Below are 141,196 nucleotides of genomic sequence, written 5' to 3'. Positions count from 1 at the left end.
CTTGCCCCGGTGCCTGGCTGTCCTCACCAGGGCTCTTCGGAGGGGGTGGGCTTCAGTTTCCCTCCCCGCCCCGAGCAGAGCCCCAGTAGCCGAAGACCTCCAGAGCCCAGCCAAAGCCATGCTCAAGGCCCCTCTCCACACGTTTGGACGAGCCTCACACATGAAGGAACTGGCAGAGGAACCCAGGTGTGTGGGACCCGGGGCTGAGATCTCCAAGCCTGCTCGGATCAAGACTGGGCCTCTTCTGCCCAGATCCCCCTTTTCCTCTTCTGCCCAGATCCCCCTTTTCCGGGCAGACACACTCAGGGACTTCCCCCGGGGCCATGTAATCCCACCAACAGCCAACATTCAGAGACTATAAAACCAAGCTCCCGGAAGCGTGCATCCGTAAACAACATCTTATATCCTAGTTCTCCCTCTGGGAGAACCTGGCAAGCTACCAAGAGTTTTCTGCCTGCATGGGAGAGCCTTGCAAACTCCCCGTGGCATATTCATATGCCAAAAACAGTAACAATGATGGGTCTCATTCCCCTGACCCTGAAAGAGCCTCCAATGTGGCACCATTGGAAAGGATGAGTAAAGAGAGGCTTCTAAAATCTCAGGGCTAGAACGAATGGAGACGTTACTGAGACAGCTCGAGAAATTCGACAATCAATGGGATGATGATGATGAAGATGATGATGATGGTGGCCCAGCATATTTGTGACCCTGCAGATTCCCTTATTACAAGAACTCAAAGCTGAAGGCCTATTGGACAGCCGCCTCAGGGCACTGATATGGAATCTGGTTAGCTGCTCCTGGGCTGGGACGACAAATGCAAATGCAATCCAGTTTGCCTGTACCTTGTGAATGGGGTGTGAGCACAACACCCTGAACACCAGAGATCTGTGCTCCAGTTTTTTATTGACAGCAGCTACTATGTTCACCCCAAAGCACCGGAAAACCCTTCCCTCTCTCTCCAACAATGTAAACCGTAGAGTGGCTGAAAAAGAAATTCTTGGATTCAGTATGCCGGGAATTGAACCCAGAACCTCTCACCAGAAGCTATGCGTTCCACCTCTTGGGCAGTATCCGAGGCCTCATGAGGCTTTTCTTTTTTTTGATTGTTGTTTGGTTCTTGGGCCACACTCACTTCTGGCAGTGCTCGGGGGACCATATGGGATGCTGGGGATCAAACCTGGGTGGGCCGCGTGCAAGGCAAACACCCTCCCCACTGTACTATCGCTCCGGCCTCCACATGAGACTGCTTTTTAAAGAGGTAAAGCATAGTGGCACCCAGTGAGACCAGCTAATATTCTTCTCTGAGGGACTGGAAAAAAAGAAAAAAACATCTTTCAGAAGAAAGTTGCTTTCCTTAACATATAGTAGCCTGATGGGAAAGACACTGAACTAGATTTATTTTTTTGAATCTTTGTGTTTTGTGTCACACCCTGCAGTGCTCACAGCTTACTCCTGGCTCTATGCTCAGGGATCACTCTTGGGGGGTGCAGGGGGCCGAATGGGGTGTCAGGGGTTGATCTGAGTCAGCCACATCTAAGATAGGCACCTTACCCTGCTGAACTATTCTCTCCAGCTCCCAGAATTAAAAAAATTTTAATACTCAATTTTATCTTTTATTTATTACCTGTATTTTTTGAATTAAATTTCTTCTATTTATAAGACCAAAGGACAGACTGACACATTTCTTAGACTCCCTGCAACTCTAACCGCACAGTTGATTGTTTTGAGGTCTCCTAATGAATGACTCACCTTCTGGTGAGTATACTAGTACCATACTCCTTCTTTGTTATTGTGTATTGAAAATGCCGCCTTTTCTTGAAGGACCAAACAGGCTTTCTGAAACTTAGGCTGGTGGAAAAGGTAAAGGGGGATAGAGGTGAATCCTGGAGTTCCCGATATCAAACAGCAAAAGTGATGACCTTTTCTGGTTTCCCAAATGTGTTTCTTGGTTCGAGTTCTTTCTTTTTGTTGGGGGTGGGGCTGATGGCTAGGCCACACCCAGCAGTGCTCAGTGGCTGTTCCTGGCTCTGTGCTCAGGGGGCCTTATGCTAAGTCAGGGATTCAAACCAATGTTGCAGCAGTGCAGCTGTGTGTGTGCAAGACCTTACCTGATGGACACACACACACTCTCTCTCTTTCTAATTTACTTAAGTTATCTAGAAAAGAAAGAATATTCTTGAATATGAATGTGAACTATGAAAGGGAGGAAACATTTTTCAATCAATTGATAGAAACAGAAATTGAGAATGAAAATGTGGTTAATTCCCAATTGGCCACACAGGAAAATGTCCCATATCAAACACCCCTGCTAGATCATAAAACCTAAGCTGACTTTTCTCCACCATTAATCACTATGTTTGCTTCACTAGTTGTCCCTACCACAAAGGGCCACTAAGATTGGGTTTTGGGGGTGGGGGTGGGGGAAGGAGGGTAATCCATATAGGCAAACTGTACAGATTCCTAATTTATATGAGGAAAATGGGGATATATATATTCTGAGCTAGGGGATCAGATAGGGTCCTGGTTTAAAGTAGAGGGCAACAAGTCTTGAAAAAAAATGTACATACATAAAAATGATATATATATATTGAGCAAATTGAAGATCAATGGGATGACAAGTGATACAAGTGATGTATATATATATATATATATTATATGTATATGTATATTAGCACACAAGACTCAACCTTTAACATCATGTTAGTAATTTCTTGTTCAAGGGCTTAATGGCTCCGGGGTAAGATACAACAATCTTCACACACTTTCCTCTAAGGAAATTTTTGTGGATAATTTTTAGCGGATTATTCATAACAAGCAACACAAATAAATTTTTTAGGTCCTGCTTTATGGCCCAGCTTTAGGGGTCAGGGTGGAAAAATTCTAAATATGGTGATAGGAAGGTCTAATGGTGGTGGGATTGGTGTTGAAATATTGAATGTAATAAATTATTGTGAACAACTTTATAGAAATAAGATAAACTCTTTTGAAGAGCAGACACTTTTTTTTCTTTATTGAATCACCATGAGATAGTTATAAAGCTTTCATTATTGAGTTTCAGTCATATAATGATCGAACGCCCATCCCTCCACCAGTGCACATCTTCCACCACCAATGTCCCCAGTCTCCCCCACCCCCATTCCAATTCTCCCCCTGCCTCTATGGCATACAATCTCCCCCATACTCTTTCTCTACTTTTTGGCATTATGGTTTGCAATATAGATACTGAAAGGCTATCGCGTTTGGTCCTTTATCTACTTTCAGCACATATCTTCCATCCCAAATGACCCCTTCAACCATCATTGACTTAGTGATCCCTTCTCTATCCCAGCTGCCTTCTCCCCCAGCTCATGAAACAGGCTTTCAACTGTGGAGCAATCTTTCTGGCACTGTGTCTACTGTCCTTGGGTGTCAGTCTCATATTGTCTTTTTATATTCCACAAATGAGTGCAGTCCTTCTATGTCTGTCCCTCTCTTTCTGACTCATTTCACTTAGCATGATACTCTCCATAACCATCCATTTATAAGCAAATTTCGTGACTTAATCTTTCCTAGAAAACAGCCATTTTATTTTCAAGAATTTAAATTAAGGTCTGGAGACAGGTCCTCGGATTGATGGACAGTTATTTTTTGATAAAGGAGCAAAAAAGTATAAAGAGGAGCAAGGTAAACCTCTTCAACAAGTGGTGCTGGGAAAACTGGTTGGTCACATGCAAAAATGAATTTATAAACCTTTCTAACGCCATGCACTCATTTTCCCCTCCCTTTCATTCCCTTTTGCTCCTGGATCTCATGCAAGATTTGGTGCCACTGAATTATATTAGTGTAAAATAGGGACGCAGAATACAGCCCAGGAGTCAAACTGTATTAGGTTATCCAGTTAATATTGTTGAATTTAATCGTCCAATTTAACTCCTCTAAACTTGAAAAGTAGGAATTGTGAGAAGAATGAACTCAAAGGGTGTTAGGAAATTTTAGTTATATAACGTTTTTAAAAACATTTAAACCTTTAGCTGCCCCCGCCTCCCCCTCCTCCCCCCCCCCACACTTGCGGTTAGTACCAGCCATTGACCAGTCCTCCTAATCCCTGCTTTCCCTGGCCATGGATATTATTTTTCTACTATATACATTTTTATATACCACGGATGAATGCAGGTAAGATAGAGGAGAGACTGCTATGACAATAATAGTTGGGAATGATCATGCTGGACAAGAGCCGAGGGTTAAAAGTAGGTAAGGGGTATTCTGGATAACCTTTCAGTATTAATATTTCAAACCACAATGTCCAAAAGGAGAGAGAGAGAAAGAGAGAGAGAAGAAAAGCATCTACCATAGAGGCAGGCAGGGGGTGGGGGTTTGGGGGTGATGGGAGGGAACCTGGGGACACAGGTGCTGGGAAATGTACACTGGTGGACGGATGGGTGATAGAAAACTGTATGACTGAAATCCAGTCATGAACAGCTTTGTAAAAATACAAAATTAAATAAAAAATAAATAAAATAAATAAACATTTCTTACACTGGTAATATGAGAGGTATGAGAGGCTTTGACTTCTGGTTGAAAGAGTTGTGGAGATTTCGAGCCTCTCCAAACCCTCAGAGTGGGCAGGGACCTTCTTTTCCATCTTATGACATGGCCAGTCTTGTCTGTGGGACTTGAGTCTGTCACATCCTTGCTCTATCCTTGCGCTACTCTTGTTGCACGGTCTTGAGGTTGCCATTTAAAAAGTTTTAAATATCGAATCCACTCTCTTTCATATCTTAAAACATATTGTCCATTTCTCCTAAACATTGAAGCAAAATTTTATTCCCCTGGTAATTTAAGTATAGAAGAACTGGATGAGAAAGGGTCATACATATGATGGTGGAAGGGAAGAATGGTTTATGTGGAATCCTTGCTTGGCGCACACCCTTACCTTCCTTATAAAGGGGTGCTGTTCTGAGTCAGCACTGATTACCACGTGCCCGATTACAGTAATCTGCTGGTCTACATTAATATTACTAATGATACCACTTTACAAGTGATAATCTGAGAGTCATTCTCAGCTGTTGCATCAGGATTATAGCATTCGAATAACTGCAAATTAAGACACTGGCAGAAAAGGTTGTATTTGTTCTGTCAGAAAGATCTATTGAACAGTGCAGCCTGCAATTAGATCAAGCACATTGTCACCAGGGGGGCTGGCCAGCCTGGTCCACGTGCTCTTGAGTTGGTGATGACCTTTAACAGATGCAGACTCTTAATATAAAACCGTTGAGCCCAGAGTAAATAAAGAAATAATGCTTTGCAAGAGACAGCGTCAGCCTTTTGGGTGGGTATTTTCTGAATTTACGAAGGTCTTGCTTGAGACTGTTTATGGAATCAAAATGGCCAGCCCCACCTGTGATCTTGAGCTTGGGCAACTTGGGGTCCTTTCAACCCAAACCACTTCCCCACAGCCACCTCTGTGTAAAAAGACCAGCTCCACAGCTTCTTGGCTTGTCTTGGAAGAGAGGCCAAGCCAAGCTGATGAAACTCATGCGAACATCAGTCTTTGGGATGAAAGCTCTATCACCCCCTCAAGAGAGCCGTGCCAGTTCCCCACCCTGTGGAAGCCCAGTGAACCATGCCCGCACCCAGAGCTGCCAACATACAAGAGGCCCAGCTTCAGGGCTTCATGGCTACTCTTGGAAGACATGCCAAGCTGACAAAACTCCCCCTAGGGCCTTCTCAGAGTGGGGGAGGGCAGCCTCCCCCAATCACTCCCCACCAGATCCTAGACTGCCGAAAGCCCCAGCAGTCAACCCACATCCCACAGCTGCCACCCATGTAAATGGTCCAACTCCATGATCTCCTCCTAAGAGATGCCAAGCTGATGGAAGTCACAAGTACACGGGTCTTCAGGCTGAAAACTCTGGGACCTCTTCAGGAGTGGGGTGAGCCTAGAATCTTCCCAGTTCCATAGATCCTAGAGCTCCTGGAGTGCGAGGCCACAAATACGGCCATGTGACACCATCATATTTCACAATACTGACATCCGAGTGGAAGCATAGCAAATTAGATGGGAAACAGCATAGAGGTCAACTAAGTTCAATAAACAAAAACAGTAACACATAAGGCTCAATCACTAACGGTTCAATAAATCCTCAATGGCTTTAACTAGCTCCATTGTGAGAGCAATTTTCACAAATTTTCTTTTACTGAACTATTTTTTGGTAATTCCACTTAACGTTTTATGGTAACAGGTCATGTCAAATAAATTACTTTGTGCCTGCCAAAACTGCAAGGTTGGAAGGTTAGATGGGAAACAATGGGAACAGTCTGCAGAGGGAAGGTGACACTGGTGGTGGGATCGTGTAGGAACATTGAATACCCCAAACAATTGCATTATGAACAACTTTGAAAACCACGGTAGTTAAGTAAAGTTTTAAATCACTCACTTCTGTTTTCATTAATATTTTCTTTTTTTTGGGGGGGTCACACCCAGCATTGCACAGGGGTTAATCCTGGCTCATGCACTCAGGTATTATTCCTGGTGGTCTCAGGGGACCATATGGGATGCTGGGAATCTAACCCGGGTCGGCCGCATGCCTACCCGCTGTGCAATTGCTCTAGCCACTCATTAATATTTTCTCAGTGTTTTCTTTTTCAATTTTTGGAGGGGAAAGGATATTCCCACCCATTCACCACCACCACCCACCACCAAAGTAAGATTATATCCATCAATGGTTGCTTATAGGAAAACTTCATGTTCAAATAGTTTCCCTCATATATTTTTAAAATTTATTTATTTTTTTAATTAGTGAGTCACCGTGAGGGTACAGTCACAAATTTACCCATTTCCGTGCTTGTGTTTCCCTAATACAATGTTCGAGAACCCACCCCTCCACCAGTGTCCATTCTCCACCACCAATGAACCCAGTATCGCTCCCACCCTCCAATCCCTTTCCCCCTCCCCCCCACCCCACCTCTGTGGCAGGGTATTCCATTTTGTTCTCTCTCTCCTTTTGGGTGTTGTGGTTTGCTATAGGGATATTGAGTGGCCATCATGTTCAGTTTCTAGTCTACTTTCAGCACGCATCTCCCAAAAATATGGAACACTTCACGAATTTGCGTGTCATCCTTGCACAGGGGCCATGCTAATCTTCTCTTTATCGTTCCAATTTTAGTATATGTGCTGCTGAAGTGAGCACAGTTTCCCTAATGTTTTTACCTCAGCTGGGACTACAGAGATTTTAAACCCAGAGGATCACTCCTATCTTGCAAAGTCAAGGTACAGCGAGCAGAGACACAGCTCATTAGGCTGAGGCATGTGAGAGACCTGGGGTTGATCTGTAGCACCACATATGGTTTCCTGACTCAGTCATGAGTACTGCCAGATGCAACCCCCAAACAAACAAAAACACCCTAAAATGACTAATTGGCCCTTTCCCTCTCCACATCTCTATCCTGGCCTATATGCCAAAGAAATAAGTTGTTTTTAATGGAAGCCTGTCCTTTGATTGTTGGCAAGCTCAGATTCAAGATGCCAAATGGCTTTGCTCTTCAGAAGATTGAGACTATGTGTAACCACAATACAAACTAACAAATGTTAATTTGAATTGAGAAATATGAAAATGCCTAAAACTTCTTAATGAATATGTTCTTTTTATTACTTTCAAAAAATTCAGAATGTTAATTTTATTCTATTGTTATTTCCCCTCACCCCCTTTTAAAATTTTTAAATTTTTATTTTTTATTGAATCACTGTGAGAACAGTTATAGGGCTTTCAGGATCAAGTCTCAGTCATACAATGATCAAACACCCATCCCTTCATCAGTGCACATGTTCCACAACCAAGAATCCCAGCATACCCGCCCTCCCCTACTCACCACCCTGCCTGTGTGGCAGATGATTTTCACTTTACTCTCTCTTTACTTTGATTACATTCAATTTTCAACAGAAAACCCACTGTTATTATTTGGAGTTTCCCCCCCAACAATCAGACCTGTCGAAATGGCATCATTAGAACATATGTTTTCTATTGCTGATAACAAAGAGCATATGATGTTGCATGGTTGCGAAAGTGGCTGCCCAGTTTTGAGATTCTGGTATTTTAGTAATGAAGTCCAGAGGTATTACTGCCAGCAGCCACTGAGATTGGTTTGTGTGCCTCTGAGATCATGGCTGTTCAGGAGCGGAGGAGCTGTTTGTGGGCGACCACTCGGGGTCTCATTTGGGCAGGAAGCAGAGCCAGTTCTGCCCCCCCCCCATAACGAGATTCCCCATGCAACCCATCACTGCAAGTTCCTACCTCTCTGTCCAATTGGCTCTGACAGGTGGTGGTCATCATGCTGCTGCAAAGGGGAAAAGGCTGAGGGACAAACCCTTCCCCTCCTGGGGCTGCACGGGGCTGTAGCTTAGTTCACAGTTGAGGAGTATATCTGCCAGCAGCTGCTGCGTTCCGAGATTGGTTTCTGTGCCTCTGGGATAATTGCTGCTCAGGGGCGGGAGAGTCATTCCTGAGTGGCTTTTTGTATATCAGGAAAGGTCCTGTGGCTGCTTATGCAGCTTATGTGCTTATGCGGCCGAGTGGTTGGGAGAAATAGTCCTAGTGCCACATATCGGAGCCATGTTAGTAGAAGCTCAGTGTCACCGGGACTCCATCTGGAGAAGAAATATGTTCTTGATGGAGAAACTAAAAATATTTAGTCTGTAGTTTGGGAGCCACATAGTGTAGATACATATTTGTCTATAATACATATGTTAATAAAAATATCTTACACGGTAAAAAATACAAGTGTAGAAAAGAATGTGCTAAATGCCTGACCCTGACTACTCAAACATATTTTTATATGTTTATTTTTTCTTTCCACTTTATTTAAATGCTGTATTTTACAGAGTTGTTCATGATGATTTGTTTTTTGGTTTGTTTTTCCTTTTTCTTTTTGGGTCACACCCAGCGATGCACAGGGGTTACTCCTGGCTTTGCACTCAGGAATTACTCCTGGTGGTGCTCAGGGGACCATATGGGATGCTGGGAATTGAACACAGGTTGGCACGTGCAAGGCAAATGCCCTACCCGCTGTACTATTGCTCCAGCCTTTCATGATGATTTGTTACATCCAATATCCAACAACAATTGCGCCAGAATTATCACCTTACCTCCACCACTCTCTCTATTTCCCCTATCTGCCTCTGTAGCAGGCCCACAATAATTTCTCTTATGTTGCTTGCTACCATTAAATGGCTAACAGAATGATCAAAAAATTATTTCTGTAGAAAAAAATTTGTGAAAATTGTTATATCTCACCATGAAGACAGTAAATCCTTGTCTGAGGCTTCACTAAGCCTTCTGTGTTAATGTTTTTCCCTAGTCAATATTGACTTCTGCATCACATCCTGTTCAATTTGGTATGTTCCTACTGGGATATTAGTATTGTAGAGTTTGGACATGTTGCTCTAGAAAACCCAGAATATTTAACTGGACCGTTAACTGGGCAGTTAAATATCTAACTAGGCATCACTGACAGGTATTCAGAAGTACACAAAGGTGTGTGTGTGGGGAGGTCACTCACCCAGACTCCAAGAAGGTCTGGAGTTTTCAGCCATGAAGACACATGTACCTGGAGATTTTGGCAGATTCGGTTTTCTGTGGCACTCAGTTCTGAGTTGGTGGGGTCTGGCCTGTCCCTCTCTGGGATCGCACTAGAGATCTCAGCCAGGAATAGGTATCTGAGAAATGTTTGGAGCTAGTTGATCTCCTTGAAGATTTATTTATGAGTCTCTGGAATGAGGTTGGTAGATGAGCTTGCATGGTGGCAGCAGGGGTGGTTCTGACACATATATTTTAAAAATAATGACAAATTATGTGGAAAATAAAATAAAGTGGGATCTACTCTCATGGTGTGCTGATGGCTTTCCCCCATCCCCCATTCACCAGGGGTCCCAGACCGTGGAATGGGTAGGATCTCTCTGGCATATATCTGGTAGTGGGGATTAAGCTTAGGACCTCACACTTGACTGGGCTTCTTTCTAAGCCACTGAGCTATCTTAGACACTTCTCTTGCTGGGGATTCTTTGCAGTGGAATGGTGAAGATTCCCTCTTGCAAGGTTAGAATTCATGATCTTACCACTGAGCCATCTTCAAGGCCCCTGTGGCTGCTTTCTTTAAGTATCTCTTTGATATTTAAAGACATAGATTACTGTATCACTGTCATCCGGTTGCTCATTGATTTGCTCAAGCGGGCACCAGTAACGTCTCCATTGTGAGACTCATTGTTACTGTTTTTGGCATATCGAATACGCCACGGGTAGCTTGCCAGGCTCTGCTGTGCAGGCAAGGTACTCTTGGTAGCTTGCCGGGCTCTCCAAGGGGGTGGAAGAATCGAACCCAGGTTGGCTGTGTGCAAGGCAAACACCCTACCCGCTGTACTATAGTAGAGACCTATATTCTGGGCCGCACATTTCAGTGTGCCAAGTGTTCATGATAGAGAAGCATTCATGGAATATTGGGACCAGGGATAGAAAGTGAGGTATCCCACATGAAATATCCTAGCTAGAGGTAACAGAATGAGTGAAACATAGAGATGGTAATTAAAAATAAGTTTGGGGCTGGAGCAATAGTACAGCGGGTAGGGCATTTGCTTTGCACATGGCTGGCTCAGGTTCAATACCCCGCATCAATCCCCCAAGCACTACCAGGAGTGATTCCTGAGCGCAGAGCCAGGAGTATCCCCTGAGCATCGCTGGGTGTGACCTGAGAAGCAAAAAAAAAAAAAAAAAAGTTTGAATATCATCATCCAGGGAAATAAAGAGTAAAATCAGCTTTTATTAATTTTTTTCATTTTTATTTATTTATTTATTTTTGCTTTTTGGGTCACACCCAGCAATGCACAGGGGTTACTCCTGGCTCTGCACTCAGGAATTACTCCTGGCGGTGCTCAGGGGACCATATGGGATGCCGGGGATCGAACCCGGGTTGGCTGCGTGCAAGGCAAACGCCCTACCCGCTGTGCTATCGCTCCGGCCCCCTAAAATCAGCTTTTAAAAGGTAAGTAGACAAAATAGGGGTCCCCCAAGCACCCTCATCCCCCGACACTAGAAAACTCAGCATCCCCAGGCCACACGCACCGTCTTGCTGGCAGAGATACAGCCCAGCTCCACAGCTAATCTTGGAAAGAACTTGATACCACCCAGTCACCGACAACTCTGGGGCCTTCTTGGAGTGGGGGTGGCAGATCCCCCTTTCCGCCTGAAGGCACAGCAGCCCAGGGCCACACTTAACACCCTCCAATACAGAAATGGCCCAGCGCCACAACCGAATCTCATCAAACTGCCAAGCTACCAAAACCTTCCATCTCTACAGCTCCTGGACCATGTGGCTGCATGGCCCCTCCGAATCTTAGTACTGTCAGCCCAGTAGAATCCCAGCAAGTCCGATAGGAAAGTTTCATAGACGACCAACAAACTCAGTGAGCCTAAACGGTAACACAGAAGGCTCAACAAACATCAGCCAGTCTCGGAAACCCTCAGATAACGACTTTAGTAACAGCATTGTGAAACAGAACATTATCAGAAATTGGCTTTCATTGATCTAAGCGTTTTTTTTTTCCTTTTTGGATCATATCTGACTATGCACAGGGGTTTCTCATGCATGCTCATGCACTCAGGAATCACTCCTGGCGGTGTTCGGGGCACCATATGGGATGATGCTGGGAATCGAACCCGGGTCTGCCGCATGCAAGGCAAACAAACGCCCTACCCATTGTGCTATCACTCCAGTCCCTCATATTAATCTAAGTTTTGATAATTCCGTTTGCCTTGTGTTGTAACAAATAATATGCAGTAAATTTGTTTGTGCCTACAAAGGGCACCTCTAAATCTTAGTACAGTCCGCCCAGTAGAATCACAGCAACTCTGATAGAAGTTGGTGTGGTAAGTGTGAAACTGGGGATATTGGTCACAGTGGTGATGGGACTCGTGTTGGAACATTTCATGCCTGAAACAGCTGTATTATAAACAACTGGTAAATAAGTATTCTAATTTTAAAAAGGGCTAAAAAATCTTTGGCATTCCAACAAAGTAAAAATAAAGTGAGGGGCTGGATCAATAGCACAGAGGGTAAGGCATTTGCCATGCACTTGGCCGACCCAGGTTTGAATCCCAGCATCCCACATGGTCCCTCGAGCACTGCCAGGAGTAATTTCTGAGTGCATGAGCCAGGAGTAACCCCTATGCTCATGGGGTGTGACCCAAAAAAGCAAAAAAAAATTAAATAAATAAATAGAGTAGGAATGAAGTTATTCATTAAAAATAAATGTGTTCAGACCAAAAGTATATAAAAAAGGAAAAAATAATGCCATGAACAAGAAATGTTTGAGAGCAAAAAATTAAAGGTTTATAGAGGCAATTGGTAACCTTAGTGTAATTTCAGTAGAACTAATTCGGAGAAAAGGTAGAATGTACTATGAGAGAGAAAGATAGAGAAACTGAGACAAAGAGAGACAAGGAGATAACTGCATATAGTTTTTCAATTAATGCATGAATTATACCTCAGTGTTTCTGACAGTTATGTGGTAGGAGTGATAACTCCATGCTAATATTTTGAAAGTGTGTAGATATATTTTGGTTAGAGCAGTTAGGTTAGGATCTGTGAAATACCTATTTATCTCTATATGACCTTTGCATACTACCTTCTATTTTCTTATATAGAGAGCCCGGCAAGCTACAGAGAGTATCTCGCCTGCACAGTAGATCCTGGCAAGCTACCTGTGGTGTATCTGATATACCAAAAACAGTAACAACAAGTCTCACAATGGAGACATTACTGGTGCCCGCTCGAGCAAATTGATGAGCAACAGGATGACAGTGACAGTGACAGTGGCAAAGTTACATGTATCTTAGAAAACAACAGTGATCAGGTAAGAGCTATATGAATATTAAAGAAAAAATTAAATTTTATTATTAAGGCTTCTGTATTTGCCACTATTATTTACTATTTGCCAAGATGGATATTATTTTTATTTTGTTTTTGGTGACATCCGGCAGCTCTTGGGGATTATTTCTGTGCTCAGGCTTTATGCCTTGTGTAGTGCTGAAAATGAAATCTGGTTGGTTGTGTGCAAGAAAAGCGCCTTACATGGTCAAATATCTCTCAGGCCCAAGAAAGATTATTTAAAATTTAAATTGTGAAAAAATTCTTTGTTCCATGTATTGCTGCCATTGTTTGTCTGCCAAAGTACAACTATATTTTTCAGTGCCAATACATTAAATGATAGCCTAAATTCCTAATCTTTTCCTTTTAAACATCAAATAATGACTTCACTTATTTTTATATTAGGTAGTATTACTGCTGTTAATATTGTAAAACTAAGGTTTTTCTGAAGGAGGGAAAATGGTTTTGCCTGGAATGTATTTTGCCATTCCTTTTCTTTTTTTTTCTTAAGTCTATTTTTTATTTTCTAATTCAGTAGCCACCAACCTTCTGTGGTTAAAGGGCATTTGAGGTACAGGTCGATAAATAATTTAAATAATTTAAAATTTTTGTCTAATGTTGATTTATATTTATTTATTTATTTATATTAAATAACCATGAGAACAATTACAAAGCTTTCAGGTTTAAGTCTCAGTCATACAATGATTCAACACCCATCCCTTCACCATTGCATGTTCCACCACCAAGAACCCCAGTGTACCCCCTCCTCCCATCCCCCATCTTACCTATGTGGCAGATGATTTTCACTTTACTCTCTCTTTACTTTGATTACATTCAATTTTTGACAGAAAACCCATTATTATTATTTAGAATTTTCCCCCAACAATCAGGCCTGCCGAAAAGACATCATTAGATAATTTGTTTTCTATTGCTGATAATGAAGAGCATACGATATTGAGTGGTTTTGGAATTCTGGTATTTTTGTAATTAAGTCCAGGGGCATTTCTGCCAGCAGCCACTGAGTTCTGAGATTGGTTTGTGTGCCTCTGGGATCATGTCCGTTCAGGAGCGGATGAGCCGTTTGTGGGCGGCTACTTGGAGTCTCGTTTGGGCGGGGAGCAGGGCCAGTTCTGCCCCCTCCATTGCGAGATTTCCTGTGCACCACATCACTGCAAACTTCTACCTGTCTGTCCAATTTGCTCTGAAAGGTGGCAGTTGCCATGCTGCCACAAAGGAGAATCGGTCGAGGGATAAAAACCCTTCCCCTCCGGGGGTGGCATGGGGCCATAGCTTAGTTCACAGTCCAGGAGCATTTTTGCCAGCAGCTGCTGTGTCCCGAGATTGGTTTGTGTGCCTCTGGGATAATGGCTGTTCAAGAGCATGCCATTCCTTTTCTAATTGTTCTGGGTCTGTATGTTTTAGTCACATCTTTTATAAACAGTATAAATAATTTTCTAGTAAAATTTATTATTTATTTTATTAGTTGAGATTGGTTGACTTCTACATTACGTTCCCATCCCATCTGTTGTCCTACTACTGGGTTGTCAGTATTAGAATTTAGAGGTGTTTTGCAGCTGCAAATGCAGTTACATGCTTCAGAAGAATCCAGAATATTTAACTGGGCAGGCCAGCCAGAGGCATGGTGGCAGCTCTAAGGCATGGGTGCACTAGTTATATTTATGATTTATTTAGACTCATCTCTAGTATTTTATTTTGAATTCTTATTTTTCCTGATTTTCCTTTTCTTTATTCCTGTTTTTGGAATAAAATTTATTGAGTTTTTTATATTAGATTTATTCATTAGATTTATTGATTTTTTCCTCATCACTATTCCCCTTTTCTATACATTTATTTTGGTTTCACTGTCACTGTCACTGACATCCCGTTGCTCATCGATTTGTTCGAGCAGGCACCAGTAACGTCTCTCATTGAGAGACTTATTGTTACTGGTTTTGACATATCCAATACGCACGGGTAGATTGCCAGGCTCTGCCGTGCGGACTCCATACTCTCAGTAGCTTGCCGGGCTCTCCGAGAGCCCGCATTGGCCGCGTGAAAGGCAAAAGCCCAACCACTGTGCTATTTTCTTTTTTTAAAAGAAAAATTTTAAAAGTCACAAAAGTAAACATTATGGATTGAAATTAGCATTTAATAAAATATTTTAAAATACTTAAAATAAAACATTACCAACAAATTGCAATGATAACAGAAAATTTACCATGTATTTTCGTCATCAAAGAACTTTAAATATTTTAATTAGAAAGCTATACCATTTTATTATTAAAGATTTACCAAAGTCTTTGATACTCTAATTCTACCATGTAAGTTTCAGTCTGCAAAGCAAAAGTCAATAAAACTCTCAAGAAGGAGGGACCAAAGAGATAGTACAGGGGTTACTGTGCTTGCATTCAGCCAAGCCCAGTTTGATCTCAGTACCAAGAGTCAGTCCCCTAACAACTGCAGGAGAGACCCTTGAACAATGCTGGGGGTGACCCCAAAACAAACAAAATCTTGAAGGCAAATACTTTAGTTTAATATTCCCTGTGAAACGACTTTTTCATTATTTTTAGGTACCCACGTTCTCCTTCTAAGTAAAATTTTGATAGACAAGTTAGTCAGAAATTTGAGTCTTGGCCTGAGCAATAGCACAGTGGGTAGGGCCTTTGCCCTGCAGGCAGCTGAACTGGGTTCAGTTCCCAGCATCCCATATGGTGGTCCCTCAAGCCTGCCAGAGTTGTTCCTGAGCACAGAGCCAGGAGTGAGCACAAGCGGAGTGTGGCCAAAACAAAAAACAAACAAACAAACAAACAGAAAACAACCCAGAAATTTGGGTCTTCAGTTAAATGCTCCTAAGTCCCATTAGCTAGTTCATGCCAGATTCACAAGGTACACCCCTGCCTCCCAGCACGACCTTGGTAGCCCTCCAAAAACCAGGAAGTGTGATCTTAATTTAATAAAACAAACAAACACAAATAAAAAAAAACTTTAGCTTGGTTTTGAGGGTTAAATTCACTGTCACTATCACTGTCATCGGTTGCTCATTGATTTTGCTTGAGCGGGCACCAGTAACGTCTCCATCGTGAGATTTGTTGTTACTGTTTTTGGCATATCCAATATGCCACACGTAGCTTGCCAGGCTCTGCTGTGTAGGTGGGATATTCTTAGTAGCTTGCCGCTTCTCCGAGAGGGACAGAGGAATCGAACCCGGGTTGCATGCAAGGCAAACGCCCTACCACTGTGCTATCACTCCAGCCCAACAATGTAATAGTAAAAGTGAATTAAATTGCTCAAGAAAGAGCCAGAACGATGACACAGAGGGAAGGGGCCTTTGCCTTGCATGTGGCCCACCTGGGTTTGATCCCTTGCATCCCAAAGGGTCCCGCCACACCTCAGCCCCAACCCAGCTGAGAATGATCCCTGAGCGCACAGCCAGGTGTGGCCCCAAAACCAAAATATAAGATTTTTAAGAGATTATTCCGGACGGCTGTTCAGCCCAGACAGGAAAGGAAGACAAATCCCTCTGCAATCTTAAGTCCTTTGCGGGACTCCCAAATTCCAGGCGCATCATGAGCATCAAGATCTAAGGGGAGGGAACCCAGGGATCGGGATTCTCGGGGCAGCTTTGTCCTGGGGGTGTGGTGGGCGCTGCGTAACCTCCAAGAGGTCGGTCAGCCCCCCACCCACGCGCCGGGGTCCCCTCCCCGCAGGGGGCTGACGCGGGGGTGGGGGGCGGCTTCCCGTGTTGACTCTGCTGCGAGGCTGCACGTTGCGGGGCAGGGGGACCCCACGGGGCTGAAGAGGCTGGGTCTGCACGACGGGGTCTGCCGGAACTGGGGGGCTCCCGGCGCCTTCGCCGCAGACGCCCACCGCGGGGCTCCACCTCCCCAGCGCGATTGCACAAACGTCACGGGCTCCTTCGGCGCCGCAGCCGCTCTGCAGTCTAGGTGGGGGCGGGGATGGGGGGTGAGGCGGCGACCCCCGCGCTGGCTAAGCCCAGGGGCACCCCGGTCTGGCGCTCTGCGCTCGCCGCCCACCGCCTGCGCAGCCCCCCGGGCAGTTGCCGCAGTTCCCGGGCCCAGCGGGGGGCTGGGGGGGGGGTGCCGCCGCCGCTGCCGCCGTCTGGGTTGGAAAACAAAAATTATGTGAGAAATCCCGGTCTGGTCCTTAGCACAGCATGCTCCCGAGGTCCCAGCGAAAGCAGTTCCCAAGCAAACCCAGGAGTAGGTCCTGAGAATATTTTGGTTATTTTGCAAGCTGCATTTAACATTATAAAGGACACAGCTGGACAGTGTCTACTCTGAACCTAACTGCTACCTAGAGAATTTTAGATGCAAGGGAAGCAGCTCAACTCACTCACTAATGGCCACTCAGAGAATAAACATAATAGCCACATCCTGTTCTTTCCCCGTGTAGGAAATAAACAAGGGTCCATCTAACAATTGTTACAAAAAAGAGGCCACAGGGAAGCTTGTTTTTGCAGGTTTTGGTGAACCAACTCAATACTTAAAAACGGCCAGAGAGAGTGCAGGGGTGGAGGTCCTTGCTGGCAATCCCCAGGCCAGAGCCTGGTTTGGATCAGCTACCCATCCTAAGGTTTCCAAATCACTGCTAGGAGTTACTCCTGAGCATCGAGCCAGAAACATCCCCTGACCACCACTGGCTGTGGCCCAATCCCTTCCTCAGACAAATCCCCCCAAAGTTTGAAACAAACGACACTGTAGTTAGATCACTGTCCTACCATCCTTCTTGATCCTTTAAATCTGCCCTATGCCCTCATCTTGGTGGAACATAACTTGTTACTGTCTTTTGGTTGCCAAAAGATTTGGGGAGCCAAATCGCAATCTCTGTTTTCCAATAAATGCTATTCTGATTATGTTAATAAAAGTGCTGTCCTTATAATCAGTACCAAGATAAGACAGATTATTTTGGTACAGAAGCTTTCAGCAAGCTGCTGTGCACTGATGTTCTTTTAAAAGACTACATGTATACACACTTTATATATTACACTATATAAACTGCTATGTACTGATGTTCTTTTTAAAGATTATATACACATATGACTATATATATGCACATATATGTATAAAGTATTGTTATACATTAAGACATAACAGCAATGCATCATTGACAATTTTATAATGAGTATTTATTTAGAGGTTTTTGTTTGCATTAGGACTACGCTCACACTCAGCGTTTACCTCTGGCTCTGTGGTGAAGGTTGCTATTTGTGCCACAGACTATATTTGGTCCCAAAGTGCCTTTGATCGTGTCTTTTGCTTTCTGAATGGTTGCTACCATCAGAAATATTACCCAATCAGAGAGGCCTTGAGGCATCTCATGTACCATCATTTCCTTTTGCTTTAATTACAAATCAGACATTGATTTTACTTAATTCCCCATTTGAAGATATAGTATATAAGGAAGCACCAGTGTTCTGAAATTGCTATGCTCAAGGTAGCGGAAAACTGTCTCCTCTATTCAAACCTTTTTGCTCAATTTATTGTCTTAAGAGAGTCTCTACGAGAGTACAGCATCAAAGCCAGAAGGCAAGAATCACTAGGAGTTCCAAAATCGGTATGATTATATTTAATAACTACATAGTAGACCTGAGACAGGCACACCCAAACACTGGCATCTCCATGGCAACCAAGTGAACACACTTGTTGACTTTACCGGTAAGTCTACTTGCCTGGCTTTCAACAGGCTCTTGACCATTATCTCTGGAAATTCCAGGGTCATTGCTTGCTGAGGCCTACCTGGCAGAGGTCAGAACTTATGATTCAGGTCAGAAGCTGTGGTCTACTGATTTCCTTAATCAATTTCTGCATTGGAGATTATTCTCTGACTTTTAAAAAAGTTTGACATTTTATTTTTCCAATTTTCTAAATGAACAATTTTTATATTCACAGAAAAGTCCTAAAAATAACACTGTAAAGCCTGTATACCTCTCATAGTTACCTATTACCAACATCTGTGCATTTGTCATGACAAAGGGACTAACATTGGTACATTACTGTGTACTCTAAGCTTTGTTTGGAAGTTATTAAATTTTACTTTTCTGTTCTGGATATTAATTCATGATGTCTTCTGTGTCTCTGGAGTTGACAATTTCTCAAAATTCCCTGTTTTTTTATTATCTTAACTGTTTTTCTTGAAGGTGGGAAGGTGGGGGAGGTTGTGCCACACTTGACTGTATTCAGGGTGCAATATAGGCTTTTTTCTGAGATCCCTCCTAGTGGTGCTCAGGGACCATATACCATGCTAGGGATTAAACCTGGGTTGGTGGCAGGCATGGCTACCCACTTTACTGTCTAATCTCTCCAGCCCCTCAACATATCTAACCACTGATGATATTTTCCCTCGATTATATTATATAATAGTTGAGGGAGGTATGCCAGATTTTTCACTCCCTTTCTCCCCTGCTTTTCTACTTTCCGTGCTTCGGTAATAATGAGAAGTTACACTCCATCTGCTTAATGAGGCAAATTAACTCAGAACTCTTTAGCAGATATTTCACATATACCTTTCATTTATATCACTATTCTGATTTAAAAAAATCTTAAGGCAGGGGAGATAGCTCAAAGGTCTGGAGCGCATGCGTTACATAAACGAGGATACGCGTTTAATCCCCAGTAATACCTCCCCCAAGCACCGCTGGAGAGACTCGGAAAATGTTAACTGCCATGTCCTAAGCAGCATATTTTTGATATGGCTGTAAAACTGCTCTTATCAGTTTACAAGAAGTGTCCTTTCTCTTGTGCCCTCTCTGATTACATGCCTTATTTATTATTAACAACTATATTAACTATTAACTTACATTAATTCAAGACAGAGCTTTCACAACCTGGGTGTCAAAACCTTACGAAATTCATTCTCATCTTTTAGCTTTTCTATTTTTTTTTCAGGCTAAAATCTGGCAATTCCCATTGCCTACAGCTGGCTCTGCACTTAGGGTTTACTCCTGGTGAGTTCAGAGGATCAAATGGATGCCAGTGGATAGAACCTGGGTTGGCTATATGCAACCCAGGCTCTTAGCTACTGTGTTCTCTCATACCCTACATCTTTAAATCTTTCTTAGCTACTGTGCTCTCATACCCCAAATCTTTTAATCTTTCTGAAATAACTGAAATATTCTGATTTCAGTGAATTTTGATAGACCCGACCCTGTCAAGTTTCCTTATTTGCTTTTTGGGTTACACTCAGTGATGCTCAGGGGTTACTCCTGGCGGTGCTTAGGGACCCTATGGGATGCTGGGAATCTAACCTGGGTTGGCTGCGTGCAAGGCAAATGCTCTACCCGCTGTTACTATCACTCCAGCTCCTGTCAGGTTTCTGAATGAGACTAAGGTTCTATCTGCTGTACTTGGTATCAAATCTTGTCATTTTAAGAAGCAGTTCTATTCCTCCTCTTTAAGCATGTATGAGCTTGCACATTCAAAATGAACTGTCACTAAATTAGAACCTTAGGCTCAGGTGAGAGGAGTATATAGCCTACATGAGGCAAGAATCTGCTTGATTCCAGGAACCCCGCCCACCCCAGCACCACTGGGTGTGTCCCCACTGGCTTCCAACACCACTTGGCTAGTGCCTTGTTAGGCCCTAGCATCAACCCACTCACTTGGTTAGGTACCAGCTGGACTCCATGGGGGAAGTGGAGATTAGCACAGCTGTGGAAGCGTTTCCCAGTTGGGGCAAGTGGAGACCAGCACATCTGTGGAGGTGCTTCCCATGCCCAACTAAGATGCTTTGGTACCTCTTGGCTAACCGTTAGGCCTCACTTTCATAATACTGAATCAATCACGCCAGGATGTTTCAAAGATCCTTTGCAGAAGCCATGGAAAACCATATGGCCTTGCCAGACTGGCCAAGGTCCTGTAGGAATGCCAGAAACTAGAAGCCATTGAATGTTATTTGCTGTCTTAATGCAAAATCACTCAAATCTAGCCTTTAACTCATTAAGTACAAACTTTTGAAACAAACTTTTGAAATATAAATTCAAGGTAGAGATAATTTGGTAGGGAACTTGCCTTGCATTCAGCTGGTAATTTTCAATCCCTGGTACCCCTTATGGTCCCGAGCTCAGCCAGAAGTGATATCTGAGCAGGACTGGGAGGAAACTTTGAGCATAGCCAGGTGTACCCGCCCACACTCATCTCCCTCCCCAAATAAAGAATACCTGTTCACACTAGCTCAAGCAAGCACTATAGTTAATATTGCAGCTAAGTTCTCCCACGGACTACAGGAATAAGTAACTAAACATACCAAGATCGTCCTTGCTGTAGGAATTGTGGTTCAACACCAGAGCCAGCCCATAGGTTCCCGATAGCTCATGAATGTTGGGTCTTTCAATACAGACCTCAGAGAACCCTGGTTTACTATGGACAAAGCCCTAATAAAAGACTGACTTTACTTAGGGTACCTAGAAAAACCGTAAATGAGGACTATCCCATCTTGTGCACAGCCTTCCTCGATCACTGAAGTGGCTCTGAAAAGAGCCGTTGGTTTCTTCAGATGCTCAGGACCGCTTGCCGGTCACCACCACCTCGGAGGTCACTTGCTCTGCCCTTTGTGGTGGCTCTCGGTCTTCTTGGGCAGTAGCACCGCCTGGATGTTGGGCAGCACGCCGCCCTGAGCGATGGTCACTCCTCCCAGCAGCTTATTGAGCTCCTCGTCGTTCCGAATCGCCAGCTGCAGGTGCCGAGGGATAATGCGCGTCTTCTTGTTGTCTCGAGAGGCGTTGCCCGCCAGTTCCAAGATCTCAGCCGTCAGGTACTCCAGCACCGCCGCCAGGTACACGGGCGCACCGGCCCCGATGCGCTCAACGTAGTTGCCCTTTCGGAGCAAGCGATGGATCCGGCCCACCGGAAACTGCAAGCCCGCTCGGGAGGAACGGGACTTAGCCTTGGCACGCACCTTGCCTCCCTGCTTCCCGCGCCCAGACATGCTGCAACCTCGCCTCCGGGAAAGAGGAACTGCATCCCCCTAGCGCCCCGACAGAGTGTATTTATAGCCTGACTATAGGGCGTGAGCTGCTATCTGATTGGCTGACGGCTGTCTATCCAATCAGAAAGCCCTGCCAGAATCACCTCATTTGCAAACTGCGGCTACCTCCTAGCCTATCATATGCCGGCCGCCTGACGCGTCATAGGGTGGCCAGAGGTATAAATAGCGCCTTTTGGCACCCCTTCAGCCTCTGCTTGCTGGGTGCCTGGGAGTGCAAGAGCTGTAACACTCGAGAGCTGTAACACTGAGCTGTGCACTAGCCATGCCGGAGCCGTCTGCTGCCAAGGGAGCTGCCGCTTCCAAGAAGGGCTTCAAGAAGGCTGTAACGAAGACGCAGAAGAAGGAGGGCAAGAGGCGCAAGCGCAGTCGCAAGGAGAGCTACTCCATCTACATCTACAAGGTGCTCAAGCAGGTCCACCCCGACACCGGCATCTCCTCGAAAGCCATGAGCATCATGAACTCGTTCGTCTCCGACATCTTCGAGCGCATCGCCGGCGAGGCGTCCCGCCTGGCGCACTACAACAAGCGCTCGACCATCACGTCGCGGGAGATCCAGACGGCCGTGCGCCTGCTGCTGCCCGGGGAGCTGGCCAAGCACGCCGTGTCCGAGGGCACCAAGGCCGTCACCAAGTACACCAGCGCCAAGTAAGCGCACCGAGCAAGCACAGAAAACCCAAAGGCTCTTTTAAGAGCCACTTAAGTGTTTTGGAGAAGGGCTGTTATCACTTCCACTCCATGTGAGTGAATTTGGGTGGGTTATTGCTTTAATGATACCCCAAGCATTGCATCGCTTATAAAAGACCACGGATTTTAATTTTGCTGAGCATCTAATGTCTACGGGGAGCCTACCACAAAAATTTCCATAACACGCACAAGGCTAAAGGCGAGTAGCATAAGCCTATCGAATATGGAGAAAGTGGGAAGAGTGGGCCCTAAGGAAACGGGTTTAGAGTTGACTTCCTGCTTACGTAACTGCTCATGAAAAAACCTGGTCCCTTAGAGTAGTAAATCCCAACTAAGGCGCAAAGGTCAGGGTTTCTTAGGCAATTGACAGTTTTTGCATTGGCAGTTTCCAAGCTATTGGAGGGCATGTTGACAACCAGAAGGTCATCGTGTCCTCATGCTGGGTCAACTATGAGGTGCTTTGCACAGAAACTCAACAATCTGGCTAACCACAGTCAATAGGCAAATAGTAATTAAGTTTCCTCACCTTTTCCTAGTGTATTATGATTGGTTTTTAAAAAAAATTAAAAGAAGATTGATTAAATGTCCTGCATTATCTGAATTCCAAAGAGCAGCCAAGCAGTGGTAACATTGAATTAAACTTTAAAAAGGGATTTGTGATCTTCCAGAAACCTGTGGTTTAGCTGGAATCCTCAATTTCACGCTGTATATATAGTCAAGTATATCTATATCTATATCTATATCTATATCTATATATCTATATATGTGCTGAAGTATACAGCACATACATAAGTGTGCCTTTATAGAAAACTTTAGTATTGTTTGATAGAATATTTGAATGTGCAGTAAAAATTAATTTTAAAAAATGTTCCATTTTTTGCAGAATGAGCCCATCCTGGTAAAGCCCCTGCATACCTTAGCTCAGACTCCTCTAAGGGGCTGACAGACCATCCCACCTATACAGTATCGAGAGCAACAACATCTTTAATTAGGGACCTGTGTGCCCCAGTAAGACCCAAACAGCTGCTGGCTCTCAAATCCCAGTCAATCAAGCGGACATTCTACAGGTGGCTTGACTACCTAAGGGTTCTTAGGGTTATTTGGGCAAAAGGTAAATAGGAATACCAGTGAAGCATGACATTTTTCCAAGTCAACCCTTCAATGGCTTTAAAGATGTGATATAGTTTGACTAGACTGTAGTGATAGCACAGCGAGTAGGGCGTTTGCCTTGCACGCGGCTGACCCGGGTTTGATTCCTCTGTCCCTCTCTGAGAGCCTGGCAAGCTCCTGAGAGTATCCCGCCCGCCCGGCAGAGCCTGGCAAGCTACCCCTGGCGTATTCGATATGCCAAAAACAGTAACAACAAGTCTCACAATGGAGCTTTACTGGTTCCCGCTCGCTCCAGCAAATTGATGAACAATGGGACGACAGTACTACAGTGCTACAGACTGTGATTAACTATTTTAATCCTATAATTCTGATTTATCCTGCATTTTAATTATAAGTCTGTGTTTACCATCATATTATTTAATGCTTTGCTGAAAAATTTACTCTTCAGTACTGCAAATTAAATCAGTTTTATTTTACTTTTATGTGTGTATGCAATAATGCTCAGTTTTTAGTATACAATTTTACTCAATACAAAACAATGATATGGAGAATAGTAGTCCTTTTTATGTTGCTTGAAGAGCACTGGCAGGAATTTTATATTATTTTTAAAATTTTGTTAAAAAATTCCTTTCTCAGCGCTGGGGAGATAGCTTATACATACATTTTTTTCCTGCAGAAGTCCTGTGTTTATTCCCTAACATAAACATGAACCCCCAAATACTGCTAGTACTGATATCTGAGCATTAAGTTAGAAGATGGTTCCAGTGCCGTAATGGATGTGACCCTCCAAAACAAAATAAATAAAATTAATATATTTTGTACATCTTGCCTTTTCTATGTGACTTCTTTTTTTTTTTTTTTTTTTTTTTTTTGCTTTTTGGGTCACACCTGGCGATGCACAGGGGTAACTCCTGGCTCTGCACTCAGGAATTACCCCTGGCCGTGCTCAGGGGACCATATGGGATGCTGGGATTTGAACCCGGGTCGGCCGCGTGCAAGGCAAACGCCCTACCCGCTGTGCTATCGCTCCAGCCCCTCTATGTGACATTTTTTGGTAGGCAAATTTCTGTGTTTTTCTTTTTGAAATTGTTCTGCTCAGATGTGCCAATAATTTGAAATAAATTTTGAAAAATTATGTTTTTAAAGAAAATTTCAGGTATAAAATTTTGAAGATAACAAATCTTCTTGAAGATAACACATTGATCCATAATGATTTGTTATCTCTCCTGTATACCTAACTTTCAAAATTATCCCTAGTTTCATATTTATGCATGGAATTATTGAATTTTTATAAATTATATTGCTTAATTGTTAATATTTAAATATTTAAAAAATTTTTAAAAAAATGTTTTTAGTTGATGTATCTTTACATGTACCTTTTAAAATTCCATTTTCTTTTCCGAATGATTTTCTACTATTCTCATTCTGCTTCTATGGATACAATTCGCTTTTTTCCCCCCAGATTTAAAAGATTTTGCTGGGGCTGGAGCGATAGCACAGCGGGTAGGGCGTTTGCCTTGCACGCAGCCGACTGGGGTTCAATTCCCAGCATCCCATATGGTCCCCTGAGCACGGCCAGGGGTAATTCCTGAGTGCAGAGCCAGGAGTAACCCCTGTGCATCGCCAGGTGTGACCCAAAAAAAACAATAAAAAAAATAAAAGATTTTGCTTAGTTTTCTTTTGGTTGGGGGTTTGCACCATGCTCAACAATGCTCGGGGTTACTCCTCGCTCTGTACTCAGGAATTATTCCTGGAAGTGCTCGGGGAACCATATAGGATGCTGGTGTAACCCAGGTCGGGCAAGTGCATTGCAAGTATCCTACCCTCTGTACTATCTCTCCTAGCTTTTAAAATGCAAAGTGCTTACTTTATATATTATTCCTCTCATTATACAAATTTGATATTAATATTAATTATAAACTTCACTGCTGATTCTGTTCATAAGTCAATACATAGATGTAGATAATATAGTAGATGTATGATTAGTGATCTGTCACTTATTTTAAAATTTGTTGATTGGTTATTGCACATACATGTTTATCAGTTTATGTATCACTGTATCGCTGTCATCCCGTTTTTCATCAATTTGCTTGCTCGGGCACCAGTAACATCTTCATATGTCACTATCGCATGCTGGTGTATCCCATGCATGGTGTCTGCTTGCTCCAGGAACACGAAGAGCACGTTGTTGTTACTGTTTTTGGCATATCAAATACATCATGTTAGCTTGCCAGGCTCTGCCGTCCATCAGTTTATGTACAATGAGAAGTCATGTCATTTAGGTTGTCTCCTTGTGTTCCCAATGGTATATTTGCATTGTAAAGCTGGATAAGGAAGAAAGGAATTTAACCCCAAAAGATGTGCAGCCAAAATAAAAAAGAAATAAAAAGAAGAAAATATCCCTGGAAGTGAAATTCAAATTGAACATAGATAAAGTTATAGAATCAATAACTGCCCAAGGGAATTTTACTTTCACTGTGAGACTATGCAACCAGAGGAACTTAGTGAAGGTTCAATACTGATGTACATTTAGAAAATGGTTGTAGAAAGGGGATATTGTTCTAGAGAAAGTGCAGCAAGAAAAACACTTCATTTTAAAGGACTTGAGGTATTTCATGACATTTGAACTTGTAAAAGATATTTAAATGTTAAAGGCTGATCTAAATTTAGAAAATCATGACAATTCACAAAAGGTTTGGTAACTTGACATGAAAATTGAACCAAGGAAAGATGAACCTTCTGTTCCATAAATGATGTGATGCACAGGAGGCAAGTATTGGTCAACTAATCTTAGTTTTAAAAAATTATTTGATTCATATTGTTTTACTGTTTTAGTTACTTAGACTATGTTCTAAGTACCTTTCTTTCATTTCTTTCTATATATCAGAATAATGGAGAGTTTTTTTTAATGTCTTGGTAAATTAAAAAAAATCTTAAAACAATAATGATTTCCCCCATTAATATTTCTTGCAGTCCTTAAAAATTGTCATTATCTGAAGAATTGCCTGAATTTATACTATGTATTTAAGTACTTATACCATTCTTCTTTTGTCATTCCCATAGGTTTTATAAATATTCTGAATTTTGCCTATATGAGAATGATGCTGTAAGAAATAGATTCCTTCTTTTCTCTCTAGAAACCTGGAATTATTCTCTAGAAACCCAAAGAAGCTGGTTAAACTGTCTTTCCTTAGATCAGAAATACAGAGTGGGGCTGGAGCGATAGCTCAGCAGGTAGGATGTTTGCCTTGCATGCGGCTGACCCGGGTTCGATTCTCAGCATCCCACATGGTACCCTGAGCACCACCAGGAGTGATTCCTGAATGCAAAGTCAGGAGTAACCAGGAGTAACCTCTGAACATCTCCAGGTGTGACCCAAAAAGCAATAAATAAATGAATAAATAAATAAATACAGAACAAGGACCCAATGGACGTTGCTCTGGAGCAAATGGATGTTGGTGGAGTAAATAGAGGAGATTGGAATGGGTTTGTGAAAACTTGTAACTTCAGACAAGTAATAATGAAGCTTTAATTGGAGACAATCCATATAAAGCAGAGAAAACATAAGGGTTCTCCCCCACGCCAGGTATTTAAGATGGTTAAATACCACTTGTTGCCTATATCCAAATGCCTTAGTATTACTTATTTGGCAAGATAATATTTTCTGAGGAAAAGTTAAGTTCCTACTTTAAATTCAGTAAGATTTGATTTGGGATCTGGAAAATCTGGGAAAAGCACATTATTTAGGTATTATCCTTCCTAAGCACCTCTATGTATATAGCTATTTAACCAATAAAATTTACCCTAGAAGCAAGAAAGATTACCTTTCTTTCCCTAAGTCTTAATTGTGATTAAAAAAATTTGCCAGAGTAAGAACATAATGGGTGCTAATTTAGTAAAAGACTGGAGAAAGTGCAGAGTCCTTAACCTATTTAGAAACTTGGACACTATGATTTCAAAGCCGCTTGTTGCAAGGAGACAACCCACAGAGTTGTAATACCTTGCCAATAAGTTCACTGTCACTGAAGGCCTGATTTGGAGAACTCACTGAGGATGACATGACCTGAGTCTAGTCATTATCATTGACTCAGGTCAATCTGTTCTACTGACCTCCATTCTCAGTTTTGAGAGGAAGGATTGTAATTTTCTTTTTGTCAGAAACTGTTTCACTGCCAGTGCTCTTCTTTTAAAAAAATTTGTTTTTTGGGTCACACCTGGAAATGCTCAGGGACTATTCCTGGCTCTACACTCAGGAATTACCCCACTGGTGCTTGAGGGACCACATGGGATGCCAGGGATCGAACCTGGGTCAGCCTCATTCAAGGCAAATGCCTTCCCCGCTGGACTATTGCCCTGGCCCTGCAAGTGCTCTTGATTAGTAGTTTATCTTTTGAGCCCTTAGATTCTCTTAGGAAGCTGGAGTGATAGTGTAGTCTATCCAGGCCCCTGGTGGGAGTCATATTTACATGCATTTACTTGTAAACAGTTGAGATCCTTGATTACAGATGATGCTATAACTTCCAATGTGGTGCTGATAGCCCATTTGTTTGTTTCTCGGAGTACTCTTGGTGAAGGCTAAGAGTCAATTGGTGCTATGCACAAAAGTGTGAACACTTCCCCGCCCCTTGGATTTTTAGTATATTCTAATAAATTCTACATTTTTTGGTTAAAAACCATGTACAAGAAGGCTCTTTTTAATAAAAGTGAGAGACAAACTATAAATTACTAGTGACTCATAGGAATCTAATTAAACCAAAGGGTTCTGAGAAATAGTAATGCATCCCTTCTTTTTAATGTTGATTTAAGTGCCCTTTATGACTAGTTAAAAAAAAAGGGTGTCTGGTGCAAGCATGTGGGTCAGTGATAGAGCATTTTCCTTACATGACACTTTTATCTTTCATACCATGAAATAAAAACCGCTCACAATTCAATAATCCTTCACTCTTTCCTCCACCTACCCTCTAGGGAACAGAGAAGTCCTTTGGTATTCTACCCCATAATTATGAGGGTAAATCTTGCACTCAAAGTCTACCAACATATTACAGGTTTTTTAAATATCCTCTGTCCCGATTTGGAACATTGGCATTTGAATCCAGTATGTAAGACACAAACAAGTTAGGGATTCAATCACAAGACAGAAAAAATCATGTCAGTCATTATGGTTAACTAGATTTGTTGGGTTACAATATAAAACGATGACAAGATTTTCCACACTTCACTACCCATCTCACTAGTTCAGTTTAAAATTCTGATACATATGTAGATTGAAATTCAAAGAAACCCTTAGCTTTAGGCCTCAAACCTCAGCAACTGTAGTTGTTAACCTAATGATCTTATCACAGGTTGTACCCAATATTAATATTGTGATGGCAAATTACCTTTCTCATGGCACACAGCTCATATAGTGACCTTATAGCAGTATTCCCCTTAGTGCTTCACTTTTGTTTCCTGGAAATTGCTAAAGATGCCAACTCAGCTGATTAATGTTGACTTTAGCCATGTAGGAAAGTTAAATTATCAAATTCAACTATTTATCAGATAAAACCAGTTAAGAATTTGGTTGGGGGGGACGGAGCGATAGCACAGCGGGTAGGGCGTTTGCCTTGCACGCAGCCTACCCGGGTTCGATCCCCGGCATCCCATATGGTCCCCCAAGCACCGCCAGGAGTAACCCCTGAGCATCGCTGGGTGTGACCCAAAAAGCAAAAAAAAAAAAAAAAATTTGGATGGGGTTGGAATGATAGTACAATACATAAGCTGATCTGAGTACCCAGCACACCTTCCATCAACCCACCATGAGTTATTCCTGGACAGAACCAGTAATTGAGCTCATCCTCCTCCAATCCTTCCCCACCTACGGAGAAGAGCCATCAGTGTCACAGTCCTTTAGTAGGTGTAGTGGCTCTTAAAAGAGCCTTTGGGTCATGAAGCTTGTCTGGTAACTGATTTTATTTGGAGCTGGTGTACTTGGTAACAGCCTTAGTTCCTTCTGATACTGCGTGTTTGGCCAGTTCCCCCGGCAGCAGCAGGCGAACGGCCGTCTGGATCTCTCTAGATGTGATCGTTGAGTGCTTGTTGTAGTGTGCCAGGCGGGATGCCTCGCCGGCGATGCGCTCAAATATATCACTAACGAAAGAATTCATAATGCTCATGGCCTTTGAGGAAATACCGGTGTCTGGATGGACCTGCTTCAGCACCTTGTAGATGTAGATGGAGTAACTTTCTTTGCGGCATCTCTTGCGTTTCTTCCCCTCCTTCTTCTGGGTTTTCGTTACAGCTTTCTTAAAGCCTTTCTTGGAGATGGTAGTGCCCTTTGCAGTCAGCTCCGGCATCTTCAGTGTGCAGCTCTAGCGGGACGAACCACAGGCACTGCAGCGCGCAAGCGTGGTATTTATAGGCTCAGTGCTCGGATGACGTGTTGGGTACTCGACATCTGATTGGATAATGGGGAGTGGCGTGATGGAAATGGAGTGATTCGTTCTCATTCTCTGATTGGGTGTGAGTCAATCAGCCAATCAGAAAGATGCAAGCCCGAAGCTCCCTCCCGACTATAAATAGGGCCCCGCAACCGGCCTAACGGGCGACCTTTTCCGTTATAACCGATCTGTTGCTGAGTCATGTCTGGACGTGGGAAGCAGGGCGGCAAGGCTCGAGCGAAAGCCAAGTCCCGTTCGTCTAGAGCGGGATTGCAGTTCCCCGTGGGCCGCGTCCATCGCCTTCTCCGCAAGGGCCACTATGCTGAACGCATCGGCGCCGGCGCCCCGGTGTACCTGGCGGCCGTGCTCGAGTACCTGACGGCCGAGATCCTGGAGCTGGCGGGCAACGCGGCCCGCGACAACAAGAAGACGCGCATCATCCCGCGCCACCTGCAGCTGGCCATCCGCAACGACGAGGAGCTCAACAAGCTGCTGGGGCGCGTGACCATCGCGCAGGGCGGCGTCCTGCCCAACATCCAGGCCGTGCTGCTGCCCAAGAAGACCGAGAGCCACCATCACAAAGTCCAGGCCAAGTAAGGCAAAGTATAAAGCTTGGCAAGTGTCCTGAGTGCCTTCGGAAGGAAGGACAATCCCTGGCAGTCCCTCAAACTGAAACCAAAGGCTCTTTTCAGAGCCACTCACGGTTTCTGAGAAGAGTGTAGGCATGCAAAAAACGGCACAGAGAATGGATTCATCACCGACAGGGGTAGTTGGTTCATCCCAGTCTGAAGTTCTAATAAAAGAACTTAAAATAACCTAGTTCTGTGGAGTTATTTTGATAAATGAACTCTGTATTGGGTGACTTACTGGGTGAATTTTTTTTTCTCAATCCAGAATAGATGGCCCAGTCATTCTGGAAGGGGAAATGTCATTCTGGGCTGGGGAGTGGGGGAAAGAAGAAAATTGGGACTTGTGATAATTGATACAAGTCCTGAGAAAGTGAAGATGATCTCTATATGAAGGCTTGTATATTAATAATAGACTAAACTGGATATGAGCAAAGGAAGGAGGTAATACACTTGGCAGTCTTGTACTAAGCTGCTTGGGAAATATGCCGACAGAACCACCAGTCGGTCAGATGTGATTAAAAATTGCAATTGGTAGCTAGATGTGACTTCTAGCAAATCATTTCCTTGCAAAAGTTATATTAAGGCCCCATGACTTGATATCTTAAAACCCCAGAACAGTTTAATTCAAAAGATAGAAGGCATTTAATGACTTTCATGAGGAATATTAAAAATTAGGTATGTAGCATGCATAGGATATGTTATATCTCAGTAAAATATATTTTGACAGTAAAAGTTTTTATTAAATCAGGAACTATATTATAGAGATAACATTTAAAATGAATCAAAGTACTTTGTTCATTCTTTTAGCACTGCATATGATTAGACATTCACTGCATATATAGGGACAATCTATTTTTACAAAAATCAAGGGAGCCAGACGATAGCAGGTAGGGCTGCCCAGGTTTAATCCCTAGCACCCCATATAAACCCCAATGCACCAGGAGTGGTTCCTGATAGGAAAACTAGGAGTAAATCCCAAGAATTGCTGGGTGTGTCCCAAAACCCAAAAATAAATTTAAAAACTCAAAATTTTCACTGGATGTGGTCCCAAAACAATGCAGAGCAAAATACAATGTATTTATAACAAACTACAGAAAAGTTTCCATTAAGAATTTTTTGATACTACCTTTATTAAAAAATTTATTTTCATAAAGTTGTTTACAATGATTAATTACATTTAATATTCCAAAACTAGTCCCACCACCATTACACCTTCCCACTACCATGTTTCAAATTTTTCCACCCCAAATCCAAAGCCTACCCCCAAAGCAGAACATAAATTATTTTTTATTGCCTGCTATGAATAATCTGCTAAAAATGATCCCAAAATGTTTCCTTAGAGGAAAGTGTGTGAAGATTGTTGTATTTCATCCTGGAGTCATTAATCCCTTGTATGAGATTACTAACATGTTAAAGGCGGAGCCTTGTGTGCATATATATATATGTATGTATATATATTATTTTTCAAGATTGGTTGCCATTTACCTTACACCCCATCAAATGTAGTATGCTACTCTTGGTACATCATCTCATAGAGTATGAGATGTTGTGTGGCCACGTTTGTGGCCACACACTCCAGGAATTCTAAAATTTTAAAATAGGACAATACTTCTGAGGTTAATAAATAATTTTAACTGGATGGTGACTTTGGGGTCTGTAGGCATCTCTGCAGTATATTGCTCTCATGTTGCTATCCTCTGAGAGATTTATTTGTGAGTTTCTGGATCATGGCTGTTAATGAGCCTATATGGTGCCAGAGGCAGTTCGTGGGTGTGAATGCCAGGGAGATGTGGGGAGGTTATCCATTCCTGACTCAGTGTGAGCCTGGAGATTTCAATCATAAAACTTACATACCTTGAGTTTTTCAGCAGATTCACTCATGGGTAAGGCTCATTCAAGTCTGTGGGGGATGAGCTGTGAGCATGGCAGTAATGGAGGTCTGGAAGTTTTTGACTGTGGGGGCTCTGTTGGGGTGGGTGGAGAGTCTCACCAGCTTCCCTCTACGTTGCCTCTGATAGGACAACCTGGCACAGGGTCTGGAGGTATCTCTGCAGTGTGTTGCTCTTGATGCTACTTAAAAAATTTATTTTATTTTATAAAGTAGTTCACAATATTTGACTACATTTAATATTCAAACACCAGTCCCACCACCATTACACTTTCCCACCACCATATTTTGGATGTTTCCATCCTGAACCCCAATCCCTGCCCCAAAACAGAACCGAAATAACATATTTTGTATTGTTTGTTATGAAAAACAGCTGAAAATGCTATAAAAATGTTTCCTTAGAGGAAAGAATGTAAAGATTGTTGTATTTCACCGAGTGGCCAGTAAGCCCTTTTATAAGAAATCCCTAACGTGTTTTTAAAGTTTGGGCTTTGTGTGCTTTTATATATATATCTGTAAAAGAAAATTCGTTATAAGATTGTTTGCTACCTACTTTGAACCACATCAAATGTGATGTAGTACTCCTGGAGTATGAGTAGGGTGTGTTGAGCTTGTGGAGAGTGGCTGTGAGCATGGCAGTGGTTGAGTTCTGGAGGTTTTCAGCTGCTGGTACTGGGTCCCTTAGGGTCGGAAGGGGTCTCACTTGCCCCCCTCCAGGGTTTCTCGAGTGAAACAGCCTGGCATGGGGTCTGATGGCATGGTTATGGTGAGTGTCATGTTACGCTCCCTTCCAGGAGAGGACATATGATCTGAATGGGGCTGATGACAAGATTATCTAGCACCAGCCAGAGGTGGCTTATGGGCTTGACTGCTGAGTTGCTGGAGACATGATGCTGCTTTTTTTTTCTTTTTGGGTCACACCTGGGAATGTACAGGGGTTACTCCTAGCTCATGCACTCAGGAATTACTCCTGGCGGTGCTTGGGGGACCATATGGGATGCTGGGAATCGAACCTGTGTCGGCTGCATGCAAGGCAAACGCCCTACTTGCTGTGCTATTGCTCCAACCCCATGATGCTACTTTAGACCATAAATTTATTCCCCAATCTTTGAGTGAAGCCTTAAAGTCATAAATGTTAACACTAGTGTAAATTGTAGCACCGTAGCACTGTTGTCCGTTTTTCATCGATTTGCTCAAGCAGGCACCAGTAACGTCTCCATTGTGAGACTTGTTGTTGGTGTTTTTGGCACATTGAATATGCCACGGGGAGCTTGCCAGGCTCTGCCGTGCAGACGGGATACTATGGAATGGATGCATGCCAAAATAAAGCCTAGTATTATTTGTTCAGTAGTGAACTCATAGTTTTGTTGTCAAGAATCATCAAAAAAAGGGTTCACACAATCACCAAATGTCTATCGTGAAATGTTAGAGAAGTATATTAGACAAAGAATTTAGACAGTCAGCTGAAGGACAACATCACATTCTTGGACAACTTAATTTCTTAGTATCAGGGCTAATCTGTGTGATCAATAGAATGGAATACAGAAAAGTATAGTACGTCACTTTGAAGATTAGGTTATAATAGATAAGAGCTTCATTTGGTCACAAACAGAAACAAAATCAACACAATAACTGATTCCTTTTATTTTATAAGTTCACAGAACTCTAAAAGGAGTTTCTCATGGAAAGTATCATGTTAAGTGAAATGTGTCAGAAAGAGAAAGACAGACATAGAAAGAATGCACTAATTTGTGGAATATAAAGTAACATAATGAGAGACTAACACCCAAGGATAGTAGAAATGAGTACCAGGAGGATTGTTCCATGGCTTGGAAGCTGGCCTCACATGCTGGGGAAGAAGGCAGCTCAACTGGTGAAGGGATGGGTGTTTGATCATTGTATAACTGAGACTTAAACCTGAAAGCTTTGTAACTTTCCACATGGTGAATCAATAAAAGAATTAAAAAAAAAAGAAGGCAGCTCAGTTAGAGAAGGAACCACCAAGTAAAGGGTGCTTGGAGGGTCCGCTCAAGGTGGGAGATATGTGCTGAAAATAGACTCTAGACTGAACATGATGGCCACTTAATACCTCTATTGCAAACCACAACACCCAAAAGGAGAGAGAGAGAGACAGAGAGACAGAGAGAGAGAGAGTGCGCAAAAGGGAATTCCCTGCCACAGAGGTGGGGTGGGGTGGGGGGGACGGGCTGGGAGTGGTTGGAGGGATACTGAGATTATTGGTGGTGGAGAATGGGCACTGGTGGAGGGATGGGTACTCGATCATCGTATGACTGAAATGTAAGCACAAAAGTTTGTAAGTCTGTAACTTTACCTGACGGTGATTCATTAAAAAGTAAAAATAAATAAAATTTTAAAAAATAAGAGGAGTTTCTATTTGTATTTAGGGCCATACTCAATGGTGCTCAAGGTTTACTCCTGCCTGTGCTCAGGAATCATTACTGGTGAGGCATAGTGGTGCTGAAGATTAAATCCAGGCTCAAGTAGAAGGCAAGCACCTTACCCACTGTACTATCTTTCTGGTCCTAAAAGGAGTTTTTGATGAAATGATAAAGGTTTCCCAAGTATAACCCAAGAAAGGAGTTAATATGCCCAGGACTGCCAAGAATGCAGGTATGGAAGCAGATCTACCTTAGATACTTTGTATAACTGGTAAAACCACGAACCCATCAGAGTCTTGGGCAATACTGACATACTTTTTGGTTCTGTTGTTAGTGAAGCTACTCTAGTGTAAATGAACAAAGTACAATAATTTCATCACTGTGACAATACGACAACTCTTGTGAAAGAAGAATAAATATTGTACTCCTCGTTTTCCACAATTTCACTCTCAGAAGTTTCAATGTGGTCAATGGTATAATTCTGGAAATATTCAGAAAAATATGTTTAGAAATAAGTCAGATAACTATTTAAATTTTTTTATTAGTGAATCACCATGAGGTACATTTACAAACTTATGAACTTTTATGTTTGCATTTTAGTCATATGGTGATCGTTTACCCATCTCTCCACCAGTGCCCATTCTCCTCCACCAATGACATAACTCTTAATATAGTATATAAATATGATTATTATATTATTTTATTGTGTTAATTTATAAACTAAATTTTATCAGTCATGTATGTATAGCACAAATGCATATATATTCTTTGTTTGGTGCTGTATTTGCAGTTTTAGGTCTCTGTGGGATTATTGGAAAATATTTTTTTTTTTAATTTTTATTAAATCACCATGTGGAAAGTTACAAAGTTCTCAGGTTTATATGTCAGTTATACAATATTCAAACACCCATCCCTTCACCAGTGCCCAAATTCCACCACCAGAAACCCCAGTTTACCCCCCGCCCCCACCCCCTACCCCCTACTGTATAACTAATGAATTTCACTTCATTTTTTCTTTACCTTGATTACATTCCATAATTCAACACAAAACTCACTATAGTTGACATAACTCTCTCTCTCTCTTTTTTTTCTCTTTTTCCTTTTCCCTTTTTTTTTTTTAATTTTTCCCCCTCATCCCCCTTCCTGCGCCTCATAGTATGGTGTACTCCACGCCACGTTGGCCAGCGTGGGGCTTTTGCTTAGCTCATAGTCCAGAGGTGGCTGTTACATTAAGAACCTTCAATATTTCAACAAAAACTTACTGTTATTATTTGGAGTTTCCCCCCCAAGTCTGACCTGTTCAAATGGAACCCTTTCACATTGATGACAATTATAAATGTTAAGTTGCGCGGACGCGGCAGCGTCCGCGCAGTTTTGGATTTCTGTATAAAGTCCTGGGAAAATTCTGCCAGAAATTACATATTTCCTCCGTTAGCCGGCGTGGGGCAAAGGCTTAATTCACAGTCTCCATACATGGGTGCAGGCACTTGCTGGAACCCCAATTCCTAAAGCTGTCTCTGGTTCCCGCTTGTTCCACATCCACCGGCTCTGCAGGGGCATGGGCGCCCGGGCCGAAAACCCGGCCGGCCGGAGCCGAGCACGGGCCCGACTAGGGCTGGCTCTGTATCCTGCGGCTGTTTCAAGTTCAAAGCACACATCGGAAAATATTTTTTATATTTGAGGGAGGACTACTATGTGTAGATAGTAGTGAGTTGGGGGAGCTCTCATTTTAGGAATTACCTTTTAATTATAAAAGGAGCCAGGTTTCAAGATTCCCTGTACTAGAAACAATGGAAGGAGACTTGTAAACTCAGGTCCCAGATGAACTGTCTGATGAGATAATACGTTCATAAGATGTACTCCAATATGGTATGACTTTCCCTAAGTATCTTCTAGTTAGGAATATTTTTTCAAGAAACCTATGAGATATTGACATTGGGAAATCTATAATATTGGAATTATAAAAATTCAAATGAATAAAACAAATGTTCTGTTTCAATCACCACCTGTAATAATGAGAACCTAGAGCTCATAGCCACCATTTCCTATTGTCATTACTCTTCTTTATAAAAATTTAAATTTCTCTGGAGTGTGCCAACAAAAAGTTGAACATTAAACTACTGATCCATTAAAATAACATCTACTTTGTGACACCTAAGTTAAGTATTATCATTTACTTTCTGGAAAAAAGAAAAATTTGAAAGGCTGGAATAGTTTATTTGTAAAGAAAGAAGACCCTGTTTTCCACCTTCTTCACGTAAGTCTTGTTTCCCCCTTAATATTCTGCTTTTGAGATGGGAATGGGTTTTCTCACAGCTAGAAAAAAATCCCTTACTTTTCTCTTTGGGGATGAATATTGTTGGGATGAGGAAGGAAATTTCATCTTCCTGAGATAATTCTGAAAATAAAGGGGCAAAAAATCACCTTTTCCTAGAAAACACAGCTTTCCCAAACTCTATGGAATAAACGTTTAGAGAACAAAGTCACCCAAAAGGATGATTGCAAGGATAAATCTGTTCAGTGAGGCAACCTTCCTATTGAAAGGAAGAATGAAGTTTGACTCTCACAAAAAAATTCTTTTTTTTTTTGCTTTTTGGGTCACACCCGACAATGCACAGGGTTCACTTCTGGCTCATGCACTCAGGAACCACTCCTGGCGGTGCTCAGGGGACCATATGGGATGCTGGGAATCGAACCCGGGTCGGCCGCATGCAAGGCAAATGCCCGACCCGCTGTGCTATCGCTCCAGCCCCTCACAAAAAAATTCTTCACTTCTACTTTTGCCTAAACCTTGTGATAAAAATGTTTCATATATTTATGAAATAATATGGATAGAAAACATAAGATCTTGCTAATTCTTATGTATTCCATAGTACTAAGAAATAGTGTATTTTTCATGCTTATTATCTTTAAATAGATAGTTCTGATAGGTAACTATTTTTCTATATTTTAAATAGAAAAAGTTAAAGATATCTACTCCCTTATCTTATTTTCTGTTGTAATTACATTCTCTCCAATTATTGAATATGATTATTAACAAACTTTTTTTTGCCCCTTTTTAATGCTGTATCTTTAATTACATGTTTACGGTAATGAAGCTTTACTTTCCTTCCTCCCTCCCTCCCTCTTTCTCTCCCTTCCTTCCTTCCTTCCTTCCTTCCTTCCTTCCTTCCTTCCTTCCTTCCTTCCTTCCTTCCTTCCTTCCTTCCTTCCTTCCTTCCTTCCTTCCTTCCTTCCTTCCATATCCCTCCCTCCCTCCATCCCTCTTTCCCTCTTCCTTTCTATTTTGGGGGTCATCACACCTGGCTGTGCTCAAGGCTTATCCCTGGCTCTGCTCTCCGAGTTCCTTCCTGGTGATGCTCAGGGCCCATGTGGGACACTGGGAATTGATGCTGTGTGTAAGGCAAGTAAACTACCTGCTGGACTGTTGCTCCAGCCAGAATCTCTTACTTTTAAACAGATCTCAGGAAAATGTAGAGAAGAGGTTCTTTTTGTTTTGTTTTTGTTTTGGGGACACACCAGGGTGGTACTCAAGGTTTCCACTGGCTCTGTGATTGGGGTTTTGCTCATAGCTCTGTGTTTGGGGCCTTATTCGTGGTGCTAGGATTGAATTGGGGTCAATCACATGCAAGGCAGTGCCTTAATCCCTGTGCTACCTCTGGCCTCTGGATGAGAGCTGTTACTCTCTCACTGCTGGAGTGAGGGTCTCTTTAGGCAAGTTTTGATTCTCTTCCTACCCCTCTAGCTCTGTTTTAGGATATCCATTGTAATCTCCTTCCTAGCATGAGCCTAGGCCTCATCCTTCACTGCGACTGAGTCCCACGTCACTGCATCACTGAAGTGAATGTCTCCTCCTTAGCCTGGTCCCAGAGTCACTGCAGAGTTAGTTAGCTCACACTCAGCTTTTCATGAAATATGAATTTTCACTGCATGCATTTTATCATTATATCAAATTACACACTCTCTTTAAAGCTATGCATTTGAACGAAAACTTACAATTAGATTCAGTGTTGAACAGATTACAAATGGCATTTTACCACATATAACTGAAACCTATTTAATGTTTAAACTACTATTACTTCAGCAAATTTTTAAATAATACAAAATAAAGAGATTTTCTATATTTTATCCAGTGAATTTATATGTTTGAAGTATATTTTTTCCAAGTAGTCTAGTCCATAAAATTTCCATATAAGTTTATAGACTAGCATGACAGTCACAGAAAATTATAACTTTATGTTGTGGCAATTGCTTTGTTGTCATATTGTGTTTATCTGAGCTGGAGTCAAGCATTTGCAGAATGTGACCTGTAGTTATTCTCAGAAGACTGAAGCAAACCTCATGAGGAAAGTGTGTGAGCAGCACGAGGCCCGAGCAGCAGACTGTCCTGGGGCCCAAACGATGAACCAGCAGCCCAGTCACAGAGAGCCACCAGTGCACCCCTAGATCTCCTGTGAATTATTTAGGGACCAAAACAAAAAAGAAAAAGAAAGGAAAAGAAAAGACAAGAAGGGAAGGTGGGGAGAGGAGAAGAGAGAGAGCTTAAGGGCTGGAAGGATAATATATTCCAGGTAGGGCATTTGCCTTGCACGCAGCCAACCCACTTTCTATCCCCACCACCATCACCCCATATGGTCTCCTGAGCCCACCAGGAGTGATTCCTGAGTGCACAGTCAGGATAAGCCCTGAGCACTCCTCAGTGAAGCCCAGATGCTCCCCTCCAACCCCTGCAAAAGAGAGAGAGAGAGAGAGAGAGAGAGAGAGAGAGAGAGAGAGTGAGAGAGAGAGAGAGAGAGAGAGAGAGAGAAGCAAAGTCATAGGTACAGAAAAATGGTGGTTGCCAGTGCAAGGTAGAAGATGAAAAATAAAGGGTGAAGGGGGTCAAACAGTACAAATTTCCAATTATAAAATTAATCCTAGGGATGTTATGTTCTACATTTTGATTATAGTTTGTAATACTGTATATATGATTGAAAGTTACTGAGTAAAATAAGTTTTATGACAGTGAATATTAACTTAGTTTTTTATATCATTGTGTAATATAGATAAATCCTCTTTTACACCCAAAACTAATAAGTCAATCATATCTGAATATTTACGTGTGTGCATAAATATATATACATATATGTATACATATATATACATGAGATATATATATGTGTATATATATATACATGAGCTGGACCAATAGCACCATGGGTAAGGCGTTTGCCATGCATGCAGCCAACGTAGCTTCGATTCCTTCATCCCTCTCAGAGAGCCCGGCAAGCTACTGAGAGTATCCCTCCGGCAAGGCAGAGCCTTGGCAAGCTCCCCATGGCATATTTGGTATGCCAAAAACAGTAACAACAAGTCTCACAATGGAGACATTACTGGTGCCTGCTCGAGCAAATCGATGAACAACAGGATCAGTGATATTTTAATCCACTGGAACCTTACAGATAAAATTTCAAGAACGGTTGACGTGTTTTGCCATCCATTTGATACTGGTATCAGTTAGAGCCATGGGAACATGTAGAGAGAAAGACAAGGCAACCCAGCCAAATCCATGATTTTAGAGAAGTAGTGACTAAGTCGCAGACCACATGATTGGCTAGTGTAGGGTCCTTCCTATCACTTACCTTTCCTACCAAATAGTTCCTCCCAATTCTCAGAGTTGGGACAGCGTCACATATGGTATATTTTATCTGTCTCTTTGTGTTCGATGTGTTCTTATTTATTTCAGGAGGTAAACATCAGTTTCTGGAGAAGAGAAACCAAATGTCTGCTAGAGCAGAAGTTAAGGAAACAGTGGGACATATTTCCAATGATGGGAACTTCAACATGGATCAAGTACAAACCTCCAGAAGAGGTAAAATCTTGCCATGGATTTGAAAAAATATGGTAGCATTGTCACCCTGACCTCTATTTTAGTAATACACAGAGTCATCTTGCTACTACTAATTTTTAAGACATGTGCATAGTTGGAAATAATTTTTACTGATAATTATTTTATTTTCTTTTGCTAGAAATCTTGATGTTATACAAGAGAGGAGGAAAAAAACAGAGCAGATGCTAAGTGCAAAACATAGAAACCAATCCTGGCTTTTCTGAGTTGAGGAGGAATATCATAACATCTCTCTGCTCATTGTCTGGTCAAGACTGGTTTAAGGAGAATGGGCTTTTCTTTTGAACCATATCATAGACGTCACTTTTATTCCTCCTGCTCATCTATGTTGCAACTTCTTGCTTCTCTAGTACATGTCAGGAGAAAAACAGCTTTTTAAGTAGCCAACTCACTGAGTCTATAACGTTGGGAAAAATCTGTGGAGAAAAAAAAACTGACAACTGAGGAAGAGAACAATATAAGTCCATAACCAGTAACAACATGCTAGTAATCTTTTCTTCCAGGGCCTAATGACTCCATGGTGAGATAACACAATATAAACACATCTTCTTCTAAGCAAATATTTTATGATCATTTTTAGTGAATTATAACGAGCAATATAAACTAAATTATTCAGGGCTTGCTATAGGGGCAGACTTGAGGGGTGGTTGGGAACATTGGAAATAATGGTGGTGGGAAGGTGCACTGGTGGTGGGATTGATTTGGGAATATTGGATGTAATAAATCAAACAACTTTAAAAATGAAGTAAAAACAAGGCCAGGGGAGACAGGAAAAAATAAAGAAAAATGTAAGGTTATATTATAAGCAAAGTTGAAATGAGAACTATCTACAGGGTCTGATACTTTGATAACTAGTATGCTAATCACAGCACAAAAGAGTTAAGTTTAAATGTTGCACAAAAGGAAAAAACAGACAGTATTAAAATGATGTTAATATGGAGATAAAATCTCAACTATATATTTTCTATACTGCTACTATGACATGATAATAAATAGGTTGCTAAACTCCCTCAGCACAGACAGAGGGGCAGAAGCAAGTAAAGAGAAGCAATAGGAGAAGGTTACTGGGGCCCAGTGGACCCTACAGACCCCTGGTGAGACCGGGGTAGACTCTGCCCTGGGAAAGGCTAAGCGGGATTTTAAGTTGTCTTGGGTGGAAAAGGGAACAGAGACCAGTGGGACCCGTGCACTTGGTTTGGCCTTCTGCTGTTTGCAGGGGGTCAATGTGAGGAAGCATGGAAGGCAGCCTGGTGGCTTCCTGTCACCAAATGGGCCATAAGTCTTGTCTTCTGTGCTGGGAGCAGGGTGATCTTCGATTCCGTAATATCTCATCAGCTGGTTGCCTTTGGTCCCAAGCAAATCTTACAATAATTATTATTACATAATTTATAGGCTGAAAGAAGAAAAATAAAGAAAAAATGTTCATCCAATAAACATATAAGAAATAGAGAACGTTTTTAAGAGTTATGCCTTCTAAAATAAAAATTCATGGTACAGTAGTCTCACCAGAAAAAAATTCTGTGAGACTTTTACAGAACAGAAAATGCTTATATGCTTCATGAAGAAAAAAAATACAAATAATTTACATGGACATCTACTTTATTATTGTTAGCTCAATTTTACAGGTGAAATACTGAGGCCAAAGTAGTTGAGGAACATTCCCAAGAAGGCACAGCAGAAAATACAACAGGTGTGATTTAAATGTCTGGTTATAGGATTAAAATGCACTTGATAAAATCTATGTAACTTCATAAAAATAACGAAATGGGGTAAAAATTGTACAATGAATAAAGCTCTTACTTGGCCTGGGCTGACCCAGGTTCAATCCCCTGCTGTTTATATGGTCCCCCAAGCCATGCCAGGAGCAATCCCTGGGCAGAGAGTCAGGAGTAAGCCCTGAGCACCAGCAGATGTGTCCCTAAGGCAAATAAATAAATCATCATCATCATCATCCCGTTGATGGTCAATTTTCTCAAGTGGTCTCAATAATGTCTCCATTCATCCTAGCCCTGAGATTTTAGAAGCCTATCTTTACTCATTCTTCCCGAAGGTGCCACATTGGAGTCTCTTTCAGGGTCAGGGGAATGAGACCTATCATTGTTACTGGTTTTGGCGTATGAATACGCCACAGGGAGCTTCCAGGCTCTCCCATGCAGGGAGGAAACTCTCGGTAGCTTGCCACACTCTCCAAAAGGGAGAACTAGGCTATAAGATGTTGCGTCTAGGAGCTTGGTTTTATAGTCTCTGGATGTTGGCCATTGATGGGATTACACGGCACCAGGGGCAGTTTTTGGGTGTGACTGCCTAGCTACTGGAAAATGGGGGATCTGGGCAGAAGAGCCCCAGTCCCGATCTGAGCAGGCTTGGATCTCAGCCCTGGGCCCCACATACCTGCGTTCCTCTGCTGGTTTCTTCATGCTTGAGGCTCATCTGAACGTGAGGAGAGGGGCCTTGATCATGGCTGTGGCTGGGTTCTGGAGGTTTTCAGAGGACGGTGCTTGGCTCGGGGCAGGGAGGGAGACTCAACCCACCCCCTCCGAGGGGCCCCAGTGAAGACAGCCAGTCATGGGGGCAAGAGACTGCCAAATAAACAAATACATAAAGTAATTGGGTAGCGTATGCAATATAAAACCCACCACCAACAAGCACTATAGCATTGTAGCACTGTAGTCCAGTTGTTCATCGACTTGTTTGAGCGGGCACCAGTAACGTCTCCATTGTGAGACATGTTTTTGGCATATAGAATATGCCAACGAGAGCTTGCCAGGCTCTGCAATTCGGGTGGGATACTCTCGGTACCTTGCCGGGCTCTCGAAGAGGGACAGAGGAATCGAACCCGGGTCGGTCATGTGCAAGGCAAACGTCCTACCCGTGTGTTATCTAGCAGCATATCTTATATCTAATATGCAAAGCTCAGAAAATTCAGATACAGCAGGAATTCTCCCATTCACCATCCCTGTTTAACACTGGGAAAATCTAATGAATAAAATTACAGAAAATAAAAAATTAAAATGAGTGCCACAAAAGACAAAAATGAACTCTATTATTTTCCCATTATTTGTAACATTCCAACCCCATAAGCCCAAATTAGTGGAAAGACAAGAAAGAATGAGAAAAAGGCTAAATAATGAAAACAATAAAACAAACTTTAAAAATGCATTGAATGAGACTTCACTGAAGTAAAGATTAAAACTCTACTTTGCAACATAGAAAGGTTTCAATATTTCAATACATGGGGAAGCATCTTTGTCCTTGACTGAAAGAAGGCAATATAAATGTGGCAAACTTTTCTACTGATATATCCTTACTATATTCATCAAAATCCAATGTAAATTTTAATGGATGGGGCAGAGGGATTCTCAACAACTTGCTCCCCTTGCTAAACCAAATTGAAGTTTATGTGTCAACTTCCCAAACTGGAAGGGGTGTTAGGTCAACTGCATTTACTCCCAGGTCATCAGACTCCCAGCTGGCCCTGAAGGCAGGGATGCTCAGTCAATTCTTCCCAGTTGGTAAAATTACTGGTCATACTAATGGGTCTGTGTAAATTCAACCTCGGGTAATAATCACAGAATTCCAATAGAATGCTGTCAACTTTTGTGCAAGCCTAGAATATAGTTTCCAGGTGAAGGTGAGCTACTTTTATCATACAACCAACTTCAAATTCCAGGTTTGTCTTCTAGTTTCTAGTTATGTTGGTTAGTAATGAAACCTCAAGCTACCTTGGCTGCCCATGTGGGGCACGTGGGGGTCATTTCCAGCAACTCTAGTACTGTCCGTACCCAATGGAGGCTTCCAGCCAGTTATCTAAATCTACTTTTCCCCCCCATGTCTACATCAGTTCATCCAGGGACACTGTATTTGAAAATTGTACCTAATGCTCACACAAGCCAACTCCACACATTCTACGAGAATCAAGTGACGCTTCTAGGGTAGTTTTTAAATTCACTTACTTCCTAGGAGGACAAATGTTGGCCAGACACCTGTTGAGCATTATCTGTTTTAGCTCTGTCTCTGCTTCCTGGTGATGCAAATCAAGCTGGACCAGTGAGTCTGTTTATTCATAGTTCCCAGGGTCTTCCCCCCCCCTTCTTTTAGGTGTATGGTTTTATTTATTTATTTATTATATTTTTATTTTCAAGAACAAAATGATTGAGTAATAAAGCTGCTCAGATTCAGAGTTGGAAAGTAGAAAAGTTTATTAGGAAGTAGAAGAGAAGGAAAAGGAATCCTCCAGATGGGGAGAAACTAGTATAGGACTAAGTTAAAAGTAAACGTTTTGTGTACGCCTTTTAAAAAACCTTTTGCATTTCTTATCAATTGACAAATATTACAGAGAATGCACAGAATCTGCAGGGTGGTCGGGATGGTTTGAGGCTTTCTGGCCATCTGCCTTAGGAATTGTCCATTATCTTAGTTTCCCTGTGAGCTTAAGCTCTGGAACAGAATGTTTTGATGGACAATTGTTAACTATCTGTTTGTCAGAAAAGCCCACGAATATTTAGGAGGTAAAAAAAAGTAAGATGGGCCAGCAACATGCAGGTCTGCTCACAGCAGCTTTAAGGGTATAATGAAGCTTCCTCTTTCAATAAATTCCAGCCTTTTACCTTTTCCAGACTTAGGGAGGGTGGGAGAAAAGCACCCAATTATAAGTATTTCTGTACCTTCTTATCTCAGGTTGTTTTTCAGTTCGATACATGCTGGCCTTCATTTTGCAACTCTGTAACTTTTCTGTTCACACCCAACACATGAGCTTAAGCATTGCCATCCCAGCGATGGTGAACACCACAGCCCCGCCCAGCAGCCCCAACACCTCTGCAGAAGGGCCTCCCACTGTTTCCACGGACAACTGGAATGAAACTCAGCAAGAAATGACGGCAATAGTGAGTCAGCGAGACTTTGAATTCATTCTTTGACTCAAATAATTTGAACTGAAGGTGTTTTTGAGTTCCAGGAATTATGTCGCACATGATTATAATATGTATCTTGAGAATATACATTACCTTCATTGTTTATGAGTGTAACCAGGATTAAGAATGAAGAAATCCTTTTACTATTAGTAGACATAATATATTCACCTAAAATGGAAATTTACAAAATCACCCCATATAAAGTTTCAGAGATTTATGTTTTTTTCTCTTTATTTCTCCACATGTTTTATTGCCTTGACTATGAGTTTTGCTTTTTTATGGACTTTCATATTTAAATTCTTATTTATAGGCTCTCCTATTTAAATTGGTCAGTTAATTGTACAATCAGGAAAACTGTATATGAGGACAGACAATGTTTACCATATTTATTTCTTGGAGAAATCGGCAGATTGCAGGATCTGGAGAGTTGAAATCTAGGAGAACTTGAATTATGTTTTTTTTGTTGCTGTTGCTTAAATCTTCATGCTAACATTGTCAGCTCCTACAGATGAGCAACAAAATTCCTTTTGTCACCTAGGCCCCAATGTATGACTGGAGTCCTGAAATCCAGGGAATCATTCTCAGCGCCATCAACTATGGCTCGTTTTTGGCTCCCATTCCCAGTGGCTACCTATCTGGGATATTTGGAGCCAAGTATGTGGTCGGAGCTGGCATACTTATTTCATCAGTCCTGTCTTTATTCACTCCACTGGCAGCTGATACCGGGGTGGCCTTGCTCATTGCCATTCGGATTGTCCAAGGAGTAGCAAAGGTACCAAGATTTTCCTAAGGATCAATGGAATATAAGTTCCAGGTTGACCACAGAGAGCTAAAATTGGTTTTGTTTCAGGTTAGTGTATCAACAGGTCAATATTCAATTTGGATCAAATGGGCTCCCCCACTGGAAAGAAATAAACTTGTCACCATAGCAAACTCAGGTAATTGGGTTCATAATTTTTATTTCTTGTGCTATTGCTATCATAATAGACACTGAATGAAACAGTGTAATTTGTACCTTTAATTGGTACTTCAAACCTAGGGAGTCAACTCTTTAATCTAGGTAACCCAATGCTAATAATCATAAAGCAACTCAGCTCTGGGAGGGGGGTTTGATACACAGGTAACTGAGTCTCAAGCTTAACTATCTCACATGGAATGTTTTCTTACATCTTCTGTTCAGGTTTTTTTCTGGGTGGCTTCATCGTTCTTCTCACTGGTGGTGTCCTTTGCCAGACTGTAGGATGGCCTTATGTCTTCTATATTTCTGGTGAGTTTATGCTCTTCAAATCTCAGAATTTTGTATTGTTGCAAGGATTTCTGGGTATAATCCTAAAATAATCTATATTTAGCTAAATCCTAACAGTCAGATATTTATCTATCTGCTATTGGTAAAGTCCAGAGATAATAATATTGTGAGTCTTGCAAAACGCTACTTAAGCTTCAGCAGCCTAAATTTGTATCTATAAGAGATTCCTGGGTTTAAAAGAATCATGACATTTATCCTTTTAATTTTTCATGTAGGTAACTTGATTGATAATACTGTTAATATTAAAGTTTTGGCACACATGGTCCGACACTACACCCTCTGCCAAAGTGCCAGTATATCTCCTCCTATGTCTTAATGTTCTCTCCCACCTACTCCTAGACCACCCTTTGATAGACACAGTTCTGCCTCTCAGGGTATGTTATTACAGAATATTTGTTATTTCTCTACTATGTTTTACTCCTTGGATTGGAGCGATAGCACAATGTGTAGGAGGTTTGCCTTGCATGCGGCTGACCTGGGTTCGATTCCTCTGTCCCTCTCAGAGGGCCTGGCAAGCTACTGAGAGTATCCTGCCCACAAGGCAGAGCCTGGCAAGCTATCCGTGGTGTATTCGATATGCCAAAAACAGTAACAACAAGTCTCATAATGGAGACATTACTGGTGTCCACTTGAGCAAGTGGATGAACAATGGGACAACAGTGCTACAGTGCTACAGTGCAGTTTTACTCCTTGTTTCCTTAAGTTCCACATAGGAAAGAAATCATTAGATCATTCTTTGTTTTCCCCTCTCCTTCTGGTTGACATCACCTCAGCATGATATCCCCTAATTACATTCACATAATAGTGAATTTCATGATTTCATTTTTTTCTTTTAGCTGAGCAAATTACATTGTGCATCTATACCAGTTTCTTTATCTGCTCATCATTCTGAGGCATTTGTGATATTTCAATGTATTGGCTATTATGAATAACATTGCAATGAACATAGGAATGCAAACATCATTTTGAAATAGTGTTTTGAGGCCCTCAGGGGTAAATGGTCAGAACAGGATCTCAGGAAACATGGAGGCTTGATTCTTAAGTTTCTGACAAGTCTCTATACTGTTTTCCATAGATTCTGAACCAGATGACATTCATACCAACAATGGATGATGGTTCCCCCCGCTCACATACAGCCAGCATGCTTGATTTTACTCTTTTTCGTATATGACAATCTCACTGGTGTTGTTTAGATTTGCATTTTCCTGATGACAAGTAATGACGAGCAGAATTCTTATAACTATTGGCCATTTTTATGTCCACTTAGAAGATGAGTCTGTCATATTGTCTCCCCACTTTAGTTTGGGCATAGTTCAGTATTTTTAATGTTTTACTGGTGCTTAATATATTTTCAATATTAGTGCTTTGTCTGATACATGATGAGCAATTATTTTCTCCCAGTCAATAGGAAGTGTTGTATTTTTTTTTTGGCTTTTTGCGTCACACAAAGCGATGCACATGGGTCACTCCTGGCTCTGCACTCAGAAATTACCCTTGGCGGTACTCAGGGAACCATATGGGATGTTGGGAACCGAACCTGGGTCAGTCGGTGCAAGGCAAACACCCTACCCACTGTGCTATCACTCCAGCTCCAATAGGAAGTCATTTTTATTCTGCCATCGCCTCTTTCACAGTGCAGAAGCTTCTTTAAATTTTAAATTCTTTAAAGTTTCTTTTTATTTTTTAAAACTTATTGAATCACCATGAGAACAGTTACAAAGCTTTCAAGGTTAAGTCCCAGTCATACAATGCTCAAACACCCATCCCTTACCAGTGCACATTTTCCACCACCAAGAACCCCAGTATAACCCCCATCCCACTCCTCCCCATGCCTGTGTGGCAGATGATTTCCATTTTACTCTCTCTCTACTTTGATTACATTCAATATTTTGACAAAAGACCCACCATTATTGTTTGGAATTTTCTTCCAACAATTAGGCCTGCCGAAAAGGCATCATTAAATAATTTGTTTCCTATTGCTGATTATGTGAAGAGCATATGATGTTTTGGCCATGTGATTTTGGATTTCTGATATTTTAGTAATTAAGTCTGGAGGGATTTCTGTCCAAAGCCACTGGGTTCTGAGATTGGTTTGTGTGCCATTTCCTTGTGTCCTCTTTTATTTCGTGGAGTAGGGTTTTGTAGTTTTCTTTTTAGAGATCCTTTACCTCCTTAGATAGGCTGATTCAGAGGTAATTGATTTTCTGGGGCACAATTGTAAATGGGATTGATTTTTTTATGTCACTTTCCTCTTTCTTGCTATTTTGTATAGGAAGGCCATGGACTTTTGGGTATTAGTTTTACAGCCTGCAACTTTAGTGTACAAGTGTATTGTTTCTAGGAGTTTCTTAGTAGAGGTTTTAGGATTCTCTAGGTATAAAATCATGTCATCTGGGAATAGTGAGAGCTTTATTTCTTCGTTTCCTATCTGGAGACCCATAATGTCTTTTTCTTGCCTAATTACTATTGCAAGTACTTCCAGTACTATGTTGAACAGAAGTGGTGAGAGTGGGCATCTTTGCCTTGTCCCTGATCTTAGAGGGAAGGCCCTTAGTTTTTCTCCATTGAGGATAATGCTTGCCATGGGTTTGTGGTAGATGGCTTTGACTATCTTGAGGAAAGTTCCTTCTAAACCCATTTTGGTTAGGGTTTTCATAATAAATGGGTGTTGTATCTTGTAAAATGCTTTCTCTGCATCTGTTGAAATGATCATATGGTTTTTACCTTTAGTTTTGTTGATATGATGGATTATGTTGATTGATTTTGGAATGTTAATCCATCCTTCCATCCCTGGGATGAATCTCATTTGGTCATGATGTATGATTTTTTTGATGAATTGTTGGATTCTATTTGCTAATATTTTGTTGAGGATCTTTGCATCCGTGTTCATCAGGGATATTGGCCTGTAGTTTTCGTTGTTAGTGGTGTCTTTATTTGCTTTTGGTGTTAGGGAGATATGTGCTTCTTAGAAAGTGTTTAGGAGAGTTCTTGTTTCTTCAATTTCCTGGAAAAGCTTGAGGAGGACTGGCAACAGGTTCTCTTTAAATGTTTGGAAGAATTAGCTACTGAATCCAGCTGGGCCTGGGCTTTTCTTCTTCGGAAGATGTTTGATTACAGTTTCAATTTCCTTGATATTACTGGGTCTATTCAGGTATTCCAAGTCTTCTTGGTTCAGTCTTGGGAGATTGTAGGAATCAAGGAATTTATCTATTTCTTTTAGGTTCTCTTGTTTCGTGGCATACAGACTTTCAAAGTAGTCTCTGATGATCTTTTGAATTCATTGGTTTCTGTTCTGATGTTCCCCTTTTCATTTCTGATTTGGTTTATTAGTGTTCTCTCTCTCTCTTTGTGAGTCTTGCTAGTGGTTTATCAATCTTCTTTATTTTCTCAAAGAACCAGCTCTTTGCTTCATTGATCTTTCGGATTGATTTTTGGGTTTCCATATCATTAATTTCTGCTCTAAGTTTTATTATTTCTTTCCTTCAGTCTGGTTTGGGTCCTTTTGCTGGTCGTTTTCTAAGATCTTTAGCTGTGAAGAAAGGAAGGAAACCTTTCTTCCTTCCTGGGGAATGATTGCAGAGCTATAAATTTTCCCTTTAACACAGCTCTAGCTCTATGCCATAGGTTCTGGTAGCTTGTATCTTCATTCTCATTTGTTTCGAGGTATCTTTTGATTTCTTCCTTAATTTCCTTTCTGGGCCACTCATTGTGCAACACTCTTTGTGCAACAATGAGTTGTTTAATTTCCAGGTGTTTGATTTGGTGCTCTGTGTCTGTGTGTGATTTGCTTCTATCTTCAGTATATCATGCTCTGAAAAAAGAGTTGATACAATTTCTATCTTCCCAATTCTATTGAGGTATGTATTGTGACCCAGCACATGGTTTATTTTGGAAAATGTTATGTGTGCACTGGAAAAGAATGTGTATTCTTTCTTTTGGGGGTGTAAAGCCCTGTATAGATCTATTAGCTCTCTCTCCCATTTCTTTCTTCAGAGCCATTGTTTATTTGCTGAGTTTTGTTCTTGTTGATCTATCCAGAGGTTATAAGGCGGTGTTGAAGTCTCCGACTACTATTGTGGTACTAGTGATGTCCTCCTTAAAGTCTGTTAGGAGTTGTTTTAAGTATTTAGCTGGTTGCTCATTAGGTGCATATACGTTTAAGAATGTGATTTCTTCCTGTTATACATAACCCTCCTAATCTTTTTCAACCTGAAATCTATGTTGTCGGATACTAGTATGGCCACCCCAGCTTTTTTGAGGGAGTTGTTTGCTTGCAGGATTGTTTTCCATCTTTTGATTTTGAGTATGTGTTTGCTCTGAGTGTTCAAGTGTGTTTCTTGTAGGCAGCAAAAAGTTGGGTTTAGTTTCCGAATCTTTTTTGCCACTTTGTGTCTCTTGATTGGTGCATTTAGACCATTGACACTGAGAGAGATTATTGTCATGAGATTTTGTGCCATCTTTCCGTAGGGTTTGTTGTTCCTGTAGGGTTTTTCCTTGTCTTTTAGTAGCTCCTTTAGTCCTTCTTTAAATTTGGTTTTGAGTCTATGAAGTTCCTGAGATGTTGTTTATCTGTGAAATAATGTATGGTTCCTTCGAGTTTAAATGAGATTTAAGAAGATAAAATATTCCAGGTGAGGCATTCATTTCATTGAGTTTTTTCCCTATATCCTACCATTGTCTTTGGGCTTGAAGGGTTTCCTCTGATAGGTCTACCATAAATCTAAGGGGTTCTCCTTTGTATGTGATTTCCTTCTTTTACCTTGCTGCTTGCAGTATTGTGTCTCAATACATGGGATGCATCATTCTGACTATAATATGCCTTGGAGTTTTGTTTATTTGGGTCCCTTTTAGCTGGCACCCTTCAGGCTCCTTGGGGCATTCCCTCTGGCCCTTGTACTACTGTCCTTGGGTGTCAGTATAATGTGATGTTATTTTATACTCCACAAATAAGTGCAGTCCCTCTATGTCTGTCCCTCTCTTTCTGACTCATTTCACTTAGCATGATACTCTCCATGTTTATCCATTTATAAGCAAATTTCATGACTTCATCTCTCCTAACAGCTGCATACTATTCCGTTGTGTAGATGTACCAAAGTTTCTTTAACCAGTCATCTGTTTTAGGGCACTCGGGTTGTTTCCAGATTTTGGCTATTGTGAACAGTGCTGCAATGAATATATAGGTACAGATGTCATTTCTACTGTGCTTTTTTTGCATCCTCGGGATATATTTCCAAAAGTGGTATTGCGGGGTCATATGGAAGCTCAATTTCTAGTTTTTGAAGGACTGTCCATATTGTTTTCCAGAAAGGCTGGACCAGTCGGCATTCCCACCAATAATGAAGTAGTGTCCTTTTCCCCCACATTCACGTCAGCACCAGTTGCTTTTGTTCTTTTGAATGTGTGCCAGTCTCTGTGATGTGAGATGATATCTCATTGTTGTTTTGATTTGTGTCTCCCTGATGACTAGCGATTTGTCTTCAGCTCATCTTCATCTGTAACCATTGTACTGTTGAGGGCTCCTACTGAGTTTTTTATTTTATCTACCAATCCATTTATTTGTGTCACTTCTGTTGATAGCTTTGAAATTTCTGCTCTCATTTCTTCCTGTATTCTTGGTGGTCCGTTCCAATGCTGCTTTCATATCCGCCTTAATTTATTGGATGTCTGTTTCATGGTTGCTCTGAGTTCGTTGACCATCTTCACAATTTCCTCTCTGAATTCTTTATCTGAGAGGAGGTCGTATTTTGTGGGCAACCCCTGTTGAGGCTTCTGAAATCTTTTCTTTCTCTCCTCGTGGTTGGGATTTTCGCTGTTTCTTCATGTTGTTATGGGACTATAGAGGTGGAACCTTCCAATTCTCTATCCCTATTCCCTCTTGCTGCAAAAGGGGATTCTGGAAGAGCTAAGTCAATGGTGGTAGCCTTCTCCCCATTCTTGAATAGTTCCTTATGCTCAGATGCTCTTCCTAGTTTATGTAGGGCCTCTAGTGAGGATTTGAGACCATGATCTCTTTATGGACTTTGTTCAGCTTCTTGTGTACACTGACAGTTTTTGTGAAATTAGGATAGGCTAATGGACTATGGGCATATAGTAATTGAGATAGCCAGGGTGTTCTTCAAAGAAATAGGTTATACAGATACAGATTGTAACCTAAGTGTGCAGTGCAGGGAAAAGAAAAAATAACTGTGCCCCACAGAAGGCCATGACCCTTTTTGAGGCCATGCCCCCTAATGTAGAGGACACACCCCCTATTGGGGAAGCAGGGTGGAAACCCGTGTGCTGTAGGACAGAATGGCATTGAGTTATCGAAGATGCCTCCAGAGTCAATATCATGAAGAATTATGTCTATATTTTCCTTAATATAATTTATCAATTCAGATCTTTTATTGTAGTCCTTAACCCATTTTCATTTCTTTTGTGGATGATGTGATATAGGAATCCAAGTTCTTTTTTTTTCTTTTTTTGCTAGTGATTAGCCAGTTTCTGCTAGACTAATAAAGGTGTTTTTCTTGTTCCACTATATGCCTAGATCCTTTGTTAAAGATTATCTATCCATACACCCAAATTTCTGTCTCTGGGATCTCAATTATATTCCATTAATATGAAATTCTGACTTTATTACAGTGCCACACAGTTTTGATTACTAACTACAGATTTAGAATTGATACTACCTTATACCCAGAAACCCTGAGGAGTATACAAAAAAATCTTAGATACAATAAACTTGTGTGGTAAAGTGGCAGGCTATAAAATCAGCACACAGAAATCCAAAGTATTTCTATATACAAACAATAAAATAGCAGAGGTTATTTTATTTTAAAATTTTAAACATTTTTTTAAAATCCTAGTAAAAATTGTTTTTCCAAGGGCTCAACTAGGAGGAGATGGTACCTACTTAAAGTAGGTAAAGTGTTATATATGAAACCATATCAGCAACAGTATTGTAAATCACAGAACAAAAACTTTGTGTGTTTTTTTTAAAGCTCCTCTTGTAGAAGCAAACTCGTGGGTGAGAAACTAATGAGAAAAGGGGTATTGTTGGAGGGAAGTGGACACTGATAAAGACATTGGTTTTGAAACATCATATACCCGAAACCCAACTATGAATAATGATAATTTCATGTAAACTAAATAAAAAAGCCGAATTGTGCCCCTCTTCACTACCCCCCATCAAAATATGGGAATCATCTTAACAAATGAGGTGAAAGACTTACACAAAGAACACTATAAATAAGTATTAAAAGAAATAGAAAAAAAAACCAAAGAAATGGAAACACATCCCTGTTCATAGATTGGAATGATTAACAGTAAAAATAACCACTGTACTGCAAGCACCATAAAAATTTTATACGGTTCCCATCAAAAATTCCTATGGTGGGGCCAGAGAGATAGGACAGTGGGTAAGGTGCGAGCTGTTCACATGGTTAATCTGAGTTTGGTCCCCAGCACCAAATATGTTCTCATGAGCATGGTGAGGAATGACCCCTGAAGATAGAACCAGGAGTAAGCCCAGAACAGTAATGGATATGTGTTCTACCCAAATAAGGTATCTTTAGGGGTATGGATCAAATACTATTAACATTTATATGGTATAATAAAATTACTTGAATAGCTTAAGCAACCTTGAGGAAAAAAGGATGACATGTTTTTCTTTTTCAATTTTAAATGATGCTACAACATTAATTCTTGCTTCTAATTTGAGCCCACCAAAGACCCCACTGGAATTTATTTCATAATGATTAGAGATTTTACTTGTGTGAATTATATTTTTGGTTATCTTTCTCTATTAAATACGTTCTTTAAAATTTACCCCTTCACTGTGATTGGCCATTCATACAAGAGTATGGATAGGTGAAGGGAGAAGTAGAATATTTGGGCCATTTTTTTTATGTCAGCCACAGGAATCATCCTCAGGGAAAGTCAAGCTGAAAGAATTCCAGTCCAGTGCTAACCGAATTCTCTTTTCCTAGGTGGAGTGGGCTGTTTCTGTTCTTTTATCTGGTTTTCTCTTATTTCTGAGAAACCCACAAACCATCCATTCATCAGCACAGCTGAGAAGGAGTACATCAAATCTTCACTGGCTCAAGAGGTGCATTGAGGAAGTCTTTCTTCTGCTATTCCCACACATCTGTCTAGATGCTTCAGAGGTGAAGGATGCAGTAGTGCAAATATTTTGTCTTCTGATAGAAGAAATATTGATGTATGTTTTCTTCCAGGATGGCTCACCAGCATGGTCAGTCCCCATTAAGGCAATGGTCAAATCCATACCACTTTGGGTCATTTTAATTTGTGTTTTCTGTGAATTCTGGCAATTTCATATCATTGTAGCATACTTACCAACATACATCTCTTCTGTACTTCAAACTGACTTCAAATCTGTAAGTACAAAGGAAACTCATTCTTACTTCTATTTAATGCCTTAATACATTCTTAAATTTTATCCCTTCACTGCGATAGGGCCATTCATACAAGATTATGTACAGGCGAAGGGAGGAATATTCCTTCTATTTAATGCTATTGCAGATAATTCTCTTTATCTAACCTGATCTCCAAATCAGTGGTTTAGGCTCAGAACCTTCAGGTAACACCTGTGACTTAGTTCACATGAATTCTGGTTCCTATTAATATGACTACAGGACAGCATGACAATAATACTATATAACACTGAAATTACTGCTAATTACTGCTAAACTACTGCTATAAGTCACATGAGTGACTTATAATATTTCAGGAAATGACCAAATGCTCTGATTGACTAATAAGAATCTTCTCTACTTTACTTTTCCCTGGATTTTTGTTTAGGTGCCATAATATGCAGAACTGCTAATGATAGAATTTCAAGCATATGCTATTCTACTGACACACTCACCACCAAATATCAGCTTTCCTTAATAGGTGTTTTTTAATTCATACTGGGTGGTTGTCTTAAAATTGGGGAGACTATCAGATGTCACTCTGTTACAATTCACAAGGTCATTGAATTACTATTATTCTCATTGTTTGAGTGAAAAAAGTAGCATTAAGTGCTGCTTAGTTGACTGAACTCCCCAGGAGGAAGACTGTTCACTGGTCTGCAAAGAGCAGGACTTTTATTTTGGGTGGTGCTTAGGGTTTAATCCTTGCTCTGAGCTCAGGAATCACTGATAGTGAGGCTCAAGGCATCATAAGGGATGCCGGGGATCAAACCCTGATTGGTCTGTGCAAGGCAAGCGCCTTGCCTACTGTTCCTTCTGGCTCCTGAGAGCAGGACTTCTTAGCAGAGGCAGAGTTGGAGACTCCTGCATGTAGGAGGTGGGAACACATGAAGGAGGACGGGCTAGCTGGGCTCTTTCCTAAAGAGGAGGAAGGATAGAAGCAGACAATAAAACCCATAGTCTCAGGTAGAGGGATCAGGGGTTGAGAGAGTCAATGTAAATGGTTACCAGTTCTGAGAGATATCTTCAGCTGGCTGTTGGCATCATTTAAGGCTGATATCAAGCAGGGTTGAGAAATGATTAGAAAAACAACTTGATAGTAGAGCTTTCCTGTTTGGGAAGGTCAAGAAACTTGAACTCCTGTTGCTTGTAGGCTCTTTTATCAGTGACACTTAGGTTTGATGGGCTTTGTTCTCTTCTCTGTAAGATCAAAAGTCTGGATCAGATGCCCAGTTGTTATTATTTGCATTACACACAGAAAAGTTGGCCCCCCTCTCCTTGCATTTAATTATAGCAGCACTTTAATTTAGAAGTTGAATTTATAAAAGTTAAACAGTTCTTGGGACTGGAGTGATAGCACAGCGGGTAGGGCGTTTGCCTTGCACGTGTCCGACCTGGGTTCAATTCCCAGCATTGCATATGGTCCCCGGAGCACTGCCAGGAGTAATTCCTGAGTGCATGAGCCAGGAGTAACCCCTGTGCAATGCTGGGTGTGATCCAAAAAGAAAAAAAAAAGAAGTTAAACAGTTTTAAAACTATAGAAAAGGTAAAGAAAGATTGAAAAATCTTTTCCTCATTTTTACCTCCAGTATGACTTATTCTCCCAGCTGACTCTATAGAAAACTTTTTCAAAAATTACTTTCTTATGTAATCTTTCTTGGGAGAGTGCTAAGTGTTTGAATTTATATTGTTTTCTCATTATTTTATATTATGCGAGCCATTATGCACTGATTGTGCTGCTATTCTTTTTTTATGACAAGCTTTAGATTTTATTTATAATTTACTTAAATGTGATCCACCTCCTCAGACTTAATGTAATTCTCTTAGCTGTAAACTGACAATTTCATGTTCTGGCCTGGCAGTCAGAAGATATCAGTACAAGAAGAGTGAAGATGCAGTGTTTTCCCAAAAGTGTTAAGAAAACTCCTTCAAAGTCCCTGAAACCTCCATTGCATTTTTATTTGAATGCAATATTTAGGATACTCATCCCCAAGGGCTGATGCTTCCCAATTCAATCTGAGGTCATAAGAAACAGGCAAAAAAACAGTGATTGGGATTTCAGTTCCTCCTCCTTTTGACCAATACTCACTGCCTCTCATCATCCATATTTATTGAGCATTTGTTGAGCATTTGTTGAGCATTTATTGAGCATCATCCATATTTATTGAGCATTTACAGTGGACTAGGCACATAGAACATACAGAAAACCCTGCTCTTGAGGAGCTTACATTCTTTTTTTTCCCCCTCTCATTCCCGTGCCTCTAAGTTCGTGCCTGCTTAATAGACCTCATAATATGGTGGACACCACACCACGTTTCTCCCAGAAAAGGGAAAAAGAACCGAGAAAGGAGGATATTTCCTCTCCTTGGGCAGCGTGGGGCTATGGCTTAGTTCACAGTCTAGAGAAATGGCTGCTACTTTGATTACCTTCAATATTTCAACAAAAAACTCAGAATTATTGTGTGGAGTTTCTCCCTACAGTCAGACCTGCTAAAAAGGAACTATTTCACATTGCTGACAATTAAGAAATATTAGGTAGCGTGGCCGCAACAGCAGCCGCGTGTTTTTGGATTTTTATATGAAGTCCAGGGAAAATTCTGCCAGTAATTGCATCCCTGCAATCTTTACTTCCCTTTTGTGGTGCTCATATGATGGAGAAGCCTGGAGAGAAAAGCCCTGCCCCGCTGGTGGCACATGGGCCAGTGGCTCCGATCACAGTCTGGAGGCATTTTTGGGAGGTGCTCTAGTCCAAAGTAGTTCAGTTGCCTCTGGGGTCGAGCTCGTGGAGCTGCAGAAAGGGAGGAGCTTACATTCCAACAACAAAAAAAAAATACAACTCTTTAAGATGATATTCTTGTTTGGTGTTTTCTTCAAGGTAAGGAGGAAACAGTGAGTAGGGTGAGCCTTGGGAATAACTTAGCCCCATCATTATTTGAAGAGGAGGGGTGGGGGGAGTTAAAGGCAGACAATGACAGACCATTTGGGATAGGGAGAGTTTCCAGGGAGATCAACACAATCTCATCAACTCAGGAGAGGTGTGCTGCAGTAATAGGATGAGGGAAATTTTTTGTGGGATACAAGCAAAGGAAAGCAGGGTGTCCTCAGACACTGAGTGGAGCCAGAAAGATAATGCAGCCTTTCTCCAAGTATATGGCCACCAAAGAGGAATGGTTGGTGACAACACAAAGGCTGAAAAAGCTAAGCCTGTGCACCCAACGAATAAAGGGAACGAAGGATCAAAATTGAAGGCAAACGTAGGAATATCATGAAATTCTTAAAAGCAAAAGTGATCTGGAAGCACAAAACTTAGCTGATGCTACCCAGTATTAAGGTGGGCCAGAAAGTTGCGGCTTCCTAGGTTAAAAAATCCCATACCAAAAATTGTAAATAGAACACATTATTGTTTTTCCAATCAATCCCCTATGCTCCTGAAAAAAGAAACAATCCTTTTTTCCCTCTCAGAGAGAGAGAGGGGAAGAATATTATGGGACATGGTTGGGAACAGTAGTAATATGCTGGAATATTTTCATAAAAGTATATAAGATCTTTATTGAGCGACATTTGAGTTGTTTCTAGTCATTGACAAGGCTGCACTAAAAACATTATTTGTCATTCATTTGTGCGACTATTTCTGTAAGTTTATTTATATCTGATTTGAGAGTAAATGCTGTATAAATCTTCATGCATATACGTATACAAACATATATATTTGTCATAACAGGGATTGAATACAAGTCATAAATGTTTAAGGTATTTATTTATTCTATAGAAAAGTCACATCCCAGCATTAAATTTTTATATTTATTGTCAAATTTTCCTCCATTGGCTACTAATGATAGTGATTTCTCAGATCACTGGGAGCATGTAAAAAAATTTAGTAATTTTGTCAACTTGATGTAGGAAAAGTGGTATCTCAGTCATTTTTAATTTTATTTATTTATTTATTTATTTAATTTGCTTTTTGGGTCACACCTGGCGATGCACAGGGGTTTCTCCTGGCTCTGCACTTAGGAATTTCCCCTGGTGGTGCTCAGGGGACATTATGGGATGCTGGAAACCAAACCCGGGTCGGCTGCATGCAAGGCAAACACCCTACTCACTGTGTTATCGCTCCAGCCCCCATAGTCACTTTTCAAATGAGACTGAGTACTGTTTTCAATTCCTTGTATTTCCACATAGACTTTATATATGAACATAATGTAAAACGGATATACATGATGTAAATTAATAATTTCCCCCAAATTATTTGCATCTTTCCCCCAAGCCCTAAAATTATATTGAATCTTTGGAATATATTGATTGGAATTTATGTGGAGTTTTGTATATATAAAGAAAAGCCATATATATATATGTATATATATATATATATATACAGTTGTCACAGAGATGAATCTATGTTAGCTTTCTTACGACTCTTTTTACAGGAGCTGGATTGTAGAATAACTTGTCTGTCTGTCCCTGAACAAGGAATTTGTATACAGGCACCCTGGGTCGCAAGAAGGGTGGTGGTCAGACCAGATAACAAGACCCATATCACAAGACCCATATCACAGGACCCAGGACTGTCCCCAGAACTGGAACATTCCTGAATATTGACGCGAATACTGATCTCTAAAGCCATAGGCTAAGGAGTGATGTCCTTTTAAATGGATTGGTCAAGAAAGTTTGTAATATTACAAATCTATTGGCTATGAAATGCTCGGGCTCTGCTGTAACGGCCAGGGAAGGCCTATTTAAGATCTCCTTTGGGGAAGCTCGGGGTCTTTCCCCAACCTGCTGGACCTGTGGTTCCTCATAGGCGGCTGGACCCTGGCTAGCCAGTCTTACAATAAACCCTGCTTGCTGTTTGCAGTCTCTGGAGTCTCTTTGTCATTATAGGGAGATTTTGATCCACGCCCTAACAGCTCCATTCCTCTGTGTTTATTTGTAACTCTTTCTTTGTGTTCTGTTGACTTGTAATATTGTTTTTCTCTTCTCCTTGAGTCCTTTGCATAGTTTATTCAGAGCAATGTCCTTTTTATATGGACACAGGAAGACTTAGCAAATGCTATGTTTCTGTAACCTGGGAGTCATTTGACTCTACATGATATTTTCATCCTGGGCATCTGTTCTCTCGACCTAAGCCTCAGCTGCCCTTACTTCCTAGCACTGTCAAGAGCAGGGTCCTGATGAGGGACAGGAGGGACCCAGGGCAAGTGGTGAGTTGTGTGCTACCCTGGCATCGAGATGGGCCTGGCCAAAGTGCCTAATGCTTACCTACAAGTTAAGAGCTTGGTCATGGACAAATGCTGTCATGATCCATACAGTGATAACTAGATTCGGATCCTGCTAGGGTTAGGAATGATTAATCTGGCCTGAGTGCTGTAGTCTGAGTCTGTGGCAAGATGTTGCCAGGAGAGCTGCCTTGCAAGCCTCAATAATCTCTTGCTATGTCCATACAAACATAACTAGTATTAAGGTGTGACTAAGTTCTTGGACTAGGGAAGGGAGAAAAACCTTGAGAGGTATTTTGCCTGCTGGCAGTCAGGAAGGGCTTTGGAATGCCCCCCCCCCCAGGAAGGGCTTTCTTATGTTGATTTTGCTACTTGGCTGTGTGTAGCCCATGGGTAAGGGGGAGAGAGGAAAGGGAGAGGAGAGAGATAAGAGAGGGCTGCAGTAAATCCAGAGAGAGGACAGAGGTGGGAGTGAAAGAAATGAGAAAGATGGAAGATTGAATAAGCGGTAACAAATCTGCAACCAGCTTGGTCCTCGTTCTTCCTTCGCTTGTCCTTGGCCAACAGCCTTCCCGATCAGGATCAGCCCATACACAGTGGCGCAAGAGCACCGAATGGCCATTGCCCATTCATCCTGGTCTTTCTGGTTCCTTCAGAGGTCATTTCTGGTCCACCGAATGTGGCCTCTGTGTCCTGACCGAGCTGGGCCTGCTCCAGGCCCTGCCTTCGCCACAGCCCACCGTTCTTTCTTTCTTTTTTCTTTTTAGGTCACACCTGGCGATGCTCAGGGGTTACTCCCGGCTCATGCACTCAGGAATTACCCCGGGCAGTGCTCGAGGGACCATATGGGATGCTGGGAATCAAACCCATGTCAGCCACATACAAGGCAAACGCCCTACCCGCTGTGCTCCAGCCCCCTGCACTGTTCTAATTTCTTACTTATTGTGTCTTATGTATTGCGTATTGTTGAGTTGTGAAAACTCACAGTCGATTATGTGTAAAACCAGGATTTTCATTTCTATTCTCTAGTCGAATAGATGTCTACCCCGGCTGACCTAGCCAATCAGAATATAAGTTAAGCCCTTTCTCCTAGACAAGAAGGTTAAATACTTAAAAGAAAAGAAAACAGACTACTTAACCTAGTTACACTAAAAAAAGAATCAACCTATTTTCTGTCTTCTTATTTTGAAGGTAGAAGGCATGTAGGCTAGTCTCACTACTTTTGTAGTGAGGCAGGCCTGTTCTCTTTTTCGACAATGCCAAGTTGAATCATGGCTAGTTCAAGAACTAGTATCACTGTCATTGTGTTGTTCATCGGTTTGCTCGAACGGGCATCAGTAATGTCTCCATTCATCCTGTCGCATGCTAGTGTAGTCTGATGGCATATTGAGGGCTCATTCAGGGTTAGGGGAATAAGGAGCATTATTGTTATATTTTTGGCATATTAAGTATGCTACAGTAGCTTGCCAGGCTCTTCTATGCGGGTAGGATACTCTCGGTAGCTAGCTGGGCTCTCCGAGAGGGATGGAGGCTTTTTGGGAGGCCTCTAATTGCCTTTACAGATGCTCTCAGTCAGACATATAACTAGTAAGAAAGAACTAGTAAACAAGTTTATGGCAGCTACAAGACCCAAAGCATCTTGCATGACTGCAAAATCAGGGACACGAACAAAGAAGCATGGGCAAATCAAATCTCCATATAGAAAAGTCCTACTACTCTGTTTACAATAGCCAAAATATGGAAACAACCTGAACGCCCTAAAACAGATGACTGGTTAAAGAAAGTTTGGTACATCTACACCATGGAATACTATGCAGCTGTTAGGAGAGATGAAACATGAAATTTGCTTATAAATGGATAGACATGGAGAGTATCAGCTAAGTGAAATGAGTCAGAAAGAGAGGGACAGACATAGAGGGACTGCACTCATTTGTGGAGTGTAGGGTAACATCACATGAGGCTGACACCTGAGGATGGTAGATTCGAGGTCCAGGGGGATTTCCCCATAGCTGGAGGACTGCTTTATGAGTGGAGGGGAGAAGGCAGACAGAATAGAGAAGGGATCACTAAGAAAATGATGGCTGGAGGAACCAGTTGGGATGGGAGATGCATGCTGAAAGTAGATAATGGACCAAACATGATGACCTCTCAGTGTCTGTGTTGCATGCTATAATACCCAAAAGTAGTGAGAGAATATGCAGAATATTTTCTGCCATAGAGGCACGGGGTGGGTTGGAAAGGGGGGTTATACTCGGGATATTGGTGGTGGGGAATGTGCACTGGTGGAGGGATGGGTGTTTGATCATTGTGAGATTGTAACCCAAACATGAAAGCTTGTAACTATCTCACGGTGATTCAATAAAATTTTAAAAATGAAAAAAAAGAAGAAAAGTCGTGCTGCTAATATGATTCTCTCAGGAAAGACAACAATAGGAAACCAAATACCAAAGACATTTTTTCAAAGTCATGCATGTAACTTCAGAGAAAGATGTTTGAACAAGGTCACAATATTGTTGAAATGCAACATTTCAACAATGCACAATATTTCAGTAGATTAGTCCATAAAAGTAGGGTTAGAGTGATAGCACAGTGGGTAGGGCATTTGCCTTGCACACTGCTGACTTGGGTTCAATTTCTCCATCCTCTTAGAGATCCCAGCAAGCTACCAAGAGTATCCCACCGAAACAGCAGAGGCTGGCAAGCTACTCATGGCATATTCGAGATACCAAAAACAGTAACACCAAGTCTCATAATGAAGATGTTACTGGTGCCCGCTCATGCAAATCAATGAACAATGGGATGACAGTGCTACAGTCCATAAAAATATGATGTATTGACACTCTGCTTGAAAATTCTGATTTTAACTCTCCTGTGAAAATGAGTTTTCCTTGAGACTAAGTTATCATAAGATTTTAATCCTTCTCCATTATTAAAAAATCAAGCCCTCAATGCCCACTAAATTGACGTCTACCTGCACTTTTTTAAAAAACAACACTTTAATTGGGTTTCTGTCATGAGAGACTGACAATTACCAGCAAAAGTTAACTCAGTAAGATAAAAATTTCACCTGCATCTGCTAACATAATAGCCAAATAAATACATCGTAACCTTTTTGGTAGAAACAACACTGATGTCTTTTAAGAGTAAGTTCTTACTGCTATAATATTAAATTCTGAGAAACAGTTACTAAAAAAATCTAAGCACATCTATCAAACAGCATCATGGGATAAAATTTTAAATCTATGAAATGGATGCGTCCCAAGAGAAAGCCTAATATTATTTGTTCAGTAGTGAACTCCTAGTTTTGTTGTCAAGAATCATCAAAAAAAGGGTTCACATCACCACCAAGTGCATATCATGAAATATTAGAGAAGGATATTAGACAAAGAATTTAAACTGTCAGCTGAAGGACAAAATAATACTCTTGGATAATTTAATTTCTTAGTATCAGAGGTAATCTATGTGACCCGAATAATAGAATGTGGGAACCTTAAAGTATGTCACTCTGAAAATTAGATTATAATAGATAAAACAGCTTCATTTGGTCACAAACAGACAAAATCAACAAAATAACTGATTCCTTTTATTTTATAAATTCATAAAACTCTAAAAGGAGTTTCTGTTTTTGTTGTGGGATGGAGCTCTAGCACAGCGGTAGGGCATTAGCCTTTAATGCGGCCGACCCGTGTTCGATTCCTCAGCCCCTCTAGCAGAGCCCGGCAAGCTACTGAGAGTATCGCGCCCTCACGGCAGATCCTGGCAAGCTACCCTTAGGCTATTCGGTACGCCAAAAACAGTTACAATAAGTCTCACAATAAGAGACGTTACTGGAGCCTGCTCGAAAAAAATCGATGAGCAACAGGATGACAGTGACAGTGACATTTTTTGTTGTATTTAGAGCCATACCAAACTGTACTCAAGGCTTACTCCTGGCCATGCTCAGCAATCACTACTGGTGAGGTATACTAGTGCTGAAGATTCAATCCAGGCTAATTAAATGCAAGGCAAATGTCTTACCTGCTTTCTTTCTTACCTGCTATCTTTCTGGTCCTAAAAGGAGTTTTTGGATGAAACGATAATGGATTCCCAAGAATAACACCAAGAAAGGAGTAAATATTCCCAGGACTGCAAAGAATGCAAGTATGGAAGCAGATCCACCTTAGGAGCTTGTATACCTGGTGAAACCACTGACCCATCAGAGTATCGACATATTTCTTGGTTCTGTGTTAGTGAAGCTATTGTAAGGTAAATGAACAAAGTACAGTGATTTCGTCACTGTGACAATACCACGGCTCTTGCGAAAGAAGAATAAATGCTACTCCTCCTTTCCCACAATTTCACTTTCAGAAGTTCCAGTTACCTGTGGTCAATAATGTAATTCTGAAAATATTCAGAACCAGATGTTTAGAAATAATAGTCACATACTTCTTAATATAGTATATAAATCTAATTATTATATATGATTGTCTTATTGTACTTATTTCTAGACTAAATTTTATCAGTCAAATATGTATAGCACAAATGCATACATATATATTCTTTGTTATAGGGTTTGGTGTTGTATGTGCAGTTTTAGGTCTCTAGGGGAGTATTGGAAAATGTTTTTTGTATTTGAGGGAGGTTTACTATATGTAGATTGTAGTGAGTTGGGGGAGCTCTAACTTTAGGAATTACTTTTTTAATTATAAAAGAAGCCAGATTTCAAGATTCCCTGTACTAGAAACAATGGAAGGAAACTTGTAAACTCAGGTCCCAGATGAACTGTCTGATTGGATGACACTTTCATAGGATATACTCCAATACAGTATGACTAGCCCTAAGTATCTTCCTGTTAGGAATATTCTTTCAAGAAACCTATGAGGGATTGACATTGGAAATCTTAATATTGCACTTATAATAAGTCAAACGAATAAGACAAATGTTCTGTTCCAATTCACCACCAGTAATAATGAGAACCTAGAGCTCATACTCACCATTTCTTATTGTCATTACTCTTGTTTATAAAAAATTAAATTTCTCTGGACTGTGCCAACAAGAAAGTTGAATATTAAACTTCTGACCCATTAAAATGACGTCTACTTGGTGACACCTAAGTCAAGTATAATCATTAACTTTCTGGAAAAAAGAACAATTTGAAAAACTGGTATAGTTTATTTGTAAAGAAAGAAGACCCTGATTTCCACCGTCTTCACGTAAGTCTTATTTCCCCCTTGATAATCTGCTTTTGAGTTGGGAATGGGTTTCTTCACAGCTAGAAAAAAAATCCCTTACTTTTCTCTTTGGGGATGAATACTGTTGGGTTGAGGAAGGAAATTCCATCTTCTTGAGATAATTCTGAAAATAAAGGGGCAAAAAAATCACCTATTCCTAGAAAACACAAGCTTTTCTGAACTCTATGGAATAAAAGTTTAGAGAACAAAATCAACCAAAAGGATGATTGCAAGGATAAATCTGAATTATCTAAGCATCTCAGACAAACTATTTGACAGCAATTTTATTATTTATTGCTCAAACTGGCTGTCCTCAAGGGCTATTCCTGGCTCCGTGCTTAGCAGAGATGCCTAATTGTTTTCAAGGGACCATACGTGGTGTCAGGGATTTGTAGTGGGATTGGTCAAATGCAAGGGAAACAAACATCTTACCTCCTTTTCTATCTCTTCAGCCCAAACCAGCAATCTTAAAGTATAGCTTTAAGTGTAAATGTCACCCAAATATTGGAATTGGATTAGATGCCCACTACTTAAGATTCATAGGTTATATTTATTTTTGTAGGTGCTGAAAAATCACAATGTTCAATAGCATTGCACTATCATCCTGTTGTTCACCGATTTGCTCGAGCAGGCACCAGTAACGTCTGTTTTGTAAGATTTGCTGTTACTGTTTTTGGTATATTGAATACGCCACGGGTAGCTTGCTAGGTTCCCCAAGAGAGGTGGAGAAATTGAACCCAGGTCGGCCTTGTGCAAGGCAAATGCCCTACCTGCTGTGCTATCTCTCCGGTGCTCACAATGCTCAATATGTTTAAAAATACAGAAGCTGATATCTGGCAGAGAAATATTTCATCAGGGCTAAACAATAAAATTTCTCTACACAAATCGACATTTCTAATAAAGTTATGTAAAGTAAAAAAGATTCTTAGAGTTTGGGGAAGTGTTAAATATTAGGACTTTTGGTGGTGAGTTTGGGGGGAATAGATGATTTGTTTTGGAACTAAAATATAATCCACAAGTATCTTCTTTTTGTGGAGGAAATGTTCAGTGCTGAGACTAGATTGAACATTTGGGCACTTAATAGTCTGCACGGCAATTGAGAGAAAAATCTCATTCTACAGTGAAGTAATAAATAGTGGAGAAGCAAGCTATATGTTAATACAAAGGAAATAGACAATCAGTGGTGGTGGAGGAATGTTATGATACAGTGATATGAGTATCAGTGTCTGCTAGTTATCTCTTATTTTTATTCTCTAGGTAGAACTAATGACTTGAGTTAAATGCTTTTATGAAATTAGTATTTTTATGACTGACTCGTTTAAGAAATACCTATACTTTATTTGAACATTAATGATCATTAGTAGCTTCTGATTATTTACTTATATGTATATATTGCTACACAAAGCATTTAGGAACATAATGCATTGTGTGCTTCTATCTCGTATGTATGATTTTTTGGAATAATCTGAACAGTGAGGCAACCTTCCTATTGAGAAGAAGAATGAATTTTGACTCACAAATAAAAATTCTTCACTTCTACTTTTGCCTAAACCTTCTGGTAAAAATGTTTCCTATATTTATGAAATAATATGGATAGAAAACAATAAGATCTTTCTAATTCTTATGTATTCAATAGTACTAAGAAATAGTGTATTTTCTCATACTTATTATCTTTAAATATATAGTTCTGATAGATAACTATTTTTCTATATTTTAAATAGAAAAAGTTAAAGATATCTACTCCCATGTCTTATTTTGAGTTGTAATTACATTCTCTCTTTTTACCAATGAATTATTATGCAATATGATTATTAACAAGCTTTATACACTTTTTAACACTGTTTCCTTAATGACATGTTTATGGTATGAAACTTTCCTTTTCTTCCTTCCTTCCTTCCTTCCTTCCTTCCTTCCTTCCTTCCTTCCTTCCTTCCTTCCTTCCTTCCTTCCTTCCTTCCTTCCTTCCTTCCTTCCTTCCTTCCTTCCTTCCTTCTATATCCATCCGTACTTCCATCCCTCTTTCCCTCTTCCTTTCTGTTTTGGGGGACATCACACCTGGCTGTGCTCAAGGCTTATCCCTGCTCTGCTCTTAGAGTTCCTTCCTGGTTATGCTCAGGGCCCATGTGGGACGCTGGGAATTGATCCTGTGTGTAAGGCAAGTAACCTGCCTGCTAGACTGTTGCTCCCGCCTGGAATCTCTTACTTTTTAAACAGATCTCAGGAAAATGTGGAGAAGAGGTTCTTTTTGTTTTATTTTTGTTTGGGGGGCACACCAGGGTGGTACTCAAGGTTTCTACTGGCTGTGTGATTGGGGTTCTGCTCATAGCTGTGTGTTTGGGGCCTTATTCATGGTGCTAGGATTGAATTGGGGTCAATCACATGCAAGCCAGTGCCTTAATCCCTGTGCTACCTCTGGCCTCTGGATGAGAGCTGTTACTCTCTCACTGCTGTAGTGAGGGTCTCTTTGGGAAAGTTTTGCCTTCTTACCACTCTAGGCTCTGTTTTAGGATATCCATTGTAAACTACTACCTAGCATGAGCTTAGGCCTCTTTCTTCACTGCGACTGAGCCCCAGTCACTGCATCACTGAAGTGAATGTCTCCTCCTCAGCCTGGTCCCAGAGTCACTGCAGAGTTAGCTCACACCTAGCTTTTCATGAAATATGAATCTTCACTTCATGAATTTTATCGTTACATCAAATTACACACTCTCTTCAAAGCTATGCATTTGAAAGAAAGCTTACAATTAGATTGTGTTGAACAGAAATACAAATTGTATTTTATCACATCTAACTACAACTGAAACCTATTTAATGTTATAAACTACGGTTACTTCAGCAAATTTTTAAATAATAAAAATAGAGATTTTCTATATTTTATCCAATAAATTTCTACATTTCATGCAGTAAATTTATATTTCTTTTTCAAGTAGTTTAATCTACTGGAACCTTTACTGTATCACTGTATCACTGTCATCCCGTTGCTCATCGATTTGCTCGAGTGGCGACAGAAACGTTTCCATTCGTCCCTGTTCCATGCTAGTGTAGCCCAATGGCATCTGCTAACTCCAGGAACATGACGAGCACGTTGTTGCTATTTTTGGCATAATGAATATGTCACGGGTAGCTTGCCAGGCTCTGCCATATGGGCCGGATAGCCGAGGTAGCTTGCCAGGCTCTCCGAGAGGGGTGGAGGCTTTGAGCTTATATAGCTGAGCCAGAGGTGGGTTTTGGGTGTGTTTCCCACTTACCTAACTTTTGGCTATTTAATTTCTTGGTAAACTTGGCCCCAAGTTGTTGGGGTCTGACTAAAAGTACCGCAGAAATTTTGGGGTATCTGGAAGTCTAAAGGCACCATCAGGCTGCTGATGCACTCGCCCCACAGGTACAGGTGGACCTGCTGGCGGCACTGCAACTTTACAGGTAAAATTTCAGGGATGGTTGCCATGTTTTACCATCCTTTTGATACTGGTATCAGTTAGAGCCATGGGAACATGTAAAGAGAATAACAAGGCAACCCAGTCAAATCCATGATTTTAGAGAAGTAGTGACTAAGTCCCAGACCACATGATTGGCTAGTGATAGGATCTAGAACCTTTCCTACCAAATAGGAAATTTGGTAGGATAAATATGGCATATTTTATCCATCTCTTTGTGTTTGATGTGGTCTCATTTATTTCAGGAGGTAAACATCAATTCCTGGAAAAGAGCAACCAAATGTCTACTAGAGCAGAAGTTAAGGAAACAGTGGGACATATTTCCAATGATGGGAACTTCAACATGGATCAAGTACAAACCTCCAAAAGAGGTAAAATCTTGTCATGGATTTGAAAAAATATGGTAGTATTGTCACCCTACCTCTATTTTAGTAATACACAGAGTCTTCTTGCTACTACTAATTTTAAGACATGTGCATATTTGGAAATAATTTTTACTGATAATTATTTAATTTTTTTTGCCAGAAGCCTTGATGGTATACAGGAGTGGAGGGAAAAAAATCAGAGCAAATGCCAAGTGCAAAACATAGAAACCAATCCTGGCTTTTCTGAGTTGAGGAGGAATAACATGACATCTATCTGCTATTGTCTGGTCAAGACTGGTTTAGGGAGAATGGGCTTTTCTTTTGCACCATATCGTAGACATCACCTTTATTCCTCCTGCTCATCTATATTGCAACTTCCTGCTTCTCTAGAACATGCCAGGAGAAAATGAGCTTCTTATAGAGCCAATTCACTGAGTCTATAACTTTGGGAAAAGACTCGGAAATCAAAACTGACAACTGAGGTATAGAACAATATAAATCCATAACCAGTAACAACATGCTAGTAATCTTTTCTACCAGGGCTTAGTGACTCCATGGTGAGATAACACAAAATAAACATGACTTCTTCTAAACAAATATTATTTGGTAATATTTAGAGAATTATAACAAGCAATATAAACTAAATTATTCAGGGCTTGCTATAGGGGCAGGCTTGAGGGGTGGCTAGGAACACTGGGAATAATGGTGGTGGGGAGGTGCACTGGTGGTGGGAATGATCTTGGAATATTGGATGTAATAAATCAAACAGCTTTAAAAAAGAAGTGAAAACAAGGCCAGGGGAGATAGAAAAAATGGAAAATGTAAGGTTATATTACAAGCAAAATTGAAATGAAAACTATATACAAGTCTGATTCGTTGATAACTAGTATTCTATACACAGCACAAAAGAGTTAAGTATAAGTGATGCACAAAAGGGATTAAATATACATAATATGGGAATAAATGAAAGAATTAAAATGATGTTAATATGGAGATAAAAACTCAACTATATATTTTCTACATAGCTACTATGACATGATAATTAATAGGTTGCTAAACTCACTCAGCACAGACAGAGGGGCAGAAGCAAGTAAAGAGAAGCAATAGGAGAAGGTTACTGGGGTGCAGTGGACCCTACAGACCCCTGGTGAGACGGGGTAGAGCTGTGCTCTGGGAAAGGCTAAGCGGGATTTTAAGTTGTCTTGGGTGGAAAAGGGAACAGAGACCAGTGGGACCCGTGCACTTGGTTTGGCCTTCTGCTGTTTGCAGGGGGTCAATGTGAGGAAGCATGGAAGGCAGCCTGGTGGCTTCCTGTCACCAAATGGGCCATAAGTCTTGTCTTCTGCGCTGGGAGCAGGGTGATCTTCGATTCCGTAATATCTCATCAGCTGGTTGCCTTTGGTCCCAAGCAAACCTTACAATAATTATTATTACATAATTTATAGGCTGAAAGAAGAAAAATAAGGAAAAATGTTCATCCAATAAACATATAAGAAATAGAGAATATTTTCAAAGTTTATGTCTTCTAAAATAAAACTTTATGATACAGTAGTCTCACCAGAAAAAATTCTGTGAAACTTTAACAGAACAGAAAATGCTCATATGCTTTATGAAGAAAAATATATAAAAAATTTACATGGACATCTACTTTATTACTGTTAACACAATTTTAGAGGTGAAAAACTGAGGCCAAAGTAGTTCAGGAACGTTCCCAAGAAGGCACAGTAGAAAATGCAGCAGATGTGATTTAAATGTCTGGTTCTAGGATTAAAATGCTCTTGATAAAACCTATGTAACCTCATAAATATAATGAAATGTGGTAAAAGATTGTACAATGAGTAAAGCTCTTACCTGGCCTGGGTTGACCCAGGTTCAATCCCGTGTTGCCTATATGGTCCCCCAAACCCCGCCAGGAGCCATAGTCAGGAGGAAGCCTTGAGCACCATCTGATATGTCCCTAAGGCAAATAAATAAATATATAAAGTAACTGGGTAGTGTATACAATATAAATCCCACCAACAAGAAGCACTGTAGCACTTTTGTCCCGTTGTTCATTGATTTGCTCAAATGGGCACCAGTAGTGTTTCTACTGTGAGACTTGTTACTGTTTTTGGCATGTTGAGTATGCCAACAGGAGCTTGCCACGCTCTGCCATGCAGGTGGGATACTCTCGGTAGCTTGCTGGGCCCTCCAAGAGGGACAGAGAAATCAAACTCGGGTCATTTGTGTGCAAGGCAAACACCCTACCTGTTGTGCTATCAAGCAGCATATCTTATATGTAATATGCGAAGCTCAGAGAACTCAGAAAATTCAGATACAGTAGGAATTCTCCCACACACCATCTCTGTTTAACACCAGGAAAATCTAAAGAATAAAACATAGGGAAAAAAAACAAAAGAAGTACCACAAAAGGCAAAAATGAACTGCTATTATTTCCCAATTATTTGTAACCACCCCCCGCCCCAGCCCAAATTTGTGGAAAGATGAGAAAGAATGAGAAAAAGGCTAAATAATGAAAACAATAAAATGAACTTCAAAAATACATTGAGTGGGACTTAATTGAAGTAAAGATTAAAACTCTACTTTTCAACAAAGACTTGAACACATGGGGAAGCATCCTTCTTCTCTACTGAGAGAAGGCTATATCATAAACATGGCAAACTTCTCTACTGACATGTTATCATTATGGGCTGGAGCGATAGCACAGCGGTAGGGCATTTGCGTTTCACTCAGCCGACCTGGGTTTGTTTTTTACGCCCCTCTCGGAGAGCCCAGCAAGCTACTGAGAGTATCTCGCCCGCACAGCAGAGTCTGGCAAGCTACCCGTGGCGTATGCAATATGCCAAAACCAGTAACAAGTCTCAAAATGGAGAAGTTACTGGTGCCCACTCGAGCAATTTGATGAGCAGTGGGATGACAGTGATACAGTGATATCATTATTATATTCATAAAAATTTCAATGTAAATTTTAATGGATGGGGCAGGGGAACTCTCAACAGCATGCTCCCCTATTTAAACCAAATTGGAGTTTATGTGTCAACTTCCCAAACTGGAAGGGGTGTTAGATCAACTGCATTTACTCCCAGGTCATCAGACTCCCAGCTGGCCCTGAAGGCAGGGATGATCAATCAATTCTTCCCAGTTGGTAAAACTACTGGTCATACTAATGGGTCTGTTTGAATTCAACCTCGGGTAATAATCACAGAATTCCAATAGAATGCTGTCAACTTTTGTGCAAGCCTAGAACATAGTTTCCAGATGAAGGTGAGCTACTTTTATCATACAACCAACTTCAAATTCCAGGTTTGTCTTCTAGTTTCTAGTTATGTTGGTTAGAAATGAAACCTCAAGCTACCTTGGCTGCCCATGTGGGGCACGTGGGGGTCATTTCCAGAAACTCTAGTACTGTCCGTACCCAATGGAGGCTTCCAGCCAGTTATCTAAATCTACTTTTTTCCCCCATGTCTACATCAGTTCATCCAGGGACACTGTATTTGAAACTTGTACCTAATGCTCACACAAGCCAACTCCACATGTTCTTTGAGAATCAAGTGACGCTTCTAGGGTAGTTTTTAAATTCACTTACTTCCTAGGAGGACAAATGTTGGCCAGACATCTGTTGAGCATTATCTGTCTTATCTCTATTTCTGCTTCCTACTGATGATGCAAATGAAGCTGGACAGTGAGTCTGTTCATTCATTCTTAGTTCCCAAGGTCTTCAATATTTTTTCTTTTCTTGTTTTTAGTTGAATGGTTTTATTTATTTATTTATTTATATTTTTATTTTCAACAACGAAAACGTTGAGGAATAATGTTGCTGAGATTCAGAGTTGGAGAGTAGAAAAGTTTATTAGAAAGTAGAAGAGAAGGAAAAGGAATCCTCCAGATGGGGAGGAACTAGTATAGGACTAAATTAAAAGTAAACGTTTTTGTTTAGGCCTTTTAAAAGACCTTTTTCATTTCTTATCAATTGACAAATATTACAGAGAATGCACAGAATCTACAGGGTGGTCGGGCTGGTTTTAGACTTTCTGGCCATCTGCCTTAGGAATTGTCCATCATCTTAGTTTCCCTGTGAGCTTAAGCTCTGGAACAGAATGTTTTGATGGACAATTGTTAACTATCTGTTTGTCAGAAAAGCCCACGAATATGCAGGAGGTAAAAAAAAAGTAAGATGGGCCGCAACATGCAGGTCTGCTCACAGCAGCTGCATAGGTTAACTGAGGCTTCCACTTTCAATAAATTCCAGCCTTTTACCTTTTACCTTAGGTAGGGTAGGAGAAAAGCACACAATTATAAGTATTTCTGTACCTTCTTATCTCAGGTTGTTTTTCAGTTCGATACATGCTGGCCTTCATTTTGCAACTCTGTAACTTTTCTGTTTACACCCAACAAATGGGCTTAAGCATTGCCATCCCAGCGATGGTGAACACCACAGCCCCGCCCAGCAGCGCCAACACCTCTGCAGAAGGGCCTCCCACTGTTTCCACGGACAACTGGAATGAAACTCAGCAAGAAATGACGGCAATGGTAAGTCAGCGAGACTTTAAGTTCATTCTTTGACTCAAATATTTTGAACTGAAGGTGCTTTTTGAGTTCCAGGAATTATGTCGTACATGATTATAATATGTATCTTGAGAGAATATACATTAAATTCATTGTTTATGAGTATAACGAGGATTAAGAATGTAGAAATCCTTTTACTATGAGTAGACATAGTATCGTACCTAAAATGAAAATTTACAAAAATCACACCAATATAAGTTTTAGAGATTTATGTTTTTTCCTCTTTCTTCCTTCACAACATGTTTTATTGCCTTGCCTATGAGTTTTGCTTTTTTATAGACTTTTATATGTAAATTATTATTGATAGGCTCTCCTATGTAATTCGGTCAGTAAATTGTACAATCAGAAAAATTGTAGATGAGGACAATGTTTAGCACATATTAATTTATTGGAGAAATTGGCGGATTGCAGGAACTGGAGAGGTGAAATCTAGGAGAACTTGAATTATGTTTTTTTTTTGTTGCTGTTGCTTAAATCTTCATGCTAACATTGTCACTTCCTACAGATGAGCAACAAAATTCCTTTTGTCACCTAGGCCCCAATGTATGACTGGAGTCCTGAAATCCAGGGAATCATTCTCAGCGCCATCAACTATGGCTCGTTTTTGGCTCCCATTCCCAGTGGCTACCTATCTGGGATATTTGGAGCCAAGTATGTGGTCGGAGCTGGCATACTTATTTCATCAGTCCTGTCTTTATTCACTCCACTGGCAGCTGATACCGGGGTGGCCTTGCTCATTGCCATTCGGATTGTCCAAGGAGTAGCAAAGGTACCAAGATTTTCCTAAAGAATTTCTAATGGAATATAAGTTCCAGGCTGACCAGAGAGAGTTAAAATTGGTTTTGTTTCAGGTTAGTGTATCAACAGGTCAATATTCAATTTGGATCAAATGGGCTCCCCCACTGGAAAGAAATAAACTTATCACCATAGCAACCTCAGGTAATTGGGTTCATAATTTTCATTTCCTGTGCTATTGCTATGATACTACAGACACTGAATGAGTGTGATTTGAACCTAGTTAGCCAATTGTTTAATTGATACTGCAAACCTAGGTAGTCAACTCTTTAATTGATCAACTCTTTAATCTAGGTACTACAACGCTAATAATGGCAAAGCAACTCAGCTCTGGGAGGGGGATTTGGTACACAGGTAACAGAGTCTCAAGCTTAAGTATCTCATATGAAACATTCTCCTACATCTTTTGTTTAGGGTCATTACTGGGGAACTTCATCATTCTTCTCACTGGTGGTGTCCTTTGCCAGACTGTAGGGTGGCCTTATGTCTTCTATATTTTTGGTGAGTTTATGTGCTTCAAGTCTCAGAATTTTGTTTTGTGACAAAGGATTGCTGGGTATGATCCTATGATCATCTATATTAAGCCAAATTCTAACAGTCAGATATTTATCTAAATTTAGTTGGTAATGTCCAGAGAAAATAATATTGTGAGTCTTGCAAAATGCTATTTAAGTTTCAGCAGCTTAAATTTGTATGTAGAATAGGTTCCTGGATTTAAAAGAATCATAACATTTATTCTTTTAATTTTTTTATGTAGGTAACTTGATTGATAATACTGTTAATATTAAAGTTTTGGCACACAATGGTCAAACACCACACCTCTGCCAAAGTGCCAGTATATCTCCTCCTATGTCTTAAAGTTCACTCCCATGTCTCCTAGCCACACTTTGATAGACACAGTTCTGCCTCTCAGGGTATGTTATAACAGAATATTTGTGTTTCTCTACTATGTTTTACTTATTGTTTCTTTAAGTTCCACATATGAAAGAAATCATCAGATTATTCTTTATTTTGTTTTGATTAATATCACCTCAGCATGATATCCTCTAGTTATATTCACTTAACAGTGAATTTCATGACTTCACTTTTTCTTATAGCTGCGCACGCTTTGTGCATCTACACCACAGTTTCTTTATTTGCTCTTTGCTCTTCCATCCTGGGGCATTTGTGATGTTTCCATGTCTTGACTATATATATATATTTTGCTTTTTTGAGTTACACCCGGCAATGCACAGGGGTTTCTCCTGGATCTGCACTCAGAAATTTCTCCTGATTGTACTTGGGGACCGTATGGGATTCTGGGAATTAAACCGGGGTCTGCCCCGTGCAAGGCAAATACCCTACCCACCGTATTATTGCTCCAGTCCTTCTTGGCTATTATGAATAACACTGCAATGAACATAGGAATGCAAACATTACTTCAAAATAGTGTCTTGGGGCTCTTGGAAATAGATGCTCAGAAATAGATTTCAGGAAACATGGAAGCTTGATTCTTAAGTTTGTGAAAAGTCTCTATACTGTTTTCCATAGATGCTGAACCAGATGATATTCCTACCAACAATGGATGATATCCCCGCCACATACAACCAGAATTGCTTGATTTTACTCTTTTTTGTATGTGGCAATCTCACTGAGTTGTTTTGTTTTGCATCTTCCTGATGATAAGTAATGAAGAGCAGAATTTTTATAACTATTGGTCATCTTTATGTCCTCTTTGAAAAAGTGTCTGTCATTTTTTGCCTCCTCATTTTAGTTTGGGCACAGTTCAGTATTTTTAATATTTTACAGGTGCTTAATATATATTGAATATAAGTGTTTTGTGTGATACAGGATGAGCCTTTATTTTCTCCCAGTCAATAGGAAGTCTTTTTATTCTAGTCATCATCTCTTTCGCAGAAACTTTTAAATTTGACTGACACCCATTTGTTAAGCTGTTTTCTTTGCCTAGTGAGTGACATTGAGTCATTGAAGATGCTTCAGAGTCCATATCATGAAGAGTTATGTATATATTTTCCTTAATATAATTTATCAAGTCAGATGTTTTATTGTGGTCTTTAATCCATTTTTAGTTATTTTGTGATGGTGTGATATAGGAATCCAAGTTCTTTTCTTACCTTTGTTTGCAAGCTAGTAGCCTGTTTTTGCAACACTAATGAAGGCGCTTTTTCTTTTTTGTGTGTTTGGGTCACACATGGTGATGCACAGGAGTCACTCCTGGCTCTGCACTCAGGAATTACTCCTGGCGGTGCTCAGGGGATCATATGGAATGCTGTGAGTCGAACCCGGGTTTGCCACATGCAAGGCAAATGCCCTACCCGCTGTGCTATCGCCCTAGCCATTGAAGGTGCTATTCTGGTTCCACTTTATTTTTTTTAAATTTTTTTTTTTTGCTTTTTGGGTACACCCAGCGATGCTCAGGGGTTACTCCTGGCTCTGCACTCAGGAATTACTCCTGGCGGTGCTTGGGGGACCATATGGGATGCCGGGGATCGAACCCGGGTCGGCCGCGTTCAAGGCAAATGCCCTACCCACTGTGCTATCCCTCCAGCCACTCTGGTTCCACTTTATATGCTTAAATCCTTTGTTGAAGATTACCTATCCATACACCCAAGTTTCTGTCTCTGGGATCTCAATTATATTCCATTAATATGAAATTCTGACTTAATTGCAGTGCCACACATCTTGATTACTAACTACAGATTTAGACTTGATGTGATTTTATACCTAGAAACCTTGAGGAGTATACAAAAAAAAATTCTAAATACAATAATCCTAGATACAATACCACTTGTATGGTAAAGTGGCAGGTTATAAAATCAGCCCACAGAAATCCATAGTATTTCTATATACAAACAAAAGAATAGCAGAGACAGAAAAACATTTTTAAAACTCCTAGTAAAAATTGTGTTCTCCAAGAGCTCAACTGGGAGGAGGTTGTGTTGAAAGGAGCTCAAGTGTTCTGTATGAAACCCTATCAGCAACAGTACTGTAAATCACACAGAAAAGCTTCATGATTCTTTTTTTTTTTTAAAGCTCCTCTCGCAAAAACAGACCGGTAGGTGGGAAGCTAATGAGAGAAGGGGCATTGTTGGAGAGAAGTGGGCTCTGGTAAAGAGTTTGGTTTTGAAACATCATATACCTGAATCCCAACTGTGAATAACTATAATTTCATGCTAACTACTGTCACTGTCACTGTCATCCTGTTGCTCATCGATTCGCTTGAGCAGGCACCAGTAACGTCTCCATTGTGAGACTTGTTACTATTGTTGGCATATTGAATGCGCCACGGTTAGCTTGCCAGGCTCTGCTGTGCGGGCAGGATAGTCTCGGTAGCTTGTCTGGCTTTCTGAGAGGGACAGAGGAATTGAACCCAGGTAAGCCATGTTCAAGGTAAACACCCTACCCACTGTGCTACCGCTCATGCAAACGAAATAAATAAAACAAATTATGCCCCTCTCCTTCACTCCCCCCCATCAAGACATGGGAATCATCTTAACAAATGAGGTGAAAGACTTATACAAAGAACACTATAAGAAGTATTAAAAGAAATTTAAAAAACCAAGGAAATGGAAACACATCCTTGATCATGGATTGGAAGGATTAACAGTAAAAACAACCATCCTGGGGCCAGAGCTATAGCACAGCAGGTCGAACATTTGCCTTGTACAAAATTGACCCAGGTTCAATTCTCAGTATTCCACATGGTTCCCCAAACACCGCTAGGAGTAATTCCTGAGTGCATGAGCCAGGAGTAGCCCCTGTTCATCACTGGGTCTGATGCAAAAAGAAAATAAAATCCTACTGCAAGCACCGTAAAAATTTAATGCAGTTCCCGTAAAATAGGACAGTGGGTAAGGTGCGAGCTGTTCACATGGTCAATCTGAGTTTGACCCCCAGCACCAAATATGTTCTCATGAGCATGGTGAGGAATGGCCCCTGAGTATAGAACCAGGAGTAAGCCCAGAACAGCAATGGATATGTGTTCTCCCCAAATAAGGTATCTTTAGGGGTATGGATCAAATACTGTTAAAATTTATATGGATTAATAAATTTACTCAAATAACTAAAGCAATCTTGAGGAAAAAAGACGGCATATTTCTTTTTAAGTTTAAATTTTGCTACAACATTAACTCTTGCTTCTAATTTGAACCCACAAAAGATCCCAGTGGAATTTATTTCACAACGATATAATGTTACTTGTATGAATTATATTTTTAGTTATCTCTCTCTATTCAATACATTCTTTAAAATTTATCCCTTCACTGTGATTGGCCATTCATACAAGAGTATGAATAGGTGAAGGGAGGAGTAGAATATTTGGGTCATTTTTTCTGTCAGCCAAAAATCATCCTCAGGGAAAGTCAAGCTGAAAGAATTCCAGTCCAGTGCTAACTGAATCCTCTTTTCCTAGGTGGAGTGGGCTGTTTCTGTTCTTTTATCTGGTTTTCTCTTATTTCTGAGAAACCCACAAATCATCCATTCATCAGCACAGCTGAGAAGGAGTACATCGAATCTTCACTGGCTCAAGAGGTGCATTGAGGAAGTCTTTCTTCTGCTATTCCCACACATCTATCTAGATGCTTCAGAGGTGAAGGATGCAGTTGTGCACATAGTTTGTCTTCTGGTAGATGAAATATTGATGTATGCTTTCTTGCAGGATGGCTCACCAGGATGGTCAGTTCCCATTAAGGCTATGGTCAAATCCATACCACTTTGGGCTATTTTAATTTGTGTTTTCTGTGAGTTCTGGCAATTTCATATATTTATAGCATACTTACCAACATACATCAATTCTGTACTTCAAGCTGACTTCACATCTGTAAGTACAAAGGAAGCTCATTCTATTTTCTATTTAATACCTTACGCATTATTTGAAATTTATCCCTTTACTGTTTCACTGATAGGGCCATTCATTCAAGACTATTTATAGGTGAAGGGAGGAGTATTGCTTCTAGTTAATGCTTTTCCAGAAAATTCTCCTTATCTCATGTGATCTCCAAATCAGTGGTTTAGGCTCAAAGCTTTCAGGCAGCAACTGTAATTTAGTTAACAGGAATTCTAATTCATATTAATATAACTATAGGACAGTGTGACAATAAGCCTATATGACAATGAGACTACTGCTTATTGGGACAAAGCGGCTCAGTTCTGCATCAAGTTTATCTTCAGAAAATGCCATATTGTTTAAGGTGGCCAAGCAAAAATTTTTGGTTCAGGGGCTGGAGTGATAGCACAGCGGGTAGGGCGTTTGCTTTACAGGCTGCCGACACAGGTTCGATTCCCAGCATCCCATATGGTCCTCTGAGCACGGCCAGGGGTAATTCCTGAGTGCAGAGCCAGGAGTGACCCCTGAGCATTGCTGGGTATGACCCAAAAAGCAAAAAAAAAAAAAAAACCTTAAAAAATTTGGTTCAATCAATACTTGCAAAAAATATTTCGGAAGATCCTCCTGGCATCTTAAGCAATAAAGCATTAACAAAATTAATTCTGCCTTTGAGAAGGCTGTGATAATTTCTTGAAACAACACTACTTAGGACATTATTACTGGAACATAAAGTTCTGAATAACAAAAAGTCATGACAATATTTTCTAAATTTTATTAGAATATATAAAATTCTATACAGATTTACGTATATGAGTGACTTATAATTTTTCACAAAATGAACAAATGCTCTGATTTGCTAAGGGGATCTTTTCTATTTTTCTTTTCCCTGGATTTTTAGTTAGGTGCTGTAATTTGCATAACAGCTAATGATAGAATTCCAAGCATATGCTATTCTACTGACACACTCATCACCAGAATATCAGCTTTCCTTAATAGGTGTCTTTTAGTTCATACTTGGTGGTTTTCTTAAAAGTGGGAAGACTATTAGAATCTCACTCTGTTACAATTCACAAGGTCATCGAATTAGTACTATTCTCATTGTTTGAGCCAAAAAGTAGCATTAAGTGGTGCTTAGTTGACTGAACTCCTAGGAGGAAGAATGTTCATTGGTCTACAGAGTGCAGGATTTTTATTTTGGGCTACACATAATGGTGCTTAGGGTTTAATCCTTGCTCTGAGCTCAGGAATCACTGATAGTGAGGCTCAAGGCATCATAAGGGATGCCAGGGATCAAACCCTGATTGGTCATGTGCAAGGCAAGCGCCTTGCCTACTGTTCCTTCTGGCTCCTGAGAGCAGGACTTCTTAGCAGAGGGCAGAGTTGGAGACTCCTGCATGTAGGAGGTGGGAACATATGAAGGTGGACGGGCTAGCTGGGTGCTTACCTAAAGAGGAGGAAGGATAGAAGCAGTCAATAAACCGCATAGTCTCAGGTAGAGGGATCAGGGGTTGAGAGAGTCAATGTAAATGGTTACCAGTTCTGAGAGATATCTTCAGCTGGCTGTTGGCATCATTTAAGGCTGAGGTCGAGCAGGGTTGGGAAATGACTAGAGAAACAACTTGATAGTAGAGCTTTTCTGTTGGGGAAATTAAGGAAACTTGAGCTTTGTTGTTTGCAGGCAGTTTTGTCACTGACACTTAGTTTTGATGGACTTTCTTTTCAAGATCAAAAGCCTGGATCAGGTGCCCAGTTGTTATTATTTAGGTTACACACAGTAAAGTTGGTCCCCCTGTTCTTTTATTTTAATTATCCCAGAATTGTAATTTAGAAGTTGAGTTTATAATAGTTAAACAGTTTTAAAACTATAAGAAAAGGTAAAGATAGAGTGAAAAATCCTTTATTTATTTATTCATTCATTTTATTGACTCACCACGTGGAAAGTTACAAAGTTGTCAGGCTTATGTCTCAGTTATACAATACTCAAACACCCATCCCTTCGCCCGTGCCCATATTCCACCATCAAAGACCCCAGTATATTTCCCAACCCCTGCTCCCCCAACCCCATCCCCGCCTATATAATTAATTTAACTTCATTTTCTCTTTACCTTGATTATAGTTCATATTTTTTACACAAAACTCACTATTGTTGGAGTTTTCCTCCAAGAAAGACAGCCCTACTGCCAATGAAGCATTTGATAATTAGTTTTCCATTGCTGAGACTGGAGAGATATGAAGTCCCACTGTTTCAAGTACATAGAGTTTTTTTTTCACTCCTTCCCGCGCCACCAAGTTCATGCCTGCTTAATAAATAGTCCTCATATTATGGCTGACACCACCTGATGAGAAAAAAGAATATTTCCCATCCTCGGCCGGCCTGGGGCTATGGCTTAGTTCACAGTCTAGAGACATGGCTGCAAGCAGTTTCTCGTACCAAAAGTAGTCTAGTTGGCCTCCGGATTCTGGTTGATCTGTAGCAACGCGGCCGCACAAAAGTGTGGCCACCCGGGTCGAATCTTGATGGAGCATGCGCTGGTTTCGACCTGAGGCTGCCAAAGTGTCCCGCTGTTCCATGTACATAATTTTTGTCCCCCTCCCATTCCCGCACCTCTAAGCTTGTGCCTGCTTAATAGGCCTCATAATATGGTGGATGCCACACTGAGTTTCTACCAGAAAAGGGAAAAGAACCGAGAAAGGAGGATATTTCCTCTCCTCGGCCAGCGTGGGGCTAAGGCTTAGTTACAGTCTAGAGAAATGGCTGCTACTTTGATTACCTTCAATATTTCAACAAAAAACTCAATATTATTGTTTGGAGTTTCCCCCCACAGTCAGACCTGCTAAAAAGGAACCGTTTCACATTGCTGACAATTAAGAGATATTAGGTTTTGGATTTTTGTATGAAGTCTAGGGAAATTTCTGCCAGTAATTGCAACCCTGCAAGCTTTCACTTCTCTTTTGTGGTGCTCATATGATGGAGGAGACTGGACAGAAAAAACCCTGCCCCCCTGGCGGCACATAGGCCAGTGGCTCGGATCACAGTCTGGAGGCCTTTCTGGGAGCTGCTCGTGTCCAAAGTAGTTCAGTTACCTCCGGGGTCGAGCTCGTGGACCAGCAGAAAGGAGAGTGAAAAATCTTTTCCCTACAATCTGACTTATTCTCCCAGCTGACTCTATAGATTACTCTTTTTCAAAATATTACTTTCTTATAAAATCTTTCTTTGGAGAGTGCAAAATGTTTGAATTTATATATTATCTAATTTTTAAATTTTATGCGAACCATTATGTGCTGATCATGCTGCTATTCTTTTTTTAATGACTAGCTTTAGAATTATTTATAATTTAGTTGAATGTGATCCACCTCCTCAGACTTAATGGAATTCATCTTAGCTGTAAATTGATAACTTCATGCTCTGGCCGAGGGTCAGAAAAAATCAGTACTTGAAGAGTGAAGATGCAGTGTTTTCCCAAAAGTATTGAGATCTCTTTTCCTTTAAAGACCCCAAAGCCTCCATTGCACTAATATTCAAGTGCAATATTTGGAATAATCATCCCCAAGGGCTGATACTTCCCAATTTCATCTCAGGTCATAGGCAAACAAGCAACAAAACAGTGATTGGGATTTCAGTTCCTCTCCTGTACCAACAAGACTCACTGCCTCCCATCATCAATATTTATTGTGCATTTACAGTGGACTAGGCACAATAGAACATACACAAAACCATGTCCGTGCTCTTGAGGAGTTTACTAGCATTCTAACAAGAAAAATACACCTTGTTAAAACGATATTTTTGTTTGGTGTCTTCTGTAAGGTACAGAGAAGGGTAGGAAGAGTTAAAGGCAGACAATGACAGACCGTCCGACCATCCAGGATGGGGGAGTTTCCAGGGAGATCAATACAATCTCATCAACTCAGGAGAGATCTGCTGCAGTAATAGGATGAGGGAAGTTGTTTGTGGGAAACAAGCAAAGGAAAGTGGGATGTCTGTAGACATTGAGTGGAAATGTTCATGCGGCTTCTTCTCCAAGTACACGACCACCAAAGAGAAATGGTTGATGAAAAGACAAAGGCTGAAAAAGGTAAGCCTGTGCACCCTACGAATAAAGGGAATGAAGGATCAAAATTGAAGGCAAACTTGTAAGAATATCAAGAAATTCTTAAAAACAAACGTGATCTCGAAGCACAAACATAGCTGATGCTACCCAATGTCATGGTAGGTCAGAATATTAGGGCTTCAAGGATTAGAAAATCCAATACCAAAAATTGTACGTCCAACAAATTGTCTTCCCAATCAATTCCCTCTGCCACAAAAAATTAAAAACAGCAACACTTTTCTCCCCTCAGAGAGAGAGGGGAAGAATATTATGGGACATGGTTAGGAACAGTCTTAATGTGCTGGTATTCTTCATAGATTAGTCTGCTGGAATATTTTCATGTAAGTATATAAGATCTTTTTTGAGTGACATTTGGGTTGTTTAGTTATTGATCAAGGGTGAATTATAAACACTATTCATCATTCTTTTGTGCAACTATTTCTGTAAGCTTATTCATATCTGATTCAAGAGTAAATGCTATATAAATGTTCATGCATATACATACACAAACCTATATATTTGTCATAACAAGGATTGAATCCAAGTCCTACATGCACAAGGCATTTATTTCTTTTTTTAAAAATTTATTTATTTTTAATTAGTGAACCACCGTGAGGGTACAGTTACAGATTTATACACTTTTGTGCTTATGCTTCCCTCATACAAAGTTCGGGAACCCAACCCTTCACCAGTGCCCATTCTCCACCACCAGTAAACCCAGCATCCCTCCCACACTCCCCAATCCCATCTCCCCCCACCCCACCCTGCCACTGTGGCAAGGCATTGCCTTCTGTTCTCTCTCTCTCTAATTAGCTGTTGAGGTTTGCAATAAAGGTGTTGAGTGGCCACTGTGCTCAGTCTCTAGCCCTCATTCAGCCCGCAACTCCCTTCCCCCGCATGGCCTTCGACTACATTATAGTTGGTGATCCCTTCTCTGAGTTGCCCTTTCCCCAGAATGTGAGGTCAGCCTCCAAGCCATGGAGTCAACCTCCTGGTACTTATTTCTACAATTCTTGGGTGTTAGTCTCCCACTCTGTTATTCTATATGCCATAGATGAGTGCAATCTTTCTATGTCTGTCTCTCTCTTTTGACTCATTTCACTTAGCATGAAACTTTTCATGCTGATCCACTTAAATACAAAATTCATGACCTCCTTTGTTATAACAGCTGCATAGTATTCCATTGTATAGATGTACCAAAGTTTCCTCAACCAGTCATCCGTTCTAGGGCATTCAGGTTTTTTCCAGATTCTGGCTATTGTAAACAGTGCTGCGATGAACATACATGTGCAGATGTCGTTTCGATTATACTTTTTTGCCTCTCTGGGATATATTCCCAGCAGTGGTATTGTTGGGTCAAATGGGAGCTCAACCTCTAGTTTTTTGAGAATCGTCCATATTGTTTTCCAGAAGGGCTGAACCAGTCAGCATTCCCACCAGCAGTGTGGAAGTGTCCCTTTCTCCCCACATCTTCTCCAACAGCGGTTGCTTTTGTTATTTTGGATGTGTGCTAGCCTCTGTGGTGTGAGGTGGTACCTCGTGGTTGTTTTGATCTGCATCTCTCTGATGATTAGTGATGTAGAGCACTTTTTCATGTGCCTTTTGGCCATTGGTATTTCTTCCTTGGTAAAGTTTCTGTTCATTTCTTCGCCCCATTTTTTGATGGGGTTGGATGTTTTCTTCTTGTAGAGTTCAACCAGTGCTTTATATACCATTGCTATCAACCCCTTATCTGATGGGTATTGTGTAAATATCCTTTCCCATTCTGTGGATAGTCTTTGTATTCTGGTCACTGTATCTTTTGCAGTGCAGAAGCTTTTTAGTTTAATGTAGTCCCATTGTTGATCTCTGTTTTTACTAGATTGCTTAGTTCCGTGTCACCTTTGAAGATACCTTTATCTTCAATATCGTGGAGGGTTTTGCCGACCTTGTCTTCAATGTACCTTATGGTTTGTGGTCTAATGTTGAGGTCTTTAATCCATTTTGATCTGACTTTTGTGCATGGTATCAGGTCAAGGTCTAAGCCCATTTTTTTGCATGTGGTTGTCCAGTTGTGCCAGCACCATTTGTTAAAGAGGCTTTCCTTGCTCCACTTCACATCTCTTGCTCCCTTATCAAAGATTAGATGATCATACATTTGGGGTTGTGTGTAGGGATATTCCACCGTGTTCCATGGTCTGCCGGTCTGCCTTTGTTCCAGTATCATGCTGTTTTAATTGTTACTGCTTTGTAGTAAAGTTTGAGGTTGGGGAGGGTGATGCCTCCCATCGTCTTTTTCCCAAGAATTGTTTTAGCTGTCCGTGGGCATTTGTTGTTCCATATGAATTTTAGGATTGCTCGATCCATTTCTTTGAAGAATGTCATGGGTATACTTATAGGGATCGCGTTGAATCTGTATAATGCTTTGGGGAGTATTGCCATTTTGACAACATTGATTCTCCCTATCCACGAGCAGGGTATATGTTTCCATTTCCTCATGTCCTCTTTGATTTCATGGAGTAGCGTTTTATAGTTTTCTTTGAAGAGGTCTTTTACTTTCTTGGTTAAGCTGATTCCGAGGTACTAGATATTCTGGGGCACGATTGTGAATGGGATTGCTTTTTTCATGTCCCTTTCCTCTGCCGCATTGTTTGTGTATAGGAAGGCCATGGATTTTTGGGTATTGATTTTGTAGCCTGCAATCTTACTGTATAAGTCTATTGTCTCTAAGAGTTTCTTAGTAGAGGCTTTAGGCTTCTCTAGATATAGTATCATATCGTCTGCAAATAGTAAGAGTTTGATTTCTTCCTTTCCTATCTGGATGCCCTTAATCTCTTTTTCTTGTCTAATAGCTATCGCAAGTACTTCCAGTACTATATTGAAGAGAAGTGGTGAGAGCAGGCATCCTTGTCTTGTACCTGATCGTAGAGGAAAGGCCCTTAGTTTTTCCCCGTTGAGGATGATGCTTGCCGTAGGTTTGTGGTAGATGGCTTCGACTATCTTGAGGAAAGTTCCTCCAAACCCCATTTTGGTGAGGGTTTTCATCATGAAAGGATGTTGGATCTTGTCAAATGCTTTCTCTGCATCTATTGATATGATCATATCGTTTTTATCTTTACTTTTGTTGATATGATGGATTATGTTGATTGATTTCCAAATGTTAAACCATCCTTGCATCCCCGGAATGAATCCCACTTGGTCATGATGTATGATCTTTTTGATGAGTTGTTGGATCCTATTTGCTAATATTTTGTTGAGAATCTTCACATCAGTGTTCATCAGGGATATTGGTCTGTAATTTTCTTTCTTAGTGGTGTCTTTATTTGCTTTTGGTATTAGGGAGATGTATGCTTCATAGAAACTGTTTGGGAGAGTTCTTTTTCTTTCAATTTCCTGGAAAAGTTTGAGGAGAACTGGCAACAGGTCTTCTTGAAATGTTTGGAAGAATTCACCGGTGAAACCATCTGGGCCTGGGCTTTTGTTTTGGGGAGATGTTTGATTACAGTTTCAATTTCCTTAACATTGATGGGTCTATTCAGGTATTCCAAGTCTTCTTTGTTCAGTCTTGGGAGTTTGTAGGAGTCCAGGAATTCATCCATTTATTTTAGGTTCTCCTGTTTTGTGGCGTATAGGCCTTCAAAGTAGTCTCTAATGATCTTTTGTATCTCACTGGTTTCTATCATGATGTCCTCCTTTTCATTTCTGATTCGATTTATTAGGGCTCTCTCTCTTTCTTTCTTTGTGAGTCTTGTTATCGGTTTATCAATCTGATTTATTTTCTTGAAGAACCAGCTCTTTGTTTCATTGATCTTTCGGATTGTTTTTTTTGGTTTAGATGTCGTTAATTTCTGCTCTAATTTTTATTATTTCTTTCCTTAGGTCTGGTTTGGGTTCCATTTTCTGGTCCTTTTCTAAGGTCTTGAGTCGTGAAGTCAAGCTATCTATGTGGGCCCTTTCTTCCTTCCTGAGGAATGCTTGGAGAGCTATAAATTTTCCCCTTAACACAGCTTTAGCTGCGTCCCATAGGATTTGGTAGCTCGTGTCTTCATTCTCATTTGTTTCTAAGTACCTTTTGATTTTTTCCTTGATTTCCTTCCTGACCCACTCATTGTTCAACATTGAATTGTTTAATTTCCAGGTGTTTGATTTGGTTCTCCGTGTTGGTGAGTGGTTAGCTTCTATCTTCAGCGCATCGTGGTCTGAAAAGATGGTTGATACAATTTCTATTTTTCCTATTCTATGGAGGTATGTTCTGGGACCCAGTACATGGTCTATTTTAGAAAATGTTCCATGTGCACTGGAAAAGAATGTGTATTCTTTCTTTTTGGGGTGTAAGGCCCTGTATAGGTCTATTAGGCCTCTCTCTTCAATTTCTTCTTTCAGAGTCAGTGTTTCCTTGTTGAGTTTTGTTCTTGTGGATCTATCTAGAGGCGATAAGTCCGTATTGAAGTCTTCGACTACAATTGTGCTGTTAGTGATGTCCTCTTTGAAGTCTGTTAGGAGTTGTTTTAAATATTTAGCCCGTCGTTTGTTAGGAGCGTATACGTTTAAGAGTGTGATTTCTTCCTGTTGTACATATCCCTTGATAAATAGAAAATGACCTTCGCTGTCCCTTTTAATCTTTTTCAACCTGAAGTCTATGTTGTTGGATACCAGGATGGCCACTCCAACTCTTTTAATGGAGTTGTTTGCTTGCAGGATTGTTTTCCATCCTTTGACTTTGAGTCTATGTTCACTCTGTTTGTTCAGGTGTGTTTCTTGCAGGCAGCAGAATGTTGGGTTCAATTTCCGGATCCATTTTGCCACTCTGTGTCTCTTGATGGGTGCATTTAGGCCGTTGACATTGAGAGAGATTATTGTGATAGGATTTTGTGTCATATTTCTGTGGTATTTATTGTTTCTATGGGCTCCTCCTTGTCTTACAGTAGCCCCTTTAGACCTTCTTTCAAGTTTGGTTTTGAGTCTATGAAGTTCCTGAGCTGTTGTTTATCCGAGAAATAGTGTATGGTTCCTTCGAGTTTGAGTGAGAGTTTAGCCGGATAAAGTATTCTTGGTGAGGCATTCATTTCGTTGAGCTTTTTCAGTATGTCCCAACATTGTCTTCGGGCTTGGAGGGTTTCCTCTGACAGGTCTGCTGTAAATCTGAGGGGTGCTCCTTTGTATGTGATTTCCTTCTTTGACCTTGCTGCTTGCAGAATTGTGTCTCTAGCCATAGCATCCGTCATTCTGACTATGATATGCCTTGGAGTCTTTTTATTCGGGTCTCTTTTTGCTGGTACTCTTCAGACTCCTTGTATCTGGATGCCTGCCTTCTCCAGCTCTGGGAATTTCTTAGCAATGATGTCTTTGACTGTGTTTTTTTCATTGGGGTTACTTCCCTGTGGTTCTGGTACTCCAATGATTCTTATGTTGTTCCTCTTGAAGTCATCTCCCAGGGCTCTGATTCGCTCTATAGCCATTTTGAGGTCTTTGGCCATGATTTGTTGTTGTCTATAAGCTTTCTGCAGCTCATCTTCGAGGTCGCTGATTCTGTCTTTGGCTGTAGTCATTCTACTGTTGAGGGCATCTAGTGAGATTTTTAATTCATCTACCGATTCCTTTATTTGTGTGACTTCCGTTCGTAGGTTTGAGATTTCTGCTCTCATTTCTTCCTGGGTTTTCTTGGTAGACCGTTCCAGTGCTTCATTCATCTCCTCCCGTAATTTATTGGATGTCTGCTCCATGGTTGCTTGGAGTAGGTCGACTCTCCTACAGATCTCCTCTCTGAATTGTTTATCTGAGAGGTCGTAGATGTGAGTAGCCCCCGTTGATGTTTCTGGAATCTTTTCTTCTCCCTCTCTTCGTGGAGGGGATTTTCGCTGCTTCTTCATATTGTTACAGAAGTATAGAGTTGGAACTTTGTAGTTATCTATTCTTGTTCCCTCTTGCTGAGGAAAGAAGGGGCTCTGCTTATGCTAAACTTCCCTTATTCACTGACAGCTTTTATAGTGTCAAACTAAGCTAATGTTGCCCTACCTGTTGCATGAGTGTTTGAGATGGCTAAAGTGATTTTCAAAGAAATAGACAGTAACTATTATGCTGAGGTAACAAAGAATAACCTCAGCCGCGTTAGCGTTGGCCGCTCCGACAGGAGGCCACGCCCACCTTGAGATAACGCCCCCTAGATACAGGCCACGCCCCCAGTGTCTTCCTGTTAGACAGCCAGGCGGGTCGCGCAGACCCGGGCGGGGCAGCTGCAGGATGTTGGGCACCGGGTTCGGCGGGAAACGGGGGACGGGAGGGCGTGGCCGAGAGTCAGTGCCGGTACCTGGGTGGGCAGGCCACAGTTAGAGAGCGGATTGGGAGACGGGACGCGCAGGACACGGGGCGGGGCAGCTGCAGGATTTTGGACCCCGTTAGGCGGGAAGCGGGGGACGGGAGGGCGTGGCCGAGAGTCTGTCAAAGTATTTATTTCTTTTACAGAAAAGTCACATCCCAGCATTACATTGTCATATTTATTGTCAAATTTTCCTCCATCGGCTCCTAATGATAGTGATTTCTCACATCACTGGGAACATATAAAAAATTTTAGAAGTTTTGCCAATTAGATGTAGGAAAAGTGGTATCTCACAGTCACTTTTTATTTTATTTATTTACTCATTAATTTATGTAAGTTTTTGGGTCACACCCAGCAATGTACAGGGGTTACTCCTGGCCCTGCACCTAGGAATTTCCCCTTGTGGTGTTCAGGGGACCATATGGGATGCTGGGAATTGAACCTGGATTGGCCGTGTGCAAGGCAAACGCCCTACCTGTTGTACTATCATTCTAGTCCCCACAGTCACTCTTTAAATGAGACTGAGTATTATTTTTATTCCTTGTATTTCCAGATTGTCTTTATATGTGAAGATCAGTAAAATGGATGTGCATGATGTAAACTAATAATTTCCCCCAAATTATATGCATCTTTCCCCCAGGCTCAAATAATGTATTGAGTCTTTGGAATATATTGAAATTTATGTGGAGTTAAGTGTATATAAGGAAAGGCTTGTGTGTATATAATTGTGGCAGTGAGACATTGTCCCCCACTTCATTTCTGTTCTTCAGAGTGGATTCCTGTCAGCCCTGCCGTTTGTTACTGCATTTTTCTTCCTTATACTCGAAGGTCATTTGGCAGATTTCCTGTTCTCCAGAAAGCTTCTTAAACTTAACACAATCAGGAAACTCTTCACAGCCATAGGTAAGGAACCATGCTGTTACCAGATGGGCGATGGCAATCTCAGGGTAGCCCCCTGATCACTCTGTGTGTATTCTCTTGCTTCAGGAGTTCTTGTTTCAAGTCTCTTCCTCTTGTCTCTGCACTGGGTGAGATCCAGCCACAGCACCGCTATTGCCTTCTTGGTTCTGTCTGCTGTCTTCAGCAGCTTTTCTGAATTAGGAGTGTTAATTAACGTCATGGATATTGCTCCACGGTAGGCATCTCTTTGCTTTATCCTCACAGAAACTCAGCACAGGTCCAGGGAGCTTTAACCTACTCCGACATTGAGTAAAATGGGAATGACATGAAATGTGAACACAAATCTACACCTAAGTCATTTCCTGGAATCAAACCAAAGCTAGTTATCCACTGAGAATTGAATTTCTCCCAGGTGACAACAGGAGTCAGTGGCCACACTAACAACACACTGGAGTTGTTCCAACAAGCTGTGTTGGAGGATGCAGCAGTGTTAAATCACTGAAAGCACCTTTCAAAGTCCACACAGCATGCTCTTGAAAGGATTTAATATTGGTAACTAATACAGGATAGCAGAGAAGAAATAACCTCTGATATAAGTAAATATCGAGTGATAGCACAGTGGGTAGGGCCCTTGCCTTGTAAGCGGCTTACCAGGGTTTGATTCCTCAGTCTCTCTCAGAGAGCCTGGCAAGCTACGGAGAGTATTCTGCCCGCATGGCAGAGCGTGGCAAACTACCCATGGCATATTCGATATGCCAAAAACAGTAACAAGTCTCACAATGGAGATGTTACTGGTGCCCGCTTGAGTAAATTGATCAACAACGAGACAATAGTGCTACAGTGCCATAAATAAATATCATATATGACTGAAACTTTCCATTATAGCTCCCAGTGTTTTTTCATAGCCAACTCCTGTTGGGCTTGCTTTGTCTTCAGATAATAAACCACCAAGACATGTGGAAGATGCCATTGTTTAAGAAGGACCAATGTCTCATCCATTGAAATGCCTTTCATACATAAAGAAGGATGTTTTAGAAATCCCCTTCCCCAACAAAGCATTACCATCAGGTACTGGTACAGAAATTAAGAGTGCATAAGTGCAAACTATCCATCTGTACATTTTGTTTAACAGTGTTGACAAATTAGTGTGGATTAATCCTTAGAATTTTTAGACTCTAGAACAGGAATTAACTAAAAAACACTAGGTAACTTTTCATTCACTCTTGACCAAGGGTAAACATAGGTTCTGATGTCCCCAGAGATAACTACAGAATGCAAGGGATGAGCTGGGATTAACCTTTTGTACTGGAATGTCCTCACCCCATCTTTCTCTACTCTCTTTCTTAGATATGGCTCTTTTCTCAAGGGATTATCAGAAGTCTTTGGTAACATGGCTGGAGCCGTTTCTCCAGCTGTTTCTGGATATTTACTCAGTCAGGTGAGTTCCAATGTTCTGATGAAAACATTAGTAAGAGTGGGGCTAGAGGAATAGGACAGCAGGTGGGGTGTTTGCCTTGCATGTGGCCAAGCCAGGTTTGATCCCCTGCATCCCATTTTGTCCACCAAGCACCACCAGGACTAATTCCTGAGTTAAAAAGCCAACAGTGATCCCTGAGCGCCACCATGTGTACCCCCCAAACAAAGCAAAACAAAACATTCATAATAAAAATGTATTGAATTCTATTTATTTTCTTTTTCTTCTTTAATTTTTAAATTTCCTTCTAACCATTTAGACAAGTCAAGGAAACAGTGATTTAAAATGAAAAAAATGTTAGCCCTACCTTGTTTCCCCTTTAATTCGTTCATCATTTTGTATTCACTCACTCAATAAATATATTGAATGTGAGAATGAGTCTGCATTATTTTAATAGACAATGTCCCTGTTTTTGTGACACATTATATAAAAGTAAATAATTATATAAAAGTAAATAAGATTTGAAAAATACATTAAATATATGACCTAGTTAATAGTGATAAGTGATGAAAAATGAAATAAAGTGGAGAGAAGATGAGGGGTTTTGATTTTAAATAGGATGATCAATGTATGAGTGACTGGAAAACTAACCTTAAACTAGGAATCAAGGAAAAAGTCAGACAGATGGCTACAGGTGGGTGAGTATCCCAGAAAATGGAAGGCTAGTCTGTTGGCAGCAGACCTCTGTATTTCAGGCACAGACGGGCAGCGACCCAGGGCAGCTGGAGCAGCACTGAGGGCAGGGCCTCTAAGACAGGCACAGCCAGGACAAGGATTAGGACACTATTAATGACACGTAATTTCCTGCTTCCAGGACTCAGAGTTGGGTTGGAGAAATGTCTTCTTCCTTTCGACTGCTGTTAACATAGTTGGCTTGATCATCTATATCATCTTTGGCCAAGCAGAGGTCCAGGACTGGGCGAGAGAGCAGACATTCACCCGATTCTGAACAAAATGAGAGGCACCTTCGATCTTGATGTTTATTTGTCCCTTGTATAGCTTCATTGAAATTCTCCTTTTGTTCCTGAGTGACTGATTAGCCGTTCTATTAGAATTGACTCTGGTCAGCATCATCCTAGAGATCTTGGCTTTGTAATACTGAAGGGTCTGCCTGAAAACTTTATTGGGGATGGGGAGAAGGAAGACGACTTATTTAACTGGGAACTTCTGAAGACATAGACTTGCATGTTCTTCCATGTGCTTGGCATTCTTAGCAGCAACTGTAAGATACTAAGAACCATGCATTTGGTTTCTGCATCCAGTTTTTTTTTGTATAGAGCGCTTAAAAGATGCAATTTCCTGAGAAAATCCTCGATAAAGACATTTTAATTTTCATCTTAATATTTGTTCTTAGCCTGTGTCCTGGACACAAGACTTTCTAAATCCTTTTCATTTCTGAAAAAATGGCAATGTCTTTTTTATGGTAAGGAGATCCTTGGTAACTGGGGCCCTTAACTGCATCATGATGGGGCTCTTCAGAGAGACTAAAACAGGGTTAGGAAACTTTAACCTTTGACTCCACTGTGGAGACAAGTTCTGGGGATTGAATTTCTTGGAGAGTCAGTTACATAAAAATGATCTAATCAATTATAAAAATCTTCAATTAAAGTGCTGATAGTGTTTTTGATAAAGAGTTTTTGATAAACATAAGGAAGTGCTTGGACAATGAGGAACTGTCCAAGTGAGGACCTTTCCAAGCACGGAGACAGACCTTGGGCTCCATGACCGTGACCTTGGTCTCCGTGACCGTAACCTTGGCCTGGCGACGCTGCTGCAATCGGGGCTTACAGAGTGCAGCGCGCTGGGCATGTGGACCCAGGCGCGGGGGCGGGGCGTGTGCGGGGAGGGCGGGCCTCGCCGCAGGACTGTGAGGTGGGTGACCGTGGTGGCTTGCAGCATTCTCTGTCCGCAGCATTCTCCCGCTTCCCCTTCTGTGTGCGGTGCGTGTGTTCCCCAATGCTGCAGCCGCCCCGCAGGGCTTCTACGCCTTGGTCAAGTTTTATTGGGCGCGCGCCGCTCTCTCAGCCCAAGGGTCTGCGACCAGTGGCCGCTCTTCCAGTCCTCTCCACTGAAGGTGGTTCAGCACTTGGCGGGTGTCGGGGCCCCGTGGGAAGCAGCGCTCGGCCCGGGGCACCTTACACTGGCTCCTAACCACCCCTACCCACCAGCTTCCCGCTGCCTTGCAGAGAATCCGGGCAGCAGGCCACGGGGACCCCCAGGGCTAGACGTCTGCTGCAGAAACGCCCAGGCTGGTTGCAGTAAGAGACTAGCTGACAGGGTCAGAGCCCAGTTCTCAGCCTCCTCTGGGCTTTGAGGGGGTCCAAGTGTGCGCTTGACAGTCCTGTTGGCTGGAGGGATCCTCGGCCAGCATCATCGCTGTCTTACGCCCACCATTCCCGACGTCCACTCTCAGTTCCAATTCACACTGAAAACATTCTTCCCTTTGTGTGCACCCCGGCTCCACGGTCTCCAGCTCCCAAATTCTGTCTCTCTTGGGCCTCATTTTAGTCCCGTTCTTTTGTCTGGCCCATGTCCACTCTTCTGTGGTTCGGTTAGGTTTTGGTGGAGCACGGTTGGGTGTGGAGGGGATGAGGGCTAAGAACCTAGAGGCCTCCCGCTCCGCAGTTTTCCCGTGCACACCCCCACCACTTCCCATGCCTCTGAATATATGAATGAGGATTATTGTTTTTCAAACCTTTCACTTGATAATTCTGAACCTTCTCTGATTGGCTCCCTGAACTGGCTTCTCTCTCTTCTTGCTGGTCATTCTCACTCCCCGTCCTTTCCTCCTTGCCTGCGCCTTCAGCAGACATGAGAACACCCCTCCGTGGTGACCATAGACTCTGCTGCTCCTCTTCAGGCTTAACACCTGCTTCAGTCCCTACTCCACCTCCTAGGAGTGAGATCAAGGTCTCTTGGACATGATTTGGTTTGCACACTATAAACTGCTCCTGACCTATGGCCATCTCACAGTCACTTTACAGCTAGTATTAAAAACATTTAATATCGGTCCCAGACTTTTCACCTGCGGGTCCCTCCTCTCTCCCAGTGCTGGGGCGCTGCCCAGGGATTTCTTCCCACTTTCCCACGGTCCTGCTCTGTACCATGGCCTCTGAGAAGTTGCAGCATCTGAAAAAAACTACTCCTCACTACAATAAGTGAAGAGTAGGAAAGGACCCCTTTCCTACATGGACCCTCATGGCAGAGCCTGGCAAGCTACCCATGGCATATTTGAAATGACAAAAACAGTAACAAAAATGGGCCTCATTCCCCTGATCCTGGAAGAGCCCCCAATATGGCAGCGTCGAGAAGGATGAGCAAGGAGAGGCTGATAAAATCTCAGGGCTGAATTAGACTGCCAAGATGAAGAAGAACTAAAATGACTGTCTGCACTTTTAACGCACGTAGGCTGGCATCGGAAGCATCCATCGAGGACCTGATATTGCAAGCACAGAAGATCAAGTACTATGTCATTGGATTGACTGAGACGAGATGGCACCAAACACATCACACTGTGTTTGACACTGGAGAACTGTTTCTAGGAACATGCAACAGTAGAGGCATCGGTGGTGTCAGTGTCCTTGTCAACATGAACTTGGCCATTAACATGGATTTGTTCAAATGCCTGACAACCCAAATCAGACGCTTACGTTTGAATAGATGTGGCTCATTGCCAGAAGTTTCTATCTTCATCGTCTACACCATTATACAACTACAATTAAAAAGAAATTGAGAAGTTCTACATAGAGCTGGAGAAGTTCTATAAAGAAGACCACAGCTTTTATAAGGCCATTGTCAGTGATTTGAACACCAAGATAGGACCTAGAAGGTCACCCGAAGAATTTCACATCAGGACCCACGGCCTAGAATGGAATGAACAGGGTGAGAGACTGTCCGAGTTCATCATGTTGACCAAGACCATCCATGGTAATTTGCAGTTCCAGAAGGCCAAATCTAAACGTTGGACATGTGTAGGATAACATAGCCTCAGGTAGTTTAGGTTTATTGGGTTACTCCCATCACACTGCTCCATTCCTCTGTGTTTATTTGTAACTACTTTCTTTGTGTTCTGTTGACTTGTGAATATTGTTTTTCTCTTCTCCTTGAGTCCTTTGCATAGTTTATTCAGAGCCATGTCCTTTTTTGTATGGACACAGGAAGACTTAGCAAATGCTATGCTTTTGTAACCTGGGAGTCATTTGACTCTACATGATATTTTCCTCCTGGGCATCTGTTCTCTCGACCTAAGCCTCAGCTGCCCTTACTTCCTAGCACTGCCAAGAGCAGGGTCCCGATGAGGGACAGGATGGACCCAGGGCAAGCGGTGAGTTGTGTGCTACCCTGGCATCAAGATGGGCCTGGCCAAAGTGCCTAAAGCTTAACTATAAATTAAGAGCTTGGTCATGGACAAATGCTGTCATGATCCATACAGTGAGAACTAGATTCGGATCCTGCTAGGGTTAGGAATGATTAATCTGGCCTGAGTGCTGTGGTCTGAGTCTGTGGCAAGATGTTGCCAGAAGAGCTGCCTTGCAAACCTCAATGTATCTCTTGCTATGTCCATACAAACATAACTAGTATTAAGATGTGATTAAGTTCTTGGACTAGGGAAAGGAGAAAAACCTTGAGAGGTATTTTGCCTGCTGGCAGTCAGGAAGGGCTTTGGAATGCCTGGCCCTCAGGAAGGGCTTTCTTATGTTGATTTTGCTACTTGGCTGTATGTAGCCCAGGGGCAAGGGGGAGAGAGAAAAGGAGGGGAGAGAGACAAGAGAGGGCTGCAGTAGATCCAGCAGGAGGACAGAGCTAGGAGTGCAGGAGATGAGAAAGATGGAAGATTGAATAAACGGTAAAAAAATCAGCAACCAGCTTGGTCCTCGTTCTTCCCTCGCTGGTCCTTGGCCAACAGCCATCCCGATCAGCCCATACACAGCAGCTCCAGAGCACCAAAAGTGGGCGGTGAGACAGAGACACCCGGAGAGCCCGCGAACACACACCCTTTGGCGTGCATAGTTTTTTACGAACAGGAGAGTCTCCCGGTGGACAATTTCACAACAAAATTGACCACATCATATTCATTCGATGGTTTTGCCTGACCGATGTCGCTGTTGTCCCAAAATTCCAAATCGGTATCGGACCCACGTATCCTTCGTGCAAAATTCTACTTCATGGAGCAGGGAGAAAGGGCTACAAAGTTCAAGAAGTGAACTCCCAGAATGACCACCAACTAGGAGCTCTTTGGCACTATTGCAGCAATTTGGGAAGATGCTGTCATTGACAACATCGACAAAGAATACTATGGACTGGTTCAGCACCTCCATGATTGTGTGAGGAACGTCAAGAGAGAGAAAGCCACAAAAAGACTCCTGTCTTCAGAATCTCTTGAGTTCATTCGCCAACGTGGTTTGGCGCACACCTCATACAATCAAAAGCTAATGTCCAAGCTCGCAAAGCTGTGCAGCAAGACCTCAAAGAGAAAAGAGCAACAGTATTGGCTGATGTGGCAGAAGCCAGGGAAAGTATTCTCAACGCCCACCTGTCCTTTGCCAACTATAAGACCAAGATAACTGCCCTCTGACATCCTGATGGATCTATCACATCTTCCTGAAGGGCAATGGAAAAGGTTATCTATGACTTCTATTCGGATGTCTTCCATAGCCATGTCCATCTGCCCACATACCAAATTCCACAGGATGGATATGTCATTCCAAACGTTCTCCCTTCTGAAATTCGAAATGCCATTTCGTCGCGTACAGCACCCAGTCCAGATAAGGTCAGACCGGAATACCTGAAAAATCTGCCACCAGTACTCATCAATACACTGGCTCGGCTCTTCACACCCTACCTCTCTGAATGCAAGGTTCCGTCCCAATGGAAATCCAGCAGGACTGTCCTGTTGTACAAGAAAGGAGACATCCGTGACATCAGCAACTATCGCCCAATCTGCCTGTTGTCTGTCATCTACAAGTTATTCATTCAAGTTATCCTGAATAGGATTGGCAGAACACTAGACAAAGGACAAACATGCAAGCAAGTGGGGTTTTGAAAAGGATTCAGCACGATTGACCATGTCCACATAGTGACCAAGCTCATTGAGGTTTTGCGAGAGTTCAAGATGCCACTCTAATGTTCATTGATTTAAAAGAGGCCTTTGATTCTTTTGAGATTGAAGCAGTCATTGAAGCCTTAGCCAAACTGGTGTTCAAACTCAGTACATCAAGGTCCTCCACGAGCTGTATTACGGATTCACCACCAGAATCTCACCATTCTACAAGAAAGTGATCATCAAGGTAAAGAGAGGGGTTTGATGGGCGATACCATTTCACCTAAAGTCTTCCATGCCACTCTTGAGAATATCATACGACAAATAGAATGGGAAGGAATGGAAGTGAAGAAAGAGAGTCGGCAGCTACACCAGCTTTACTGATGACATAGTTCTAATAACAACAAATATCAGCCAAGTGGCACAAATGCTGTCCGACTTCAACCTGTGTGAAAAGGTTGGACTGCAGCTATGAAGACAATGTTCATGAGAAACAGACTAGTTCCTGATGTTCCATTTGCCCTCAATGGAATGAACATTTCCCAATGCAGAAGTTATGTGTACCTAGGTAGAGAATACAACATGACGAATGAACTGGCACCTGAGCTGCGCAGGAGAAAGAGAGCAGCGTGGAACGCCTTCAAGAGCATCAAAGAAGTGGTTAAGAAGATGAAGAACCTCCAGCTCCAGGCACATCTTTTCAACTCCACTGTTCTTCCTGAACTAACATACTCCTCAGAGACCTGGACCCTATATAAACAGGAGGAGAAAGTTATCCAGGTCTCCCAAAGAGGAATAGAAAGAGCTATGCTTGGAATATCACATTTCACTCAAGTTAGAAAAGGAATCCGAGTTCCAACCTAAGTTGATGATCAAGAATCAGGGATGCTGTTTCATTTGCCAAGGTGTCGAAAATCAGATGGGCTGGACACGTAATGTGATTTAGAGACAATTGCGGGGCTAGAGCTGTTACCGACTGGATTCTATGGGTTGTCAAAGACCGAGTCGCCGCCCACTGACAAAACGGTCAGACTTCTTCATCAAGACCCTGAACTAATGGTTTGAGGTTATTTGTGTTCCTGGAGCAAGCAGACACCATTGGACTACTCTAGCATGCGACAGGGACGAATGGAGACGTTACTGGCGCCCCCTTGAACAAATTGATGAACAACAGAATGACAAGTGATAGAAGTGGGGGTTGGGCCACATCTGGTGGTGGCTCAGGGGTCAGCCTTGACTTGGGGATGATGCTTGTTCTAAACTTGTCCCATGCCTGAGAGGCAAACATCTTACTCTCTTAGGCCCTAGACATATCTTTTAAACAGCAACTAAAGGGTAAGATAATACATAATTATACTAACATAATTATACTAACATAATTAAGATAACACATAATTATACTTACCCTATACTAAAGGGTAAGATACAAAATAAAAGATGCAAAACAACTTTTTTGATAAAAGAACTTTAAATGGCTCTGAAGAAAATCTCTGCCTTCCAGCCAAGCATTCTGATAACCTTGCAGCTTTCTCTGTAGCTGCAATAGACAATGCCTATGGTTCATTGCGAGATCTGAAGTCTACACTGATCTTTGAAGTTGTTTGCCATTCCAAACTCCTGTTGTAATGTCAGCATTTAGGCCCCTCATTCTCAGCATCGTTCCTACAGATTCACAAAACCACCTTTGAGAACTTAACACAGGAACACACACTTTCCCTATTTTAAGAGAAACATGGTTTTCTTGAACAAAGTGGAATGAAAATTCTTATGATTCATGTGTGAAATGAAGTTTCAAAATAATCAGGCCTAACTGAATGAACAGAAATCAGTAGATTGTTGGATAATACTGGGTTGTTTTTGCTGCTCCCACAGGGAGCTTAGGGTTTATTGAGCCACTCCCACAATAGTGCAACTGAGGCACAACTAATAATTCTATATTGTGTTTCTCTTTCCTTTATGTCATTTGTATGGTTTATTTAGCATTGTCCTATTTGTATAGACACAGGACAACAATTGATGCTGTGCTATGTAACATGGGAGTTTATTGACTACAAAATAACATTTACTCTCAGGCATTTATATTTACTTGACTTAAGCCTCAGTTGCCCTTAGTTCCTAGCACTCCAAGAGCAGGGCCCCGATGAGGGACTGATGGACCCAGGGCAAACTGTGAGCTACCATGGCATCAAAATGGGCCAGGACAAGCACCATAATACTTAACTATGAAGCAAGAGCATGGTCATGGACAAATACTGTCATGACTCAAAAGAGGTAACTGAATAAGAACCCTGCTGGGGTTAGGAAGACTAACCTGGCCTGAGGACTGTGGTCTAGAATATATAATGAGATATCCCCAGGAAGAACCAAACTTTAAGGTATGATGTATCTCATACCATGCTCATATAAAATGACATTGCTAGAAATATTAGAAGTAAATTTACTATGACTATTTAAGTGGATAGGACTGGAGAGATGGCACAGCAGGTAGGGCATTTGCCTTACACTCGGCCGCATCGGGTTCTATTCCTCAACCCATCTCGAAGAGCTTGGAAAGCTAAGGAGAGTATCCCGCCTGTATGGCAGAGCCTGGCAAGCTACCCGTAGTGTATTTGATATGCCAAAACCACTAACAAGAAGTCTCACAGTCTTCACATTACTGGTGCCTGCTCGAGGAAACTGATGAATAATAGGATGACAGTGCTACAGTGCTACATTTAAGTGGATTACTATCTGAGGAAAGGAGAAAGCAACACATCCTGGATGGAATCCCGCCCTTTTGCGGATCTCCTAGTAATCTCCTTAGATGAGATTTTGTCTTTGAGTTAATCTGTTGGAGGAGTGGCCTTATTTCTCTTTGTTGATTTGTTAATACTCAACCCCACCTTTGTATCCTGTTGGGGTTGGGGCCAGCACTCCCTGCCTTTGTCTCAGAAAACAGGGACTGGCTGTGGAGAAACTTGGCCTGAGGGTGAACCAGCCCTGACAGCGAACCTGCACAAGCAGCCGAAGGCCCACTGTGCTCTGGCAGGAAGTCTCAAGAGAGAAGCCGAAGGGCCACCATGCTCTGGCGACTGGCCTTGAGAGGAGGCTGGAGGGAAAGCCGGCCCGCATCCACCTTGGCCAGACTCAAGGCCACATCTCCATTCCTGTTTCACAGAGCTGATTTGAAAAACAGAAAACAAGTAACGCTTGCAAAAATAAAATTGCTTTCGCAGCCTAATTAATATTGTCTACACAACTCTTTAAACCTACTGATCATTGCTAAAACAACACTATACAAACCAGCTTGGATTATGATAAACTCGCAGTATATTTCATACAGTCCTCCTACCCCATCTTTCTTTTTTTTAATAAATTATTTATTTTTAATTAGTGAATCAATGTGAGGGTACAGTTACAGATTTATACATTTTTGTGCTCATGTTTACCCCATACAAAGTTCAAGAACCCATCCCTTCACCAGTGCCTATTCTCTACTACCAGTAACCCCAGCATCTCTCCCACCCTCCCCAGTTCCGTCTCCCCCCCTCCCACACACACTGCCACTATGGCAGGGTATTCCCTTTTGATCTCTCTCTCTGATTAGGTGTTGTGGTTTGCAATAAAGGTGTTGAGTGGCCATTGTGTTCAGTCTCTAGTCTATATTTGGCACGCTTGACCCTTCCCCCGCATGACCTCCGACCACATTTTACTTGCCTACCCCGTCTTTCAGCTCTCATTTCCTCTCTCTGGCTGAAGTTCAATTTGGCTGCGCAGGTCACTGCACCACCCTTCATGATTTCTATATTAACTATGCTGTAAGGGGCTGAGGAGGTTACAACGTCGCCAAGGTCACTGGGGCCACGGGGTTAGAAGAGGTCAGAAGATGGAGAGACCAGAGACTGATGAAATCAACAATGGCAGCAGACTAGAGACCAGGAGACAGAAAGAGTGAGACAGAGCCCAATGGCACAGAGAGAAGTCAGAGAACTTAAGAGAAAAGCACAACACCAAGGTTAAAAGGCTTCAGAGGAAGGACAGAAGATCACTGCAGAGGAACCTACAGAGACTACAGAAAAAAGAGCCAGAGATTACAGACAGAAAAAAGAGAGACAGAAAAGAGCACAACGGCACTCACCGAAGCAGAGGACAAAGGAAGTAGATAGAGCACAACAGCGAAGAGAAGACAACAAGAAGACGAGGAGGAAAGCTGAGACTTTGGAGACTTTGAGGACCGCGAGGAGACTAGGGTGATGGAACTCAGATGACCAAGACTATGGCCTTAACGAGGCCCTATGACTGGCTGTAAAGGTAGAGATTGGATGACACTGGGGAGTCTGGCCGTTGCCCATCCTTCCCTGGTCTTTTTGGTTCCTTCGGAGGTCATGTCTGGTCCACCGAATGCGGCCTCTGTGTCCTGACTGCGCTGGACCTGCTCCAGGCCCTGCCTTCGCCACAGCCCACCGTTCTTTTTTTTTTTTTCTTTTCGGGTCACACCTGGCAATGCACAGGGGTTACTCCTGGCTCATGCACTCAGGAATTACTCCTGGCAGTGCTCGAGGGACCATATGGGATGCTGGGAATCAAACCCGGGTCAGCCACATGCAAGGCAAACGCCCTACCCGCTTTGCTATGGCTCTAGCCCCCTTATTTCTTATTCACTGTTCTTATTTCTTATTTATTGTGTCTTATGTGCTGCGTATTGTTGAGTTGTGAAAACTCACAGTCGATTATGTGTAAAATCAGGATTTTCATTTCTATTCTCTAGTCGAATAGATGTCTACCCTGGCTGACCTAGCCAATCAGAATATTAGTTAAGCCCTTTCTCCTAGACAAGAAGGTTAAATACTTAAAAGAAAAGAAAACAGACTACTTAACCTAGTTACACTAAAAGAAGAGTCAACATTTTTTCTGTCTTCTTATTTTGAAGATAGAGGACATATAGGCAAGTCTCACTACCTTTGTAATGAGGCAGGCCTGTTCTCTTTTTCGACAATGCCAAGTTGAGTCATGGCCAGTTCAAGAACTAGTATTACTGTATCACTGTCATTCTGTTGTTCATCAGTTTGCTCGAGTGGGCATCAGTAATGTCTCCATTCATCCTGTCACATGCTAGTGTAGTATGAGGGCATATTGGGGGCTCTTTCAGGGTCAGGGGACTAAGGAGCATTATTGCTACTTTTTTTGCATATTAAGTATGCCACAGTGGCTTGCCAGGCTCTGCCATGCGGGTAGGATACTCTCGGTAGCTTGCTGGGCTCTTCGAGAGGGATGGAGGCTTTTTGGGAGGCCTCTAATTGCCTTTACAGATGCTCTCAGTCAGACATATAACTAGTAAGAAAGAACTAGTAAGCAAGTTTATGGCAGCTACAAGACCCAAAGCATCTTGCATGACTGCAAAATCAGGGACACAACCAAAGTAGCATGGGCAAATCAAATCTCCATATAGAAAAGTCGTGGTACTCTGTTCACAATAGCCAAAATGGAGACAACCTGAGTGCCCTAAAAGAGATGACTGGTTAAAGAAAGTTTGGTACATCTACACCATGGAATACTATGCAGCTGTTAGGAGAGATGAAGTCATGAAATTTGCTTATAAATGGGTAGACATGGAGAGTATCATGCTAAGTGAAATGAGTCAGAAAGAGAGGGACAGACATAGAGGGACTGCACTCATTTGTGGAGTGTAGGGTAGCATCACATGAGGCTGACACCCAAGGATGATAGATTCAAGGGCCAGGGGGATTGCCCCATAGCTGGAAGACTGCTTTATGAGCTGAGGGGAGAAGGCAGACAGAATAGAGAAGGGATCACTAAGAAAATGATGCCTGGAGGAACCAGTTGGGATGGGAGATGCATGACGAAAGTAGATAATGGACCAAACATGATGACCTCTCGGTGTCTGTGTTGCAAGGTATTATGCCCAAAACTAGAGAGAGAGTATGGGGAATATTTTCTGCCATAGAGGCAGGGGGAGGGTGGGAAAGGGGGGGTTTACCTGGGATATTGGTGGTGGGGAACGTGCACTGGTGGAGGTATGGCTGTTTGATCATTGTGAGATTGTAACCCAAACATGAAAGCTTGTAACTATCTCATGGTGATTCAATAAAATTTTAAAAATTAAAAAAAAAGAAAAGTTGTGTTATTAATATGATTCTCTCAGGAAAGACAACAATAGGAAACCAAATACCAAAGACATTTTTTCAAAGCCATGCATGTAACTTCAGAGAAAGATGTTTGAACAAGGTCACAATATTGCTGAAATACAACATTTCAACAATGCACAATATTTCAGTAAATTAGTCCATAAAAGTAGGGTTAGAGTGATAGCACAGTGGGTAGGGCATTTGCCTTGCACGCTGCTGACTTGAGTTTGATTTTTCCATCCTCTTAGAGATCCCGGCTAGCTACCAAGAGTATCTCACCTGCACAGCAGAGTCTGGCAAGCTAACCATGGCATATTTGATATGCCAAAAACAGTAACACCAAGTCTCACAATGAAGACGTCACTGGTGCCCGCTCATGCAAATCAATGAACAATGGGATGACAGTGCTACAGTCCATAAAAATATGATGTATTGACACTCTGCTTGAAAATTCTGATTTTAACTCTCCTGTGAAAATGAGTTTTCCTTAAGTTATCATCAGATTTTAAATATTCTCCATTATTAAAAAATCAAGCCCTCAATGCCCACTAAATTGATGTCCACGTGCAGTTTTTTAAAAACAACACTTTAATTGGGTTTCTGTCATGAGAGACTGACAATTACCAGCAAAATTTAACTCAGTAAGATAAAAATTTCACCTGCATCTGCTAACATAATAGCCAAATAAATGCATCGTGCCCTTATCCTAATCTTTTTTGGTAGAAACAACACTGATGTCTTTTAAGAGTAAGTTCATACTGCTATAATATTAAATTCTGAGAAACTGTTACTAAAAAAATCTAAGCACATTTATTAAACAGCATCATGGGATAAAATTTTAAATCTATGAAATGGATGCATCCCAAAAGAAAGCCTACTATTATTTGTTCAGTAGTGACTCCTAGTTTTGTTGTCAAGAATCATCAAAAAAAGGGTTCACATCACCACCAAGTGCATATCATGAAATATTAGAGAAGGATACTAGACAAAGAATTTAAACCGTCAGCTGAAGGACAATATCATACTATTGGACAATTTAATTTCTTAGTATCAGAGGTAATCTATGTGATCCAAAGAATAGAATGTGGGAACGTTATAGTATGTCACTGTTTATAGATTATAATAGATAAATCAGCTTCATTTGGTCACGAACAAACAGAAACAAAATCAACAAAATAACTGATTCCTTTTCTTTTATAAATTCATAAAACTCTAAAATGAGTTTCTGTTTTTTTTGTGGGCTGGAGCGATAGCACAGCGGTAGGGTGTTCGCCTTTCACGTGGCCAACCCGTGTTCGATTCCTCCGCCTTCTCTGAGAGCTCGGCAAGCTACCAAGTGTATCGACCCGCACATAAGAGCCTGGCAAGCTACCCTTGGCTATTCGGTACGCCAAAAACAGTTACAATAAGTTTTACAATAAGAGATGTTACTGGTGCCTGAAAATCGATGAGCAATGGGATGACAGTGACACTGACTTTTTTTGTTGTATTTAGAGCCATACCGAACTGTACTCAAGGCTTACTCCTGGCCGTGCTCAGCAATCACTACTGGTGAGGTATAATAGCGCTGAAGATTCAATCCAGGCTAATCAAATGCAAGGCAAATGTCTTACCTGCTTTCTTTCTTACCTGCTATCTTTCTGGTTCTAAAAGGAGTTTTGGATGAAACGATAATGGATTCCCAGGAATAACAGCAAGAAAGGAGTTAATATGCCCAGGACTGCAAAGAATGCAAGTATGGAAGCAGATCCACCTTAGGAGCTTGTATACCTGGTGAAACCACTGACCCATCAGAGTATCGACATATTTCTTGGTTCTGTGTTAGTGAAGGTATTCTAAGGTAAATGAACAAAGTACAATGATTTCGTCACACTGACAATACCACAGCTCTTGTGAAAGAAGAATAAATGCTACTCCTTTCCCACGATTTCACTTTCAGAAGTTCCAGTTACCTGTGGTCAGTAATGTAATTCTGGAAATATTCAGAAACAGATGTTTAGAAATCATAGTCACATAATTCTTAATATAGTTTATAAATCTGATTATTATATATTATTGTCTTATTGTGCTAATTTATAGACTAAATTTTATCAGTCACGTATGTATAGCACAAATGCATATATATATTCTTTATTGTAGGGTTTGGTGTTGTATCTGCAGTTTTAGGTCTCTAGGGGAGTATTGGAAAATGTTTTTTGTATTTGAGGGAGATTTACTATGTGTAGATTGTAGTGAGTTGGGGGAGCTTTCATTTTAGGAATTACTTTTTAAATATAAAAGGAGCCAGGTTTCAAGATTCCCTGTACTAGAAACAATGGAAGGAGACTTGTAAACTCAGGTCCCAGATGAATTGTCCGATGGGATGATACTTTCATCGGACATACTCCAATACGGTATGACTAGCCCTAAGTATCTTCCTGTTAGGAATATTCTTTCAAGAAAACTATGAGGGGAAATCTATAATATTGCATTTATAGTAAGTCAAACGAATAAGACAAATGTTCTGTTCCAAATCACCACCAGTAATAATAAGAACCCAGAGCTCATACTCACCATTTCTTATTGTCATTCCTCTTGTTTATAAAAAATTAAACTTCTGTGGACTGTGCCAATAATAAAGTTGAACATTAATCCACCTACCCATTAAAATAACGTCTACTTGGTGACACCTAAGACAAGTATAATCATTAACTTTCTGGAAAAAAGAACAATTTAAAAAACTGGAATATTTTATTTGTAAAGAAAGAAGACCCTGATTTCCACTGTCTTCATGTAAGTCTTATTTCCCCCTTAATAATCTGCTTTTGAGATGGGAATGGGTTTCTTCACAGCTAGAAAAAAATTTCTTACTTTTCTCTTTGGGGATGAATACTGTTGGGTTGAGGAAGGAAATTCCATCTTCTTGAGATAATTCTGAAAATAAAGGGGCAAAAAATCACCGATTCCTAGAAAACACAAGCTTTTCTGAACTCTACTGAATGGAAGTTTAGAGAACAAAGTCACCTAAAAGGATGATTGCAAATATAAATCTGAATTATCTAAGCATCTCAGACAAAATGTTTTAAGGCAATTCTATTATTTATTGCTCAAACTGGCTGTTCTCAAGGGCTATTCCTGGCTCTGTGCTTAGCAGAGATGCCTAATTGTTTTCAAGGGACCATATGTGGTGTCAGGGATTTGTAGTGGGATTGGCCAAATGCAAGGGAAACAACCATCTTACCTCCTTTTCTATCTCTTCAGCCCAAACCAGCAATCTTAAAGTATAGCTTTAAGTGTAAATGTCACCCAAATATTGCAATTGGATTAGATGCCCACTACTTAAGATTCATAGGTTATATTTATTTTTGTAGATGCTGAAAAATCACAATGCTCAATAGCACTGCACTATCATCCCGTTGTTCACCGATTTGCTCGAGCAGGCACCAGTAACGTCTGTTTTATGGGACTTGCTGTTACTGTTTTTGGCATATTGAATACGCCACGGGTAGCTTGCCAGATTCCCCGAGAGAGGTGGAGAAATTGAACCCAGGTCGGCCTTGTGCAAGGCAAATGCCCTACCTGCTGTGCTATCTCTCCAGTCCTCACAATGCTCAATATGTTTAAAAATATAGAAGCTGATATCTGGCAGAGAAATATTTCATCAGGGCTAAACAATAAAATTTCTCTACACAAATAGACATTTCTAATAAAGTTATGTAAAGTAAAAAAGATTCTTAGAGTTTGGGGAAGTGTTAAATATTAGGACTTTTGGTGGTGAGTTTCGGGGGAATAGATGACTTATTTTGGAAGTAAAATATAATCCACAAGTATCTTCTTTTTGTGGAGGAAATGTTCAGTGCTGAGACTAGATTGAACATTTGGGCACTTAGTAGTCTGCAAGGAATTGAGGGAAAAATCTCATTCTACAGTGAAGTAATTAATAGTGGAGAAGCGAGCTATATGTTAATACAAAGGAAATAGACAATCAGTGATGGTGGAGGAAATTTATGATACAGTGATATGAGTATCAGTGTCTGCTAGTTATCTCTTACTTTTATTCTCTAGGTAGAACTAATGGCTTGAGTTAAATACTTTTATGAAATTAGTATTTTTATGACTCTGATGCATTTAAGAAATACCTATACTTTATTTGAACATTAATGATCATTAGTTGCTCCTGATTATTTACTTATATATATATATATTGCTACACAAAGCATTTAGGAACATAATAAATTGTGTGCTTCTATTGTATATATGATTTTCTGGTAAATCTGAACAGTGAGGCAACCTTCCTATTGAGAAGAAGAATGAATTTTGACTCACAAATAAAATTACTTCACTTCTACTTTTGCCTAAACCTTGTGATAAAAATGTTTCCTATGTTTATGAAATAATATGGATAGAAAACAATAAGATCTTTCTAATTCTTATGTATTCAATAGTACTAAGAAATAGTGTATTTTCTCATACTTATTATCTTTAAATACATAGTTCTGATAGATACCTATTTTTCTATATTTTAAATAGAAAAAGTTATACATATCTACTCCCATATCTTATTTTGAGTTGTAATTACATTCTCTCTTTTTACCAATGAATTATTATGCAATATGATTATTAACAAGTTTTATGCACTTTTTAATACTGTTTCCTTAATGACATGTTTATAGTATGAAACTTTCCCTTCCTTCCTTCCTTCCTTCCTTCCTTCCTTCCTTCCTTCCTTCCTTCCTTCCTTCCTTCCTTCCTTCCTTCCTTCCTTCCTTCCTTCCTTCCTTCCTTCCTTCCTTCCTTCCTTCTATATCCATCCGTACTTCCATCCCTCTTTCCCTCTTCCTTTCTATTTTGGGGGTCATCACACCTGGCTGTGCTCAAGGCTTATCCCTGGCTCTGCTCTCAGAGTTCCTTCCTGGTGATGCTCAGGGCCCATGTGCGACACTGGGAATTGATCCTGTGTGGAAGGCAAGTAACTTGCCTGCTGGACTCTTGCTCAGCCCGGAATGTCTTACTTTTAAACAGATCTCAGGAAAATGTAGAGAAGAGGTTCTTTTTGTTCTGTTTTTGCTTTGGGGACACACCAGGGTGGTACTCAAGGTCTCTACTGGCTGTGTGATTGGGGTTCTGCTCATAGCTGTGTGTTTGGGTCCTTGTTTGTGGTGCTAGGATTGAATTGGGGTCAATCACATGCAAGGCAGTGCCTTAATCCCTGTACTACCTCTGCCCTCTGGATGAGAGCTGTTACTCTCTCACTGCTGTAGAGAGGGTCTCTTTAGGCAAGTTTTGATTTTCTTCCTACCCCTCTAGGCTCTATTTTAGGATATCCATTGTAATCTCCTTCCTACATGAGCCTAGGCTTCATCCTTCAGTGTAACTAAGTCCCACGTCACTGCATCACTGATGTGAATGTTTCCTCCTTAGCCTGGTCCCAGAGTCACTGCAGAGTTAGTTAGCTCACACCCAGCTTTTCATGAAATATAAATTTTCACTACATGAATTTTATCATTACATCAAATTACACACTCTCTTTAATGCTATGCATTTGAAAGAAAGCTTCCAATTAGATTCAGTGTTGAACAGATATACAAATTATATTTTATCACATATAATTACAACTGAAACCTATTTAATGTTATAAACTACTGTTACTTCAGTAAATTTTTAAATAATAAAAAACAAAGAGGTTTTCTATATTTTATCCAATAAATTTCTACATTTTATCCAGTAAATTTATGTTACTTTTTCAAGTGGTTTAATCCACTGGAACCTTTACTGTAACACTGCATCACTGTCATCTCTTTGCTCATCGATTTGCTCAAGTGGGCGCCAGTAACGTCTCCATTCGTACCTGTTCCATGCTAGTGTAGCCCAATGGCATCTGCTCACTCCTGGAACACGAAGAGTACGTTGCTGTTGCTGTTTTTGGCACAATAGATATGTCAGGGGTAGCTTGCCAGGCTCTGCCGTATGGGCGGGATATCCTAGGAAACTTGCCAGGCTTTCCAAGAGGGGTGGAGGCTTTGAGCTTATATAGCTGAGCCAGAGGTGGGTTTTGGGTGTGTTTCCCACTTACCTAACTTTGGCCATTTAATTTCTTGGTAAACTTGGTCCCAAGTTGTTGGAGTCTGTCTAAAGGCACTGCAGAAATGTTGGGGTATCTGGAAGTCTGAAGGTACCATCAGACTGCTGATGCACTCGCCCCACAGGTACAGGTGGACGTGCCGGTGGCACTGAAACTTTACAGATAAAATTTCAAGGATGATTGCCATGTTTTACCATCCTTTTGATACTGGTATCAGTTAGAGCCATGGGAACATGTACAGGGAAGAACAAGCCAACCCAGCCAAATCCATGATTTTAGAGAAGTAGTAACTAAGTGGCAGATCACATGATTGGCTAGTGATAGGGTCCAGAAACTTTCCTACCAAATAGTTCTTCCCAATTCTCAGAGTTGGGACAGAGTCAAATATGGTACATTTTATCTGTCTCTTTGTGTTTGATGTGGTCTCATTTATTTCAGGAGGTAAATATCAGTTCCTGGAAAAGAGCAACCAAATGTCTACTAGAGCAGAAGTTAAGGAAACAACGGGACATATTTCCAATGATGGGAACTTCAACATGGATCAAGGACAAACCTCCAAAAGAGGTAAAATCTTGTCATGGATTTGAAAAAAATTGATAGCATTTTACCCTGACCTCTATTTTAGTAATACACAGAGTCTTCTTCTACTACTCATTTTTAAGACATGTGCATAGTTGGAAATAATTTTTACTGATTATTACTTCACTTTTTTGCCAGAAGCCTTGATGGTATACAGGAGAGGAGGGGAAAAATCAGAGTAGATGCCAAGTACAAAACATAGAAATCAATCCTGGCTTTTCTGAGTTGAGGAGGAATATCATAACATCTCTCTGCTCATTGTGTGGTCAAGACTGGTTTAGGGAGAATGGGCTTTTATTTTGCACCATATCATTTATTCCTCCTGCTCATCTATATTGCAACTTCCTGCTTCTCTAGAACATGCCAGGAGAAAACCAGCTGCTTATGTAGCCAATTCACTGAGTCTATAACTTTGGGAGAAGTCTGTGAGAAAACAGAACTGACAACTGAGGAAGAGAACAATATAAGTCCATAACCAGTAACAACATGCTAGTAATCTTTTCTACCAGGGCCTAATGACTCCATGTGAGATAACACAATATGAATACATCTTCTTTAAACCAAATATTTTATGATCATTTTTAGTGAATTATAACAAGCAATATAAACTAAATTACTCAGGACTTGCCATAGGGGCAGGCTTGAGGGGTGGTTGGGAACATTGGGAATAATGGTGGTGGGAAGGTGCACTGGTGGTGGGATTTATTTTGCAATATTGGATGCAATAAATCAAACAGCTTTAAAAATGAAGTAAACACAAGGCTGGGGAGACAGAAAAAATAAAGAAAAATGTAAGGTTACATGACAAGCAAAATTGAAATGAAAACTATATACAAGTCTGATTCATTGATAACTAATATGCTATTCACAGCACAAAAGAGTTAAGTATAAGTGATGCACAAAAGGGATTAAATACATGTAATATGGGAAAAAAACCGCCAGAATTAAAATGATGTTAATATACAGATTAAAACTCAACTAAATCGTTTCTATACAGCTACTATGACATGATAATTAATAGGTTGCTAAACTCCCTCAGCACAGACAGAGGGGCAGAAGCAAGTGAAGAGAAGCAATAGGAGAAGGTTACTGGGGCCCAGTGGACCCTACAGACCCCTGGTGAGACCGGGGTAGAGCTCTGCCCTGGGAAAGGCTAAGCGGGATTTTAAGTTGTCTTGGGTGGAAAAGGGAACAGAGACCAGTGGGACCCGTGCACTTGGTTTGGCCTTCTGCTGTCTGCAGGGGGTCAATGTGAGGAAGCATGGAAGGCAGCCTGGTGGCTTCCTGTCACCAAATGGGCCATAAGTCTTGTCTTCTGTGCTGGGAGCAGGGTGATCTTCGATTCAGTAATATCTCATCAGCTAGTTGCCTTTGGTCCCAAGCAAACCTTACAATAATTATTATTACATAATTTATAGGCTGAAAAAATAAAAATAAGGGAAAAATGTTCATCCAATAAACATATAAGAAATAGAGAAAGTGGGACTGGAGCAATAGCATAGTGGGTAGGGCGTTTGCCTTGCACGCGACAGACCCGGGTTTGATTCCCAGCATCCCATAGGGTCCCCTGAGCACTTCCAAGAGTGATTCCTGAGTGCAGAGCCAGGAGTTACCCCTGTGCATTGCCAGGTGTGACCCATAAAGCAAACAAACTAAAAAACAAATAGAGAAAGTTTTCAAAAGTTATGCCTTCTAAAATAAAAATTTATGATATAGTAGTCTCACCAGAAAAAAATTCTGTGAGACTTTCACAGAACAGAAAACACTTATATGCTTTATGAAGAAAAAAATACAAATATTTTATGTGGACATCTACTTTATTATTGTTAGCACAATTTTACAGGTGAAATACTGAGGCTAAAGTAGTTGAGGAACATTTCCAAGAAGGCACAGCAGAAAATACAGCAGGTGTGATTTTTTTTTGCTTTTTGGGTCACACCCAGCGATGCTCAGGGGTCACTCCTGGCTCTGCACTGAGGAATTACCCCAGGCCATGCTCAGGGGACCTAATGGGATGCTGGGAATGGAACCCGGGTCGGCCGCGTGCAAGGAAAATGCCCTACCCGCTGTGCTATCACTGCAGCCCCAACAGAGGTGTGATTTAAATGTCTGGTTCCAGGATTAAAATGCACTTGATAAAACCTCTGTAACCTCATAAAAATAACGTAGTGGGGCAAAAGACTGTATAATGCGTAAAGCTCTTACCTGGCCTGGGCTGACCCAGGTTCAATCCCCTGTTGCCTATATGGTTTCCCAAGCCTTGCCAGGAGCGACCCCTGGGCAGAGAATCAGGAGTAAGCCCTGAGCACCACCTGATGTTTCCCTAAGGCAAATAAATAAATACATAAAGTAACGGGGTAGAGTATACAATATAAATCCCACCAACAAGAAGCACGGTAGCACTGTAGCATTGTTGTCCCGTTGTTCATCAATTTGTTCAAGCGGGCACCGGTAGCGTCTCATTGTGAAACTTGTTGTTACTGTTTTTGGCATGTCAAGTATGCCAACGGGAGCTTTCCAGGTTCTGCCATGTGGGTGGGATACTCTCAGTAGCATGCTGTGCTCTGCAAGGGGGACAGAGGAATCAAACCCAGCTTGTTCGTGTGCAAGGCAAACGCCCTACCTGTTGTGCTATCAAGCAGCATATCTTATATGTAATATGTGAAGCTCAGAAAACTCAGAAAATTCAGATACAGTAGGAATTCTCACATTCACCATCCCTGTTTAACACCGGGAAAATATAAAGAATAAAATCATAGGAAATTAAAAAAATAAGTACCACAAAAGGAAAAAATGAACTGCCATTATTTCTCCATTATTTTTAACTACCCCACCCCAGCCCAAATTTGTGGAAAGATGAGAATGAGAAAAAGACTAAATAATGAAAACAATAAAACAAACTTTAAAAATACATTGAATGGGACATCATTGAATTAAAGATTAAAACTCTACTTTGCAACAGAGAGACTTGAACACATGGGGAAGCATCCTTGTTCTTGACTGAGAGAAGGTAATATCATAAACATGGAAAACTTTTCTACTGACATATCATTATTATGGGCTGGAGGAATACAATAGCACAGTGGTAGGGCATTTGCCTTGCATGCAGCCGACCCGAGTATGGGTTTTCCACCCCTCTAGGAGAGCCCAGCAAGCTACCTAGAGTATCTCGCCCACACGGCAGAGCCTAGTAAGCTACCCGTGACATATTCAACATGCCAAAACCAGTAACAAGTCTCAAAATGGAGACATTACTGGTGCCCGCTCGAGCAAATTGATGAGCAGTGGGATGACAGTGATACAGTGATATCATTGTTATATTCATAAAAATTTCAATGTAAATTTTAATGGATGGGACAGGGGGACTCTCAACACCATGCTCCCCTAGCTAAACCAAATTGACTTTTATGTGTCAACTTATGGAACTTAACAAGAATCTCATCACTCAATTGGAAGGGGTGTTAGATCAACTGCATTTACTCCCAGGTCATCAGACACCCAGCTGGTCCTGAAGGCAGGGATGCTCAGTCAATTCTTCACACTTGTTAAGCTATGGGTCATGCTAATGGGTCTGTTTGAAGTCAGCCTCGGGTAATAATCACAGAATTCCAATAGAATGCAGTAAACTTGTGCAATCCTCTAACATAGTTTCCAGATGAAGGTGAGCTACTTTTATCATACAACCAACTTCAACTTCCAGCTTTGTCTTCTAGTTTCTAGTTATGTTGGCTAGAAATAAAACCTCAAGCCACCTTGGCTGGCCATGTGGGGCACTTGGGGGTCATTTCCAGCAACTCTATTACTGTCCGTACCCAATGGAGGCTTCCAGCCAGTTATCTAAATCTACCTTTTTTCCATGTCTACATCAGTTCATCCAGGGACACTGTATTTGAAACTTGTACCTAAAGCTCATACAAGCCAACTCCACGCATTCTTTGAGAATCAAGTGACGCTTCTGGGTAGTTTTTAAATTCACTTACTTCCTAGGAGGGCAAATGACGGCCAGATAGTTATTGAGCGTTATATTTGTTATCTCTATTTCTGCTTCCTGGTGATGCAAATGATGCTGGAGCAGTGAGTCTGTTCATTCATTCTTAGTTCCCAGGTTCTTCAATATTTTTTCTTTTTCTTTTCTTGTTTTTAGTTAAATGGTTTTATTTATTTATAATTATTTATTTGTTTATTTATATTTTTATTGTCAAGAATGAAAATATTGAGATTCAGAGTTGGAAAATAGAAAATTTTATTAGGAAGTAGAAGAGAAGGAAAAGGAATCCTCCAGATAGGGAAGAACCAGTATAGGACTAAGTTAAAAGTAAAAGTTTTGTGTAGACCTTTTAAAAGACCTTTGCATTTCTTATCAATTAACATATATTACAGAGAATGCACAGAATCTACAGGGTTGTCGGGATGGTTTGAATCTTTCTGACCATCTGCCTTAGGTATAGTCCATTATCTTAGTTTCCCTGTGAGCTTAAGCTCTGGGACAGAATGTTATGATGGATAATTGTTAACTATCTGTTTATCAGAAAAGCCCAGGAATATGCAGCTGGTCAAAAAAGTAAGATGGGCCAGCAACAAGCAGGACTGCTCACAGCAGCCGCAAAAGTAAACTGAGGCTTCCTCTTTTAATAAATTCCAGCCTTTTACCTTTTACCTTAGGTAGGGTAGGAGAGAAGCACCCAATTATAAGTATTTCTGTACCTTCTTATCTCAGGTTGTTTTACAGTTCGATACATGCTGGCCTTCATTTTGCAACTATGTAACTTTTCTGCTAGCACCCAACAAATGGGCTTAAGCATTGCCATCCCAGCGATGGTGAACACCACAGCCCCGCCCAGCAGCGCCAACACCTCTGCAGAAGGGCCTCCCACTGTTTCCACGGACAACTGGAATGAAACTCAGCAAGAAATGACGGCAATGGTAAGTCAATGAGACTTTGAATTCATTCTTTGACTCAAATAACTTGAACTGAAGGTGCTTTTTGAGCATCTACTAATTTCCAGGAATTATGTCACACATGATTATAATATGTATCTTTTTAATTTTAATTTTATTTTTAAAAATTATTTTTAAATTTAATTTTATTGTATCACCATGTGGATAATTGCAATGCTTTCTTGTTTAAGTCTCAGTTATACAATACTAAAACAACCATCCCTTCACCAATGCCCATTTCCACCACCAAAAAAAACAACCCAGTATACCTTCCATCCCACCCCCACCTCCCTCACCCCCCGTAACCGATAAATTTCACTTTACTCTTTCTTTAATTTGGTTACATTCAATATTTCAACAAAAACCTCTCTATTATTGTTAGGAGTTCCCCACTAGAGTCAGAGCTGTTGTGAGGGATATGAGGTCGCACGGCTGCTATTGTGGCCGCGTGGTTTTGGATTTCTGTATTTTAGCAACTAAGTCCAGGAAAATATCTTCCAGATATTGAATCATTGCAAGCTTCTAACTCTCATCTGTGGTCTTCATAATATGGTGGTCACCATGCCCTCCCCCTCCACCGGCCCCCGGCAAGGAAAAGGCAGAGAGAGAGAAATACCTTTCCTCTCCTGGGCAGGCATGGGGCCTCGGCTTAGTTCTCAGTCTGGAGACATTCTGCAAGGAGCTGCCGGTACCAAAATTAGTTTAGCTGGTCTCTGGAGTCATGCTCGTGCAGCTGTGGTGAGGCCGCACACGTGCGGTCCTCAGGATCACATCTCGGCAGCAAGCGGGACAGGTGCCACCCCGATAATATGTATGTTGAGGGAATATATGTTAACTTCATTGTTTATGAGAATAACCAGGATTAAGAATGAAGAAATCCTTTTACTATGAGTAGACATAGTATTCTTCACCTAAAATGAAAATTTACAAAACTCACACCAAAATAAGTTTTAGAGATTTATGTTTTTTCCTCAGTCTTCCTTCACAACATGTTTTATTGCCTTGCTTGTGAGTTTTGCTTTTTTATGGAATTTCATGCAAAAATTATTATTGATAGGATATCCTATGTAAATCAGTCAGTTAATTGTACAATCAGGAACACTGTTGATGAAGACAGACAATGTTTTGCATATATTTATTTCTTGGAGAAATTGGCGGATTGCAGGAACTGGAGAGGTGAAATCTAGGAGAACTTGAATTATGTTTTATTGTTGCTGTTGCTTAAATCTTCATGCTAACATTGTCACCTCCTACAGATGAGCAACAAAATTCCTTTTGTCACCTAGGCCCCAATGTATGACTGGAGTCCTGAAATCCAGGGAATCATTCTCAGCGCCATCAACTATGGCTCGTTTTTGGCTCCCATTCCCAGTGGCTACATATCTGGAATATTTGGAGGAAAGTATGTGGTCGGAGCTGGCATACTTATTTCATCAGTCCTGTCTTTATTCACTCCACTGGCAGCTGATACCGGGGTGGCCTTGCTCATTGCCATTCGGATTGTCCAAGGAGTAGCAAAGGTACCAAGACTTTCCTAAGGAATTTCTAATAGAATATAGGCTCCTGGTTGACCAGAGAGAGTTAAAATTGGTTTTGTTTCAGGTTAGTGTATCAACAGGTCAATATTCAATTTGGATCAAATGGGCTCCCCCACTGGAAAGAAATAAACTTATCACCATAGCAAACTCAGGTAATTTGGTTCATAATTTTCATTTCCTGTGCTATTGCTATGATACTACAGACACTGAATGAGTGTGATTTGAACCGAGTTAGCTAAATGTTTAATTGCTACTGCATACCTAGGTAGTCAACTCTTTAATTGATCAACTCTTTACTCTAGGTACTACAATGCTAATAATGGCAAAGCAACTCAGCTCTGGGAGGGGGATTTGGTACACAGGTAACAGAGTCTCAAGCTTAAGTATCTCATATGAAACATTCTCCTACATCTTTTGTTTAGGGTCAATACTGGGGAACTTCATCATTCTTCTCACTGGTGGTGTCCTTTGCCAGACTGTAGGGTGGCCTTATGTCTTCTATATTTTTGGTGAGTTTATGTGCTTCAAGTCTTAGAATTTTGTTTTGTGACAAAGGATTGCTGGGTATGATCCTATGATCATCTATATTAAGCCAAATTCTAACAGTCAGATATTTATCTAAGTTTAGTTGGTAATGTCCAGAGAAAATAATATTGTGAGTCTTGCAAAATGCTATTTAAGTTTCAGCAGCTTAAATTTGTATGTAGAATAGTTTCCTGGATTTAAAAGAATCATAACATTTATTCTTTTAATTTTTTTATGTAGGTAACTTGATTGATAATACTGTTAATATTAAAGTTTTGGCACAAAAAAAAAAAGTTTTGGCACACATTGGTCAAACACCACACCTCTGCCAAAGTGCCAGTATATCTCCTCCTATGTCTTAAAGCTCACTCCCATGTCTCCTAGCCACCCTTTGATAGACACAGTTCTGCCTCTCAGGGTATGTTATAACAGAATATTTGTGTTTCTCTACTATGTTTTACTCATTGTTTCTTTAAGTTCCACATATGAAAGAAATCATCAGATCATTCTTTATTTTCCCCTCTCCTTCTGATTAATATCACCTCAGCATGATATCCTCTAGTTATATTCACATAACAGTGAATTTCATGACTTCTTTTTTTCTTATAGCTGAGCACACTTTGTGCATCTATACCACAGTTTCTTTATTTGCTCTTTCATTCTGGAGCATTTGTGATGTCTCCATGTCTTGACTATATATATTTTTTTGCTTTTTTGAGTTACACCTGGTGATGCACAGGGGTTACTCCTGACTCTGCACTCAGAAATTACTCCTGACTGTACTTGGGGACCATATGGGATGCTGGAAATTAAACAGGGGTCAGCCCGTGCAAGGCAAATACCCTACCCACTGTGTTATCACTCCAGCCCTTTCTTGGCTATTATGAATAACACTGCAATGAACATAGGAATGCAAACATTATTTTGAAATAGTGTCTTGGGGCTCTTAGAGATAGATGCTCAGAAATAGATGTCAGGAAACATGGAAGCTTGATTCTTAAGTTTGTGAAAAGTCTTTATACTGTTTTCCATAGATATTGAACCAGATGATATTCCTACCAACAATGGATGATATTTCCCCCCCTCACATACAGCCAGAATTGCTTGATTTTACTCTTTTTGTATGTGGCAATCTCACTGGTGTTGTTTTGTTTTGCATCTTCCTGATGACAAGTAATGAATAGCAGAATTCTTATAACTATTTGTCATCTTTATGTCCTGTTTGAAAAAGTGTCTGTTATTGTTTTGCCTCATCATTTTTTGGGCACAGTTCAGTATTTTTAATATTTTACAGGTGCTTAATATATATTGAATATAAGTGCTTTGTCTGATACATGATGAGCCATTATTTTCTCCCAGTCATTAGGAAGTCATTTTATTCTAGTCATCATCTCTTTCACAGTGCAGAAGCTTCTTAATTTGACTGACACCCATTTGTTTAGTTGTTCTCTTTGATTAGTGAGTGACATTGAGTCATTGAAGATGCTTTCAGAGTCCATATCAAGAAGAGTTATGCATATATTTTTCTTAATATAATTTATCAAGTCAGATCTTTTATTGTGGTCCTTAATCCATTATTAGTTATTTTGTGGATGGTGTGATATAGGAATCCAAGTCCTTTTCTTACCTTTTTTTGCAAGCGAGAAGCCAGTTTTTGCAAGAATAATGAAGGTGCTTTTTAACCTTTTTTCTTTTTTTTTTTTTGGTGTTTGGGTCACACATGGTGCTGCACAGGGGTCACTCCTGGCTCTGCGCTCAGGAATTACTCCTGGCAGTACTCAGGGGCTCATATGGAATGCTGGGAGTCGAACCCGGGTTGGCCACATACAAGGCAAACGCCCTACCCGCTATGCTATCACTTCAGCCCCTGAAGGTGATTTTGGTTCCACTTTATATGCTTAGATCCTGTGTTGAAGATTACCTATCCATTAACCCACGTTTCTGTCTCTGGGATCTCAATTATATTCCATTAATATGAAATTCTGACTTAATTGCAGTGCCACACCGTCTTGATTACTAACTACAGATTTAGAGTTGATGTGATTTTATACCTAGAAACCTTGAGGAGTATACAAAAACATCCTAGATACAATAATCCTAGATACAATACCACTTGTATGGTAAAGTGGCAGGCTATAAAATCAGCACACAGAAATCCGTAGTATTCCTATAAACAAACAATAGAATAGCAGAGACAGAAAAACATTTTTAAAATTACTAGTAAAAATTTTGTTCTCCAAGAGCTCAACGAATGGAGGTGGTGCTGAAAGGAGCTCAAGTGTTCTGTATGAAAGACACCCTACCAGCAACAGTAGTGTAAATCACACAGCAAAAGTTTCGTGATTTTTTTTAAAGGTCCTGTTGTAGAAACAGCCTGGTAGGTGGGAAGCTAATGAGAGAAGGGGCATTGTTGGAGAGAAGTGGGCTCTGGTAAAGAGTTTGGCTTTGAAACATCATATACCTGAATCCCAACTGTGAATAACTATAATTTCCTGCTAACTGCTGTCGCTCTCACTGTCATCCCGTTGCTCATTGATTCGCTTGAGTGGGCACCAGTAACGTCTCCACTGTGAGACTTGTTACTATTGTTGGCATATTGAATATGCCACAGGTAACTTGCCAGGCTCTGCTGTGCGGGCAGGCTTTCGGAGAGGGACAGAGGAATCGAACCCAGGTCAGCCATGTGCAAGGCAAACACCCTACCCACTGTGCTACCGCTCATGCAAATGAAATAAATAAAACCAATTATGCCCTTCTCCTTCACTCCCCCCCCATCAAGACATGGGAATTATCTTAACAAAGAGATGAAAGATTTATACAAAGAACACTATAATAAGTATTAAAAGAAATTTTTTTAAAAAAACAAAGAAATGGAAACACATACTTTTTCATAGATTGGAAGGACTAACAGTAAAAGCAACTATCCTGGGTCCAGAGCAATAGCACAGCAGGTAGGACATTTGCCTTGTACGCAACCGGCCCTGGTTCGATTCTCAGCATTCCATGGTTCCCCAAACACTGCCAGGAGTAATTCCTGAGTGCATGAGCCAGGAGTTGCCCCTGTGCATCACCGGGTCTGTCGCAAAAAGAAAATAAAATCCTACTGCAAGCACCTTAAAAATATAATGCAGTTCCCGTAAAAAATTCCTGTGGTGGGGCAAGAGAGATAGGACAGTGGGTAAGGTGCGAGCTGTTCACATGGTCAATCTGAGTTTGACCCCCAGCACCAAATATGTTCTCAGAGCATGGTGAGGAATGACCCCTGAGTATAGAACCAGGAGTAAGCCCAGAACAACAATGGATACATGTTCTCCCCAAATAAGGTATTTTTAGGGACGTGGATGAAATGCTGTTAACATTTATATGGAGTAATAAAATTACTTGAATAGCTAAAGCAATCTTGAGGAAAAAAGGTGGCATATTTCTTTTTAAGTTTAAATTATTCTACAACATTAACTCTTGCTTCTAATTTGAGCCCACAAAAGACCCCAATGGAATTTATTTCATAACGATATGTTACTTATATGAATTATCTTTTTAGTTATCTCTCTCTATTCAATACATTCTTTAAAATTTATCCCTTCACTGTGATTGGCCATTCATACAACAGTATGAATAGGTGAAGGGAGGAGTAGAATATTTGGGTCATTTTTTTCTGTCAGCCACAGGAATCATCTTCAGGTAAAGTCAAACCAAAAGAGTTCCAGTCCAGTGCTAACCAAATCCTCTTTTCCTAGGTGGAGTGGGCTGTGTCTGTTCTTTTTTTTGGTTTTCTCTTATTTCTGAGAAACCCACAAATCATCCATTCATCAGCACAGCTGAGAAGGAGTACATCGAATCTTCACTGGCTCAAGAGGTGCATTGAGGAAGTCTTTCTTCTACTATTTTTTAAAATTTATTTTATTGAATCACCATGTGGAAAGATACAAAGTTCTCAGGCTTATGTCTCAGATATACAATACTCAAACACCCGTCCTTTCACCAGTGCCCATATTCCACCACCAAAAATAGAAAAAAAAACCCAGTATACCTCCCACCCCCCCCAATCCCCCACTCCCCCTGCATAACTGATTAATTTCACTTCCTTTTCTCTTTACCTTGATTACATTCCATATTTCAACACAAAACTCACTATTGTTGTTGGAGTTTCAACTCAGAACTCACTATTCTTATTGGAGTTTATTCCCCAAGAATACAGCCGTATTGACAAGGAAACATTTGATAATTAGTTTTCCACTGATGAGAATGAAGAGATATGAAGTCACACGGTTTAGGATTTCTGTATTTTAGTAATTAAGTCCAGGGAGATTTAAGTTGGAAATTACATCATCTCCCTTCCTGGAGCAGCATGGAGCAAAAGCTTAGTTCACAGTCTGGAGACATTGCTGCAAGCACTTGCTGGGACCCCAAGTAATATAGCTGGCTCTGGATCCTGGTCGTTCAGCAGCAAAGCGGCTGTGCAAAGACATGGACACCCAGGTCGTATCTCGGCGGAGCTTGAGCCAGCACCAGCCCTGGCCCGAGACTGCCTAAGCGTCCTGCTGTTTCAAGTTCAAATCACATTTTTTTTCCCCGCGCCACCAAGTTCATACCTCTTTAAAAATTAAAAGTTCCATAATATGGCGGACATCACACCGCTTCCTCCCGGAGGGAAGTAAAACCAAGGAAAAAGGATATTTTCCCCCTTAGCTGGCATGGGGCAAAGCTTAGTTCACAGTCTGGAGACATGGCTGCAAACACTCGCTGGGACCCCAAGTAATATAGCTGGCTCTGGATCCTGGTAGTTCAGCAGCAAAGCGGCTGTGCCCTTTCTTCTACTATTTCCACACATCTATCTAGATGTTTCAGAGGTGAAGGATGCAGTAGTGCAAAAATTTTGTCTTCTGATAGAAGAAATATTGATGTATGCTTTCTTCCAGGATGGCTCACCAGGATGGTCAGTTCCCATTAAGGCTATGGTCAAATCCATACCACTTTGGGCTATTTTAATTTGTGTTTTCTGTAAATTCTGGCAAGTTCATATCTTTATAGCATACTTACCAACATACATCAATTCTGTACTTCAAGCTGACTTCAAATCTGTAAGTACAAAGGAAGCTCATTCTTCTATTTAATACCTTAATGCATTATTGAAGATTTATCCTTTTACTGTTTCACTGATAGGGCCATTCATTCAAGACTATTTATAGGTGAAGGGAGGAGTATTCCTTCTAGTTAATGCTTTTCCAGAAAATTCTCCTTATCTCATGTGATCTTCAAATCAGTGGTTTAGGCTCAAAGCTTTCAGGTAGCAACTGTAATTTAGTTCACAGGAATTCTAATTCATATTAATATAACTATAGGACAGTGTGACAATAAGCCTACATGACAATGAGACTACTGCTTATTGGGACAAAGTGGCTCAGTTCTGCAACAACTTTATCTTCAGAAAATACCATCTTGTTTAAGCTTGTCAAGCAAAAATATTTGGTTCAGGGGCTGGAGTGATAGCACAACAGGTAGGGCGTTTCCCTTACACGCTGCCGACCCTGGTTCAATTCCCAGCATTCCATATGGTCCCCTGAGCACAGCCAGGGGTAATTCCTGAGTGCAGAGCCAGGAGTGATCCCTGAACATCGCTGGGTGTGACCCAAAAAGCGAAAAAATAAATTGGTTCAATCAATACTTGCAAAAATATTTAGCAAGATCCTCCTGGCATCTTAAGCAATAAAGCATTAACAAAATTAATTCTGCCTTTGAGAAGGCTGTGATTATTTCCTTAAACAACACTATTGAATACATTATTGCTAGAACATAAAGTTCTGAATAACAAAAAGTCATGATAATATTCTCTAAAATTTTATTAAAATATAACACACTATACAGATTTACGTATATGAGTGACTTATAATTTTTCACAAAATGAACAAATGCTCTGATTTGTTAAGGGGATCTTTTCTATTTTACTTTTCCCTGGATTTTTAGTTAGGTGCCGTAAGTTGCAGAACCGCTAATGATAGAATTTCAAGCATATGCTATTCTACTGACACGCTCATCACCAGAATATCAGCTTTCCTTAATAGGTGTCTTTTAGTTCATAATTGGTGGTTTTCTTAAAGTGGGAAGACTATCAGAATCTCACTCTGTTACAATTCACAAGGTCATCGAATTAGTATTATTCTCATTGTTTGAGCCAAAAAGTAGCATTAAGTGGTGCTTAGTTGACTGAACTCCTAGGAGGAAGAATGTTCACTTGTCTGCATAGTGTAGGGTTTATATTTTGGGCTATACGTGGTGGTGTTTAGGGTTTAATCCTTGCTCTGAGCTCAGGAATCACTGATAGTGAGGCTCAAGGCATCATACGGGATGCTGGGGATCAAACCCTGATTGGTCATGTGCAAGGCAAGCTCCTTACCTACTGTTTCTTCTGGCTCCTGAGAGCAGGGCTTCTTAGCAGAGGGCAGAGTTGGAGACTCCTGCATGTAGGAGGTGGGAAACACATAAAGGTGGATGGGCTAGCTGGGCTCTTTCCTAAAGAGGAGGAAGGATAGAAGCATTCAATAAAACTCATAGTCTCAGGTAGAGGGATCAGGGGTTGAGAGAGTCAATGTAAATGGTTACCAGTTCTGAGAGATCTCTTCAGCTGGCTGTTGGCATCATTAAGGCTGAGGTGGAGCAGGGTTGAGAAATGATTAGAGAAACAACTTGATAGTAGAGCTTTTCTATTTGGGAAAGTCAGGAAACTGGAGCTCCTGTTGTTTGCAGGCAATTTTGTCACTGACACAGTTTTGATGAACTTTCTTTTCACATCTGTAAGATCAAAAGCCTGGATCAGATACCCAGTTATCATTATTTAGGCTACACACAGTAAAGTTGATTACCCTATCCTTTTATTTTAATTATCGCAGAATTTTAATTTAGAAGTTGAGCTTATAATAGTTAGTTTTATAACTATAAGAAAAGGTAAAGAAAGAATAAAAAATCTTTTTTCCATTTTTTCCCTCCAATCTGACATATTCTCCCAGCTGACTCTATTGATAACTCTTTTTCAGAAAATTACTTTCTTATGTAATCTTTCTTTGGGAGCGTGCAAAATGTTTGAATTTATATTATTATCTAATTTTTAAATTTTATGCGAACAATTTTGTGCAGATCATGCTGCTATTCTTTTTTTAATGATTAGTTTTAGAATCATTTGTAATTTAGTTGAATGTGATCCACCTCCTCAGACTTAATGGAATTCTTCTTAGCTGTAAATTGATAATTTCATGTTCTGGCCAAGGAGTCAGAAGAAATCAGTACTAGAAGAGTGAAGGTGCAGTATTTTCCCAAAAGCATTGAGATCTCTTTTCTTTAAAGACCCCAAAGCCTTCATTGCACTTATATTCAAATGTAATATTTGGGATAATCATCCACAAAGGCTGATACTTCCCAATTTCATCTCAGGTCATAGGCAAACAAGCAACAAAACAGTGATCGGGATTTCAGTTCCTCTCCTGTACCACCAAGACTCACTGCTTCCCATCATCACTATTTATTGTGCATTTACAGTGGACTAGGCACAACAGAACATACACAAAACCATGTCCGTGCTCTTGAGGAGTTTACTAGCATTCTAACAAAAAATACACCTTGTTAAAACGATATTTTTGTTTGGTGTCTTCTGTAAGGTACAGAGAAGGGTAGGAAGAGTTAAAGGCAGACAATGACAGACCGTCCGACCATCCAGGATAGGGGGAGTTTTCAGGGAGGTCAACACAATCTCATCAGCTCAGGAGAGATCTGCTGCAGTAATAGGATGAGGGAAGTTGTTTGTGGGAAACAAGCAAAGGAAAGCGGGATGTCTGTAGACATTGAGTGGAAAAGTTCATGCGGCTTCTTCTCCAAGTACACGGCCACCAAAGAGGAATGGTTGATGAAAAGACAAAGGCTGAAAAAGGTAAGCCTGTGCACCCAACGAATAAAGGAAATGAAGGATCAAAATTGAAGGCAAACTTGTAAGAATATCAAGAAATTCTTAAAAACAAACGTGATCTCGAAGCACAAACATAGCTGATGCTACCCAATGTCATGGTGGGTCAGAACATTAGGGCTTCAAGGATTAGAAAATCCAATACCAAAAATTGTACGTCTAACAAATTGTCTTCCCAATCAATTCCCTCTGCCACCAAAAAAAACCCAAACAGCAACACTTTTTTCCCCTCAGAGAGAGAGGGGAAGAATATTATGGGACATGGTTAGGAACAGTCGTAATATGCTGGTATTCTTCATAGATTAGTCTGCTGGAATATTTTCATGTAAGTATATAAGATCTTTTTTGAGTGACATTTGGGTTGTTTTTAGTTATTGATCAAGGGTGAATTAAAAACACTATTTGTCATTCTTTTGTGCAACTATTTCTGTAAGTTTATTCATATCTGATTCAAGAGTAAATGCTGTATAAATGTTCATGCATATACATACAAAATCTATACATTTGTCATAACAAGGTTTGAATCCAAGTCCTACATGTGCAAGGTATTTATTCATTTTACAGAAAAGTCACATTCCAGCATTAAATTGTTATATTTATTGTCAAATTTTCCTCCATTGGCTACTAATGATAGTGCTTTCTCACATTCCTGGGAACATGTAAAAAATTTTAGGAGTTTTGCCAATTAGGTGTAGGAAAAGTGGTATCTCACAGTCACTTTTTATTTTATTTCTTTATTTAGTTTTTTTGGTCACACCCAGCGATGCACAGGGGTTACTCCTGGCTCTACACTCAGGAATTTCCCCTGGTGGTGCTCAGGGGACCATATGGGATGCTGGGAATTGAACCTGGATTGGCCGTGTGCAAGACAAACGCCCTACCTGTTGTGCTATCATTCCAGTCCCCACAGTCACTCTTTAAATGAGACTGAGTATTATTTTTATTCCTTGTATTTCCAGATTGTCTTTATATGTGAAGTTCAGTAAAATGGATGTGCATGATGTAAACTAATGATTTTCCCCAAATTATATGCATCTTTCCCCCAGGGTCAAAAAATGTATTGAGTCTTTGGAATATATTGAAATTTATGTGGAGTTAAGTGTAGATAAGGAAAGCCTTGTGTGTATATAATTGTGGCAGTGAGACATTGTCCCCCACTTCATTTCTGTTCTTCAGAGTGGATTCCTGTCAGCCCTGCCGTTTGTTACTGCATTTTTCTTCCTTATACTCGAAGGTCTTTTGGCAGATTTCCTGCTCTCCAGAAAGCTTCTTAAACTTATCACAATCAGGAAACTCTTCACAGCCATAGGTAAGGAACCATGTTGTTACCAGATGGCCTATGGCAATCTCAGGGTAGCCCCCTGATCACTCTGTGTGTATTCTCTTGCTTCAGGAGTTCTCTTTTCAAGTCTCTTCCTCTTGTCTCTGCACTGGGTGAGATCCAGCCACAGCACCACTATTGCCTTCTTGGTACTGTCTGCTGTCTTCGGCAGCTTTTCTGAATTAGGAGTGTTAATTAACGTCATGGATATTGCTCCACGGTAGGCATCTCTTTGCTTTATGCTCACAGAAACTCAGCACAGGTCAAGGGAGCTTTAACCTACTCCGACATTGAGTAAAATGGGAATGACATGAAATGTGAACACAAATCTACACCCAAAGCATTTCCTGGAATCAACCCAAAGCTAGTTATCCACTGAGAATTGAATTTCTCCCAGGTGACAACAGGAGTCAGTGGCCACACTAATAACACACTGGAGTTGTACCAACAAGCTGTGTTGGAGGAGGCAGCAGTGTTAAATCACTGAAAGCACCTTTCAAAGTCCACACAGCATGCTCTTGAAAGGATTTAATATTGGTAACTAATACAGGATAGCAGAGAAGAAATTACCTCTGGTATAAGTAAATATCGAGTGATAGCACAGTGGGTAGGGCCCTTGCCTTGTAAGCGGCTTACCAGGGTTTGATTCCTCAGTCTCTCTCAGAGAGCCTGGCAAGCTATGGCGAGTTTCTGCCCGCATGGCAGAGCCTGGCAAACTACCCATGGCGTATTCAATATGCCTAAAACAGTAACAACAAGTCTCAAAATGGGGACGTTACTGGTGCCGACTTGAGTAAATTGATGAACAACGAGACAACAGTGGTACAGTGCTGTACATAAATATCAGATATGAATTTACTGAAAAACACTACGTAACTTTTCATTCACTCTTGACCAAGGGTAAACATAGGTTCTGATGTCCCCAGAGATAACTACAGAATGCAAGGGATGAACTGGGATTAACCTTTTGTACTGGAATGTCCTCACCCCATCTTTCTCCACTCTCTTAGATATGGTTCCTTTCTCAAGGGGTTATCAGAAGTCTTTGGTAACATGGCTGGAGCTGTTTCTCCAGCTGTTTCTGGATATTTACTCAGTCAGGTGAGTTCAAATGATCTGATGAAAACATTCGTAAGAGTGGGGCTAGAGCGATAGGACAGCAGGTGGGGTGTTTGCCTTGCATGTGGCCAGGCCAGGTTTGATGCCCTGCATCCCATTGTGTCCACTGAGCACCACCAGGACTAATTTCTGAGTTCAAAATCCAGCAGTGAGCCGTGAACGCCACCGTGTTAACCCCCAAACAAAATAAAGCAAAACACTCATAAGAAAGATGTATCGAATTCTATTTATTTTCTTCTTCTTCTTTAATCTTTAAATTTCCTTCTAACCACTTAGACAAGTCAAGGAAACTGATTTAAAAAGAAAAAAAAGTTAGCCTTACCTTGTTTCCTCTTCAATTCATTCATCATTTTGTACTCACTCATTCAACAAATATATTGAACGTGAGCATGAGTCATGCATTGTCTTAGTAGACAATGTCCCTGTCCTTGTGACCCATATTTTATAAAAGTAAACAATCAAACATTTGAAAAATAAGTTAAATACATGACCTAGGTAATGGTGATGAGTGATGAAAAATGAAATAATGTGGAGAGAAGAGGACAAAGGTGAGGGGTTTTGATTTTAAATAGGATGGTCAATGTATGAGTCACTGGAAAACTAACCTTAAACTAGGGATCAATTAAAAAGTCAGACAGATGGCTACAGGTGGGTGAGTATCCCAGAAAATGGAAGGCTAGTCTGTTGGCAGCAGACCTCTTTATTTCAGGCACAGATGGGCAGCGACCCAGGGCAGCTGGAGCAGCACTGAGGGCAGGGCCTCTAAGACAGGCACAGCCAGGACAAGGATTAGGACACTATTAATGACACGTAATTTCCTGCTTCCAGGACTCAGAGTTGGGTTGGAGAAATGTCTTCTTCCTTTCGACTGCTATTAACATAGTTGGCTTGATCATCTATATCATCTTTGGCCAAGCAGAGGTCCAGGACTGGGCGAGAGAGAAGACATTCACCCGATTCTGAACAAATTGAGAGGCACCTTCGATCCTGATCTTTATTTGTCCCTTGTTTAGCTTCATTGAAATTCTACTTTTGTTCCTGAGTTCCTGATTAGTTCTATTAGAATCGACTCTGGTCAACATCATCTTAGTGATATTGGGGATGGGGAGAAGGAAGACTACTTATTTAACTTTGAACTACTGAAGACATAGACTTGCGTTTTCTTCCATGTGCTTGCCATTCTTTCCAGTGCACTGGTGGAGGGATGGGTGTTTGATCATTTTAAAATTGTAACCCAAACATGAAAGCATGTAACTATCTCACAGTGAGTTATTTAAATTAAAAAAAAAAGATACTAAGATCTATGCGTTTGGTTTCTGCAACCATTATTTTTGTATAGAGCGCTTAAAAGATGAAATTTCCTGAGGGAAATGATTGACATTTTAATTTTTATTTTAATATTTGTTCGGGCTGGAGTGATAGCACAGCTGTAGGGTGTTCGCCTTTCATGCAGCTGACCCAGGTTTGATTCCTTCTCCTCTCTTGGAGAGCCCAGCAAGCTACCAAGAGTATTGCGCCTGCACGGCAGAGCCTGGCAAGCTACTCGTGGTGCATACGATATGTCAAAATCAGTAACTAAATAAGTCTCACACGAACAAATCGCTGAGATGACAGTGACGATGACAGTGAATATTTGTTCTTAGCCTGTGTCCTGGACACAAAACTTTCAAAGTTCTTTTTATTTGTTAACTAATGGAAATGTCTTTCCTATGCTAAAGAGATCCTTGGTAACTGGGGCCCTTACTTGCATCATGATGGGGATCTTCAGAAAGACTATAATAGTCTTCCGCATCCCAGCCTGCCTGCTCCTCGGACCCTGAGCACCCCAGCCTTCCCCCACCTCCGGACTGCCACCCTAGTGGCCGGCATGCCACCCCCAAGCATCGCAGCCATTCTGTCTTCTGGCACAGGAAGACTATAAAACACAAGACTTCACATAGGATTAAAGGAACATCTGAGTGGGAGGCCATGTTCTATAAGGGAAAAATAAAAAGGCAACGACCATTGACCGAGCCTATCCAGAATCTTTTCACAACAAGAGGGAACAGGGATACTGATCTTGAAAGTCCCTCTTCCATACCAGCACCACAACATGAAGAAACAGCGCAAATCCCCACCACAAGCAGAGGACGATGAAAGGAGTCCAGAAACTTCAATAGGCATTTCCTGCAAACTTGAGCTCTCTGATAAAGAATTCAGAGTTGAAATCCTCAAGATGTTTAATGAACTCAATGACAACTTAAAGGAGGACCCGACAGAAACAGTACAACAGACAACCAAGAAAATACGGGAAGAAAAGAGAGCAGAAATAAAAAACCTATGCAAAGAAATGAAGGATTCCGTAGATGAAATAAAAAAACTCTGTGGCTGCCCTCAACAATAGAATGACTGCAGTGGAAGACAGAATCAGTGTGCTTGAAGATGAGTTGCAGGCAGTCTACAGGCAACAACAAACAATGGGAAGACACCTCAAAATAGCTCTAGGTCGACTCAGAGTCCCAGGGGATGATTTCAAGAAGAACAACATTAGAATCATTAGAGTACCAGAAGGACAGGGAACCAACCCCAACGAAAAAGCCACAGTCAAACAAATCATTTCTGAAAAGTTCCCAGAGCTGGAGAATGCAGACATCCAGATTCAAGGTGCCTGAAGGGTGCCAGCTAAAAGAGACTTTAACAGAAAAACCCCAAGACATATCATAGTTAGAATGATGGACGTCATGGATAGAGACACAATACTGCAAGCAGCAAGGTCGAAGAAGGAAATCGCATACAAAGGAGCACCCCTTAGATTCACAGCAGACCTATCAGAGGAAACCCTCCAAGCCCGAAGGCAGTGGTGGGATATAGTGAAAAAACTCAATGAAATGAATACTTCACCAAGAATACTTTATCCTGCTAAACTCTCATTCAACTTGAAGGAATGATACACTATTTTGGGGATAAACAACAGCTCAGGAACTTCATAGACTCAAAACCAAACCTAAAAGAAGCACTAAAGGGGCTATTGTAAGACAAGAAGAACCCCTAAAAGCACAACAAGCCCTTACAGAAAGATGGCACAAAATCCCATAACAATACTCTCTCTTAATGTCAATGGTCTAAATTCACCAATTAAGAGACACAGACTGGCAAAATGGATTCAGAGACTGAAGCCAACATTCAGCTGCCTGCAAGAAACGCATCTGAATAGCCAGAACAAACACAGACTCAAAGTCAAAGGATGGAACACAATCCTGCAAGCAAACAACTCTCTCATAAAAGCTGGGCTGGCCTTTCTAGTATTGGACAACATAGATTTCAGGTTGAAAAATATTAGAAAGGATAGGGAAGGCCATTTTTTATTAATCAAGGGATATGTACAGCAAGAAGAAATCACACTCCTAAACGTGCACGCACCCAATGAGGTACCAGCCAAATTCCTACAACAACTGCTAACAGACATTAAGAAGGACATCTCCAGCAACACAATAGTAATTGGAGACTTCAACACTGCCCTATCATCCCTGGATAGACCAAGAATATTAAAACTCTCCAAGGAAATACTGGATTTGAAGGAAGAAATAGAAGAGATAGGCTTAATAGATCTATACAGGGCTTTATACCCCCCCAAACGGGAATACACATTCTTTTCCAGTGCACATGGAACATTTTCCAGAATAGACCATGTGCTGAGCCACACAACATACCTCAACAGAATCAGGAAGATAGACATTGTATCAGCTACCTTTTCAGACCATGATGCACTGAAGATAGAAGTTAATCACACACAGACACAGAAAACCAAATCAAATACCTGAAAATTAAACAACTCGATGTTGAACAATGAGTGGGTTAGGAAGGAAATCAAGGATGAAATTAAAAGGTACATGGACACAAATGAGAATGAAGACACGAGCTACAAGAACCTGTGGGATGCAGCTAAAGCCATGTTAAGGGGAAAATTTATAGCTCTGCAAGCATTCCTCAGGAAGGAAGAAAAGGCCCACATAAATAACTTGACTTCACAGCTTAAAATTTTAGAAAAGGACCAACAAAACTAGCCCAAACCAGGCAGAAGAAAATAGATAATAAAACTTAGGGCAGGGGCTGGAGCGATAGCACAGCGGGTAGGGCGTTTGCCTTGCACGCGGCCGACCTGGGTTCGATCCCCGGCGTCCCATATGGTCCCCCAAGCACCGCCAGGAGTAATTCCTGAGTGCAAAACCAGGAGTAATCCCTGAGCATAGCTCGGTGTGACCTAAAAAGCACACACACACACACACACACACACACACACACACACACACAAAAGACTTAGGGCAGAAATCAACGACATGGAAAACCAAAAGACAATCTGAAAGATAAATGAAACCAAGAGCCTGTTCTTCGAGAAAGTAAACAAGATTGATAAACCATTAACAAGACTCACAAAGAAAGAGAGAGAGAGAACCCTTATAAACAGAATCAGAAATGAAAAGGGGGACATCACAACAGAAACGAATGACATTCAAAAGATTATCAGAGACTACTATGAAAAGCTGTATGCCACAAAACAAGAGAACCTAGAAGAAATGGATAAATTCCCGGATTCCTACTATCTCCCAAGGCTGAACAAAGAAGACCAGGAATACCTGAACAGTCCTATTTATATCAAGGAAATTGAAACTGTAATCAAAAGTCTTCCCAAAAACAAAAGCCCAGGCCCAGCTGGATTCACTAGGGAATTCTTCCAAACAATTTAAGAGGACCTCTTGCCAGTTCTTCTAAAGCTTTTCCAGGAAATTGAAAAAACAGAAACCCTCCCAAACAGTTTCTATGAGGCTCATATCTCCCTAATACCAAAAGCAAAGACACCACAAAAAAAGAAAACTACAGGCCAATATCCCTGATGAACACAGATGCAAAGATTCTCAACAAAATATTTGCAAACAGAATTCAACATCTCATCAAAAAGATCATACACCACGACCAAGTGGGATTCATCCCGGGGATGCAAGGATGGTTTAACATTCAGAAATCAATCAACATAATCCATCATATCAACAAAAGAAAAGATAAGAACCATATGATCATATCAATAGATGCAGAGAAAGCATTTGACAAGATCCAGCACCCATTTATGATGAAAACTCTCGCCAAAATGGGTATAAAAGGGACTTTCCTCAATATAGTCAAAGCCATCTACTACAAGCCTTTACAGCAAGCCTACCATTTCCTCAATGGGGAAAAACTAAGAGCCTTACCTCTGAGATCAGGAACGAGACAAGGATGCCCAATTTCTCCACTCCGATTCAATATAGTACTGGAAGTACTTGCAATAGCGGTTTGGCAAGAAAAAGGTATTAAGGGCATTCAGGTAGGAAAGGAAGAAATCAAATTCTCATTTTTTGCAGATGATATGATACTATACTTAGAGAACCCTAAAACCTCTACAAAGAAACTCTTAGAAGCAATAGACTTGTATAGTGAAGTTGCAGGCTATAAAATCAACACCCAAAAGTCCATGGCTTTTCCATACGCAAATAATGAGAGAGAAGAAAGCGTCATGATAAAAGCAATCCCTTTCACAATTGTGCCTCAAACGGTCAAATACCTCAGAATCAACTTAACTAAGGAGGTAAAGGACTTGTATAATGAAAACTACAAAACGCTACTTCAAGAAATAAAAGAGGACATGAGGAAATGGAAAGATATTCCCTGCTCATGAATTGGAAGAATTAATATTATCAAAATGGCAATACTCCCCAAAGCATTGGACAAATTCATTGCGATCCCTATAAGGATACCCTTGACATTCTTCAAAGAAATGGAGGAAGCACTCCTGAAATTCATATGGAACAATAACCCCCCACGAATATCTAAATCAATTCCTGGGGAAAAAATGGGAGGAATCAACCTCCCCAACTTCAAACTCTAGTATCAAATGGTAGTACAATAAAACGGCATAGTACTGGAACAAAGGCAGAGCTGCAGACCAATGGAACAGGGTTGAATACTCTGACACACCACCCCAAATATATGATCATTTAATCTTTGATAAGGGAGCAAGAAATGTGAAGTGGAGCAAGGAAAGCATGTTTAACAAATTGTGCTGGCAAAACTGGACAGCTACATGCAAAAAAATGGACTCAGATCTCCACCTATCACCATGTACAAAAGTCAGATCAAAATGGATTAAAGACCTAAACATCAGACCAGAAATCCTAAGGTACATTGAAGACAAGGTCTGCAAAACCCTCCACGACATTGTAGCCAACGGTATCTTCAAAGCTGACATGCCACTGGCCAAGCAAGTGAAACAGAAATAAATAAATGGTACTACCTTAAATCAAGAAGCTTCTCCACCTCAAAAGATACAGTGACCAAAGTACAAAGACAGCCTACAGAATGGGAAAGGATATTTACCCAATACCTATCCAATAAGGGGTTGATATCAAGGATATACAAGGCACTGGTTGAATTCCACAAGAAGAAAGCTGCTGACCCGATCAAAAAATTGGGTGATGAAATGAACAGAAGCTTCCCCAAAGAAGAAATCCGAATGGCTGAGAGGCACATGAGAAAATGCTCGACATCACTAATCATCAGGGAGATGCAGATCAAAACAACAATGAAATACCATCTCACACCATAGAGACTGACCCACTTCCAAAATACCAAAAGTGACCGGTGTTGGCGCAGATGTGGGGAGAAAGGGACTCTTCTTCACTGCTGGTGGGAATGCTGATTGGTTCAGCCCTTTTGGAAAACAATATGGACGATTCTCAAAAAATGAGAAATTGAGCTCCCATTTGACCCATCAATACCACTCCTGGGAATATACCCCGGAGAGGCAAAAAGTTAAAGTAGAAATGACATTTGCATTTCTATGTTCATTGCATCACTGTTTACAATAGCCACAATCTGGAAAAAACCAGAGTGCCCAAAAATAGATGACTGGATAAAGAAACTTTGGTACATCTACACAATGGAATACTATGCAGCTGTTAGAAAACATGAAGTAATAAAATTGCATATAAGTGGATCAACATGGAAAGTATCATGTTGAGTGAAATGAGTCAGAAAGAAAGAGACACATAGAAATATTGCACTCATATTTGGAATATAAAGTAGCAGAGAGGTACAAGGCAGCAATGATGCAACTTCTGGCAGAAACTCCTCTAGACTTAGTTACTAAAATACTAAAATACAGAAATCCAAAACCTTGCAGCTGCTATTGTGGCCACATGACCTCATATCTCTTCATTCTCAGCAATGGAAAACAAATTATGAAATGCTTCCTTTCCAGCAGGTCCGACTCGGGGTGGGGGGGACTCCAAACAATAATAGTTTTTTGTTTGAATGTAATCAAAGTAAAGAGAAAGTAAAGTGAAATTTATCAGCTACACAGGCAGGTTGGGGGCTGGGGGGTGAGGGGAGGTTTACTGTGGTTCTTGGTGGTGGAATATGTGCACCGGTGGGTGAAGGGATGGGTATTTGAGCATTGTGTAACTGAGACTTAAGCCTGAAAGCTTTGTAACTTTTCACATGGTGATTCAATAAAAAAAAAAGGCTATAATAAAATTAGAAAATTTTAACATTTGATTCCATTATTCAATCACCTTAGAGAGAAGTTTTGGGGATTGAATTATGTGGAGGCTGAGTTACATAAAAATGATCTAATCAATTATAAAGATCTTCAATTAAAATCCTGATAGTGTTTTCGATATAGAGTTTTTGATAAACATAAGGAAGTTCTTGGACAACGAGGAACTGTCCAAGTAGGATCTTTCTAAGCATGGAGACAGCCTGAACACTGCTTCACATGCCTTCTCACCACCACCACCACCACCATCCCGTGGATCTGTCCTGTTTAGTTGTTCCTGAGATGTACCCCTTTATGATAAACCAGTAAGAGTAAACTCTTTTACTGAGCTCTTTGAGTCACTTTAGCTGATTATCAAGCCCAAATAGGGAATTGTTTGATTAAATGACGTTACTATGATTAATGTCTGGAATGAAGGCCGTCTTGTGGAATGCAGCCCTTAACCTGTGGGGTTTGTACCAGTGTCAGATTTTAAATAAATGGCAGGACATTCCGTTGGTGCCTAGAGAGAAAGACGGAATTGTATAGTGTGGAAAAAGCATAAATTTGGGGGTGAGAAATGCTGTGAACACAGAAATAAGTTTTCTTTAGTTATTCTAGCAAAAGCACTGGGGGCTGGAGTATAATTTCTCACCAGGATCAAAGAGGAAGACAGAAACAGTGGCATGGAAACTGACTGTGACAAGAATCAAACATCTAGAAAGATGAATATTAAGATCTGTCATATAAAGAAAGCCTGAAGTAAAGCAAACCATAGGGCATGCAATTCCAAGACTGGAGCAAATGAATTCATCCTTATGTCAGTGAATAAAGTTAAGGGGTCATTATGAGTCTTGTGTGGGCAAGGTGTTGGGGTATAAATAACAAGAAAGAAATGACATTAGAGATTAAATCCATTGTAACAAGAATGAATTTTTCTACACTAATAAACTTCAACTATTTCAGATAAGGGTTCTTTTCTTCTGCCCTGGGCAACTGGCAGAGTCCTACTTATTTTAGTGGATCTTATTCAGCATTTACCTGATTAACTTTATTTATATCTTCCAAAAGTACATCTAATTCCTACAGTGGCTTGAATCTATGATAAATTTCTGGAGGATGTATATGGTGTAATTGCTTTCAGTAAAGTTCTTAGGTGGGTAATAGAAAAGCAAAAGACATTAACCACTAAATGAAGATTAATGAGCATATCACATAGAGACATGAAAGAGATTAAAGTCAAACATACATAGAAGTTAGGAGTTCAATAATTTGGTTTGGATGACTTTATTATTAACCTTATTTTTGGTGTGTAACAAGTTTCTCATACAAAGTATCATGGGGACAAGAAAGACAACTTGAGGAAAATATATTAAGTCAGACAATTGCATCCCAGTGTTTTAAAGCATTCTTAAGTCCTCTGAATATAGTTGCTCACAAAAGACATTTGTGAGTCACCATTTGGACTGAGGGGCAGACACCAGCTCAAGGCAAAAGATGGCCTGAGAATTCTGTAAGCTAGTTTCCCTCTCACGTTTAATGTACACCTCTTGCACCATGCAACACGTAACATGTCTGGATTCTAAAGACAGTTTTCCTCTTCCACCCTGTAATCTGTGCTTTATAAGTAACTTTAAGAAAAATCTATAAATAGGCACAAATCATATTTTGTTCTATTTTATAGTCTTTTTCACAGAGTAGGCTCTGTGATAGTCCAATACTAGCTAATTGTAGGGCTGTGTCTACAGCTGCAAGCAGTACCACAAAGAGAGGGATTTCAATGGCCCCAGACTTCCACTTAGTGTGGTGGACAAGGCCCCAGAGAGAGAAGGTGGAGTCCCCAGGAACCATCGAGAAGTTGGAGAGAAGAGCTGCGAAGGTGTAGTAGTAATTTAAAAGTGCCATGCAGGTGAATACCCTGTGTCCACAGCCAAGACAGCGTCAGTGTGTGTTGGGGGTGGAGGGGGATATACAAACACTTTGTTTTCCAGTTTCAAGGGAAGTTACCCAGACACGAAAATGTCTGGCTGTGTCTGAACTATCTATGGCCACAGCTGACGTCCAGATAGCCAGAGATTCTCCATTGCCAGGTCAGACACTAAATGCATATCTGGCTGGCCTCCTACTCCCCCATATGAACTAGGCTGCTCCACTGGTAAAGCAAGTTTCAGTTGAATTACCCACAGGGATATCTTTCAAGTCAAACCACCCGTTCAATAATTTCTGTAGCTCTTGGATCTACAGGAAGGCATTACTGAAACTGTTTTCTCTGGACCTTTTTGGGTGATCACCTACGCAATTAGAGTGATCACCACTTGTATCACTTGTCATCCCATTGCTCATCGATTTGCTTGCGCGGGTGCCAGTAACGTCTCCATTCATCCCTATTGCATGCTAGAGTAGCCCAATGGTGTCTGCTCTCTCCAGGAACATGAAGAGCCTCAAACCATTTGTTCAGGGTCTTGATGAAGATATCTGACTATCTCATAGGTGGGCGGCCACCTGTTCTTTAGATGTCCTGTGGAATCCAGTCAGTAACACCTCTAGTCCAGTGGTCGTCTCCAAATCGCATTACTTGTCCAGACCACCTGATTTTTGATGCTGGCAAATGAGACAGCATCCCTGATTCTTTTTTTTTTTAAATTTTTAAATTTATTTATTTTTAATTAGAGAATCACCGTGAGGGTACAGTTACAGATTTATACACTTTTGTGCTTATACTTCCCTCATACAAAGTTCGGGAACCCATCCCTTCACCAGTGCCCATTCTCCACCACCCGTAAACTCAGCGTCCCTCCCACCCTCCCCAATCCCATCTCCCCCCCACCCCACCCTGCCACTGTGGCAAGGCATTCCCTTCTGTTCTCTCTCTCTAATTAGCTGTTGTGGTTTGCAATAAAGGTGTTGAGTGGCCGCTGTGCTCAGTCTCTAGCCCTCATTCAGCCCGCAACTCCCTTCCCCCACATGGCCTTCGACTACAATGTAGTTGGTGATCGCTTCTCTGAGTTGACCTTTCCCCGGAACGTGAGGCCAGCCTCGAAGCCATGGGGTCAACCTCCTGGTACTTATTTCTACAGTTCTTGGGTGTTAGTCTCCCACTCTGTTATTCTATATACCATAGATGAGTGCAATCTTTCTATGTCTGTCTCTCTCTTTCTGACTCATTTCACTCAGCATGAAACTTTTCATGCCCATCCACTTAACTACAAAATTCTTGACCTCCTTTTTTCTAACAGCTGCATAGTATTCCATTGTATAGATGTATCAAAGTTTCCTCAACCAGTCATCCGTTCTGGGGCATTCGAGCATCCCTGATTCTTGATTGCTCTCTGAGAGGGATGAAAGAATCAAACCCGGGTTGGCTGCGTGCAAGGCAATCGCCCTACTGGTTGTGCAGTCACTCTAACCATATACATATATGTAAAAATTTTTTTTCTTCTAAGATTGTTTGTCTCCTACTTTGAACCCCATCAAATGTGGTGTGGTACTCCTGGAGTATGGGTAGAGTGTATCAAGCATGTGAAGAGCAGCCGTGAGCATGGCAGTGGTTGAGTTCGGGGATTTTCAGCTGCTTGGGTTGGGTCCCTTGGGGCGGGGAAGGGTCTCCCTTGCCCCTCCCTGGAGCGCCCCAGTAAAACAGCAGGGTTTGACCACATAGTTATGGCGAGTGTCATCTTATGCTTCCTTCCAGGAGAGAAGGACATGTGATCTGAATGGTGGCCAATGACGAGATTATCTGGCATCAGACAGAGGTGGCTTATGGGTGTGACTGTTGAGTTGCTGGAGACATGATACTACTTTTGACCATAAACTTATTCCCTAATCTTTAAGTGAAGTCTTAAGGTCACAAATGTTAACACTAGTGTAAACATGTTATCTAAATTAAAATAATAGAATATAGTCTGTTTCACTATCATTCCATTGTTCATTGATTTACTCGAGCAGGCACCAGTAACATCTCTATTCCTCCCAGACCTGAGATTTTAGCAGCCTCTCCTTATTCGTCTTTCCCAATGATTGGAAGTTCATTCAGGGTCAGGGGGATGAAACCTATCGTTACTGTTTTTGGCATATCAAATACGCCACGGGTAGCTTGCCAGGCTCTGCCCATGCAGGCAGGATCCTCTCAGTAGCTTGCTGGGCTCTCTGAGAAATTTATATATGCATATAAATATATATGTATATATACATGTATATGTATAATAAATTACATTAAAATATAGTGACTTTATCAAGCCTATGTTGACATTTGACTTACTTTTAAAAATAACATTATGATTTATAAAGCTGTTCAGAATACAGCTGTTTCAGGCATACAATGTTCTAATACCATCTCACCACCAATGTGATCTTTCCTCCACCAATGTTCTCAGTTTCCTTCCCACATCCCAAGACCGCCTCTGTAGCAGGCATAAAGTCCCTATTACAACAAAAATGAAAAATGTAATTTTCAGAAAATAGATCCTTAAAAGTCAGTTTGTAATAATTGTTATATCTTATAATGTTGTTGCTAAAGTCATTGATGATTTACTGAAATGGGTAGTGCTGGTTGAGCCTTCTGTATTATTGTTTTTACTCCTTCCTTGAGCTTGGTGGGCTTCAACACAACTTTTCCTTCACTTTTTAATTCACTTTTTAATGAAAAGGAAAAAAATATTATGTTAAATGCACAAGAAGTAGTTAAAATATATCTATTAATACATTTGACTTGACAGTTTTGTATCAGAATAGAATATTAGTAGCCATTG

The 141,196-nt window shown here is 40.9% G+C and overlaps 7 protein-coding genes and 1 non-coding gene across 8 annotated transcripts; 5 read left to right on the top strand and 3 right to left on the bottom strand.

Moving 5' to 3' along the window:
• Positions 1–7,062: 7,062 nt before the first annotated feature.
• On the bottom strand, positions 7,063–7,169 carry LOC129402787 (U6 spliceosomal RNA). Its single transcript, XR_008628830.1, has one exon. It is a non-coding gene; the product is annotated as a U6 spliceosomal RNA (small nuclear RNA).
• Positions 7,170–21,444: 14,275 nt separating this feature from the next.
• On the bottom strand, positions 21,445–21,837 carry LOC101554328 (histone H2A type 1-A-like). The gene has a single exon (XM_004613944.2). It carries the CDS (start codon positions 21,835–21,837, stop codon positions 21,445–21,447), a length of 393 nt encoding a protein of 130 aa, XP_004614001.1.
• Positions 21,838–22,159: 322 nt separating this feature from the next.
• Positions 22,160–22,546, top strand: LOC101554592 (histone H2B type 1-A-like). Its single transcript, XM_004613945.2, has one exon. It carries the CDS (start codon positions 22,160–22,162, stop codon positions 22,544–22,546), a length of 387 nt encoding a protein of 128 aa, XP_004614002.1.
• Positions 22,547–29,639: 7,093 nt separating this feature from the next.
• Positions 29,640–30,023, bottom strand: LOC101554861 (histone H2B type 1-A). Its single transcript, XM_004613946.2, has one exon. The coding sequence runs from the start codon at positions 30,021–30,023 to the stop codon at positions 29,640–29,642; it is 384 nt and encodes a 127-aa protein (XP_004614003.1).
• A 285-nt stretch (positions 30,024–30,308) lies between these two features.
• On the top strand, positions 30,309–30,704 carry LOC101555134 (histone H2A type 1-A). Its single transcript, XM_004613947.2, has one exon. It carries the CDS (start codon positions 30,309–30,311, stop codon positions 30,702–30,704), a length of 396 nt encoding a protein of 131 aa, XP_004614004.2.
• Positions 30,705–40,783: 10,079 nt separating this feature from the next.
• On the top strand, positions 40,784–61,959 carry LOC129401606 (probable small intestine urate exporter). Its single transcript, XM_055124316.1, has 8 exons — positions 40,784–40,874; positions 45,588–45,793; positions 46,359–46,592; positions 46,671–46,758; positions 47,001–47,087; positions 55,097–55,215; positions 55,343–55,504; positions 61,945–61,959. Exons 1-8 carry the CDS (start codon positions 40,784–40,786, stop codon positions 61,957–61,959), a joined length of 1,002 nt encoding a protein of 333 aa, XP_054980291.1.
• A 7,718-nt stretch (positions 61,960–69,677) lies between these two features.
• Positions 69,678–93,824, top strand: LOC129402364 (probable small intestine urate exporter). Its single transcript, XM_055128638.1, has 11 exons — positions 69,678–69,768; positions 74,087–74,292; positions 74,864–75,097; positions 75,180–75,267; positions 75,538–75,624; positions 79,535–79,653; positions 79,781–79,942; positions 91,102–91,234; positions 91,319–91,466; positions 92,579–92,669; positions 93,520–93,824. The coding sequence occupies exons 1-11, from the start codon at positions 69,678–69,680 to the stop codon at positions 93,652–93,654; spliced, it is 1,494 nt and encodes a 497-aa protein (XP_054984613.1). The 3' UTR covers positions 93,655–93,824.
• Positions 93,825–111,404: 17,580 nt separating this feature from the next.
• Positions 111,405–129,865, top strand: LOC129401605 (probable small intestine urate exporter). Its single transcript, XM_055124315.1, has 11 exons — positions 111,405–111,495; positions 116,228–116,433; positions 117,735–117,968; positions 118,051–118,138; positions 118,409–118,495; positions 122,249–122,367; positions 123,431–123,592; positions 127,639–127,771; positions 127,856–128,003; positions 128,794–128,884; positions 129,731–129,865. The coding sequence occupies exons 1-11, from the start codon at positions 111,405–111,407 to the stop codon at positions 129,863–129,865; spliced, it is 1,494 nt and encodes a 497-aa protein (XP_054980290.1).
• The last annotated feature ends 11,331 nt before the right edge of the window (positions 129,866–141,196 follow it).

This window comes from Sorex araneus, chromosome 2 (assembly GCF_027595985.1).
Source record: "Sorex araneus isolate mSorAra2 chromosome 2, mSorAra2.pri, whole genome shotgun sequence".
NCBI classification, from domain to species: Eukaryota; Metazoa; Chordata; class Mammalia; order Eulipotyphla; family Soricidae; genus Sorex; species Sorex araneus.
Note: the sequence above shows the minus strand (reverse complement) of the source record. Positions and strands in the feature narration are given on the sequence as shown.

Coding starts and splice junctions, on each gene's coding strand:
- LOC101555134 (XM_004613947.2), top strand. CDS start 30,309: ATGTCTGGACGTGGGAAGCAGGGCGGCAAGGCTCGAGCGAAAGCCAAG.
- LOC101554328 (XM_004613944.2), bottom strand. CDS start 21,837: ATGTCTGGGCGCGGGAAGCAGGGAGGCAAGGTGCGTGCCAAGGCTAAG.
- LOC129401605 (XM_055124315.1), top strand. CDS start 111,405: ATGTCTACTAGAGCAGAAGTTAAGGAAACAACGGGACATATTTCCAAT. Junction 118,496..122,248: donor TTATGTCTTCTATATTTTTG/GTGAGTTTATGT, acceptor CTCTTTTCCTAG/GTGGAGTGGGCTGTGTCTGT. Junction 128,885..129,730: donor CTGGATATTTACTCAGTCAG/GTGAGTTCAAAT, acceptor TCCTGCTTCCAG/GACTCAGAGTTGGGTTGGAG.
- LOC129401606 (XM_055124316.1), top strand. CDS start 40,784: ATGTCTGCTAGAGCAGAAGTTAAGGAAACAGTGGGACATATTTCCAAT. Junction 40,875..45,587: donor AGTACAAACCTCCAGAAGAG/GTAAAATCTTGC, acceptor TTCTTATCTCAG/GTTGTTTTTCAGTTCGATAC. Junction 47,088..55,096: donor TTATGTCTTCTATATTTCTG/GTGAGTTTATGC, acceptor CTCTTTTCCTAG/GTGGAGTGGGCTGTTTCTGT.
- LOC101554861 (XM_004613946.2), bottom strand. CDS start 30,023: ATGCCGGAGCTGACTGCAAAGGGCACTACCATCTCCAAGAAAGGCTTT.
- LOC129402364 (XM_055128638.1), top strand. CDS start 69,678: ATGTCTACTAGAGCAGAAGTTAAGGAAACAGTGGGACATATTTCCAAT. Junction 75,098..75,179: donor TTGTCCAAGGAGTAGCAAAG/GTACCAAGATTT, acceptor GTTTTGTTTCAG/GTTAGTGTATCAACAGGTCA. Junction 79,654..79,780: donor AATCTTCACTGGCTCAAGAG/GTGCATTGAGGA, acceptor GCTTTCTTGCAG/GATGGCTCACCAGGATGGTC.
- LOC101554592 (XM_004613945.2), top strand. CDS start 22,160: ATGCCGGAGCCGTCTGCTGCCAAGGGAGCTGCCGCTTCCAAGAAGGGC.